The sequence below is a fragment of the Salmo salar genome, chromosome 23, assembly GCF_965601325.2.
Source record: "Salmo salar chromosome 23, fSalSal1, whole genome shotgun sequence".
Taxonomy (NCBI): domain Eukaryota; kingdom Metazoa; phylum Chordata; class Actinopteri; order Salmoniformes; family Salmonidae; genus Salmo; species Salmo salar.
The window spans coordinates 10,161,269-10,305,447 of NC_138313.1; the positions used below are offsets into that span (position 1 = coordinate 10,161,269).

General features: G+C 43.3%; 2 protein-coding genes across 3 annotated transcripts in view; both read left to right on the top strand.

Moving 5' to 3' along the window:
• Positions 1-26,865: 26,865 nt before the first annotated feature.
• On the top strand, positions 26,866-90,476 carry lepr2 (leptin receptor 2). 2 transcript variants are annotated; one of them, XM_014168839.3, is made up of 20 exons: positions 26,866-27,148; positions 44,731-44,790; positions 46,062-46,114; positions 49,314-49,559; positions 50,945-51,074; positions 53,934-54,115; positions 65,902-66,059; positions 66,297-66,441; positions 72,025-72,300; positions 72,816-72,912; positions 74,721-74,944; positions 79,070-79,221; positions 80,452-80,605; positions 81,152-81,234; positions 81,508-81,721; positions 82,503-82,709; positions 87,187-87,270; positions 87,830-87,932; positions 88,410-88,485; positions 89,165-90,475. In XM_014168839.3, exons 2-20 carry the CDS (start codon positions 44,780-44,782, stop codon positions 90,014-90,016), a joined length of 3,447 nt encoding a protein of 1,148 aa, XP_014024314.3. In that variant the 5' UTR covers positions 26,866-27,148; positions 44,731-44,779; the 3' UTR covers positions 90,017-90,475.
• A 48,954-nt stretch (positions 90,477-139,430) lies between these two features.
• LOC145850484 (3',5'-cyclic-AMP phosphodiesterase 4B) overlaps positions 139,431-144,179 on the top strand; it is a 99,156-nt gene continuing 94,407 nt past the window's right edge. Inside the window, exon 1 of the mRNA XM_082967912.1 lies at positions 139,431-140,016. The gene's annotated coding sequence lies outside the window, so the exon portion shown is untranslated. The remainder of the gene's footprint in view (positions 140,017-144,179) is intronic.

The window sequence follows — 144,179 nt, forward strand, 5'->3', positions numbered from 1 at the left end:
CACCCCTCTAAGTACACACACACCCCGAACCATATAAAACAAATACCCCCTGCCAGGTCCTGACCAAACTACAATAACCAATAACCCCTTATACTGGTCAGGATGTGACAATAGACATGTATATTCATTGTAACAACATTGTAAACAGAGTTTTGGTTGTTAATGATTGTTACATTGCAAATACAATGTAACTGAAAGGGTTATACCTAATAGTCTCCTGTCTCCCAATTCCTCCTTGTTAGGTTGTTACATTGTAATAACATAATAAGTATAAAGGTTATACCTCTCTGGGTTTCACTTTACATTAAGTTGCTTGCTCCTGTATATGTACATGATCATTACAAGTATATCCTATGCAACTACATTGTTCTTACGTCACACTTGATTCGGTATAGCCTTTGAGCCAGGTCATAACATAGAAATAAACAAATAGAAAATGACCGGTAGTTAATGACAGGGTGTGCTATATTACAATTGTTGTTACCAGGTTCTAGACTATTTATCAACCCTGCTATTACATGTAGATTCGATGGTAGTGGCACCTTGTAGTTACATGTAACAATGTCGGATTTTGGTTTGAGTTATTCACATGGTAATTCACGTGACTTTCTAACACGAAATTACAAAATATAAGTTACATTGTGGAAAAATAAAAAGTGTAATAGCATCAGTAATTACACGTGTGGAATAACCTTCAGCAAGTGGATGTGTACTAATACAGTTCCAATTGTGCAATAACTGATAATGCTACTAGTGGCGGGGGTTTCTGCTACACCAGTGACCACCACAACCCTATTACATGTATTTACATAGTAATACCTAGGTAACTACTATGTTGTTACTACAGTTATTACTGTGTAGCTATATATTGTAGTAATAGGGGAAACGTAATGTAAAGTGCTACCAGAAATAGTTTTATCCTCAAGCAGATGATTGTATAGGAAGGAAACCACTTTAGAAAATTCCGTTGTGATTCACCTTGCACTGTGGGTGCAGCTGTGTCTCACTCTTCATCTCCCCACCCACCCTGCCCTGAGTCCAAAGCCTCCCACCCCCATCCACTCTTCCCCGAGCCCAAAGCCCCACGGCTGACGCACTTCTGTAGGAGGAATCTCTGATGATCTCTAATGATGGATGAAAACTTCTGCCCAGAGTATTTGTCCCGACCACGTACACCATCATGCAAAATTCTAATCTATCTGACTCACTGTCTCCACAGGTAGCAATGTGTTTGTGTCTGAAAAAGAGTGAGAGAGATAGAGAGGGAGAAAGAGATAGAGCAAGAGAAAGAAAGACAGAGAGAAATAAATGGGAAGAGAACAAACGAAATAGAGAGAGCGAGCGAAAGAAAGAGCGAGAGAGAGGGTGCATCTCAAGCTAACAAGGCTAAACAGGCACAGGTTTTTGGAGTTACCTCAGTGGATGGTTTTGGATTTAAATATTGTTTTTCACAATCTGTACTTTCCTTCTAATCTTTAAGTTGTTTGATTAATGTTTAGCAAAAAATAAAATCACCAATTTCAGAGTGAATCCACACACAAAATAATTGGGACAGGTACAGAGCCTGCAGTCTAGTGGTAACACTACTGGACTGTCACATATGCTTCTCTGAGAACAGGGTTCAATCCCTGATCCACCCTTCCTACTGTTCTCCCACTTGCCTGTGGCAGGGGTCAAATTAGGTCTCAGACTCTTCCTGAGTTTCCCCCTCCACAGTTGGCTCTGTTTACAAGAGTTAAGCTTTGATTATTATTTTGTGCCGGAAACACGGGTAAGTGTGTGTGTCAATCAGAGACAGAGAGTGAGCGGGAAGAAAGTGACTGTCAACATGCTCTCTAGTGGCCTCAGGATTTTCGATAGATCATCTAAGGTCGTCATCGCTGGACCAAGGTTGAGTTTCACTCTGTCCTTTCACTCTGCTTGCTGCGAGTCACATCAGTCACTTTGTGCTTCATCTTTCTCCAGCCAGGTTACCCGTGATACAAGTCAGCATTCAACGTAGATCTATGTCTGAGGACGTCGGGAGATGACGTGGAAACCGGCCAGTAGGGACAACAGTGAGTGCTGTTACCTCAAAGTAGGTTTTCGTTTTGCTAGAGCATTGTGGACAGGGATGCTAGATGGGCGTAAGCATCTGCCTAATTCCAAACGTTGCAAGTTTGAATCCAAGGATAAAAAGTCATTTTTGTTTTAAGCCTATCCCAAACCTTAACCTTTACCATAACCATTTGGAGTTAATGCCTAACCTTAAGAGTTCGGAGTTAATGCCTACATTTAACCCTCACTTTAAAAATGTTGAGTTAATGCCTAAAGCTAACCTTAAACACTTAGAAATTTGACATTTGCAAGAACTTCGAAATTTGTTTTTGAGAAACATGGATGAACATCTGATGCTGACGTGAGACTGTGAGAGCTAGTTGTTTTCTCTGCGTTGTTCTCTTTCCTGGACATTGGGTTCCTCCTCCAACAGCTCAACTGAAAAACCTCATCCTTTAAAACGACAAATAAATTGCTACTAATGCTTTATAGCAATCAATAGAGATACAATGAAGTACTAATAATTAACGCAAGGCATGGTCATGCATGGCCGCGGTGGTACACTTCATTCGGTGTTTGTGCATTACATCTGCCTATCATTATATTTAGTCCTTATTCCCTCATGTTTGCTTTATTTACTTAGAAGCACTTTAAATGTTTATTTATTCCTACCGTGTGCTGTGTTTTGGTTTATTTCCCGTTTACTTATTTGAGTGACTTCCTTTATTATGAATTGGTTAGCCTCCCTTTTGAGGATTTGTTTCATTGTGTAAATGAATGAGTGCGTTAGTCAGGGACCTGAGCCACGCTCCCCTCACCGGAGGAACATTGGGGCTAATGAGCTGTCCCTGCACAAAGGAAGCTCTCAGACGATGTTCAGGAGATTGAGGCCAGCAACAGGAGAAGACGGGTGCCACAGCCATGCTCAGCCACTACCACTACCACTACCACCACCACTACCACCACACCACTACCACCACCACTACCACCCCTACCACCACCACTACCACCACCACCACCACCACTACCACCACCACTACCACCACCATCACTACCACCACCACTACCACCACCACCACCACTACTACCACCACCACTACCACCACCATCACTACCACCACCACTATCACCACCACCACCACTACCACGACCGCCGCGTCTGGGAAAGAGGGGAACCAGATTAATGTGACCCTGCTCTGGAAGAGCCAAAAGGAACGACCCTGCTCGGGATGAAGAGCTGAACGATCTGATGTGTGTGAGTGCGAGCCTACGGTTTCCAGTATGATTCCGTTACTGACAAAGGTTTCTCCCCTCTCTCCAGACATCTACCTGGCCGAACCATGATTACACTCTCGGGTTGACAAATGCATTTTCAACCATGGACTCTAGCGTGTATGTGGTGTGAGTGTGCCCGGGCCTGTGTGTTTCAAAATTCCAATTTGTTGTGGCTAATGCTATCTAGGTGGCTAGGTGTCTAACCCTAATGTTAGCTAGGTGTCTAATGTTAGCTGGGCTAGGGGTTAGGGATTAAGGTTAGGGTTAAGGTTAGGGTTAGGGGAAAGGTTAGCTAACATGCTAAGTAGTTGCAAAGTAGCTAAAAAGTAGTAAGTAGTTGCAAAGTTGCTAATTAGCTAAAATGTTCAAATTTTCCATGATGAGATTTGAACACGCAACTTTTTGGATGCTAGACGATCATGTTATACTCCGAACAACCACTCTCCTTTTGTTTTTTTTGGTTAAGTAACCATACCAAACTTAACATACTGTATCATACTTATTTGAGTGTCCTGTATTTAAGTTTATTATGTTACGTCTACTCTATGAGACCAGGGTGGCTAGGGTGGAGTTTTGTGTTTGTGTAAGTGCTCTATGGTTCGATTCTTCTAAGCATCTGGGGAGGACAGGGACAAAAAATATAGTTACACACACACAGGCAGTAATGCTACTGACACAACATAGGCAACTATAGTACCAAATTGATCAACTTTTACTGTACCAGTGACCTGTGAAACATAGTCCTCCTTTTTTAACCAGCTTATGTTTTAGACAAATACAACATGTAAAAGCACCACTGGAGATACAAATCACCACTATACCTCAATCAATCAATCAATCAATCAATCTATCAATCAATCAATTATATTTATAAAGCCCTTCTTACATCAGCTGATGTCACGAAGTGCTGTACAGAAACCCAGCCTAAAACCCCAAACAGCAAGCAATGCAGGTTTAGAAGCAATGCAGGTGTAGAAGTACCTGTGCCTCTGTTGCCTCCCTGTTGTGCAGTATGTCTCTCTCTGTCTCAAGCAGTGTGGTGCCCTGGTCTTCTGATATCAGTGCTGTGGGAAAGGATGCTAGGCTTAGCAGAGACAGCTGAGGTGAGTGCAGTGGAGGTACACAGCGAGACACATGTAATGTCAGTTCATTAATATGTTGGCTCTGTATGTAATAAAAAATGAACACTTACTGTAGGAGTGACAGACAGTGACAACAGAGAAGAACAAGAATAATCACAGACGTGAGTAAAAGTTGAGTAAAAAGTACTGTATAAATGTCTAGTAGATGGCTATTGCTTTACCTATGTGTTATTAAAGCCAATCTAATGACTTGTTAGGCTATATTGCAAGTAGCCTAATGTTCCCCCGAATCCCTCTTCCCTAATTAGCCTACTATAGTAGGTATAAAATATATTTCATACAATATACAGTGAAAATATTTGGCCTAGCTGGCAGCAGTAAGCTGCATGATCTGTGTCAATGTGTGTGAATGTGTCTTTGTTTTCTTCCTACATCAATGGCACCACAGCAGCTGATCTGTCTCTTGGACCAGCAGAACCAGAACTTTTTGTAAATAAGTCGGTTAACTTCACACATTTAACATCGACGGCCTCATGAGCCCTTTTTTGGTCTATCACTTTTTCGGCACCACCTTTCCGTTTTTCTGTTTTGACTGAGTGACTGACAGTCAGAGCGAGTCTCACTCTTTTTGATGATGTGTGTTTGAGTTTGAATGTGAATTTGCACCACCTCAGCTCTGCCAGTCAGAAAACCGGGCCGGCCACTAGTCAGCCAAATGCTCAATATAGATCATTATGAAATAGTGCCAACCGTGTCCATTCTTAAAAAAATATATACAGTACCAGCCAAAAGTTTGGACACAGCTACTAATTGAAGGGTTTGTCTTTATTTTGACTATTTTCTACATTGTAGAATAATAGTGAAGACATCAAAACTATGAAATAACACGTATGGAATAATTTGCCTTGATGACAGCTTTGCACACTCTTGGCATTCTCTTAACCAGCATCACCTGGAATGCTTTTCCAACAGTCTTGAAGGAGTTCCCACATATGCTGAGCACTTGTTGGCTGCTTTTCCTTCACTCTGTGGTCCAACTCATCCCAAACCATCTCAAATGGGTTGAGATCAGGTAATTGTGGAGGCCAGGTCATCTGATGCAGCACTCCATCACTCTCCTTCTTGGTCAAATAGCCCTTACACAGCCTGGAGGTGTGTTTTGGGTCATTGTCCTGTTGAAAAACAAATGATAGTCCCACTAAGCGCAAACCAGATGGTATGGAATATTGCTGCAGAATGCTGTGGTAGCCATGCTGGTTAAGTGTGCCTTGAATTCTAAATAAATCACAGACAGTGTCACCAGCAAAGCACCCCCACATCATCACACCTCCTCCTCCATGCTTCATGGTGGGAACCACCCATGCGGAGATACTGTATACATACTGTATTTATTAGTGAAACCAAAGTGCTGTAACATATATACATTAAATCAACTAGCCTAGTTCACACATTACAACTTTTCAGCTAGCTAGCACACAGAGTCCATCGCTCCCACCTTCCCTCGCCATCGTTAACAGAACTGAGGGAAAGCAGTGCCCGACAGGCAGGGGTGGAAGGACGCTGTCTACCGGTGTCCTAGCAAGCTAGCTACCGGTGTCACTCCTGCCTGCTGTGTACCGGAGTCATAGCTAACTAGTGCACAGTGTCCTTCCTTTTCTGTTGGGTTTATCAGTGGTTGGCGTCCAACGTTATGGTGCATTGCCGCCACATACTGTCCATGAGCGCCCCCACCTCCCACCTGTGCACCGGAGTACTACCTTAAAAATTGACCAATGAAGGTATAAAAAGGGGTTCCTGCAGATGCAGGAATGCCCACATGCAGGAACGCCCCAAATTATCAGTAATTTAGCACATACTGTATGTATAGGCTTACATGTATTGCATTGTGCTCGAGTACATTATGTATTCATAATTCAGAGGAAAGATTATGCTAAACAAGGTGTCATGTTCTTTTGAAATGTAAATTTAAACCAATATCCAACAAGTCTTACGGGATTGTAATCGGGAACAAATGCATTGCAATTAAATACAGGACTTTTAAGCCTCCGTGCTTTAAGTTGTTTAGTTCCAGGAGATGTTTTGGTAAAATTGCTTTTGTATGAGAGCTGATTTCCTTGTCTGCTACTTCCTCTGAGTCAGACAGCAGTGTTTATCTCAGCCATGCCATAATTAAAGTGCCTTCCCTGAACCCTCCAATGTAATAAACAACTGTTACTGTTATGTGTTTGAACTTCTTATTCATTCATTCAGGTCAGAGCACTAGTTAGAATATTGGAAAGTTGTAAAGCCCTTGCTAGAGTAGTCTTGCACACCAGACACTTCATCTCCAAGCTATGCACAGGAAGTAAAGACTTTTAGCACTACTACTACTATTTTTTCTGCTATTTACATTACATTTTTTTTCTCTCTGAATTGTTGAGAAGGGCCAGTAAGTAAACATTTCACTGTCAGTCTACACCTGTTGTTAACGAAGCATGTGACAAATAAAATGTGATTTTGACTACTATTACTATGCCTACTACTATTAACTGAGCAAGAGGACAAGTACATTAGAGTGTCTAGTTTGAGAAACAGACGCCTCAGAAGTCCCCAGCTTCATTAAATAGTGCCCACAAAACACCAGTCTCAACGTCAACAATGAAGAGGCGACTCCGGGATGCTGGCCTTCTAGGCAGAGTTGCGAAGAAAAAGCCATATCTCAGACTGGCCAATTAAAGATTAAGATGGGAAAAAGAACACAGACACTGGACAGAGGAACTCTGCCTAGAAGGCCAGCATCCTGGAGTCGCCTCTTCACTGTTGACGTTGAGACTAGTGTTTTGCGGGTACTATTTAATGAAGCTGCCAGTTGAGGACTTGTGAGGCGTCTGTTTCTCAAACTAAACACTCTAATGTACTTGTCCTCTTGCTCGGTTGTGCACCGGGGCCTCCCACTCGTCTTTCTACTCTGGTTAGAGCCAGTTTCCGCTGTTCTGTGAAGGAAGTAGTACACAGCGTTTACGAGATCTTCAGTTTCTTGGCAATTTCTCGCATGGAATAGACTTAATTTCTCAGAACAAGAATAGACTGACGAGTTTCAGAAGGAAGTTATTTGTTTCTTGCCATTTTGAGCCTGTAATCGAACCCAGAAATGCTGATGCTCCAGATACTCAACTAGTCTAAAGAAGGCATGTTTTATTGCTTCTTTAATTAGAACAGTTTTCAGCTGTGCTACATAATTGCAAACGTTTTTTTATGATCAATTAGCCTTTTAAAATGATAAACTTGGATTAGCTAACACAACGTGTCATTGGAACACAGGCGTGATGGTTGCTGATAATGGGCCTCTGTACGCCTATGTAGATATTACATAACAAATCAGCCGTTTCCAGCTACAATAGTCATTTACAATATAACAATATCTACACTGTATTTCTGATCAATTTGATGTTATTTTAATAGACAAAAAACATGCTTTTCTTTCAAAAACAAGGACATTTCTAAGTGACCCCAAACTTTTGAACGGTAGTGTATATAAAGACACACACACATGCCTACTACTACTACTACGACTTCACTAGGTATAGACCACACCTTCAACATAATACATTTGAGATAGTTTATTGCGGGGAAGGTTACAAGGTATGAATGGATGACAGTTAGGTGGTTGTAGAATGGAAGAGTCTTGATAGGCGTCGTCAGAGGTGGTGGTGCAGGATAGAGAGGCAGACTCTGGATGATTGAAGAAGTGTGACGGTTCAGGATGGTTGAGGCAGCTTGATGCTTCAGGATGGTTGAAGGAGCTTGATGGTTTGGAATGTTTGTTGCTTGGTCGTTGCAGGACCGGGAGGGGGAGATGAAGACTGAGTGTTGGGGTGGGAGTCCTTGTGGTCTCTGCTTCTCGGTGTAGAGTTAATCCTCCTTATGGATCCTGGAAAAACACGGTAAAGAAGATCAGAGAAGGGAGGAGGCAGGGGTGTTTGAGGGATGCAAAATTCAACAACCCGATAACAGGAATTGGATAGGGTGAGTATTACTGAGAGTACATAATATTAAGAAAACCTTCCTAATATTTAGTTTCACCCCCCGCCCCCCCCCCCCTTTTGCCCCCAGAACAGCCTCAATTTGTCGATTTTAAGAATGTGAAATGTCAGAATAATAGTAGAGAGAATGATTTATTTCAGCTTTAAATTCTTTCATCACATTCCCAGTGGGTCAAAAGTTTACATACACTCAATTAGTATTTGCCTTTAAATTGTTTAACTTGGGTCAAACGTTTTGGGTAGACTTCCACAAGCTTCCCACAATAAGTTGAGTGAATTTTGGCCCATTCCTCCTGACAGAGCTGGTGTAACTGAGTCAGGTTTGTAGGTCTCCTTGCTCGTACACGCTTTTTCAGTTCTTCCCACAAATTTTCTATAGGATTGAGGTCAGGGCTTTGTGATGGCCACTCCAATACCTTGACTTTGTTGTCCTTAAGCCATTTTGACACAACTTTGGAAGTATGCTTGGGGTCATTGTCCATTTGGAAGACCCATTTGCAACCAAGCTTCAACTTCCTGACTGATGTCTTGCGATGTTGCTTCAATACTTCCACATAATTTTCCTTCCTTATGACGCCATCTATTTTGTGAAGTGCACCAGTCCCTCCTGCAGCAACGCACCCCCACAACATGATGCTGCCACCCCTGTGCTTCAGGGTTGGGATGGTGTTCTTTGGCTTGCAAGCCTCCCCCTTTTTCCTCCGATGGTCATTATGGCAAAACAGTTATATTATATTTTTGTTTCATCAGACCAGAGGACATTTCTCCAAAAAGTACGGTCTTTGTCGCCATGTGCAGTTGCAAACCGTAGTCTGGCTTTTTTATGGCGGTTTTGGAGCAGTGGCTTCTTCCTTGCTGAGCGGCCTTTCAGGTTATGTCGATATAGGACTCGTTTTACTGTGGATATAGATACTTTTGTACCTGTTTCCTCCAGCATCTTCACAAGGTCCTTTGCGGTTGTTCTGTGATTGATTTGCACTTTTCGCACCAAAATACGTTCATCTCTAGGGGACAGAACGCGTCTCCTTCCTGAGTGGTATGACGGCTGCGTGGTCCCCATGGTGTTTACTGTTGTTTTTACAGATTAACTGTCACAGTTGTGTGTCGAGATGGACCAAGGCGCAGCGTGCTCTGAGTTCCACATCTTTATTTGTGAAACATACAAAAAACAAAAAAAAGGAAACAACCAACAAACCGTAACATCAGAGGTGCAACATGCACTAACTCGAAACAAGACCCCAACAAAACACAGTGGGGAAATGACTGCCTAAATATGATCCCCAATCAGAGACAATGATAAACAGCTGCCTCTGATTGGGAACTATACCAGGCCAACATAGAAATAAATAACCTAGACTAGAACACACCCCCAGTCACACCCCGACCTAACCAAAATAGTGAATAAAAAGGCTCTCTATGGTCAGGGCATGACATGAACGTGGTACCTTCAGGCATTTGGAAATTGCTCCCAAGGATGAACCAGATTTGTGGAGGTCTACAATTTTTTTCTCTAGTCTTGGATGATTTCTTTTGATTTTCCCATGATGTCAAGCAAAGAGGCACTGAGTTTGAAGATAGGCCTTGAAATACATCCACAGGTACACCTCCAATTGACTCAAATGATGTCAATTAGCCTATCAGAAGCTTCTAAAGCCATGGCATCCTTTTTCTGGAATTTTCCAAGCTGTTTAAAGGCACAGTCAACTTCGTGTATGTAAACTTCTGACCCACTAGAATTGTGATACAGTGAATTATGAATGAAATAATCTGTCTGTAAACATGTGTTGGAAAAATTGCTTGTGTCATGCATTAAGTAAATGTCCTAACCGACTTGCCAAAACGATAGTTTGTTAACAAGAAATGTGTGGAGTGGTTGAAAAACGAGTTTTAATGATCCCAACCTAAGTGTATGTAAACTTCCGACTTCAACTGTCTTTTTTATACATACAGGGTCCTAAAATTAAAAATCAAATAGCTTAATGATCCATGGTATTTTAAAACAGTTCCATACGATAGCTTAGTAGACCCCCCACCCCAGTCTTAGACTTGTAGAGGTTATTAATCAATAGTATGTCAATGAATTGATGTTTCTGCCCATGTTTGCAGTCATGACCCTGCTAAACTGAGTTTACCTCTCCAACACCAGTCTGGGCCCCATAGGCTACTGTACAATAATCTCTCCTTCCTCCCACTTCAGGAGAAAGGAGACATTATTGGGACGCACCTACACTGACTGGCCAGTTTATTAGGTACATCTCCCCGTTCACGAAAGTGGATAGCTCCTACAGACAGCGAGTCACGTGGCTGTGGCTTGCTATGTAAAGCAGACAGGCAAGTGTCGAGGCATTCATTAGAACGCCTCGATAGAACGCTAGAATTTTCAAAACTCGTGACCTAAGCGACGTTGAGCGTGCTATGATCGTCGGTGCCAGGCGCACAGGATCCAGTACCTCAGAGAACGTCCGCCCTCCTGGGCTTTTCACACGTGACAGTGTCTAGTGTTTACAGAGAACGGAGCGACAAACAAAAAACATTCAGTCAGCTGTAGTCCTGTGGGAGGGAAACAGCTTGTTGATGAGGGGTCGAAGGAGAATGGCAAGAATTGTGCAAGCTAACAGGCGGGCCACAAACAGACAAATAACAGCGCAGTACAACAGCAGGTTGTCCCTTGTGTCCTGTGTAGCTCAGTTGGTAGAGCATGGTGCTTGCAATGCCAGGGTTGTGGGTTCAACTCCCATGCGGAACCAATATGAAAAAAGCATGAAAATGTTTGCACTCACTACTGCAAGTCAGTCTGGAAAAGAGTGTCTGCTAAATGACTAAAATGTCAAATGTGTGAGAATGACATCTTGGAATGCACAACTTGTTGATCCTTGTCATGGATGGGCTATTGCAGCAGATGATCACACTGGTTTCTGCTCAAAACAAGAAGAGGCTCTAGTGGGCACATGATCACCAACACTGGACAATTGAGGAGTGGAAAAACATCACCTGGTCAGGTGAATCCTGGTTAGTGTTGAGTGTCAGGATTTGGTGTAAGGGCAGCAAAATGTACTTCATCTAACTGCTGGAAGGGATGAAGCAACAATAGAGAGATGAGGCTAATATGCACAACATTAGGGGACATATTCTGACAGTATATGTGTCAGCCTACTAAGTATGAAAATGTAAAATAGGCCCTGTTATATTTCAAAATGTTTATAAAATTCGCCAGCAACACATGTTCTGTCCCAGCTTCATGGTTTGAACAAGGTGAGTAATTCAGTCCACAAAATGTGCCTACTGGAGCTTGTTTCATTTATTTAACCAAGAGAGCATAGTTACATCTGTGGGCTTTTATGTTTTCCTGTTGCGAGGAAAGTGCGGTAGCATATAGCCTAATGTGTATCATAGGCTATTTAGTGGATAACGGCACAATCATTTGGGCTTTTTTGGCCTTGGGATCATAAAATGTCTTTAACGTAGGGCTCATAAAATGTCTTTAACGTAGGGCTCATAAAATGTCTTTAACTTATGGCTCATCAGGCTCAGGTAGCATCAGGCTTGAATTTTCATGCCCATCAAAGCTCTAATCAAATCCTGACATATTTATATGCTTTATATGCTTTAGAATGACACTCCCGGTTTTGGTGGGAAATACCGGGTTTCCCAGGAGAAAAGTGATTTCTTTTCAGGATGGAACATTTGTAAAATACCAGGACAATATTCAACTCTAATATAGGCTATGGCTGTCTCCTCAGCACTTCAAATGGAGGAATCTGTTAATTATTAATCCGCATGCAGTGCACCATGTGACCACTCTCCTGGGAGGATGATATCATTCTTACATGCAGTGGGATGATACCTGGTGAGAGGAGAATGATGTCACCCCCTTATTATGGATGCAAGAATAATCCTGACACCCATTCTAACATACTGTAATGTCAAAAAGCTCTGACATTCTGACATCTGACATTCTCAACACTCACTGGTGCCCCTAGTGGGCGGTTTCCACGTCATCTCCCGACATACTCAGACATGGATGGACGTCCAATAATCTAAGCTTGTAATCACGGGTGACCTGGCTGGTAATGTAGCCTACCACACTGTCTCACACATGCTCTTTGACAGCTGTCTCCCTCCCAGATCAAATAAAATCCAAACCATGATCTTATCCACTGTGCTTGTGTGTAGCCTACTGAGTGTGAACTATACACTGCAGGCTACACAAGCTACCATGTTGAATTGTCGGTTATCAGTGTTTATTTGTTTTACTATGCACATGGGACCTAATTCAGACAAACGTACACCTTTCCTACGCAATTCTCAGTAGTTGGTATTCAGACTTACCTTATCGAGGTGTGTAACAGGCTTTGCAGGTGTGGTTCCCTAGTGCGTGCTGCATTTTTTTTATTCAACTGCTGAAAATCCTCCCGCTTGCTGGCCAACAGATTTTCTCGTGGAGTTTTTGTTCAATAGGGTTTCCAGTACATTTACTGTATCTATTATTTATATTTAACCTTTATTTAACTAGGCAAGTCAGTAAAGATCAAATTCTTATTTACAATGACGACCTACCCCGGCCAAACCCTAACAACCCCCCCAGCCAATTGTGCACCACCCTATGGCACTTCCAATCACAGCCGGTTGTGATACAGCCTGGAATTGAACCAGGGTCCGCAGGGACGCCTCTAGCACTGAGATGCAGTGACTTAGACCACTGCGGCACTCGGGAGCCCTAAAGCCATACCTTTAAATTTGGTGTTCCTTTAATTCAAATTTTATCGACAGACTTCCTAGAATATATGGAGAAAACGGTTCAAAATATTAGGGATCAATGTATTTGTTTTTATTTTGGATCCCCATTAGCTGCTGTCACGGCAAAATGAAGGCAGTGTGTACAATTTTAAAAACATTACAATACATTAACAGATTTCACAACACACTGTGTGCCCTCAGGCCTCTACTCCACCACTACCACGTGTGTGTGTAGTGTGTATGTTATCGTGTGAGTGTGTGTATGCATGTGTCTGTGCCCATGTTTGTGTTGTTTCACAGTCCCCGCTGTTCCATAAGGTGTATTTTTATCTGTTTTTTAAATCAAATTTTACTGCTTGCATTAGTTACTTGATGTGGAATAGAGTTCCATGTAGTCATGGCTCTATGTAGTACCATCCAGTGCTCTGACATTCATGGGAATGGAGAGGGGTTGTGTGGATAATCCCAACTCCGACACCCAGGTAGCGTGCCCTCCCGGACATCAGCGTTATCAGGTACGCTATCGTCTAGCGATCCGAGTGAAACGAAGAGGGCTGCAGCTTGAAGATGAGGGAGCACTGGGAGAGAAATGCCCGGCAGGTTCCTGAATCTTCAGCGTAGCGCTCCGAAGGAGGTAAGCGGGGTTCCCAGGAAGCCGGAGTAGGCTGGGTATAAGCGCTGCTGGTAGCGGGATTACTGAGAGTCTGGGGGTTACCGTAGTGGCTTGCTGCCTAGTAGATAATCGGCGGAATTGCTCCAGCAATGCATTGAAAGCATGGTATTGGCTTTCCGCTAAGATCTGGAGTGCTTTCATAAGGTTTTGAAGTAGCTCCTTGTCTTCCAATGGTGGCTCCTTGGGAGGAGACAGTGTTGCAGAGCTGGTCCCAGTCTGCCGGGTCAGTCATGGCCAGTTCGTACTATCACAACTCAGGATAAGACCCAGATGCAGACACAGGAAGCAGACAGTTATAATCTCAGAAATGTATTTTAAAACAGGGGGCAGCAAATGGCAGGTTAAGGGCAGACAGAGGTCAGTAATCCAAGTCAGAGTCAATCAGGGACAGAATAGCAGGCAGGCTCAGGGTCAGGGCAGGCATAATGGTCAGAACCGGGAAAACTAGAAAACAAAAATTGAGAAACAGAAAAAAATGGGAAACACGCTGGAATGACCTGACAAGGCAAGATGAACTGGCAACAGACAAACAAAAAACGCAGGTATAAATACAGAGGGGATAATGGGAAAAAATGGGAGACACCTGGTGGGGGGTGAAGACAAGAACAAGACAGGTGAAACAGATCAGGGTGTGACATTTATTCATCGTTTCCTCACATGTAAAGGTGGTATAATCATGAGGGAATTACGTCCAGGCCAGAATATGTAGACCTATTTGTAGACACACCTTAATCTTCACCCCAAAAGAATAGCCGGCGTACAGCATGCTATTCTCATTGTTATATTCAAGGTCAGAATACGTGTGGAGAGAAAAGGGAATTAAAAAGGGAATTATGTTCCAGTTACGCACTTAATGGTATGATGGACTGATGATGATCTTGATGCTAAAAATGATCTTTATGCTTTTGAGAAACCCACCCCACATTGGTAAATGTCTCGGTGAGTACTGTGTGGAATCGTGGTGTTAATATTTCTTCCTGCCCCTCGATGACATAAAGTAGAAACAGTGCCTTTTTCAACATTTTGTTGTGTTACAGCCTGAATTTAAAATGGATTCAATTGACATTTTGTGTCACCGGCCTACCCCATAATGTCAAAGTGGATTTATGTTTTCAGAATGTGTACAAATTAATAAAAAATGAAAAGCTGAAATGTCTTAAGTCAAGTATTCAACCCTTTTGCTATTGCAAGCCTTTAACATTTTAAAGAGATACAGAGCTACAAAATGGTATATCATACACTGCATTTGAGGAACAATGGGAAAGTAATTCTGCTTTGAAAGTTTACATTTTTTACCCCTTTTTTCTCCCCAATTGGTAATAGTTATAGTCTTGTCTCATCGCTGCAACTCACGTACGGACTCAGGAGAGGCGAAGGTCAAGAGCCATGTGTCCTCCGAAACACAACCCAACCAAGCCGCACTGCTTCTTGACACAATGCCCATCCAACCCGGAAGCCAGCTGCACCAATGTGTCAGAGGAAACACTGTACAACTGGCGACCTGGTCAGCGTGCACTGCACCCGGCCCACCACAGGAGTTGCTAGTGTACAACAAGACAAGGATATCCCTGCCGGCCAAACCCTCCCTAACCCGGATGACGCTGGGCCAATTGTGCGCTGCCCCATGGGCCTCCCGGTCGCAGCCGGCTGCGACAAAGCCTGGGCTCAAACCCAGAGTCTGGTGGCACAGCTAGCACTGCGATGCAGTGCCTTAGACCACTGCACCACCCGGGAGGCCACTCTGCTTTGAAAGTTGATAAACTTGTAACCTCACTTTAGAGAAAACCCATTCAGCATTGTTCACACCCTATTAATCTTAGCCCCACCCATCTCTTTAAGGGTTGATCCGAGCGTTCTGTCCTAACAGCAGCAGTCAAGCACCCAAGCAAACTGGCTAATGTTGGCTAGCTTGCTAGCTACTTCCAGACACAACTGAGAGAACAGCTCACTGACCATTTTACTTGCCCTAGCAGAGCTGGTTAGGCTGTTTTTATGTTATCCAGAGAGTTGGTGACTGCAACCATGCTGCTGGCAATTCTGACACCGGCCATATTCAACCTGTGTTGAGTAATTGTAAATTCATCAGTTATTCTGCGCTAGGGCGAATTTAACAGCTACGTCTATCAGTTGTTGCAGTGACATTCTATTGAAATGGTTACTTGTATGGTGGAGTCTTTTGTTAAGCCGTGTAGTTAGCTAGGTAAACAATGAACCATAATCCCAACTCATGGTGTTAGTACCCTGCATGAATCTACAGGTAGCTAACCAACCAGGTTCAATGTTAGCTAGCTAACATTAGGCTATAACTAGCAAAGCAAAAGGCTCTGAGATACGAATAATAAGATCATGCATGTAATGTTAGCTAGTGAGCCAGCCAACTAACGTTAGCTAGCTAGCTAACAGCACACTTTAACTTGAAATGAAAACGGCTTTCTGTCAAAATTAGAAACGTGTCATATCTGAAAATGTAGCTAGTTAGACTATCTTACCTGTATACATCTTGGATGGAAGCTTCTCCTTGTCACGGATGCCATGGCTGCCCTTAGTTTGAAGATGTAATCCGGAGACAGGTGTTTCTCCATCTCCTTAGCGATCATACTCTATTTCCACTGATTTCAAAACTCGGTCCTCCAGAAAGTGGAGAGCAACACTTATGCATTAAGAACACCTGCTCTTTCCATGACATAGACTGACCAGGTGAATCCAGGTGAAAGCTGTGATCCATTATTGATGTCACTTGTTAAATCCACTTCAATCAGTGTAGATGAAGGTGGGGTAGACAGGTTAAAGGAGGATTTTAAGCCTTGAGACAATTGAGACGTGGATTGTGTACATCAAATCGGATGAATACAACAGGTGTAGAACTTAACGTGAAATGCTTACTTACAAGCCCTTATCCAACAATACAGTTTAAGAAAAATAAGACTTAAGAAAATATTTACTAAATAAACTAAACAAAAAAATAAAAGAGCAACAATAAAATAACAATAAGGAGGCTATATACAGGGGGTACCAGTACCGAGTCAATGTGCGGGGGTACAGGTTAGTCCAGGTAATTGAGGCAATATGTACATGTAGTTTGGGGTAAAGTGACTAGATAGATAATAGATAATAAAAAGTGAGTAGCAGCTGCGTAAAAAAGGCGGTGGAGGGGGTCAATCAATGCAAATAGTCCGGGTAGCCATTTGATTAGCTGTTCAGCAGTCTTATGGCTTGGTGGTAGAAGCTGTTAAGAAGCCTTTTGGACCTGGACTTGGCACTTTGGTTCCGCTTGCCGTGCGGTAGTAGAGAGAACATGACTAGGGTGGCTAGAGTCTATGCCAATTTTTAGGGCCTTCCTCTGACACGGCCTGGTATAGAGGTCCTGGATGGCAGAAAACTTGGCCCTAGTTATGTACTGGGTCATACGCACTACCCTCTGTAGCGCCTTGCAGTCGGAGGCCGAGCAGTTGCCATACCAGGCAGTGATGCAACCAGTCAGGATGCTCTCGATGGTGCAGCTGTAGAACTTTTTGAGGATCTGAGGACCCATGCAAAATCTTTTCAGTCTCTTGAAGAGAATAGGCGTTGTCGGGCCGTCTTGGTGTGTTTGGACCATGATAGTTCGTTGGTGATGTGGACACCAAGGAACTTGAAGCTCTCAACCTGCTCTACTACAGCCCCATCAGTGAGAATGGGGGAGTGCTCTGCTCTCCTTTTTCTGTAGTCCACGATCATTTCCTTTGTCTTGATCACGTTGAGGGAGAGGTTGTTGTCCTGGCACCACACTGCCAGGTGTCTGACCTCCTCCCTATAGGCTGTCTCATCGTTGTCGGTGATCAGGCCTACCACCGTTGTGTCCTCGGCAAACTTAATGATGGTGTCGTCTTGGCCACGCAGTCATGGGTAAACAGGGAGTACAGGAGGGGACTAAGATCGCCCTCTGAGGGGCCCCCGTGTTGAGGATCGTCGTGGCAGACGTGTTGTTGCCTACCCTTACCACCTGGGGGGCGGCCCGTCAGGAAGTCCAGGATTCAGTTGCAGAGGGAGGTGTTTAGTCCCAGTGTCCTTAGCTTAGTGATGAGCTTTGAGGGCACTATGGTGTGAACGCTGAGCTGTAGTCAATAAACAGCATTCTCACGTAGGTGTTCCTTTTGTCCAGGTTGGAAAGGACAGTGTTGAGTGCAATAGAGATTGCGTCATCTGTTGGGGCGGTATGCAAGTTGGAGTGGGTCTAGGGTTTCTGGGATGATGGTGTTGCTGTGAGTTTGTGTACCATTCAAAGGGTAAATGGACAAGACAAAAGATTGATGTGCCTTTGAACGGGGTAAGTGCAGGCGCACCGGTTTGTGTGAAGAACTGCAATGCTGCTGGGTTTTTCATGGTCAATAGTTTCCTGTGTGTATCAAGAATGGTCCACCACCCAAAGGACATCCAGCCAAATCAAATCAAATCAAATTTTATTGGTCACATACACATAGTTAGCAGATGTTAAGGTGAGTGTAGCGAAAAGCTTGTGCTTCTAGTTCCAGCTGTGCAGTAATATCTAACAAGTTATCTAACAATTTCACAACAACTACCTTATACACACTAGTGTAAAGGAATGATTAAGAATATGTACATATAAATATATGGGTGAGCGATGGCCGAACGGCATAGGCAAGATGCAGTATATGGTATAGAGTACAGTATATACATATGAGATGAGTAATGTAGGGTATGTAAACATTATATAAAGTGGCATTGTTTCAGTGACTAGTGATACATTTATGTGACTAGTGATACATTTAACAATTTTATTACATTAATTATTAATTATTAAAGTGGCTAGAGATTGAGTCTGTATGTTGGCAGCAGCCACTCAATGTTAGTGATGGCCGTTTAACAGTCTGATGGCCTTGCGATAGAAGCTGTTTTTCAGTCTCTCGGTCCCAGCTTTGATGCACCTGTAATGACCTCGCCTTCTGAACGATAGCGGGGTGAACAGGCAGTGGCTCAGGTGGTTGTTGCCCTTGATTATCTTTTTTGCCTTCCTGTGACATCGGGTGCTGTAGGTGTCCTGGAGGGCAGGTAGTTTGCCCCCGGTGATGCGTTGTGCAGACCTCACTACCCTCTGGAGAGCCTTACGGTTGTGGGCAGAGCAGTACCAGGCGGTGATACAGCCCGACAGGATGCTCTCGATTGTGCATGTGTAAAAGTGTGTGAGTGTTTTTGGCGACAAGCCAAATTTCTTTAGCCTCCTGAGGTTGAAGAGGCGCTGCTCCGCCGCCTTCACCACGCTGTCTGTGTGGGTGGACCATTTCAGTTTGTCCGTGATGTGTACGCCGAGGAACTTAAAACGTTCCACCTTCTCCACTACTGTCCCGTCAATGTGGATAGGGGGGTGCTCGCTCTGCTGTTTCCTGAAGTCCACGATCATCTATTTTGTTTTGTTGACATTGAGTGAGAGGTTATTTTCCTGACACCACACTCCGAGGGCCTTCACCTCCTCCCTGTAGGCCGTCTCATTGTTGTTGGTAATCAAGCCTACCACTGTAGTGTCGTCTGCAAACTTGATGATTGAGTTGGAGGCGTGCATTGCCACGCAGTCGTGGGTGAACAGGGAGTACAGGAGAGGGCTGAGAACGCACCCTTGTGGGGCCACAGTGTTGAGGAGATGTTGTTTCTTACCCTCACCACCTGGGGACGGCGCGTCAGAAAGTCCAGGACCGAGTTGCACAGGGCGGGGTCGAGACCCAGGGTCTTGAGCTTAATGACGAGTTTGGAGGGTACTATGGTGTTGAATGCTGAGCTGTAAATGATGAACAGAATTATTTTAAAAAAAATGTTTTAATTTATTTTTTTACGTTCAAATATTTTTTATTGAACACACACACAAGAATGGTGTATAGGTATAAAAGACACGTTTACAGTTCTTATCTAAACAGAAGAGAACAGACATTAACCAAAAGACCCAGAGTTCTGGGCACAAAACAAATATTACAAAACAAGACATACAGAACAAGGACAGGTAGAAAGAAAAAGGGTCAATGTAACCCCCCCACTTATACCCCCCTTTATCCCCCCCTTATTCCACCCTATTCCCCTCCCAACTGCTCGGGTGGCGGGGCCAGCACATGCTGCCCAAAGGTAGATTACCATATGACTATTGAGAGTGCGTTAAAAAGTGCAAATTCACAGCGCCGACTGGTCCAAGTAAGAGAGGAAAGGCTGCCAGATTTGATGAAATGTTGATAATTTATTATTCAGAATATATCTAATTCTTTCTAAGTGTACAGTGTTTGCCAATTTACTGAGCCATAATTTGGTAGAGGGAGCTTCCTTCCTTTTCAAAAACAACAAGATACATTTTTTTGCCGAAATTAGATGAGTTGTTTTTGGGAGTTGGTTAATCCGTTTAGGGAATCGGACACTCCCAGGATTATCAGAAGCGGGTCTGGATCTATTGAAGTCTCCAGAACTTCAGAGAGGACCCCAAAAATTACACACCAATACCCATACAAGTTAGAGCATAGGGCAAAGCAGTGGAGTAGTGTACCCTGCTCAGCCTGACATTTATCACACATACCAGGAAATATCCTATGCAGTTTGGTTTTGGAATAGTGTAATCTGTGTAATACCTTGAATTGTATGAGACGATGTCTGGAGTTAATGGAGCTGGTGTGGATATACTCCAAGCTGTCCTCCCAGTCTGCCACCGAAATATCAGTCCCTAGTTCTTCCTCCCATTTTGCCTTAATGGCATCAGTAGAGGGTGCACTAACAGATTGAAAAGCGTCATATATACGAGATATCAGTTTGTTTGAGGTGGGGCATATTTTTATGCATCCGTCAAACATGAAAGGTTTAGCATTCCCAAATGTTGGGAGGTGTTTTCTAAAATAGTCTCTAATCTGTAGGTATCTGAAAAAGTTACTTCTGGGAAGATTATAAGTTTCCCTCAGCGATTCAAAGGAAGCAAAGGTCCCTCCTATATATAAATCCCCTATGGTACTTATCCCCAACTCTCCCCATCGCTCAAAGGTGTTATCAAGGTTAGAGGGGGCAAAGGAGGGATTCCTGGCAACAGGAAGCATGAATGATATTGGTCTAAGATCAAAGTGGACTTTAATTTGCTTCCAGATTCGGACTGTGCTATGTATAATAGGATTGTTACGGTAAAGTGACATCTCCAGATTGACAGGTGGCAAAATCACAGCACCAATAGAGAAGGGGTGACACTCCTCACGCTCCATACTAAGCCAGCTGGGTGATGAACAGAATTCTTACATAGGTATTCCTCTTGTCCAGATGTGTTAGGGCAGTGTGCAGTGTGATTGTGATTGCGTCGTCTGTGGACCTATTGGGGCGGTAAGCAAATTGGACTGGGTCTAGGGCATCAGGTAGGGTGGAGGTGATATAATCCTTAACTAGTCTCTCAAAGCACTTCATGATGACGGATGTGAGTGCTACAGGGCGATAGTTGTTTAGCTCAGTTACCTTAGCTGTCTTGGGAACAGTAACAATGGTGGCCCTCTTGAAGCATGTGGGAACAGCAGACTGGGATAGGGATTTATTGAATATGTCCGTAAACACACCAGTTAGCTGGTCTGCGCATGCTCTGAGGACGCGGCTAGGGATGCCGTCTGGGCCAGCAGCCTTGCGAGGGTTAACACGTTTAAATGTTTTACTCACGTTGGCTGCGGTGAAGGAGAGCCCGCAGGTTTTTGTAGCGGGCCGTGTCAGTGGCACTGTATTATCCTCAAAGCGAGCAAAGAAGTTGTTTAGTTGGTCTAGGAGCAAGACATCGGTGTCCGCGACGGGGCTGGTTTTCTTTCTGTAGTCCGTGATTGACTGTAGATCCTGCTACATACGTCTCAACAGTGGGCAGCATTGGAGTAAACATGAGCCAGCATCCCTATGGAATGCTTTCAACACCTTGTGGAGTCCATGCCCTGACAAAAGGTGTTCCTAATGTTTGGTATGCTCAATGTATATTCCACCTCAGGACTACAAATACATACTGGCACTTAATGAATTTTACAAGGCTATCAACAAGCAGGAAACCATGCACCCGGAGGCTGCTTTTCTTGTTGCCTGTGCTTTTAATTAAGACACACCAAGACACATGATGAAAGTTTGCAATCATAAGCCCTGGAATAACACCGAGCTGAAGGACAGAGCTACCGCACACTGGGCTATCGCAGCCAACACCAAGGCTATGGCTGACACGAACACTTACAAGAAGTCCCGCTACAACCTCCACAGAGTCATCAAACAGACAGAAGAACAATATAGGAACAAGGTGAAATTCTAAATGAAATTAAATCAAATTTTGTTGGTCACATACACATATTTTGCAGATGTTATCGACAACAATACACACAAATCTAAAGTAAAAGAACAGAATTAAGAAATATATAAATATTAGATCGAGCAATGTCGGAGTGGTATTGACTAAAATACAGTAGAATAGAATACAGTATATACATATGAGATGAGTAAAGCAGTATGTAAACATTATTAAAGTGACTAGTGTACCATTATTAAAGTGGCCAGTGATTCCAAGTCTACATATATAGGGCAGCAGCCTCTAAGGTGCAAGGTTGCGTAACCGAGTGGAAGCCGGCTAGTGATGACTATTTAACACTGAAGGCCTTGAGATAGAAGCTGTTTTTCAGTCTCTCGGTCCCAGCTTTGATGCACCTTAATTATCTTTTTGGCCTTCCTGTGATATCGGGTGCTATAGGTGTCCTTGAGGTCAGGTAGTTTGACCCCGGTGATGCGTTGGGCAGACCGCACCACCTTCTGGAGAGCCCTGCGGTTGCAGGCAGTGCAGTTGCCGTACCAAGCGGTGATGCAGCCCGTCAGGATACATGTTAGAATCACCTTTGGCAGCAATTACAGAGATGTGCACACCTGGATTGTACAATATCCTCTATGGGCTAGGTGGGATGCTGGCGTCCCACCTACGTAACAGCCACTTGCAGCCTGTGGCGCGATTTTCAAAACCTTAAAAATCCTATTACTTCAATTTCTCAAACATATGACTATTTTACAGCTATTTAAAGACAAGACTCTCGTTAATCTAACCACACTGTCCGATTTCAAAAAGGCTTTACAACGAAAGCAAAACATTAGATTATGTCAGCAGAGTACCAAGCCAGAAATAATCAGACACCCATTTTTCAAGCCAGCATATAATGTCACCAAAACCCAGAAGACAGCTAAATGCAGCACTCACCTTTGATGATCTTCATCAGATGACAACCCTAGGACATTATGTTATACAATACATGCATGTTTTGTTCAATCAAGTTCATATTTATATCAAAAACCAGCTTTTTACATTAGCATGTGACGTTCAGAACTAGCATACCCCCCGCAAACTTCCGGGGAATTCGCTAACATTTTACTAAATTACTCACGATAAACGTTCACAAAAAGCATAACAATTATTTTAAGAATTATAGATACAGACCTCCTCTATGCACTCGATATGTCCGATTTTAAAATAGCTTTTTGGTGAAAGCACATTTTGCAATATTCTAAGTACATAGCCCAGGCATCACGGGCTCGCTATTTAGACACCCGGCAAGTTTAGCACTCACCATAATCATATTTAGTATTATAAAAGTTTGATTACCTTTTGTTGTCTTCGTCAGAATGCACTCCCAGGACGTCTACTTCAATAACAAATGTTGGTTTGGTCCAAAATAATCCATCGTTATATCCGAATAGCGGCGTTTTGTTCGTGCGTTCCAGACACTATCCGAAATGGTAAAGAAGTGTCGCGCGCATGGCGCAATTCGTGACAATAAAATTCGAAATATTCCATTACCGTACTTCGAAGCATGTCAACCGCTGTTTAAAATCAATTTTTACGCCATTTTTCTCGTAGAAAAGCGATAATATTCCGACAGGGAATCTCCTTTTCGGCAAACAGAGGAAAAAATCACAAAGGCGGGGGCAGTCGGGTCACGCGCATAAGCCCAGAGTCCCTTGATCGGCCACTTGAGAAAGGCGATAATGTGTTTCAGCCTGGGGCTGGAATGACAACATTCTGTTTTTTCCCGGGCTCTGAGCGCCTATGGACGACGTGGGAAGTGTCACGTTAGAGCAGAGATCCTTAGTAAAAGATAGAGATGGAAAAGAAGTTCAAGAAATGGTCAGACAGGCCACTTCCTGTAAAGGAATCTCTCAGGTTTTGACCTGCCATTTGAGTTCTGTTATACTCACAGACACCATTCAAACAGTTTTAGAAACTTTAGGGTGTTTTCTATCCATATGTAATAAGTATATGCATATTCTAGTTACTGGGTAGGAGTGGTAACCAGATTAAATCGGGTATGTTTTTTATCCAGCCGTGTCAATACTGCCCCCTAGCCCTAACAGGATATTTGTACATTATTCTTTTTAAAATTCTTTAAGCTCTGTAAAGTTTGTTGTTGAGAATTGCTAGACAGCCATTTGCGAGTCTTGCCATAGATTTTTAAGCCGGTTTAAGTCAAAACTGTAACTAGGCCACTCAGGAACATTCAATATTGTCTTGGTAAGCATTAATAATTAATTTATTGGAAAAAAATGTATAAAAACTTAATTCTACTTGGACATCATGGGGCATTGTGTCTAGGCCAGTGACACAACATCTCCATTTAATAAATGTTAACTTCAGGCTGTGTACAAAATGTGGGAAAAGTCAAGGGGTGAGAGTCCTTTCTGAAGGCAATGTATATCCTACTACCAGTCACTTTGTATGTATAAACCTCAAGCACTCCAGTAACCTGCACATTGAATAAGGTACTGGCACTGACCTGTATATACTTGCATTCTCATGTTTCTTCAAGTTATATTGTACTTCCTCTGTGTGTTTAAAAAAAAATGTTATGTCTTATTATTATCTATGTTATTATTATTATCACTGCAAGAGCTCTCAAGTAAGAATTTCACTGTACTGTTTTACACCTGTTGTATCCTGTGCATGTCGCGAATATACGTAGAATCTTGAAACACACACACACAGAGACACATTACCTGACAAAGATCTGCCAAAGTCAAACTTTACAATGCAACCACATCTGCTTACTGTAAGACAAGGACAACATTTAGAAGGTTTGGTGAAAAGGTGGACAAATTGTTTTGTGTCCTTGCGTGCAAAACAGTCTTTTGTTACACAAGGACTAGGCTCCAGGCGTCACACTGTGTTTCACTGATAAAGCAGACTGTCATCTCTGTCAGGGAACAAACAACCTGCTGAGAACAGACACCTACCTCTGCTTTGGCTGTGTGCCTCTCATACTGAATCACCCAGGGAATTAGAGATGAATTATCCTATACCAATTATTATTATCCACATGTAGTCTCTAATGCCTCACAAAAGACCAGGTAGAGATAGGATACTTACTTACTCTGATATGCATATTACCTATTATGTACATTTGTCATGTGATCTGATATTCATCATGTTTAGTTAGGTCTCTCTCTCTCTCTGTGTGTGTGTGTGTGTGTGTGTGTGTGTGTGTGTGTGTGTGTGTGTGTGTGTGTGTGTGTGTGTGTGTGTGTGCGTGTGTGTGTGTGTGTGTGTGTGTGTGTGTGTGTGTGTGTGTGTGTGTGTGTGTGTGTGTGGGTGTGGGTGTGGGTGGGTGTGGGTGTTTGTGTTTGTGTGTGCGTACACTGTGAGAGGATGCACTGTTCAGAATCATTTCTGTCATTTGCAAGTATAATAAAACACCTGTTTGATCAAATAAATATGTTTCTAGTCTGAAGAATTAGTCTACGGAGATCATACGAGATTGAAGAGATAAGCTTCATACTTTAGGCTGTGGGAACTTCTTCCCTCTCCTTTGATCTGTGGTCTACACTGTGCTTTTGGCCAGTTACAATGGTGAGAGAAACTATTTTCAGGACTTCAACACTGATGAGAAATCTATCTGACCGACTGCAGTGGCTCTTTGAGAAATCAGACCGGCTGGGACTGTCCATCCAGGCCAGGCATTGAGACCCTGATATACGCCCTGTCTGTCTATTTACTTTCGGATCGAGCGACACTACTGGATCTGGGATGGACGGATTTTAAATGGGTTGTTCAGGTTGCTCAGGACTGAAATTGTACTTTGGTGAAAGCAAGGAATTGTGTACTGAAATATAATCAGCCACCCACCTCCGTAGGGCGAGGTTAATTGTTCAATTCCAGGCAGGGTTGTCTCTTGATATTTTGCAGAGAACAGTACAACAGAGCCTGGAGGTTTGGTGTCCTTGCTTCTTCTTCCCCGATCTTTGTTTTGGGTGGTGCAACACATCAATGTAATCCTTCGATTTATGCTTCATCCGACAATAACAGCTACAATAGCTATCACCCAGGTAGTTTTTGGAAGAAGATTTGAAGGGAACTTTAAGGGAATAGGATGAATATTATAGAATAATGTGATAAATAACCATCACCTCAGGGTAAACATTAGTCCATATGCATGTATCCCTTTAGAATAATATGGTCAAAATATTAATTATTATTCCTGTCTACTATATGCCAGTTAGACTAACACCACTACCATGTATTACACGTGTAGACTATACCTTTCAGCTACCCATTAAGTACATAAAATACGAAATGTTTCCTGAAGCTACAAACTTTCCATGAATCAGCTATGAAATTGTCCTATGACATCACCTTGAGGATGAGATCACTCCACTGATGTAAGGTAAATATAGGCCTATACATAATGAACCTTTTTCCATTTTAATAATGTCACATCGTAGTCAAAAGCAATTTCATGATAATTGTTCCCGTTATTAATGATTATGTTATTGTAAATGCCTATGGGGCAAAATGATATTAATACGTTGTATTTTTATTAGACTAACTACTACTTAATTGTAAATGTATGTAAATTAATTCTGATTTGTTAATGATGTTATGTTGTATTGAACATGTTTTGTTTTGTTATTATAATAGTGCTTTTAATGCGTATTGCAAGTGTTATTATTTGGTGCGGGATAGTTCCGGTGACGGTATTGGCTCGCCCATAACTATGCCACTCCCTTCTCCAAATAGAGTATAGAGTTCGTTGTGGCGCCGTTCAATAACCTTCATGTCGGGTTTAGGGGACAGCTCTGGTGAGACACACCGGACTTCAATGATAACGAACTGTAGCTGCCTTCCAACAATGTTATAACAGTTATTTTTTATACAGTCTATAACAAAGTAACGTATTATCTCTCATTTGTATTTGTGATAGATCTAGGCAAACTTGTGGCTACTTATAAAGACTCAAACATCGGTATTTGTACCCTAGTGATTCGCGGACCGGATAACTATCGGTTACTGTGCGGGACACTGGCGATTCAGAGAGGAACCAAGATATCAAGTAAGGAAAACTATTAATTCTTTCTCACTTCGACATTTTTTTTTTGGTGAAATATAGCCTAGACTACTATCCGCTACTCTCAAGATCACCACAACATGCTATGAATATTTGTGGTCCAGGTGTGAGAACGCAAGCGGATCCTCATCTTGATCTCTCTTGAAGTCTCTCAACTGGGCAGAAAGGCTACTGCAGATTTGTTTCTGCTTATCTATAAAGTGTTTAAACAAATGCCTTTGTTTGAGTCTTCTCATTTATCCAGGCTGTTTGCCTATAGCCTATATATGCATAGGCCTACATTTATTTTTGGTTAAAGATTGTAAGTAAAACAAACTCTTATAGCCATTTGCAATTTCAAGTTTGAAGTTTTATTAGTCGTATGTACGGGATACACATGGTATACACGTCCACGAATTGTTTACTTGCATGTTCATTCTCGACAATGCAACAATAATAAGAAATAAGAAAACATAAGTATAATACAGGAATGCACAATTTATAGTCCTATATTCAAATCAAATGTATTGGTCATATGAGATGGGTGATACAATATATAAACACAATTTAAAAGTGACTAAGATAACATAGAATATTGTGGAGTGCAGTTTATACATATGCATGAGTAATGCTAGATATGGAAACATGATTAAAGTGGCTAGTGATCCATTTCTAAAAGTGGCTAGTGAGTCCTAATCTATGTCTATAGGCATCTCCTATAGCCTCTGATGCGCTAGTGATGACTGTTTAGCAGTCTGATGGCCTTGAGATAGAAGCTGTTTTCCAGTCTCTCGGTCCCAGCTTTGATGCACCTGTACTGACCTCGCCTTCTGGATGATAGCGGGATGAACAGGCAGGTGCTATGGTGGTTGATGTCCTTGATGATCTTTTTGGCTTTCCTATGGCATCGGGTGCTGTAGGTGTCCATGAGGGCAGGAATTTTGCCCCCGGTAATGCATTGGGCAGACTGCACCACCCTCGGTAGAGCTTTGCGGTTTTGGGAGGTGCAGTTGCCGTACCAGGTGGTGATACAGCCTGACAGGATGCTCTCAATTGTGCATCTGTAAAAGTTTGTAATGGTTTTAGGTGTTAAGCCAAATTTATTTTGCCTCCTGAGGTTGAAGAGGCGCCTTCTTCACCACACTGTCTGTGTGGGTGGACCATTTCAGTTTGGAAGTGATATGTACGCCGAGGAACTTGAAGCTTTCCACCTTCTCCACTGCGGTCCCGTCGATGTGGATAGGGGGCTGCTCCCTCTGCTCTTTCCTGAAGTCCACGATCATCTCCTTAGTTTTGTTGAGTGGGAGGTTATTTCCCTGGCACCACACTCCCAGAGCCCTCACCTCCTCCCTGTAGGATGTCTCATCGTTGTTGGTAATCAAGCCTACTACTGTTGTGTCATCCTCTCATATTTAGAGGAAGGGGTGATTGGGGGGCGTGTGTTTAAATTGTGCAGTATTTACCGATCATAACAAGAGACTGGTAGCAGCAGTTGTGATGTGTGGTGTGATGTGTGTGGTGTGTGTGTGTGTGTGTGTGTGTGTGTCAGTGGCAGTCGGTGCCGATGACTGTCATTTATATTCCATTCACCCAGCTCAATGTAACATCGATAGGTTTAGGCTACTACATGATACTCATCATGAGGTTGCTACAACCTAGCCAATGAATGAAAGTTTACAACGTAGGTGCACATCTAATTGATCTAGGGCGTAATCATTAGTCCAAAAGTTGAAAATGAGACTTTCTATTGGACAAATTCATAGCGGCCACATAAAAACAGCATGATCACGCCCTCTCCTCTCACTTTTTCTCTTCGCTTGTGGACTTCAGTGCACGACACATCAGCTCTCTGTGACCAGACGGTAAAACCTTTCCAAACCATATCATGACCGCTAACTGCTACACATAGCCTACATCGTTGTCACCATATTAATGTCATAGTCAACATAGCTACTTGAACTAACGTGTTAGTTAACCCGCTACAATCAAGCAGTACAGTGTACGGTCAGAAATCAGTTTAGCAGTTACACTGGTGGGCCCCGGTGGCAATAAATTAATACAACCAAAAGCTTACCTTGACTTGGAAGAGTTCCAGTATTGGATAGCCATAGCCAGCTAGCTAACATAGCATCCATCTCTGTTTTAGCCAGGTGTCTGAGTAGGCTAAACTAGATAGCTGCATCTGCTAGCTAAGTGAAAGTGAAAACAAATACAACCAAATATAGCGCACTCTCTCTTGCTTTTCCTTCATTTTGGAAGAAAGTTAGTTTTTATAAAAAATTGTGAAATAGTGAAACGTTAAAGTTAACCTTTTTAGATAAAACTAATAATTGACTAAAACACACTGTTTTGCAATGAAGGTCTACAGTAGCCTCAACAGCACTCTGTAGGGTGGCACCATGTTGTAGCCGGAGGACAGCTAGCTTCCGTCCTTGACTTCAATACAAAACCTAGGAGGCTTGTGGTTCTCACCCCCTTCCATAGACATACACAGTAATTATGACAACTTCCGAAGGACATCCTCCAACCTATCAGACCCCTCCTTCATGAACTGACATGTTGTCACCCAATAAAAGGATCAGATAATGAATGTACTACTGAAAGCATGAGCTACAGCTAGCTAGCACTGCAGTGCATAAAGTGTGGTGAGTAATTGACTCAAAGAGAGAGAAAGACAATAGTTGAACATGTTTGAACAAATTAATTTCTTCAAAAATGAAGGAACGGAAGAGGGAGAGCTATATTTCTTATTTTTTTCACTTACTTAAACTAGCTAGCTGCATTCACTAGCTATCTTACTCAAACACCTGGCTCAAACAGAGAGGGATGCTATGTTACCTAGCTGGAGAAGGGTGGGTGTGTCTGTCTGTGTTTGTGTCCCAATTTTGCAGCGGGTTAACAAGTTTGCTGTCACTCAGTTAGAATGCGCATTAGTTTCATATTTTTCTCGGTATCCTTGCACCACTTGTTAGATATTATGCACGTTGGGGATAGCTTGACAGCAACATCCTTACCATGTGATTTATCATACATTTACATTTACATTTAAGTCATTTAGCAGAAGCTCTTATCCAGAGCGACTTACAAATTGGTGCATTCACCTTATGATATCCAGTGGAACAACCACTTTACAATAGTGCATCTAAATCTTTTAAGGGGGGGGGGGGGGGTTAGAAGGATTACTTTATCCTATCCTAGGTATTCCTTAAAGAGGTGGGGTTTCAGGTGTCTCCGGAAGGTGGTGATTGACTCCGCTGTCCTGGCGTCGAGAGGAGGATCTGATGGTTCACAGTATCAAAGGCAGCAGATAGGTCTAGAAGGATGAGAGCAGAGGAGAGAGAGTTAGCTTTAGCAGTGCGGAGAGCCTCCGTGACACAGAGAAGAGCAGTCTCAGTTGAATGCCCAGTCTTGAAACCTGACTGATTAGGATCAAGAAGGTCATTCTGAGAGAGATAGCAGGAGAGCTGGCCAAGGACGGCACGTTCAAGAGTTTTGGAGAGAAAAGAAAGAAGGGATACTGGTGTGTTGTTGTTGACATCGGAGGGATCGAGTGTAGGTTTTTTCAGAAGGGGTGCAACTCTCGCTCTCTTGAAGACGGAAGGGACGTAGCCAGCGGTCAAGGATGAGTTGATGAGCGAGGTGAGGTAGGGGAGAAGGTCTCCGGAAATGGTCTGGAGAAGAGAGGAGGGGATAGGGTCAAGTGGGCAGGTTGTTGGGCGGCCGGCCGTCACAAGACGCGAGATTTCATCTGGAGAGAGAGGGGAGAAAGAGGTCAAAGCACAGGGTAGGGCAGTGTGAGCAGGACCAGCGGTGTCGTTTGACTTAGCAAACGAGGATCGGATATCGTCATATCATAGTAACAGGCAGCTGCAATGTAAATGATAAGACTGAAAACATGCAAGGAAAAGCGATCGGGTGAATTTATGATGCTAGTGGACAGAGAAATACAACTTCACTCTATCCAATCAGAGCAGCAGGATCAACGTACACCCCGCCCTTCTCTTTACAGACAGGCAAACTAGCCAGTTTAGTTATTTAGACCGCGCATGAATGACTCAAAGACAGTACGGTATGGTTTAGAAACTCTGTGAATGACTGACATGAGAAAGATGCTTGCTGGCACCCGAAATAACCTTTTTCCCCCCAATCACGGATAATTACAAAAAATACTTGGATCTTAATCGTATCCAGAAAATGTCCCATATCTGTTGCGATACTCGTTTTGTCCGACTATTCGGCACATCTCGATATGAAAGTGAATTATTCTTGCGTGTGATCAGGGGTGTATTCATTCTGTCGATTCTGTTGAAAAACCTTTCTTAAACGGAAGCAAACAGAACAAAACGGTGGAGAAACATAACTGAATTTGTCCAGTAGAAACTCTTGTTTGCAACTGTTGGACTAATGATTACACCCTAGATCAGCTACAGTAGATGCAGGCAAGAGTGTACAAGGTGGTATTGAATGTGTCACAGTCTGTCACCTTGATTACTCTAATTTCTCTCCACCTGTGCACCTACGTTGTAAAATGTTATTCATAGGCTTAGGTTGTAGCAACCTCATGATGGATGTAGAGAAAATTAGAGTATCATGTATTAGCCTAACCTATTGATATTAGAGGTCGACCGATTAATCGGAATGGCCGATTAATTAGGGCCGATTTCAAGTTTTCATAACAATCGGTAATCGGTATTTTTGGCCACTGATTTGCCTATTTATTTATTATTATTATTTTTTTACACCTTTATTTAACTAGGCAAGTCAGATTAAGAACACATTCTTATTTACAATGACGGCCTAGAAACGGGGGTTAAATGCCTTGTTCAGGGGGGATTCGTTTTTGCAACCTTCGGTTACCAGTCCAACGCTCTAACCACCTGCCTTACATTGCACTCCACAAGGATTAACAGGCTGACTACCTGTAATGCGAGGGCAGCAAGAAGCAATGGTAAGTTGCTAGCTAGCATTAGACTTATAAAAAACTATCAATCTTAACATAATCACTAGTTAACTACACATGGTTGATGATATTACTAGTTTATCTAACGTGTCCTGCGTTGCATATGATCGATGCGGTGCCTGTTAATTTTCATTGAATCACAGCCTACTTCGACAAACGGGTGTTGATTTAACAAGCGCATTTGCGAAAAAAGTACTGTCGTTGCACCAATGTACCTAACCATAAACATCAATGCCTAACAGGAATATTTAGACTTAGTCGCCCGTTAGATAAAATACGTAACGGTTCCGTATGTCACTGAAAGAAAAAAACTTTTGTTTTCGAGATGATAGTTTCCAGATTCGACCATATTAATGACCCAAGGCTCGTATTTCTGTGTGTTTATTATATTATAATTAAGTCTATGATTTGATAGAGCAGTCTGACTGAGCAGTGATAGGCAGCAGCAGGCTCGTAAGCATTCATTCAAACAGACCTTCGCTGTGCTTCAAGCATTGCGCTGTTTATGACTTCAACCTGGGTGGGTATAATTTGTGGAACGTTCTAACAGGAATCTATTCCAAAAACTTCGTAAATAACAAGGTTTCCAAAAAACAACGCATACAAAGTTGTATAGCGGCAGAATAAGATACCGGGTAGCGAGTAGTCTATTTCATTATGTTTTTCACTCATCACGTTTATTCCGAAAAATGTCTTTCCTCACATGTCTGTTTGCCTATGGACAAACATTAAGAATAAGCTACGTGGTGATTTGATGCCTATTCGGCAGCTAGTTAGCTAGGTTTGTATGCGTTGCTACTTTGTATGCGTTGTTGGTTGGCAACCTTTTACTTTACGTTTTTTGGAACAGATTCCTGTTGGAACGTTCCACAAATTATACCCACCCCTTCAAGCCTATCAACTCCCAAGATTAGGCTGGTGTAACCGATGTGAAATGGCTAGCTAGTTAGCCGGGTGCACGCTAATAGCGTTTCAAACGTCACTCGCTCTGAGACTTGGTTGTTTTCCTTCCTCTGCATGGGTAACGCTGCTTCGAGGGTGGCTGTTGTCGATGTGTTCCTGGTTTGAGCCCAGGTAGGAGCGAGGAGAGGGACGGAAGCTATACTGTTACACTGGCAGTACTAAAGTGCCTATAAGAACATCCAACAGTCAAAGGTATATGAAATACAAATCGTATAGAGAGAAATAGTCCTATAATTCCTATAATAATATAATAACTACAACCTAAAACTTCTTACCTGGGAATATTGAAGACTCATGTTAAAAGGAACCACTAGCTTTCATATGTTCCCATGTTCTGAGCAAGGCACTTAAACATTAGCTTTCTTACATGGCACATATTGCACTTTTACTTTCTTCTCCAACACTTTGTTTTGCATTATTTAAACCAAATTGAACATGTTTCATTATTAATTTGAGGCTAAATTGATTTTATTGATGTATTATATTAAGTTAAAATAAGTGTTCATTCAGTATTGTTGTAATTGTCATTATTAAAATAATAATAATCGGCCGATTAATCGGCAGCAGCCTTTTTTGACCCCCCCAATAATCGGTATCGGTATCAGCGGTGAAAAATCATAATCGGTCGACCTCTAATTGATATTACATTGTGCTGTCTGAATAGCCATATACATTTTTGTTGTTGCCACATTACAACCCGTGTTGTGATAATTGCGTTGTTTGCTCTATAACCTGTTAGTTCATATACCTTGCCACTATGATATATAGGCTTTAGGTTGAGACAAATAAGACACATTGGCAGAATAACCACACCTGTGTGTCATCACAAAACCGGAGAGCAACATCTGTCCGGTGAAGTCCACAAAGCATGTTCCATGTAACAAACCGTTACATGACTTACAGCATGGTCAAGCAAGTTAATCTTTCCGACATTTTCAGACTACTAATTAACTTTGGATTTAGAACCATGGGGAGTTAGGCTACCGGAAGTCGCAAACAGGAGCTGCCTCCAATATTCCAACACAATTTCAACTTTACCATTTCAACATCATCAACTCACCTATGCTTAGTCTAATACAGTGACAACTAAAAGATACCAAACAGAATTTAGTCCAATCAACATAAGCTACAGTGGGGGAAAAAAGTATTTGATCCCCTGCTGATTTTGTACATTTGCCCACTGACAAAGAAAGGATCAGTCTATACTTTTAATGGTAGGTTTATTTGAACAGTGAGAGACAGAAAAACGCATGTCAAAAATGTTATAAATTGATTTGCATTTTAATGAGGGAAATAAGTATTTGACCCCCTCTCAATCAGAAAGATTTCTGGCTCCCAGGTGTCTTTTATACAGGTAACGAGCTGAGATTAGGAGCACACTCTTAAAGGGAGTGCTCCTAACCGCAGCGTGTTACCTGTAAAAAGACACCTGTCCACAGAAGCAATCAATCAATCAGATTCCAAACTTTCCACCATGGCCAAGACCAAAGAGCTCTCCAAGGATGTCAGGGACAAGATTGTAGAATGGGCTACAAGACCATCGCCAAGCAGCTTGGTGAGAAGGTGACAACATTTGGTGTGATTATTCGCAAATGGAAGAAACACAAAAGAACTGTCAATATCCCTCGGCCTGGGGCTCCATGCAAGATTTCACCTCGTGGAGTTGCAATGATCATGAGAACGGTGAGGAATCAGCCCAGAACTACATGGGAGGATCTTGTTAATGATCTCAAGGCAGCTGGGACCATAGTCACCAAGAAAACAATTGGTAACACACTACGCCGTGAAGGACTGAAATCCTGTAGCGCCCGCAAGGTCCCCCTGCTCAAGAATACATATACATGCACGTCTGAAGTTTGCCAATGAACATCTGAATGACTCAGAGGACAACTGGGTGAAAGTGTTGTGGTCAGATGAGACCAAAATGGATCTCTTTGACATCAACTCAACTCGCCGTGTTTGGAGGAGGAGGAATGCTGCCTATGACCCCAAGAACACCATCTCCACCGTCAAACATGGAGGTGGAAACATTATGCTTTGGGGGTGTTTTTCTGCTAAGGGGACAGGACAACTTCACCGCATCAAAGGGACGATGGACGGGGCCATGTACCATCAAATCTTGGGTGAGAACCTCCTTCCCTCAGGCAGGGCATTGAAAATGGGTCGTGGATGGGTATTCCAGCATGACAATGACCCAAAATACACGGCCAAGGCAACAAAGGAGTGGCTCTAGAAGAAGCACATTAAGGTCCTGGAGTGGCCTAGCCAGTCTCCAGACCTTAATCCCATAGAACATCTGTGGAGGGAGCTGTTGCCAAACGTCAGCCTCGAAACCTTAATGACTTGGAGAAGATCTGCAAAGAGGAGTGAGACCTAATCCCTCCTGAGATGTGTGCAAACCTGGTAGCCAACTACAAGAAACGTCTGACCTCTGCGATTGCCAACAAGGGTTTTGCCACCAAGTACTAAGTCATGTTTTGCAGAGGGGTCAAATACTTATTTCCCTCATTAAAATGCAAATCATTTTGTAACATTTTTGACATGCGTTTTTCTGGAGTTTTTTGTTGTTATTCTGTCTCTCACTGTTCAAATAAACCTACCATTAAAATTATAGACTGATCATTTCTTTGTAAGTGGGCAAACGTACAAAATCAGCAGGGGATCAAATACTTTCCCCCCCCACTGTAAATATGATGAGTATGTCCATGGAACTGATTTCTGTCTGTGTGTGTGTGTGTGTGTGCGCTTGCAAGTAGAAAAAAACATGTTGACTCAACCTACTTGTAGAGGAGCCAATGCCATCCTCCTCTCTTTCATGTTGCCAAAACGGTCAATGACTGTCATGCAGTACACACTTATAGTTTTTGTTGTCCTAGCCTACCTGGCTAAAATGCTTGCTCGCTAGCCTAACTTCCTTTCATGGGCAACGATGAGCCAGGTAGTTAACATTCATATACTACATCTAGTCACATATTGAACTTCCATCCTCTCAGGCAAGAATCGCCGTCAAAATCTGCAGTATAATCATTGGCCAGCACGGAGAATTAAGTAAAACCAAGTAAAGTTCAAATCCCTATCTCCATCCATTGCTAATTTAGGAAAGGGACCATTTTAGCTAGGCACTGCATCTCAGTGCTGGAGGCATCACTACAGACCCTGGTTCGATCCCGGGCTGTATCACAACCGGCCGTGATCGTGAGTCCCATAGGGTGGCGTACAATTGGCCCAGCGTCGTCCGGGTTAAAGGAGGGTGTGGCAGGGGTAGGCCGTCATTGTAAAATATGACTTAAATAAAGGTTAAATAAACAGCTAGCCTGCCACCTGAGAACAACAACACAACGAGATGCAACAATTGCGTTTTTTTCTGTCAATGACGGTTGGTTTTTAATGTGATGTGATTGGTGTGGAGCCAAATCCAAACTGGCTACCCTTGACACTTTCTTTGGGGCGCGCCAGGACCATTCACAGTTGAGCTCTCTCAGTTTACGCTGATAGGCTATTATTTGATATATTATTTTATCAAGGGAGGCCAAATGCTCGCTGGCTTCCCTTGCATTCAACGCTAAGGGAGGCAACAATGTCATACTCCTTTTGACCAGACAGCATCAGATAGATGGGCTACACATTTAGAGACAAGGGGGCGCTGTTTCGCTCACGTGGATGCTTTATCCAGTAAGATACATTCAGCGTGTTGTGAATTGAAGGAAAATTATGAAACACAGAGAGATGAAAGATACATTATTTAATGTTTAAAAATATATATATTTGTAAAGTTTTGGGGGAAGCCTGGCTTCCCTTGGCATCCATGAATACACGCCACTGAGGTACCGGGAATCAGTGGTCAGTTCCTCCATGCGTAAAGAATGTCTTGGAAGTCCCTTGAGAGGAGGGAACTGTGGAACTGCTTTAGTTGAGAAATCAACCAGGATTTCCTCCCGGTGATGCAAGCCCCAGAACACAGAGTTTGGAACTGGTTCAACCCCTTGACTAATTGGGAAGTGACAACATTCCCGAGAGTTTTACTTGTGAGTAACCAAGATTACACTGTGACTCACACTGGCTTGTTGGAGTAGGTTATTAAGCTATACTCCCAGGGACATGCAATCGAGAGGCTGAGATTTGTGTGACAAAAAACAGGCTTCACACCTTTATAGGTTAATCTACATTGACATTCTGGCTCTGGCTGAAATTCAATCAGCAACCAAAATTAGATTTGAGAGATTTGATTTGGCCAGTGGTCTATGCGTCAATATGCATGAGGTGCCTATTCCAATGTGGGCCACATTTGTTGATCAAATCTAGATTAACATTCATTACTTTTCTGGTAATTTGATTATTTGTGATAGGCCTACTGTCATATCTTGTTATTGTCACTTGCAGAGTACAACTTGTTTTGATATGTGATCTAATGAAAATCAGGCATGAGGCTTGTGTGTACCAGCACTGGCTGTCATTGAAAGGATTCACTTTTGTTTTTAATGTAGAGCCTGATCGTGCCCAGTGCTTCCTTCTCATCATTATGCTGATAGTCGTTTGATATAACACACACACACACACACACACACACACACACACACACACACACACACACACGTTGTTATATCTCACTGAATAACACCTAGGCCTGATTGTTATCGCTCAGTAACACAAGTCATTCCTATGGATGGTTTAGGCCACTCAGCTCTCATCTGCAGGTGGCCACTTGGTAGAGCTGGGCCGCTGTCCATCGTACTGTATTGTAACCTGGGATGTTATTGTTTTGATCCAGAGAACCAATGAATGAATGGATGCAGTCATTAATCTGTGTTCATGTTTGGAGTAATTTTCATGAATGAATTTTCATGAACTTGCATGCTAAGGGTAGGAGGCTATTGATGTTTGGTATGGGAATCAGGTACCTAGACCAGGTGAAAACACCTTCTCAATTACTAAGCGAGTCGAATAGGCCTAGCTCTGTGACCGCCTTAGCTTCAGAAAAGACTAAGTTAACCACACACAACAATTAATTTACATTCACCAATTGGATGTGCTTGTTGAGCAGTCTGATGACGGGCTCATCAAATGCTGCGCCGTGACTGTAAAAAGTGTGCCATTTCCCCTACATACAAATTCACACAGACAAAGGTCGGACAAAATGTGTAGCCTATCTCACGCTACATACTGAAAACATGCTGCTGAATGTTTTACAGCATTTGTTGCCACTAATGTCTAATTGATTAGGCTATATGTCGCATTGGTTCCGGAAACACTGCAAACAGTTTGCGAATGCTAGGACAGAGATGCATGTCCAATGTCAAAGCAGACCGCGATTTGGCTACATGTTCTTGTCTCAGCCATATCCCCTGAAGCTCAGCTCATTACAGTAATGTCTTTGTTTATATTTTCCCTGGGTTTTCCCAGTTTTAATCTGAGTTATCATTCCAGAATGATTTGAGTCATCCATGGGCGGTCTAATTAACTAAACTGGCTAGTTTGCCTGTCTGTAAAGAGAAGGGCGGGCTGTACGTTGATCCTGCTGCTCTGACTGGATAGAGTGAAGATATATTTCTCTGTCCGCGCCGGGGGTTGTAAGGTGTGCGTGCGCGCAGGGGACCCCTGGTAATAGTTTGGGAATGAGCCTATAAATGATCGCCGCAGCGACAGGGGAGCTTACTTTTGGGAAGAGTTTGAGGTTCCTCATAGGTGGAAGGGGAGGATCATCCTCCTCAGTGAATTTCTGAGAAATAAAAATAGTGAAACATTAAAAAGTTACCCTTTTTAGATAAAACTATACTAAATGTGTTCACGTCACCAAATAATTGATTAAAACACTGTTTTGCAATGAAGGTCTACAGTAGCCTCAACAGCACTCTGTAAGGTAGCACCATTGTGTAGCCGGAGGACAGCTAGTGTCCGGAACTCTTCCAAGTCAAGGTAAGCTTTTGGTTTTATAAATGTATTGCCACTGGGGCCCGCCTGTGTAACTGCTAGTAGCTACAGTTGAAGTCGGAAGTTTACATACACTCAGTGCCTCTTTGCTTGACATCATGGGAAAATCAAAAGAAATCAGCCAAGACTAGAGAAAAAAAATTGTAGACCTCCACAAGTCTGGTTCATATTTGGGAGCAATTTCCAAACGCCTGAAGGTACCACGTTCATCTGTACAAACAATAGTACGCAAGTATAAAAACCATGGGACCACTTAGCCGTCATACCGCTCAGGAAGGAGACTCGTTCTGTCTCCTAGAGATGAACGTACTTTGGTGTGAAAAGTGCAAATCAATCCCAGAACAACAGCAAAGGACCTTGTGAAGATGCTGGAGGAAACGGATACAAAGTATCTATATCCACAGTTAAACGAGTCCTATATCGACATAACCAGAAAGGCCGCTCACCAAGGAAGAAGCCACTGCTCCAAAACCGCCATTAAAAAGCCAGACTATGGTTTGCAACTGCACATGGGGACAACTATTGTACTTTTTGGAGAAATGTCCTCTGGTCTGATGAGACAAAAATAGAACTGTTTGGCCATAACGACCATCGTTATGTTTGGAGGAAAAAAGGGGGGGCTTGCAAGCCGAAGAACACCATCCCAACCGTGAAGCACGGGGGTGGCAGCGTCATGTTGTGGGGTTGCTTTGCTGCAGGAGGGACTGGTGCACTTCACAAAATAGATGGCATCATGAGGAAAGAAAATGATGTGGATATATTGAAGCAACATCTCAAGACATCAGTCAGGAAGTTAAAGCTTGGTCGCAAATGGGTCTTCCAAATGGACAATGACCCCAAGCATACTTCCAAAGTTGTGTCAAAATGGCTTAAGGACAACAAAGTCAAGGTATTGGAGTGGCCATCACAAAGCCCTGACCGCAATCCTATAGAAAATTTGTGGGCAGAACTGAAAAAGCATGTGCGAGCAAGGAGGCCTACAAACCTGACTCAGTTACACCAGCTCTGTCAGGAGGAATGGGCCAAAATTCACCCAACGTATTGTGGGAAGCTTGTGGAAGGCTACCCAAAAAGTTTGACCCAAGTTAAACAATTTTAAAGGCAATGCTACCAAATACTAATTGAGTGTATGTAAACTTCTGACCCACTGGGAATGTGATGAAAGAAATAAAAGCTGAAATAAATCATTCTCTCTACTATTATTCTAACATTTCACATTCTTAAAATAAAGTGGTGATCCAAACTGACCTAAAACGGAGTTTAAATGTATTTGGCCGAGGTGTATATAAACTTCCGACTTCAACTGTATGTTGACTTGATGTTAGCTAATATGGTGACAATGATGTAGGCTGTGTGTAGCGGTTAAGATATGATGGTTTGGCTTGGAAAGTTTTTTTTTTTGCCGGGCACAGACAGCTGATGTGTTGTGCACACTTAAGTCCACAAGCAAAGGGAAACGGTGAGAGGAGGAGAGTGCGTAGATGCGAGAAGGTATTGTCCAACGATCAAAGGGATCCATGCTGTTTGTATGTGGCTGCTAAAAAAGTGAACTGTGTTTGCGTGTAATCCGGGGTGTATTCATTCCACTGATTCTGTTGCAAAGCATTTCTTAAATGGAAGCAAACAGAACAAAATGGCGTTAAACATACCTGAATTTGTCCAATAGAAACTCTTGTTTGCAACTGTTGGACTAATGATTACACCCTAGATCAGCTAGATGCAGGCAAGATTGTGCAAGGCGGTATTGAATGTTCCAGTGTCTGGCACCTTGAGTACTTAAATTTCTCTCCACCTCTGTACCTACAGTACGTTGTAAAATGTTATTCATAGGCTAGGTTGTAGCAACAACATGATGGGTATAGGGAACAATTTAGTATCATGTAGTAGCCTAAATCTGTCGATGTTACATTGAGCTGGGTAAATGGAATATGAATGACAGTCATCCAATATGCTGTAAAAGAAATAAGGCCATGCTCATAAAAAAATAATCATCCTCCCTCATCTTTAACGGCACCGACTTCCACTGTTCTTATAATGGTGTTTATTGAGATGTTTTCCTTTCTTAATACTTGCCTCCTGTGCCTACCTTGGCTTTCAGACACGGTACCCCTCAACACAATCCAGGCATTGATGGAAACACTAAAAACTAAATGGAAGGCGCCTCTCAGACAGTTGTTGTGGCACTCAGCAGGAAGCAAAGCAAATTTGACCCACTCCAATTTGACTACCTCTCCAACAGATCCACGGAAGATGCCATTTCCATCACTTTTCACACGGCCGTAACACATCTGGACAAGATGAACACCTATGTGAGAATGCTGTTCATTGACTTCAATTCAGCATTCAACACTATTGTTCCCTCCAAGCGCGACACCAAGCTCAGAGCCCTCGGTCTTGACTCCACCCTCTGCAGCTGGATCCTGGAATTCCTGACGGGCAGACCATAAACTGTGAGGATTGGACCATAAACTCTGAGGATTGGCAACAACACCTCCTCCACACTGACTCTTACCAGGGGCCCCCAGGGATGTGTCCTCAGCCGTCTGCTGTACTCCCTTGTCACCCACAACTCCGTTGCTTTGCACGACACCAACTCCATCATCAACTTCCGCCGAAGTCGGTCCCTCTCCAAATTTGATGACGACACCACGGTTGTAGGACTGATAACCAACAACGACGAGTCAGTCTATAGGGAGGAGGTAAGTGAACTGACATTGTGATGCCAGGACAACTACCTCGCCCTCAATGTCAGCAAAACAAAGGAGTTGATTGTTGACTTCAGGAAGCAGAGGAGGGAACATGCCCTGATCCACATCAACGGGATTGCTATAGAGAGTAGAGGACGCCCGATTATGATTTTTCAACGCCGATACCGATTATTGGATGACAAAAAAGCCTGTGCCGATTAATCGGCCGATTTATTTATTTATTTATTTATTTATTTATTTATTTATATATATATATATATATATATATATATATATATATATATATATATATATATATTTGTAATAATGACAATTACAACAATACTGAATGTACAATGAACCCTTTTATTTTAACTTAATATAATTCACAAATAAAATCCATTTACCTCAAATAAGTAATGAAACATGTTCAATTTGGTTTAAGTAATTTAAAAACACAGTGTTGGAGAGTAAAAGTGCTTTAGTGCCATGTAAAAAAGCTAACGTTTAAATTCCTTGCCCAGAACATGAGAACATATGAAAGCTGGTGGTTCAATATTCCCAGTTCGTCAATATTCCCAATTAAGAAGTTTTAGGTTGTAGTTATAGGAACTATGACGCATCAACTATTTCTCTCTATAACAATTGTATTTCATATACCTTTGGATGTTCTTATAGGCTCAGTCAGACTGCTCTATCAAATATCAAATCATAGACTTAATTATAATAAACACACAGAAATATGAGCCTTTGGTCATTAATATGGTCAAATCCGGAAACTGTCATTTAGAAAACAAAACGTTTATTCTTCAATGTTATGTCATAATTATGTAAAATTCTGGCAAATTAATTATGGTTTTGTTAGGAAGAAACACAGTTCGCAACGAGCCAGGCGGCCCAAACTGTTGCATATACCCTGACTCTGCCTGCACTGAACGCAAGAGAAGTGTCACAATTTCCCTAGTTAATATTGCCTGCTAACATGCATTTATTTTAACACAATATGCAGGTTTAAAAAAACATTATTTTGTGTATTGATTTTAAGAAAGGCATTGATGTTTATGGTTAGGTACATTTGTGCAACGAATGTGTTTTTTTTCCACGAATGCGCTCTTGTTAAATCATCACCCGTTTTGCGAAGTTGAATTAGACTGTTATTCGATGATAAATTAACAGGCACCACATTGATTATATTCAACGCAGGACAAGCTAGTTAACTACACATGGTTGATGATATTACTAGGTTAACTAGTGATTATGTGAAGAATGATTGTTTTTTATAAGATAAGTTTAATGCTAGCTAGCAACTTACCTTGGCTCATTGCAGCCACAAGGTCCTTTTGACGCTGCACTCGCGTAACAGGTGTTCAGCCTACCACGCAGTTTCCTCATGGATTGCAATGTAATCGGCCACAATCGGCGTCCAAAAGGGCCGGTTACCGATTGTTATGAAAACTTGAAACCGGCCCGAATTAATCGGCCATGCCGATTAATCGGGGCGACCTCTAGTAGAGAGTCAGCAGTTCCTCGGCGTCCACATTACAGAGGACTTGACATGGACCAAGAGGGTGCAACAGCATCTCTACTTCCTAAGGCGTGCCACCCTGGGTGTCACGACTTCCGCCGAAGTCGGTCCCTCTCCTTGTTCGGGCGGCGTTCGGCAGTCGACGTCACCGGCCTTCTAGCCATTGCCGATCCACTTTTCATTTTCCATTTGTTTTGTCTTTGTTTTACACACCTGGTTTCAATTCCCCAATTACATGTTCATTATTTAACCCTCTGTTTTCCCCATGGTTTTTGTGTTTGATTGTTTTATGTATGTTCGGTCCGTTTTTGTGGTCTCGGTATTACGACATGTTATTGGAATATTTGAGTAAAGTTACTTGTGTTACTCATCTCTGCTGTCCTGCACCTGACTCCTCTGCACCAGCTACACCCAGACAACTACACTGGGTCATCTCCAAATACTTTTGCTGCACCATCGCGAGTGTGCTGACCAGTTGCATCACGGCCTGATATGGGAATTTCTATGTTCACGACCTCAAGGCCCTCCATCGTGTGGTGTATACAGCCCAGTACATCACTGGGACCGTGCTCCCACCCATCCAGGACATCTACTCGAAATGGTGCCTGAAGAATACCTGCAGCATCTTCAAGGAACCCACACACCCCAGCCACGAGCTGTTCACTCAGTTACTGTCAGGCATACGGTATCGGAGCATGAGGTCTCATACCAACAGGCTCAGAGACAGTTTCTATCTACTGTACAAGCCATCAGACTGCTGAACACTTGAACTGGACTGACCACCAGCTCTGATTCTCCTTACCTTAGCACACAGGCACTCACTCATGCACATACCCACGCAGACGAACACATATCCACACACACAGACACATACATTCATGCTACACACACATCACAACTTCTGCTACCAGACTCTTATTATGATTGATAAATACTGCACAATTTAAACACTTCCTCCCCAATCTTCCCTTCCCCAAAACATGAGTAAATATTGGACTATTATTTGTGTTTCCTGTATTATACTTATGCTAAAATGTTTATTCTATTCTACTGAGCCATTTACTTTATGTTCATATTCTTATATTTTATTATTTCTTATTGTTGTTGCATTGTCGAAGGAATCTGCAAGTAAGCGTTTCGTTGGACTTTGTATACCATGTGTATCCTGTACATATTACTAATAAAACTTGAAACTGAAATGGCGTATTATTATCTGAGTTGCAGTGACATGTCATTTTTAAATCAACATGATTTATTAAAGTACAGACTAAAAATCCACTCAAAAACGATCCTTTTATGTTTTCATTAGTCCACTGTTAATATAGTCCCAAAATATTTTGCATGTCAGCAAGTTTTGATGCGTTTTGCATCATATGATTTTGTTTAGTGGATTTTTCCTTTAAGATCAATGCACAAACTGTAAGTCACTCTTGATCAGACTGTCTGCCAAATTACTCAAATGTAAAATGTGTTGTGTCTTCCCAAATAGTCCCTAAGGTTCTCTCTACCTTTGCTCTCTCCTCAGTGAGAGTCATCACAACCGCAGTAGAGGCCATGCTCGCCAACTCTAACTCATGAAGACAATGTAAGTATGATTGTGGGCAACACCCAGGCCTTTACAGCAGAATACTGTGGAATACTGTGGTCGTGGTGTGGTCAGTCAATCAATCAATCAATCAATCAATCAAATGTATTTATAAAGCTCTTTTTACATCAGCAGATGTCAGAAAGTACTTATACAGAAACCCAGACTAAAACCCCAAAGAGCAAGCAATGCAGATGTAGACACAATGTGGCTAGGAAAAACTCCCTTGAAAGCCAGGAACCTAGGAAGAAACTTAGAGAGAGGAACGAGGCTCTGAGGGGTGGGCAGTCAAATGTTCATAGATGACCAGCAGGGTGAAATAATAATCACAGTAGTTGTAGATGGTGTAACAGGTCAGCACATCAGGAGACAGCAGGTGCAGCAGAGAGAGAGGGGGGGGGGGGAGAGAGAGGAAGAAGGTCGAAACAGCAGGTCCGGGACAAGGTTACGGTTCTATAGCCACAGGCAGAACAACAGAAATGGGATCAGCAGCAGGACCAGGTGGATTGGAGACAGGAACAGCCAGAAGTCGTCAGGCCAGGTAGTCCTGAGGCTCATGTCCTCCGGGAAGGGAGAGAGAGCGAGAGAGAGATGGGAGAATTAGAGGAAGCATACCGAAGATCACACAGGACACCAGATAAGACAGGAGAATTACACCAGATAGGACAGTCTTACCCAAGCCCCCTGGCACATAGACTACTGCAGCATAGGTACTCAGGGAAACTGTGGGCCCCATCCAAAGATACCCCCAGACAGGGCCAACCAGGCAGAATATAACCCCACCCACTTTGCCAAAGGGATATCAACAGACCCTGAGACAAGGCCGAGTATAGCCCACAAAGATCTCCCCCACCTCACTAGCCCGAGGGGATGCAAAACCAGACAGGAAGAACACGTCAGTGACTCAACGTTGTGACTAAAGGCCCTGATGAAGCTCAGTGACACTGCTGACTTTAGTACCTACTGTAAAACACTCTCCTGTTCTCCCGTGAAACTAGTTTTGGGTTGAGTCAGCATTGGGTTGACAAGACTCTCTGCTTTCCTCTCTTCATCTATCTCTCTGTCTCTCTCTTTTATCTCATGTTCTCTATCTTGTCTTTCTTTATTCATCTGTTTCTCCTTTTATTCACCTGTACATCTCTCCTGATTCCCCTTCCCTCTCTAAATTCCTCCCTATACCATCTCCCATAACTGATAGAAAATGTAAACATTTTATCTCTCCCTCGCTCACTCTCGTTCCCTCTTCCTCCTCTCTCTCTCTATCTCTGCAGGATCCTGTCTGCAATGCTAACATTCCTGGTGCATATCCTCATCATCTCCCGTGGTGAGTTGAGTTCCTTCCCCATGAGAAGAATCGTAACTATCTCACTGCGTCCATCCACATTACTTCCCCTACAACCTCCCGCGGGCAGATTCCTTCGCGTAGACCGAGAGAATCTGCCAGGACTGAATGGGATGCGTGAGATCAGAGCAGCATTAGTTCCGGATTGGACGAAGGCAGTGCTTAATCTGCTTTGCCTCGAGTGCTTTGTGCATGTGCCCACACGGATCGTAAAGGGGGTTATGCCTGTAATTGCACAATTTCACTCACCTCTACCCTGGAATAATGAATAGCAAACATTTCAGATAAAACGCCACATGCAGTTACATGTTACATGTAGTTAGTTCCCTGGCAGCTTTTCGCCGGAACTAGGCCTACCCATGTCAGCAAATACAGTACAGTGCACTTGTATTCGTATACACAAAAACACAGGGCCTCTTCCTATACTATCACATCCACTACACCAGGGTTTCCTAAACTCGGTCCTCGGGACCCCATGGTGTGCACGTTTAGTTTTTTTCCCTGGCACTACACAGCTGATTCAAATAATCAACTAATCATCAAGCTTTGATCGTTTGAATCAGCTGTGTAGTGTTAGGGCAAAACAACAAAACATGCAGCCCTTGGGATCCCGAGGACATAGTTTGGGAAACGTTGCATTACACACTATCACACCCCTTAGCTACTTACAATACAGTCCATTATTGGCAAAATCAAAAGGGCCAATAAGTGTTGCATTTCAATGGTGTGACACTGTGTGATCAAAATAGAGGTATGCTGTTCTCTGCGATTACCCATCCTTTTAATGTTGGACGTCATCCAATGTGTAAGGCAACAATCCTTCTAATGGGTGGAATGAATCATGGTCTTGGAGGAGGCTGCAGAGGTTTGGTTTTGTTGGGCAGAGGGGGTCTGGTGGGATGGAGGATGGTGAGGATGGTTGTTGTCATTCTCTTCCATCGTCAGAGGCGTCAGGTAGCCTAGTGGTCAGAGTGTTGGACTAGTAACTGAAAGGTTGCAAGATTGAATCCCCGAGCTGACAAGGTGAAAATCTGTCGTTCTGCCCCTGAACAAGGCAGTTAACCCACTGTTCCTAGGCCGTCATTGAAAATAAGAATTTGTTCTTTACTGACTTTCCTAGATAAATAAAGGTGATAAAAAATACTCTGTCTCCCTGAGGCACTGTATCCCTATGACGTGTCAGTCACATTGTTTCACCTGTTGAAATAGAACCATGTTCAGTATTTACAGTTGAAGTCGGAAGTTTACATACACCTTAGCCAAATGCATTTAAACTCAGTTTTTCACAATTCCTGACATTTAATCCTAGTAAAAATTCCCTGTCTTAGGTCAATTAGGATCACCACTATTTTAGCAATGTGACATGTCAGAATAATAGTAGAGAGAATGATTTATTTCAGCTTTTATTTCTTTCATCACATTCCCAGTGGGTCAGAAGTTTACATACACTCAATTCGTATTTGGTAGTATTGCCTTTAAATTGTTTAACTTGGGTCAAACGTTTTGGGTAGCCTTCCACAAGATTCCCACAATAAGTTGGGTGAATTTTGGCCCATTCCTCCTGACAGAGCTGGTGTAACTGAGTCAGGTTTGTAGGCCTTGCTCGCACACGCTTTTTCAGGTCTGCCACAAATTTTCTATAGGATTGAGGTCTTGGCTTTGATGGCCACTCCAATACCTTGACTTTGTTGTCCTTAAGCCATTTTGCCACAACTTTGGAAGTATGCTTGGGGTCATTGTCCATTTGGAAGACCCATTTGCGACCAAGCTTTAACTTCCTGACTGATGTCTTGAGATGTTGCTTCAATATATGCAAATAATTTTCCATACTCATGGTGCCATCTATTTTGTGAAGTGCACCAGGCCCTCCTGCAGCAAAGCACCCCCACAACATGATGCTGCCACCCCCGTGCTTCATGGTTGGGATGGTGTTCTTTGGCTTGCAAGCCTCTCCCTTTTTCCTCCAAACATGACAATGGTCATTATGGCCAAACAGTTCTATTTTTGTATCATCGGACCAGAGGACATTTCTCCAAAAAGTACGATATTTGTCCCCATGTGCAGTTGCAAACCGTAGTCTGGCTTTTTTATGGTGGTTTTGGAGCAGTGGCTTCTTCCTTGCTGAGCGGCCTTTCTGGTTATGCCGATATAGGACTTGTTTTACTTTGGATATAGATACTTTTGTACCTGTTTCCTCCAGCATCTTCACAAGGTCCTTTGCTGTTGTGCTGGGATTGATTTGCACTTTTCGCACCAAAGTAAGTTCATCTCTAGGAGACAGAATAATACTTGCGTACTATTGTTTGTACAGATGAACATGGTACCATCAAGTGTTTGAAAATTGCTCCCAAGGATGAACCAGACTTGTGGAGGTCTACAATTTTTTTTCTGAGGTCTTGGCTGATTTCTTTTGATTTTCCCATGATATCAAGCAAAGAGGCACTGAGTTTGAAGATAGGCCTTGAAATACATCCACAGGTACACCTCCAATTGACTCAAATGATGTCAATTAGCCTATCAGAAGCTTCTAAAGCCATGACATCATTTTCTGGAATGTTGTTTAAAGGCAAGTCAGCTTAGTGTATGTAAACCTCTGACCCACTGAAATTGTGATACAGTGAATTATAAGTGAAATAATCTGTCTGTAAACAATTGTTGGAAAAATTACTTGTGTCATACACAAAGTACATGTCCTAACTGACTTGCCAAAACTATAGTTTGTTAGCAAGAAATTTGTGGAGTGGTTGCAAAACAAGTTTTAATGACTCCAACCTAAGTGTATGGAAACTTCCGACTTCAACTGTATCCTTAAGCTATAGAATCCCTCTGGTAAAGACTGAGGTTACCAGAGTTTATTCTACTGATGTTCTCTGAACAATAGTATTGCCTTTTTATAATACTTTTTCCAACTTCATGAACATGTCTTGAATGATTGATCTTTTTAATTGATGAATGTATCATTATTATCAATTTACATCAATGACCTCCATTTAAATATTTTTGATTCTGCCTAGGAACAAATGCTATTGTAACGGTTGGAAATAAATATTGTGGGGATGGAATACCATGTGAAGAAATAAACCCACAGCTCTGGTGTTACCAGCTTCATCATGCCACAGCTTCTGCCCTGGGTCTGATGTCATTTCATGTCAACCATGTAAACTTCCCATTTCTGCCTAAGGTGTTGTGTCTCTGGAGCCTATGCAAGAATTCCCCCATGGAGACGTTCTAGACCTCCCTTGGCAGACAGAGCTCTGCTGTGCCTCACCCCCAGCCCAGCTTCATCATGGGAGAGAGGGAGATGACGAGGGGTCTGCGGGGTCCAGGAGGGCACCATCTGATCTGGGACACCCACGCACACCCCAGTGCCTCTTTAGGAACTCCACAAGCACACTAATACCTCCCCAGGAGACCGATCCCAGTGGAGGTTAGAGTTCTGCTCTGTTTTAATGACATTACAGTTACTGGGTGATAGTTCTCTCTACTAGACCTGGGCCCGTATTCACAAAGAGTAGCAGTGCTGAGCCAGGATCAGTTCTGCCTTTTAAATCATAATGAATGGAAGTTGGGGACCTGCTCCTTAATCAGCACTCCTCCTCAGAGATGCTTTGTATATACTACCGTTCAAAAGTTTGGGACACTTAGAAATGTACTTGTTTTTGAAAAAAGGCAATTTTTTTTGTCCATTTAAATAACAACAAATTTATCAGAAATACAGTGTAGACATTGTTAATGTTGTAAATGACTTGTAGCTGGAAACGGCAGATTTGTTATGGAATTTCTACATAGGCGTATAGAGGCTAATTATCAGCAACCATCACTCCTGTGTTCCAATGGCACATTGAGTTAGCTAATCCAAGTTTATCAGGCTAATTGATCATGAGAAAACCCTTTGCAATTATGTCAGCACAGCTGAAAACTGTTGTCTTGATTAAAGAAGCAATAAAACTGGCCTTCTTTAGACTAGTTGCGTATCTGGAGCATCAGCATTTGTGTGTTCGATTACAGGCTCAAAATGGCCAGAAACAAATACATTTCTTCTGAAACTCGTCAGTCTATTCTTGTTCTGAGAAATGAAGGCTATTTCATGTGAGAAATTGCCAAGAAACTGAAGATCTCGTACAGCGCTGTGTACTACTCCATTCACAGAACAGCGCAAACTGGCTCTAACCAGAATAGAAAGAGGAGTGGGAGGCCCCGGTGCGCGCGCGCACACACACACACACACACACACACACACACCTAGTTAAATAAATAATAAACCCACACCCAATTAGGACAGTCATAGCAAAAAAGCCATGGAACATATTCGGAAAAATAGACCTTGAATCTGGCCAACGTTATCTCAGGATCCTCTTTGATGAATTAAACACACAGTGAATGGGAAGATGTTATTCATTCATTCACCCCCTCTTATCAAAATAACTCTGTCTAACGCAGGTATTGTGTACCTCCGGTATACACTACCGTTCAAAAGCTTGAGGTTTGGAGCCTGCACAGAGCCCTGACCTCAACCCCATCGACCACCTTTGGGATAAATTGGAACCACAATTGCGAGCCAGGCCTAATCGCCCAACGTCAGGGCCCGACCTCGCATGTCACCGCAGCACTATTCCCAGTATAGTGTAGGTTGTTATAGCAGATAAGGGGGGACCAACTCCATATTAATGCCCATGATTTTGGAATGAGATGTTTGACGAGCAGGTGTGCACATACTTTTGGTCATGGAGTGTAGATTGGGTTTTACAGCGACCAGACAGACAGTCAGACAGACAAACTTGATGCAAACATGCTAATTGAATCTCTCTCCAGCCACCTGTTGGGACATCCTGTGTCGTGTCGATGAGACCTGGGAAAATGTAATATGTGATCTAAAGCACCGCGCCACTTCTTCAGACAACTCCACTCCTGGGTCGGTGACAATTTGCTTGCAGCGCTTGGTGTGAGTATCAAGTTAAATTTAAAGTAACAGTCCAGTGTTATCAGATTTCTATTAAATAGGACCTATAATTAATTACATTATGAAATAGGATGACATCATCCTCTATGAGGAAAGAGCAAGCATTTTTTAAACGGTCCATTTGAGATACAAGATGGAGGTGGGTTTTTTAAAGTGTTTTTTTTTTAATGCAATTTATGCTTTGGCCACAAATACAAGTGTAGGATGAGTCAACAATATTGCTTGGGTATGAGTTAATATCACTTTTAAAAGTTAATATTCTGTTTTCACTGACCCGTTACTTTAACTTGCTGCTACTCTCTAGAGTCTCTCTCCTCTCCCATTACTTTTTGTTATTCCTGTCTAGTGTTGGCCAAAAACCTACCTGTGTGTGTGTGTGTGTGTGTGTGTGTGTGTGTGTGTGTGTGTGTGTGTGTGTGTGTGTGTGTGTGTGTGTGTGTGTGTGTGTGTGTGTGTGTGTGTGCTATGAGCCTATTCATCTCCCACAGCAGGGTTAAGCATGTGGTTGTAGGTGAATCTACTGCTGTGCAGGTAGCAGATCAATTATTGGCTGGTTGATAACACACCAGCACAACTGGGATTGCTGGCACTGCTAAACAGACAACAAGAACAAACTACTGTTGTCACTCAATAAGCCTTTGATACAGTCATTCAAACAGGATCATCTTGTTCCATACTCAGACAGTATCTGAGTTGTGTTTGATGTTTGAACAGTTAAAGGTCAACTTGTCAATCAATCAAATGTATCAGCAGTTGTCACAAAGACTGTGTTAACACAGGTAGCCCAATTGTAATATTTTTCCAATAATTGGTCTTTTGGCTAATCAGATCAAATCTTTTGCTTATAATTGGGGGAAAAATTTGAATCGGGCTGCCTGTGTAAATGCAGCCAAAGTGCTTTTACTTGCTCATTGCTTTCATGTGGATTGCATCTAGCCTGGTCCCAGATGTTTGTGCAATCATTTCAAACATGGCATGACAAGGAATTTGACATGATAGCACAAACAGATCTGGGACCAGGCTAGGTTGCACCCTGACCTGTGCTTTGTCTATGATTTCCACACTACACTAGCCTATTATCTGTACTGTATGAGCGTATATTTATTTAGGCTGGCATTTGTTTACGTCCCAAATGGCTCCCTATTCCCTATGTAGTGCACTACTACAGTCGGAAGTTTACATACACTTAGGTTGGAGTCATTAAAACTAGTTTTTCAAACACTCCACAAATTTCTTGTTAACACGTTTTGGCAAGTCGGTTAGGACATCTACTTTGTGCATGACACAAGTCATTTTTCCAACAATTGTTATAATTCACTGTATCACAACTTCAGTGGGTCAGAAGTTTACATACACTAAGTTGACTGTGCCTTTAAACAGCTTGGAAAATTCCAGAAAATGATGTCATGATATTAGAAACTTCTGATAGGCTAATTGACATAATTTGAGTCAATTGGAGGTGTACCTGTAGATGTATTTCAAGGTATACCTTCAAACTCAGTGCCTCTTTGCTTGACATCATGGGAAAATCAAAAGAAATCAGCCAAGACCTCAGAAAAAAAATTGTGGACCTCCACAAGTCTGGTTCATCCTTGGGAGCAATTTCCAAATGCCTGAAGGTACCACGTTCATCTGTACAAACAATGGTACGCAAGTATAAACACCATGGGACCACGCAGCTGTCTTACCGCTCAGGAAGGAGACGCATTCTGTCTCCTAGAGATGAACGTACTTTGATGCGAAAAGTGCAAATCAATCCCAGAACGACAGCAAGGACCTTGTGAAGATGCTGGAGGAAACAGGTACAAAAGTATCTATATCCACAGTAAAACGAGTCCTATATCGACATAACCGGATAGGCCGCTCAGCAAGGAAGAAGCCACTGCTCCAAATCCGCCATAAAAAGCCAGACTACGGTTTGCAACTGCACATGGGGACAAAGATCGTACTTTTTGGAGAAATGTCCTCTGGTCTGATGAAACAAAAATAGAACTGTTTGGCCATAACGACCATCGTTATGTTTGGAGGAAAAAGGGGGAGGCTTACAAGCCAAAGAACACCATCCCAACCATGAAGCATGGGGGTGGTAGCATCATGTTGTGGGGGTGCTTTGCTGCAGGAGGGACTGGGGCACTTCACAAAATAGATGGCATGATGAGGATGGAAAATTATTTGGATATATTGAAGCAACATCTCAGACATCAGTCAGGAACGCTTGGTCGCAAATGGGTCTTCCAAATGGACAATGACCCCAAGCATACTTCCAAAGTTGTGGCAAAATGGCTTAAGGACAACAAAGTCAAGGTATTGGAGTGGCCATCACAAAGCCCTGACCTCAATCCTATAGAAAATTTGTGGGCAGAACTGAAAAAGTGTGTGCGAGCAAGGAGGCCTATAAACCTGACTCGGTTACACCAGCTCTGTCAGGAGGAATCGGCAAAAATTCACCCAACTTATTGTGGGAAGCTTGTGGAAGGCTACCTGAAACGTTTGACCCAAGTTAAACAATTTAAAGGCAATGCTACTAAATACTAATTGAGTGTATGTAAACTTCTGACCCACTGGGAATGTGATGAAAGAAATAAAAGCGGAAATAAATCATTCTCTCTACTATTATTCTGACATTTCACATTCTTAAAATAAAGTGGTGATCCTAACTGACATAAAACAGGGAATTTTTACTAGGATTAAATGTCAGGAATTGTGAAAAACTGAGTTTAAATGCATTTGGCTAAGGTGTATGTAAACTTCCGACTTCAACTTTAGGGAATACCATGCCATTTTGGACACAGACCATGTGCTGATCTGGTTAAGTAAATAAATATCTCCTGTCTTTTTCAGATCACAGTCTGACAGAGAGGTAAACACCACACATGGGACTGACAGCATGGACTGTGTGGGAAAGGATTCAATCACCTGTTCTATCGTCATCTTCGCGGTCAGCAGTATCGTCGTTGTAACAGCCAACGTGTCCAACACCACAGCAGGTCCCCTGATGATTCTCATTGTCCCTCCGCGTCTCGGTAAGGAGTGGTAAATACATCTCATCCCTCCTTCACCCTCTTGTCTGAAGATGATAGAGGATGTTAATTGCTTTAATGGCCAGGTGGCTTATCTATCTGGACCTCAAATTCAGAGGCTAATGGATATTACTTAAACTTTTTTTCATTAGTCCACTGTTGATACAATCCCCAAAATGTTTTGCATGTCAGCAATCAAGTTTTCAGTATATAGAACTTACAAAAAGCAAATTGTCATGCATCATCATGATGATGTGGCAAGTGACAATTTGCTTTAGTTTTTGATTGTTTTTGAATTGATTATTCCTTTAACCTTTTCATATATGAGTTCCAAATATCTCCAACGGTCGCCCCAGCGTGAGTTTTTTTGTGGGACAGTGGGAAAGCCAACCCTAGATGCACACTGCCTACAGCCCAGTTAGATGATCTGGAACTTAGAAAACCTTGTTTCTGCTTGCTATTAACCCCTTTCTAAGTTACTGTAGATGTTTTGTTAACCTTTTCACATGTGAGTTCCAAATATCTCTAACGGTCGCCCCCAGCATGAGTTGTTTTAGGCACGTGATGTCAGAATGCACTCACTGTTCCAAAATGTGATTGTTACTCAACAGGACAGTTAACCTGAGCTGCGCTCAAACTAAGACACACACTGCCTGCCAATTATCTATAGACTATATTTCAACTTGTCAATTTGAAATGATTTTCTTAGAAGTTTTAATTGAGTTGTGTTCCACCTTCTCATAAATTCACATAGAAGTAGCCCATTTCACTGTTGCAGACAATTTATGTTTGAGGCTTTACTGACAACTTCTCTCTTCGATGAGGGCCCAAGAAACCTCCCCAGTGTTTCCCCAGATCATGTATGCAGACATTTGCGCAGTGTAGCACAAACTTTTTCCCCCTGGCACATTTTCTGGCTGGCGTTCGCATTGCCTTCATTGTTGTTTACAAATAATAACTTAGGACATGTGTGCGTTCCAATCAAAGTAAGTTCCTTATTTTCTGTATATCGTGTTGTTGTTTCTACTTTAGCATACTGTATGTATGTATGGAGCATAATGTATTTACTGTTTTGTTCACATTTATTCAGATTTTTTTTATTGTAATGGACACGTATGATGTGTGTAAAATACTTTTTTGAAGGTTGTACTGATTATGATGAGCTAATGCTAAGCTATTTGCCAGCTGTGTGTGTTGACATTATACAATGCATTCTGGGTGTCACGTAAATGTCTGTCAGACCAAAGATATTATAACAAATGAGGTGAGGGATGGTTCACTCATCTTTCGGAGTAAACTTCCGGAAGTGAATTTAGAGAAGTGAATGATGGTAGATGACACACCCCCTTCAACATGCATACTGAAAAAAGGCCAAACTCATCTTGTCTCCTATTATCTTTGGTTGACCCTGAAAAAGACATTAAAAACTGTAATATCTTAAGTTTCAACGAGTCATGGCTGCCGATACGGTTATACACTGTATTGGCAGGATAGAACAGCAGCCTCTGGTAAGACAAGGGGTGGCGGTCTATGTATATTTTAAAACAACAGCTGGTGCACGATATCTAAGGAAGTCTCGAGGTTTTGCTCACCTGAGGTAGAGTATCTCATTATAAGTTGTAGAGCACACTATCCACCTAGAGAGTTTTCATCTATATTCCTTGTAGCTGTATATTTACCACTACAAACCAATGCTGGCATCCAGATACGACGCTCGTAGTGGCTGGGGACTTTAATGCAGGGAAACCTAAATCTGTTTTACCTAATTTCTACCAGCATGTTAAATGTGCAACCAGAGGGAAAAAACTCTAGACCACTTTTATTCCACACACAGAGACGCATGCAAAGTTCTTCCTCGCCCTCCATTTGGCAAATCTGACCATAATCCTGATTTCTGCAAAAATTAAAGTAGGAAGCACAAGTGACTCGGTCAATAAAAAAGTGGTCAGATGAAGAAGATGCTAAGCTACAGGACTGTTTTGCTAGCACAGACTGGAATATGTTTCGGGATTCTTCCGATAGCATTGAGGAGTACACCACATCAGTCACTGGCTTCATCAATAAGTGCAATGATGTCATCGTTCCCACAGTGACTGTACTTACATACCTCAACCAGAAGCCATGGATTACAGGCAACATTCGCACTGAGCTAAAGGGTAGAGCTGCCACTTTCAAGGAGCAGGACTCTAACCCGGAAGCTTAAAAGAAATCCCGCTATGCCCTACGACTAACCATCAAACAGGCAAAGCATCAATACAAGACTAAGATCAAATCGTACTACACCGGTTCCGACGCTCGTCGGATGTGGCAGGGCTTGCAAACTATTACAGACTACAAAGGGAAGCACAGCCGAGAGCTGCCCAGTGACACAAGCCTACCAAGCAAGCTAAATTACTTTTATGCTTGCTTCAAGGCAAATAACACTGAAACATGCATGAGAGCATCAGCTGTTCCGGACGACTGTGTGATCACGCTTTCCGCAACCGATGTGAGTAAGACCTTTAAACAGGTCAACATTCACAAGGCCGCAAGGCCAGACGGATTACCAGGACGTGTACTCCGAGCACGCGCCGACCAACTGGCAGGTGTCTTCACTGACATGTTCAACCTCTCCCTGTCTGAGTCTGTAATACCAACATGTTTCAAGTAGAGGTCGACCGATTATGATTTCTCAACGCCGATACCGATACTGATTTATTGGAGGACCAAAAAAAGCCGATACGATTAATCGGCCAATCTTTTTATATATTTGTAATAATGGCAATTGCAACAATACTGAATGAACAATGAAACCTTTTATTTTAACTTAATATAATACATAAATAAAATCTATTTAGTCTAAAATAAATTATGAAACATGTTCAATTTGGTTTAAATAATTCAAAAACACAAAGTAAAAGTGGAATATGTGCCGTGTAAAAAAGCGAAGTTTAAGTTCTTTGCTCAGAACATGAGAACATATGAAAGCTGGTGGTTCAATATTCCCAGTTCTCCAGTATTCCCAGTTAAGAAGTTTTAGGTTTAAGTTATTATTGGAATTATGACGCTTTGACTATTTCTCTCTAACATTTGTATTTCATATACCTTTGACTATTGGATGTTCTCATAGGCATTTTAGTATTGCCAGCCTAATCTCGGGAGTTGATAGGCTTGAAGTCATAAACAGCGCTGTTTTTCAAGCGTTGCTAAGAGCTGCTCGCAAATGCAGTAAAGTGCTGTTTGAATGAATGCTTACGAGCCTGCTGCTGCTGCCTACCACCGCACAGTCAGACTGCTCTATGAAATATCAAATCATAGACTTAATTATAATAAACACACAGAAATACTAGCCTTTGGTCATTAATATGGTTAAATCTGGAAACTATAATTTCGAAAAACAAAACGTTTATTCTTTCAGTGAAATACGGAACCATTCCGTATTTTGTCGAACGGGTGGCAACCCTAAGTCTAAATATTTCTGTTACATTGCACAACCTTCAATGTTATGTCATAATTATGTAAAATTATTTCAAATTAATTACGGTCTTTGTTAGGAAGAAACACAGTTCGCAACGAGCCAGGCGGCCCAAACTGTTGCATATACCCTGACTCTGCTTGCACTGAACGCAAGAGAAGTGACACAATTTCCCTAGTTAATATTGCCTGCTAACATGCATTTATTTTAACAAAATATGCAGGTTTAAAAAAATATACTTCTGTGTATTGATTTTAAGAAAGGCATTGATGTTTATGGTTAGGTACATTTGTGCAATGAATGTGCTTTTTTCGCAAATGCGCTACTGTTAAATCATCACCTGTTTGGCGAAGTTGAAGTAGGCTGTGATTAGATGATAAATTAACAGGCACCGCATTGATTATATGCAACGCAGTACAAGCTAGTTAACCTAGTAATATCATCAACCATGTGTAGTTAACTAGTGATTATGTGAAGATTGTTTGTTTTTTTATAAGATAAGTTTAATGTTAGCTAGGAACTTACCTTGGCTCATTAAAGCCACAAGGTCCTTTTGACGCTGCACTCGCATAACAGGTGGTTAGCCTGTCACGCAGTTTCCTCATGGATTGCAATGTAATCGGCCATAATCGGCATCCAAAAAGACTGATTACCGTTTGTTATGATAACTTGAAACCGGCCCTAATTAATCGGCCATGCCGATTAATCGGTCAACCTCTAGTTTCAAGCAGACCACCATAGTCCCTGTACCCAAGAACACTAAGGTACCCTGCCTAAATGACTTCTGACCCGTAGCACATGAAGTGCTTTGAAAGGCTGGTCATGGCTCACATCAACACCATCATCCCAGAAACACTAGACCCACTCCAATTTGCATACAGCCCCAACAGATCCACAGACGATGCAATCTCTATTGCACTCCACACTGCCCTTTCACACCTGGAGAAAAGGAACACCTACGTGAGAATGTTTTTCATTTACTACAGCTCAGAGTTCAACACCATAGTGCCCTCAAAGCTCATCACTAAGCTTAGGACCCTGAGACTAAACACCTCCCTCTGCAACTGGATCCTGGACATCCTGACGGGCCGCCCCCAGGTGGTAAGGGTAGGTAACAACACATCCGTCACACTGATCCTCAACACGGGGGCCCCTCAGGGGTATGTGCTCAGTCCCCTCTTGGACTCCCTTTTCACTCATGACTGCACGGCCAGGCACGACTCCAACACCATCATTAAGTTTGCCGATGACACAACAGTGGTAGGCCTGATCACCAACAACGACGAGACATCCTATAGGGAGGAGGTCAGAGACCTCACCGTGTGGTGCAAGGACAACAACTTATCCCTCAACGTGGTCAAGACAAAGGAGATGATTGTGAACTACAGGAAAAGGAGGACCGAGCACGCCCCCATTCTCATCTACGGGGCTGTAGTGGAGCATGTTGAGAGCTTCAAGTTCCTTGGCGTCCACATCACCAACAAACTAATGTGGTCCAAACACACCAAGACAGTCGTGAAGAGGGCACGACAAAACCTATTTCCCCCTCAGGAGACTGAAAAGATTTGGCATGGGTCCTCAGATCCTCTAAAGGTTCTACAGCTGCACCATCAAGAGCATCCTGACGGGTTGCATCACCGCCTGGTATGGCATCTGCTCGGCCTCCGACCGCAAGGCACTACAGAAGGTAGTGTGTACAGCCCAGTACATCACTGGGGGCCAAGCTTCCTGCCATCCAGGGCCTCTATACCAGGTGGTGTCAGAGGAAGGCCCTAAAAATTGTCAGACTCCAGCCACCCTAGTCATATACTGTTCTCTCTGCTACCACAAGGCAAGCGGAACCAGAGTGCCAAGTCCAGGTCCAAGAAGCTTTTAAACAGTTTCTACCCCAAGCCATAAGACACCTGAACATCTAATCAAATGGCTACCCAGACTATTTGCATTGCCCCGCCCCCTCTTTTACAATGCTGCAACTCCCTTACATATTACCTCGACTAACCGGTGCCCCCGTACATTGACTCTGTACCAGTACCCCCAGTATTTAGCCTCACGATTGTTATTTGATTATTGCTCTTTAATTATTTGTTACTTTTATTCCTTTTTTTGTATTTGTCTTAAAACTGAATTGTTAGTTAAGGGCAGTTAGGGCTAGGGTCCTTTTTTCTCAATTTCCGCCTGACTGACGTGCCCAAAAGAAAACTGCCTGTTGCTCAGGCCCTAGGGCCAGGATATGCATATAATAGGTACCATTGGGAAGAAGACACTTTGAAGTTTGTAGAAATGTTAAAATAATGTAGGAGACTATAACACAGTAGATATGGTTGGAGAAAATCCAAAGAAAAAACAACCAGAAATTATTTTTTTTGAGGCCGTGCTCTTCTAATGGAACGTATAGGGAAATAATTAAATCTAGCTCCCAGTATACAATTCCTATGGCTTCCACTGGGTGTCAGTTGTCTTTCTTCGAGGTTTCAGGCTTGTTTCTTCCAAAATGAGTAAGAATAATGAGTTTTACTACAGGAACACAGACTTGGAAATCCATGTACGCTCACGCGATGAAGAGGAAACGCACCTGCTAATATCATTTTCCTATTGAACATACTTCCTTCTGTATGAAATATTATAGTTTATTTACATTTTAGGGTATCTGAGGATTAAATAGAAACGTATTTTGACTTGTTGACTTGATGCACCTGTACTGACCTCGCCTTCTGGATGATAGTGGGGTGAACAGGCAGTGGTTCGGGTGGTTGTTGTCCTTGATCGTTTTGGCCTTCCTGTGACATCGGGTGGTGTAGGTGTCCTGTAGGGCAGGTAGTTTGCCTCCGGTGATGCGTTGTGCAGACCTCACTACCCTCTGGAGAGCCTTACAGTTGTGGGCGGAGCAGTTGCCGTACCAGGCGGTGATACAGCCTGACAGGATGCTCTCAATTGTGCATCTGTAAAACTTTGAGTGTTTTTGGTGACAAGCCAAATTCCTTCAGCCTCCTGAGGTTGAAGAGGCGCTGTTGCGCCTTCTTCACCACGCTGTCTGTGTGGGTGGACCATTTCAGTTTGTCCGTGATGTGTACGCCGAGGAACTTAACTTTCCACCTTTTCCTCTACTGTCCCGTCGATGTGGATAGGGGGCTGCTCCCTCTGCTGTTTCCTGAAGTCCACGATCATCTCCTTTGTTTTATTGACGTTGAGTGTGAGGTTATTTTCCTGACACCACACTCCGAGGGCCCTCACCACCTCCCTGTAGGCCGTCTCGTTGTTGTTGGTAATCAAGCCTACCACTGTAGTGTCGTCTGCAAACTTGATGATTGAGTTGGAGGCGTGCATGGCCACGCAGTCATGGGTGAACAGGGAGTACAGGAGAGGGCTGAGAACGCACCTTTGTGGGGCCCCAGTGTTGAGGATCAGCGGGGTGGAGATGTTGTTTCCCACCCTCACCACCTGGCTGCGGCCCGTCAAAGTTCAGGACCCAGTTGCACAGGGCGGGGTCGAGACCCAGGGTCTCGAGCTTAATGACGAGTTTGGAGGGTACTATGGTGTTAAATGCTGAGCTGTAATCGATAAACAGCATTCTTACATCAGTATTCCTCTTGTCCAGATGGGTTAGGACAGTGTGCAGTGTGGTTGCGATTGCGTCATCTGTGGACCTATTGGAGTGGGTCTAGGGTGTCAGGTAGGGTGGAGGTGATATGATCCTTGCCTAGTCTCTCAAAGCACTTCATGATGATGGAAGTGAGTGCTACGGGGCGATAGTCGTTTAGCTCAGTTATCTTACCTTCTTGGGAACAGGAACAATGGTGGCCCTTTTGAAGCATGTGGGAACAGCAGACTGGGCTAGGGATTGATTGAATATGTCCGTAAACACACCAGCCAGCTGGTGGGATATGAAGGATTTTATCTAACAAAACAACACTACATGTTATAGCTGGGACCCTTTGGATGACAAATAAAAGGAAGATTTTCAAAAAGTAAGTGAATATTTAATCGCTTTTTGTGAATATATGATTTTTTGATGTGGGGTGCTGTCCTCAAATAATCACATGGATGCTGTCCTCAAATAATCACATGGAAAGCAGGCTGTAAATCGGACAGTGCAGTTTGATTAACAAGAATTTAAGCTTTTAACCGATATAAGACACTTGTATGTACCTAAATGTTTACTATCCATAATTTGTATGATTATTTATTTGAATTGCGCGCCCTCCAGTTTCACCAGAAAAAAGTCAAGGGGTCTGAATACTTTCCGAACGCTCTGTATCTCAATTCTGAATAGTCCCCTTAGTGTCCAACCAACTTGAAGGTAATTGACATTCATTCCGTAATCTACAGTAAAAAGTTATTTCACATTCACAGCCTGTTTTTTGAGACATGAATGTCTGAGAGTGCAAATTTATTTTATAATGAAACACATAAAAAAAACAGAAAATAGAAAAAGATAATGCTAATTAAACCATTCTCTCTTTCTGTCGGCTAGGCGGTGACATTGTCATTATATTACTCAATTATCCCCCCTGCCAATCATTATCAACGCGTCTCACAACGATGACATGTCTCATTTCCATTTCGTTCGATGGGCTACAAACAACGCCTGTGTCAAGTCAAACACTGGGAGTAAACACAAGCAACTCAAATTAACAATGCCGTTTAAATACCAGGCAGAGAAATATGTTTAATTGTCAATTTAAATGCTGTTTAAATACCAGGAAGACAGTGTTGTGTTAGAGACCACCTAAAGCGAGACTGATTCAAGACCAAGACCGGAACGAATCAGGTCCGAGTCAAGACCAAGACCGGAGGGTGGGTGAGACTGAGTCAAGACTGAGACCGGGAGGAGGACGAGAGGTACGAGACTGAGTCAAGACCGAATCCAATTCAAAACAGTTACTGTAATTTTGTCAAATTGTCACCATAATAAGAGTTCAAAATGTCCAGTATTTCTGTGTTCATATTTCAGAAGAACGTATGGATTCTTTAGGCATTCAAAATGGGGGGAAAAATGCTTTCTGAGGGCAAATAGTCACTCTACAAATGTTTACTAAGCCAAACACAGTGGGGAACAGTGAGGGCCTTCTACGCTTTCAGAGAAAGGCTAAGGATTTATAAAATAATACAAATAATAATAATCATTTTATTTTTATCTTCAATTATGTTTTGATTTAATCTGATTTAATCCAATTAGGATATTTTCTTTGGTCTTCTCTGGGGAGATAAATCTAGCTAGCTAAGTCAGCCATTGGCTAGGCCTTCAGAAGCTTGATAGAAGGCATGTGTCATTCAACTGTATTAGTGCAACATTTTGGAGTAACAGTGGAATCAACCAATCACATTGGCTTGTAATGGGTGGGACCGTTTTTACAAAAACGTATGGAAACTTCTGCCTTCTCGAAGGCTGACAGGTCACTGTGCAATAGCGAGCAGTAGTTTTCCCACGGTCTAGCTAGCTAGATTTTGTTTTAGGCCAGTTTGCAGTGGGTGCATCAGGTGTTATCGAAGAGGATGTTGTTGCTGATTTGTTAGCGTCTCCCTTTTCAGCAAGTTTCAAATAATCATCATCTGGTTAGTGGAACTGTGCTTTTTATTGCAGCTCGCATCCTGTTATTAGCCATGTCTTTCAAAATAACTTATTCTATATGACCAAAAGTATGTGGACACCTGCTCGTCGAACATCTCATTCCAAAATCATGTGCATTAATATGGAGTTGGTCCCCCCTTTGCTGCTATAACGCCTCCACTCTTCTGGGAAGACTTTCCACTAGATGTTGGAACATTGCTGCGGGGACTTGCTTCCATTCAGCCATTAGTTAGGTTGGGCACTGATGTTGGGCGATTAGTCCTGGCTCACAGTCGTAGTCGGCATTCCAATTCATCCCAAAGGTGTTTGATGGTGTTGAGGTCAGGGCTCTGTGCAGGACAAACCATTTTTGTATGGACCTCGCTTTATGCACAGGGGCATTGTCATGCTGAAACAGGAAAGGGCCTTCCCCAAACTGTTGTCACAAAGTTTGAAGCACAGAATCATCTAGAATGTCATTGTATAGTGTAACGTTAAGATTTCCCTTCACTGGAACAAAGGGGCTAGCCCGAACCATGAAAAACAGCCCCAGACCATTATTCCTCCTCCACCAAACATTACAGTTGGCACTACGCATTCGGGCAGGTAGCGTTCTCCTGACATCTGCCAAACCCAGATTCGTCCATTGGACTGCCAGATGGTGAAGCGTGATTGTTCACTCCAGAGAATGCCTTTCCACTGCTCCAGTGTCTAATGGCGTCAAGCTTTACACCACTCCAGCCAACTCTTGGCATTGCGCATGGTTATATTAGGCTCATGTGCGGCTGCTTGGCCATGAAAACCCATTTCATGAAGCTCCCGACAACCAGTTCTTGTGCTGACGTCGCTCCCAGAGGCAATTTTGAATTTGTTAGTGAGTGTTGCAACCGAGAACAGACGATTTTTACGCACTTTGCTGTGTGCTTAGGGTTGTTGTCCTGTTGGAAGGTGAACCTTCGCCCCAGTCTGAGGTCCTGAGCCCTCTGGAGCAGGTTTTCATCAAGGATATATCTGTACTTTACTCTGTTCATCTTTGCCTCAATCTTGATTAGCCTCCCAGTCCCAGCCACTGAAAAACATCCCCCACCATGAGGCTGCCACCACCATGCTTCACCGTAGGGCTGGTTTCCTCTAGACGTGACGCTTGGCTGTCTTGTGCGTTTTGGCTTCCTCTGGCCTTCAATGCTGCAGATTTTTTTGGTTACCCTTCCCCAGATCTGTGCCTCGACACAATCCTGTATCGGAGCTCTACGGACAATTCCTTCAACCTCATGACTTTATTTAAAAAAAAAATTATTTAACCTTTATTTAAATCATGTCCAATCAATTGAATTTACCACAGGTGGACTCCAATCAAGTTGTAGAAACATCTCAAGGATGATCAATAGAAACAGGATGCACCTGAGCTCCATTTCGAGTCTCATAGCAAAGGGTCTGAATGCTTATGTATTTTCACTTCATCATTATAGGGTATTGTGTGTAGATTTTTTTTTCATCCATTTTAGAATAAGGCTGTAATGTAACAAAATGTGGAAAAAGTCAAGGGGTCTGAATACTGGCACTGTATGTTTCTGCTGATTTTGTTATCTGGCTGCCCAGTATGAAGCCTCTGTGAGTCTATAACCAGTACAGTTATCAGGGACAATCAATTTGTCTCCAATGGCTGTTACATTACTGTATGTGCCTGAGGCCATTGTTGACTCTGCATTATAGAGATATTTGATCATTGTAGGAGCAATGTTCCCTCTTAGCTGCACGTGTGTGCGGGCGTGCAGCTCCCTGGGATTGCCACGCAGAAGAAATATCAGAGTGCTCAGAGGCACGAGATTGAACTTCACTAAACTTTCTGGAGTTTTCCCCATTTGTTAACACTATCAACATTTCCCTTTGCTGTGGGAATTGTGATCGAATCAATGCAATATTAGCCACTTCCAACACAACATACTGAGAAAAAAAATTAACTATGCAAGACTTATTATGCAAAACTAACTATACAAGAGATTTTGTTGCTGGCAGAATGCATCGGAGTAGGATTCTATTGCATTGACATGCAGGACTCTACACAGACCTATGCGCCATAACCAATAAGAACTACAGTAGGCCTATATGCAAATAGACCATTGGCATATATGGATCTGTGCCATTCACTTTGAACTGGACTATGTTTACATTATCAGCGGTCGTGAGTAGTAGCGCTTGTTTTGAGATCAAAATGAAAGCTACATGTAGCAACGTGTGCACATTTGTACATTTGTTCATGTCCTTTTCTAGTTAGTTGGTTATTAGCCCAGTTATAGATCATTTGTAGTCTGCAATGGGGGAGTGATTGCTTCCTACAAAAGCACAAAACGTGTGCCTTTCTAGACATCTTTGAAAAGCTGAGTGCTGAGTAAGGTAAAGAGATTTTTTTTGTCTTAAAGGGGCAGTGTTGTATTTTGAGAGAGGCTTGAACAAGCTAAGTAGCCAATAGGCAGAGGGTAGCACTACCTGACCACTGTTAAAACTAACTAAAAGCTGGTACAGACTAACTAAAAGCTGGTACAGTATTCACAGTAAACACGCACCGGAAGTTGCACAGACTTTTCACAATGTTCAAGTTTGCGCTCAGCAGACCAGAAATTTGCTCAGTGATGAAAACAGTTAGAGAGAACATTGTGTAGGCATATTGGATGGCATTATGATGATGATGATGTTACATAGTTTGGAGGATGGTGATGATGCTCTGGCTAACAATCACAAATGATTATTTATCTAGTTTGTATTGCTTGTGGTGTGTGTGTTATACAGATAAACCAAGCCCGCCAGTGAACCTAGCACACACCCAGACCGCAGAGGGAGAGTTGGTTCTGAGCTGGAGCAACCCACAGCCCCATGCCAGCCCTGTCCCACTGAGCTATGAGGTCCGATACATTACCTCCCACAACACCTCTAACCCCAACTGGAAGGTAAGAACACACTGGCCTCAGAGCAAACACAATATTTAAGTACAGGTCTTAGAACAAATGCAGACAAACATCATTTATTAGAGAACAAGAGCAAACACGTTAAGTGAGAGTCTTAAGACCACTCATATTTTATTAGTCATATTCTTAGTCATCACAATGGCATTGTGTATTTGTGTCAAATTTTGCATTTGCAGGTAGAGTAACATCTTGTTTCTCTCCACTGTTCCTCTTGCTCAGCATGTGGAGGTGACTGGAGACCAGTGGGTGTCTCTGACTGGATTGAGGGCAGGTCTGACCTACATTGTACAGATCCACTCTCACCACCCTGCTCTGCCCCACCTGTGGAGTGACTGGAGCCAGCCACACCACATCTACCTGGAAGGTGAGACCTCTGCCTGCACAGAAACACCCTAAACATAGAGTTAACTTATAATTGTACATTTGAGTCATTTATCAGACGCTCTTATCCATAGCTACTTACAGGAGAAATTAGGGTTAAGTGCCTAGTTCAAGGGCACATCGACAGATGTTTCACTTAGTCGGCCCGGGAATCAAACCAGCAACCTTTCAGTTATTGGCCTAACGCTCTTAACCGCTAGGCTACCTGCTGCCATACTCCACTCATACTCCACTCACATCTACCTGCAGAGTAACACCTCTGACATGCTCTACTTACATACAATAAACATACAGATATTCAGATATATTCCCTTCACATACAGTATACTACACAGTAAGACATCTGGCTGTACAGCAATGTACACATATGCTTAGCTTTACTGTTTGCCTTAACCTTTTCACATGTATCAACAAAGGGGGTGATTATTCTACAGTGGTCCTTGCAGCATACGCTCAAACCGGTGTGATTAGAAAGCTTATTTAGAACGTGCAGTTTCGATTGACGCAACAGTCAGCTTTTAGGCTGGCCACTCTGTTTTTTCACAGAAACGTTTTGCACAAACACAGTCCTTACAAAGTTATGTCCTGAATGTGACCAGTTTATTTTGGGGATGCAATGTTCAGACATTCACAGAAGTAGCGACAGCATTCACAATCATCCAAACCGGAAAATGTATGCTAAATTAGTCCTAGTGCTAACTGAGGAAAGATTGACATAACACAAGCTGTCATATTTAGATAACTCTCAGCTGTCAGAAACCACAATATGAATAAGCTAATCGCAATTACTATTTACAATTCATCACATCACAGGTGAGCTCACCATTGATCGAAATAATTGAGTAAAACACTTTCTTGAAATCGAAAGTTATCCGACAATGGGTAGTTTGTGCGTGCCGCCATGTTTGTTTTTTTGCGTCACCCAAAGATAATAAGAGGAGACAAGATGAGTTTGGTCTGTTTGCAGTATGCATGTTGAAGGGGGTGTGTCGTCTACGATCATTCACTTCCCTTCATTCACCTCCGGAAGTTTCCCTTTCACCTCATTATAACATCTTTGGTCTGACAGATGTTTACGTGACATCCAGAATGCATTGTATAATATCAACAAACATGGCGCCACACGTAGCTGGCAAATAGCTTAGCATTAGCTCATTGTAATCAGTAAAATCTTCCAAAAAATATTTTACACATGTCATAGGTGTCCATTACAATCTATGCAATAATTGGAATGCATTACTTGTCACCAGTACTTGAAAACATGTGAATAGAACTGTAAATACATTATGCTCAACACATACAAAATATACATACACACAGTATGGTACAGTAGAAACGACAACACAATACAGAAAATAAGGCACTTACTTTGATAGGAACGCACACATGTCCAAAGTTTATTATTTGTAAGGAAAACAAGAAGGAAAGCAATGCGAGCGCCAGACAGAGAATGTTCCAATTCGTGCAAGCCTGCGCAAAAGTCTGCATACTTGATCTGCGGAAACATTGGTGAAGTGCAGTGGGCTCTACTTGAAGAGAGTTTGTCCGGTTCAGTAAAGCCTCAAACATAAATTGTGCGCAACACTGAAATGGGCGACTTCTATGTGAATTAATGAGGAGGTGGAATACACCTCAATTCACACTGTTAGAAAATAAAACATGTAAAAAATTATTTTAAATTGACGAGTTGGAACATAGCTTCTAGATAATTATCAATCAGAGCGTGTTAACTGTCCTGTTGCGTAAACAATCACATTTTGGAACAGTGAGTGCATTCTGACATCACGTGCATAAAACAACTCACGCTGGGGGTGACCGTTAGAGATATTTGGAACTCACATGTGAAAAGGTTAACAAAACATCTACAGTAACTTAGAAAGGGGTTAATAGCAAGCAGAAACAAGTTTTTCTAAGTTCCAGATCATCTAACTGGGCTGTAGGCGGTGTACATCTAGGGTTGGCTTTCCCACTGTCTTTCGTCACGGGTTTAGTATTGAGCATGACATGTAGGCGTATGAAAGAGGTTGTTTTCAATGGACAGCTACTACCTGCACTCAAGTCTATTTTCCTCCCTCTATTGCTCCCGTTCACCTATAGAAGCCTGATTGAATGTTTCTGAAATTGACGCAGTAGGAGTGGGAGAGTCTGCAGGCGAGTTACTCTGGCACAAAGGCATCAGCACTTGTGTCACAGCTCTAGATGGTAGCTAGTTGCTAGTTATTCCAGTAAACTAACAATGTGCTTCTCAAAAGGGGACCTATTCCGTACATAGTGCATTACTTTTGATCAAAAGTAATGCACTTTATATGGAATAGGGTGCTATTTGTTCCAGTAAACCCACTGGGCACACACCGATTGAATCAACGTTGTTTCCACGCCATGTCAATAAAATTACGTTGAACCGATGTGGAATAGACGTTCAATTGATGTCCTGTGGGAACTAAAACAACAGAATTAGCTTCTTTGTCCGTCAAAGTTTTGTTATTCTAGTGATACAGTGGCATTTGTTTTAGAGAGAGTCGTGGAGGACAAATGTCTCATCAATTGTCCTGTGTGTGTGTGTGGTGTGGTGTAGTGCGGTGTGTGTGATTCAACTACTGACCTCTATTATCTCTAAGGGGAGATAGGGTGCAAAAACCTGAACACCAAAACAAACCAATTAAACTTGCTCGTCTGCTTATGTTATGTAGGAAGCAGAGTTGAAAGGTTAGAGGTCAGAGGTTATCTCAAGGGTCAGTGGCTGTTCACCCATGATTGAAACAAAATAATACGCTTTTTCCCTAGCACACTTTAAGAGGAGACTTTTAATGAGGTAATAAATCATCTGTGGTTGACAGATTGTGTGGGCACAAACACACCTAGCTATTATAGTATTGAGACTGGGATAGGTCTGTACCTGCTGCGTACTGTACTGTTAGTGACGATGGATGATTCATAGATATGCATTGCATTTCCATGTACTCAATATAGGGGGACTGGTCTAAGGCGCAGCTGTCTAAGGCACTGTATCGCAGTGCTAGAGGCTTCACTACAGACCTGGTTTCGATCCCGGCCGTGATCGGGAGTCCCATAGGGCGGTGCACAATTGGCCCAGCGTCATCCGGGTTAGGGGAGGGTTTGGCCGGGGTAGGCCGTCATTGTAAATAAGAATTTGTTCTTAAATGACTTGCCTAGTTAAATAAAGGTTATATTTAAATATACACTGGGTTACTAAGCAAACAGATTTGGTTTGGACACGCTGGATGTTTGAACTGTGATGTTACCACATGCAATGTCAAATATGAGGACAGGATCAGAATAGAGCAGGGTGGAGATGAGGGAGCCAGATGGATTATATTAAGATAATATTAGTTAATGAATATGAAGGGGACATTATTTAGTTATTCGTCAAAGGGCTGATTTGCATTTTAGTGTAGTTAATCTCTCTTTCTCTCCTCTCTCTCTCCTCTCTCTCTCTCTGTCTCTCTCGCTCTACCCCCAAGCCAGAAGACTGCTAAACAAGACTAAATAGCTATCAAATGGCTACCCGCTGCTGCTACTGTCTATTACCTATCCTGTTGCTTAGTCACTTTAGCCCTACCTACGTATATGTACATAGCTACCTCAATTACCTTGTACCCCTGCACATCAACGTGGTAATGGTGCTCCCTGTACACTGAGTTTACAAAACATTAAGAGCTCTTTCCATGACATAGACTGACCAGGTGAATCCAGGTGAAAGCTATGATCCCATTGATTTCACTTCTTAAATCCACTTCAATCAGTGTAGATGAAGGTGGGGTAGACAGGTTAAAGAAGGATTTTTAAGCCTTGAGACAATTGAGACATGTACAGTGCATTCGGAAAGTATTCAGACCCCTTGACTTTTTCCACATTTTGTACGTTACAGCCTTAATCTAAAATGTATAAAATTGTTTTTTCCCCTCATCAATTTCCACACAATACCCCATAATGACAAAGCAAAAAACAGGTTTTTAGACATTTATGCAAATTTAAAAATAATAAACAACTGAAATATCACATTTACATATGTACTCTTTACTCAGTACTTTGTTTAAGCACCTTTGGCAGCAATTACAGCCTCGAGTCTTCTTGGATATGATGTTACAAGCTTGGCACACCTCTATTTGGGGAGTTTCTCCCATTCTTCTCTGCAGATCCTCTCAAGCTCTGTCAGGTTGGATGGGGAGCATCGCTGAACAGGTATTTTCAGGTCTTTCTAGAGATGTTTGTTTGGGTTCAAGTCTGGGCTCTGGCTGGGCTACTCAAGGACATTCAGAGACTTGTCCCGAAGCCATTCCTACGTCGTCTTGGCTGTGTGCTTAGGGTTTTTGTCCTGTTGGAAAGTGAACCTTCGCCCCAGTCTGAGGTCCTGAACACTCTGGAGCAGGTTTTCATCAAGGATCTCTCTGTACTTTGCTCTGTTCATCTTTCCCTCGATCCTGACTAGTTCATGCCTCTGAAAAACATCCCCACAGCAGGTTTGGTGCCAGGTTTCCTCCAGACGTGATGCTTGGCATTCAGGCCAAAGAGTTCAATCTTGGTTTCATCAGACCAGATAAACTTGTTTCCCATGGTCAGAGTCCTTTAGGTGCCTTTTGGCAAACTCCAAGTGGGCTGTCATGTGCTTTTAATGAGGAGTTGCTTCCATCTGGCCACTCTACCATAAGGGCCTGATTGGTGGAGTGCTGCAGAGATGGTTGTCCTTCTGGAAGGTTCTCCCATCTCCACAGAGGAACTCTGGAGCTCTGTCAGGGTGACCATCGGGTTCTTGGTCACCTCCCTGACCGAGGCCCTTCTCCCCTGATTTCTCAGTTTGGCCAGGCAGCCAGCTCTAGGAAGAGTCTTGGTGGTTCCAAACTTCTTCCATTTAAGAATGATGGAGGCCACTATGTTCTTGGGGACCTTCAATGCTGCAGAAATGTTTTGGTACCCTTCCCCAGATCTGTGCTCGACACAATCCTGTCTCGGAGCTCTACGGACAACTCCTTTTACGTCATGGCTTAGTTTTTGCTCTGACATGCACTGTCAACTGTGTGACCTTATATAGACAGGTGTGTGCCTTTCCAAATCATGTCCAATCAATTGAATTTACCACAGGTGGACTCCAATCAAGTTGCATAAACATCTCAAGGATGATCAATGGAAACAGGATGCACCTGAGCGTAATTTCGAGTCTCATAGCAAAGAGTCTGAATACTTATGTAAAGAAGGTGTGTGTGTATATATATATATATATATATATATATATATATATACATATACACTGGCACAGGGCGCCAGTGGCGAATTTGCCAAACTTGGTGTTCTCTGGCAAATGCCAAATGTCCTGCACGGTGTTGGGCTGTAAGCACAACCCCCACCTGTGGACGTCGGGCCCTCATACCAAGAGAGAGAGAGAGAGAGAGGGGGGTGGGTGGGTGGGTGGGTGGGGGGTGTAACAACTCCAAATTTAGACAACTCAGTCAGGGTATCAAATCAATCACGATGCTCTCGCAGAAAAATACTTCAACTGTCAGTCAGGTGATCTTGCGTCTCTGACTGAATTCCCTTTGCTTGGCTTCAGATGTGACATATCTCCCTGAGAGAGTGGTGGCCAGCCTTGGAGACAGTGTGAATGTGTACTGCGTGTTCAACGACCGCAGGGTGAACGCCAGCACGGCAGTCTGGTTTCTGAACCTTGACCGCCTTCCACAGAGCCAGTACACTGCTGTCAACGACCGTGTCAGTAAGATAACGGTTCAACCGTCTGAGCAGAGACTGTACGACATCCTGCGTTGCTGCCAGCCTTCAGGGGAGAAGTATAGCTGTAACTACCGCTATGCAACGATATACATTAAAGGTGAGCTGGTATGGATGGATGGATGGATGGATGGATGGATGGATGGATGGATGGGTAGATTAAGTCCTGTAGGGTTTGGATTGGAGAATGGTTAGGCTTAGACTTCAGGAAAAGGATGGGTCATGGGATTAAGGGATCAACAGTAATATACAGTATATATATATATATATAGATATACTTCCTGCCACCCTTTGCCGTGATGACAGCTTTATACACTCTTGGCATTCTCTCAACCAGCTTCATGAGGTAGACACCTGGAATGCAGGTGTTCCTTGTTAAAGTTAATTTGTGGATTGTCTTTCCTTCTTAATGCATTTGAGCCAATCAGTTGTGTTGTGACAAGGTAGGGGTGGTATACAGAAGATAGCCCTATTTGGTAAAAGACCCAGTCCATATTCATGTGTTTGTTATGACCCCTTTCTGTCTGTCAATGGGCTGTGGTCAGGTTTCAAGCTCAAGGTTCATATTAATGTCAGGGTAAGGTTTTCACTCTTCTATTTGTGTCTGTGTTTCAGATCCGGTCATAGATATCAGCTGTGTAACCAATGGGGATCTGGACAGCATGACCTGTAGGTGGAACAACATCCAAACTAAAATCAACTTCCTGTCCAGGTCAATACTACTTTTACTTACAGCATTAGACCACCTACACAAACACCTGTATACGTGTACATACACCAGTAAAACCTAAAAATATAGCTGTATAATTGTACATACACCAGTAAAACCTACACATACATGTGTATACTTGTACATACACTAGTAAAACCTACACATACACTTGTATACTTGTACATACACCAGTAAAACCTACACAAACACCTGTATACGTGTATATACACCAGAAAAACCTACACATACACTTGTATACATGTACATACACCAGTAAAACCTACACATACACTTGTATACTTGTACATACTCTTGTATACTTGTGCATACACCAGTAAAACCTACACATATACTTGTACATACACTAGTAAAACCTACACGTATACTTGTACATACACCAGTTAAACCTACACGTATACTTGTACATACACTAGTAAAACCTACACATACACTTGTACTGTATAGTTATAGTGACCATTGGTTATCTTATGAGTCCAATCAATCAGAGTCTTTGAAATACAAGCCCAGCATGGAATACAGCAGGACATTACTTTTGACTGCTGTGCAATATTGACACCTTTTCAGTGTCTCTGCTTGGTGTCTCTGTGTTGTATTCCTAAGAAATACGGGACGGAACTGGTTCAAGATCGTAGAACAATACAGAATGGATTTAGACTCCTCAAGCAAAACTCAAATGACTGTGTGTAATTATTAGTAAATTGCCACGATTTCAAAACTAAGGCAGTGAACGGAAGTTTAGACTTGTTGCATAACAGAGAGCTATGGCATCATAAGGCAAACATACCCATAAGGAGATACGGCGTTTTCACCCTGAAATTCTTTGTGTGTGTGTGTGTGTGTGTTACTATCCTCGTGGGGACCAGAAGTCCTCACAAGGATAGTAAAACAATGAACATTCGGAGTGTTGGGGACATTTTGCTGGTCCCCACAAGGAAAAAGGCTATTTTAGAATTAGAGTTAGAATTAGGTTTAGGATTAGGGAGTTAGGGTTACAGCGCCAGCGCTCAACATCCTTTCCCCCACTCTGCTAAGAATCACTCACAGGAAAAAGGAAAACGCTCACAGGAAAAAAATGCCACTCCAAAAATAGCTCCATTTTTTTTTTTTCTTTTTTCAAAAGATAATTTAACCAACACCCCGTCTTTTATTGTGACTATGTACCATTTGATTTTGAAGTAGGCTATTTAACAAAGACCTACACGATGATATGCGGCCGCTGTGTTACAAAACAAATGGCTTTTTCTCTAATCTATTGATGATCAGATACTTCAGTTGTAAGTGGCTCTGTTGCGCTCACAGTTGATAGTCAACTTAAGCACTGTTACAAACTTAGACTCCTTTTTTTTTTTACGATAGCCTATATAGAATCAACACGTCTCCGGTGCTGCTGCATGGGCTAATTGGTGCCATCAATTACACAGGCTGTGTGACCTATTTCTTGATCGACTCATATCAACATCTCTGCACATTAGTGGTGGGGTAGGCTAACTAAATAAAACAGCCTAATTAAAAGAACAATGATGAAAGGAATGAAAAATGCAGGCCAGAGCTGAGTGGTACCAGAGCGAAATTGGAGGGGGAGAGAAGGCCGACACTCCCCAAAAAAATGTTATCCGGTCCTCGCTCTACTCTGCTCAAATCCTCTGTTTGGGGTTAAGGTTAGCTTAAGGTTAGGTAAGGGTTATGGTTAGGGGTTAGGAAAATAGGATTTTGAATGGGAATCAATTGTTTGGTCCCCAAAAGGATTGTAAAATGAACGTGTGTGTGTGTGTGTTTATATTCTCCAGGGTGGCCGACCTATCCTGCGACGTCATGGAGGAGGCGGAGGAGGAGGTGGGCGGGGCAGTGGGTGTGGTCAGGCAGGCGGTGTGTGTATCCAGCAGATCTAGAGAAGTGAAGAGCTGCACTCTGCAGCCAATCAGAGTGACTTCATGCTACAAGCTATGGATGGAGGCCAAGACAGACAATGGCACGAGGTCACATCCTGTCTACATCACACCTATGGACCACGGTGAGTTAGGACATGTGCAGTATAGGAATTCCAAGTTTCAAGTTTATTCGCCACGTGCACAGGATGCAACAGGTGTAAAACAGTACAGTGACATTTTTACCTTGAGAGCTCTTTCCCAACAATGCAGTGATGGTAATAATATAGATAATAATAGAAAATATAATGAAATAACACACAAGAAGTATGATAAAGGTTGAAGAAATCTGCTCTCGATGGTACAGCTGTAAAAGTTCCTGAGGATCTGAGGGGCCATGCCAAATCGTTTCAGCATCCTTCATGATTGTGCTGCTGTGAGAGTACCATGTTAAGTAGGGACCAAAATGGAAATAAGTCTGACTTTTTTGTGATATCCATGTGTTGTTTTTAAAAAGTATGTACTGTGAGTATGTTTTTTTAGCTGGCAAATAAAATCAATCAAGTCAGCAGTGATGTGGACACAGAGGAACTTGACCCTCTCCACTGCGGCCCCATTGATGTGGATGAGAGTGTGCACCCCCCTGTTTCCTGTGGTCCACGGTCAGATCCTTGGTCTTGCTGACGTTGAGGAAGAGGTTGTTGTCCTGGCACCACACTGCCAGGTCTGTGACCTTCCCCCTGTAGGCTGTTTCATCGCCGTTGGTGATCAAGCCTACCACCGTCGTGTTGTCAGCAAACTTGATGATGGAGTTTGAGTCGTGCGTGGCCATACAGTTGTGGGTAAACAAGGAGTACAGGACGGAGCAAAGCACACACCACTGGGGGGCTCCCCGTGTTGAGGGTCAGTGTGGCGGACGTGTTGTTGCCTACTCTCACCACCTTGGGTCGGCCCGTCAGGATCCAGTTGCAGAAGGAGATGTTCAATCCCATTGTGCCAAGCTTGAATACCGTCCGGCCTGAGGCCTGCGAGCGTTGACCAGATTAAAAGCCTTACTCACGTCAGAGAGCAAGATCATCTAGTCCTCTGGGGCCTGTGGGGAAGCAGAAATATAGAGTCATGATCTGATTTGCTGAAGGGGGGACGAGGGAGGACCTTGTATGCATGCTTGTGGATTGAGTAACAGTGGTCTAGGACTTTATCGCCCCTAGTGGCGAAGACGTGTTGATAGAAGTTGGACATCACGTGTCTTAGTGCATGGTTTCCTACTTGTTTATAGCCTACATAAGGGATGCGAGTGGCATTTCCCATATGAGGATTTCCATATTGCAAATGTACGGTCCCTTACTAGACGTCCGTGGGGTTTAATAAAATAGGCCTACGGCCTCAGGTCGAGCCCCAGGGCCTGGTCTTCCGGGAAGTCATCAAATAAAGTCTCTCGGACATTCGGTTTCCGTTTTATAAAATGTAAACATTTTGGACATTTTTCCGCTGTACCGGAAAATTCCACCAGATGGTGACTGGCTGCTTATTGCAAATGGACAAAACATCACCAAAACGGACATGGCCGTTTCTCCTAAACGGAAAATACTTAGAGGACGAAACTCAGTGAGCACAGGTTTGGCCAAATAGACTTTTAGCCCAGAAACAAGATGGCCTTCGAGGCCTCAGCGCTTTTTGAGTTAAGGCCCATTTTCTGGGATTAAAGGTCAAAAACGGTAATACACCGCAAATTTGTCCGCTTCACGTCAAAGTACACAAACCTGCGGTGTAAGGAAAAAAAGAACCAGCCATTATAAATCGTAATTTACGAGAAATCGTTCAATGTCCGTTTGGTGATGGTTAAAGAAATTTCAAAAACGTTATAGATCCAGTTGCGGCGTGTTCAGACGAATCCGTTAAGGCAGGTTTCGGAGCTCTATGTGATTTCTGTGATTTTCGGGAACTCACACACAGTCAATGGGGAGTGACACAGTGTGAGGCTTACAGACACACAGAGCCTGCAATAGTTACCTGCATTGGAACTATCAAACCTAGAGCTCTGAAACATTATATGTTCTAGAGCTTAAGTCGATAGTGCACTGTGAGTTAGGTGGCTCTAGAAGATTCTCAGGCCGAGGAACAGCTTCGTCCATTTGCAATGACTTCCATTCATTTTGAACATTGTGAAAATGATGACATTTAGAAAAGTCCCAGAATCACAAGACTATGTGCATTGAAACCGCCTCAGCCCATAGAGACAGACCCAAAAGCTTCTGTCCGATAGCTCTTTCAGGGACCCCGTAGCAATGTTTGGAAAAAGTACATTTTCAGCACTAAGGATGCTGCTCGGGCTCCGAATGCCCATTGTAAGACATTGCAAATGGACAGCCGTGCACCTGGTAATCTGAACGGGTTGCAATTTTAAAAAAAGAAGGTTTTTAATGCCTTTAGGGGGGTGCAAGGGGTCCATGCCGGGTAGGGAGCACCCCGCACCCGGGCCCATCCAATAGAGGTCATTTTGGACGTTTTCCAAAAATCTTTAAAAAAAACGAGAGTCCCACTTCTCTCTCACTGCACCAATGAACAATGGAGAGGAACCATTATCACTGCTCGTCTATCCCGAGTTCAACGAGCCATTAAATTGGGCATTTCTGCAGTATATTAGACCATGTCCAATTTGTGATGGTAAATGCCCATTATAAGACATTGCAAATGGATAGTTTACATTTGTCCATTTCCAATGTATTTAATGGGGGATTTTCCATCACCAAATGGACAGACTGAAACCTACATCAACGAGAAATTCTTACTTCCTATGACTTCCTATGATCAAACATGACAAATAGACCTTATAGGTTGATTCAGGGCTTAACATAGTGATATATATCATTTGGTCAGTATAAATGCCATTTGGACATCTCTTATGCCATTTGGACATGGTTCACTGACTTTTGGGTTTGGAAGCCGACTTCCTATGATCATATATTGCAAATGGACAAAATATAGGCCTTATGGACAAACTCAATAAAATAAGACAAATGTATGTCCATACGGTTATTACATATGTATAATTGACAATTATTATTTTTTTAAATCGAAAACGTTCCAAAATCACATTTTTAGGTTTTAAAATGTAGATTTATTTTTTAGATTTTCAAAATTTCACCCTTGGGACCTGACTTAGTGACAATTTGCCATATGGAAATCTACGGTGGAACACGCTCGCCATCTTTGGGATTTTTGGGGTTTGACACTTGGCATTTGCCATGTTCCACTTGCAATTTGGTTTTGATGAACTGCTGTCCATTTGAGTGGTATTTGCGATTGTGTATATAGTTCGCCCAATGCCAATAAGTTGCCATTCATTTTTGTCCATTTCATGGAGGTCTTCCCTTACCTTGTACAGTTCGTCAAGTGCCAGCTTGTTGTTGTCCTGAGGTGGGATATATACAGCAGTCATGATATCAGATTAAAACTCTCTCGGGAGGTAGAAGGGTTGGTATTTGACCATCAGGTATTCCATGATCGGTGAACAATAGGTCGAGACTTCAACTGCGGTAGAGTCTGCACACCATTTGTTGTTGATGAAGAGACATACCTCTCCCCGTCTGGATTTCCCTGAATCCAATGTCCTGTCCACTCAGTGAATGGAGAATCCATCGAGTTGGATAGCCATGGCGGGTATCTTGTCCGAAAGCCATGTTTCAGAACAACTGAGAATTTTGCAGTTATGTGAGTCCCGTTGGTAGCAAATCTGCGATCGAAGGTCATCCATCTTATTATCAAGTGACTGTTTGCCAATAGAATGGAGGGAAGTGGTGGCCGCTTTTCCCTAATCCTTAGTCTCACCAGGACACCCTCTCTCCGGCCTCTTATTTGCCAGGGTTTCATCTTGGGTAGCCTGAAATTTGGTCGGAGCACAAAATGCCCAGGGTAGATGAGTCAAAGTCTGAATCAGGAATTGAGGTTAGTTCTTGTCGATCATCAGAAATTGTAGCGGATACATTTAGTGCAAAAAAAGTTACGATTAAACGCCAAAAGAATCACAAAATAGAAAAGTTGGGTCGGAGTTCACAAGACGCAACCATACAGTAGGGCGCCATCCTTAGATGTTCTGGTCTTCTTACATTTATGTTCTTACCTGTTGTGGCTTTTAGGAACCTACAGCATCAGTGTGTCAATAATAATAATAATAATAATAAGTACTTAAAAAAAAAACATGTATAGTGGTCAGTCTGCTTGACCATGCAAGATAATGACTGTCCTTTCCATCTCATCTCCCCCTCCAGTGAAGCCCCACCCTCCCTCGGGCCTTGAGGCAGTGAGCATGCCAAGTGGGGTCCTGAGGCTGGCGTGGGTGCCCCCAGAACTGCCCCTCTACGATATGCAGTACCAGGTTCGCTATGCCCTCTCAACTGGCAGGACCCATCCATTCTGGCAGGTACGTAAGACTCTGGCCATAGGGCTCTGGTCAAAAGTAGTGCGCTATGTAGGGAATAGGGAGGGTGCCATTTCAGATGCAGCCTTGAGCTTATCCAGAGTGGCAGGGAGGGAGCAATGGGTGCAATCGCCTGGCATCATGAGCATCAGTTGGTCGGACTAAATTAGTCTATTTGTTATCTACTGTATCTCCTATCTCTGATCTGACAGTGGCATTATTGCCCTAAAGGACATGGCATTTACTGGTAGTGGTACACTCTGACATGTGGTGGCAGACTGGCAGGTAAATAGGGGGCAACCACACAGAGACTGAAGCTGTGTCTGAAATGGCACCCTATTCCCTTCGCACACTTTTTTACCAGAGCCCTACAATGCAAAAAGTGAAATCTAAGCTAAGTGTAAATATATGCCAATAACAGCTAGTTTTCAGTTGTCCCCCCCACCCAGACCACTCCCAGACCTAGCTAAGTGTTTTAATTGAAAACAAATCACAGTAAGGTACTTCATTGTTACCCAGAAATGATTTGATATTGAAATAAAAACACATTTATTTGATATTGAGCTAAATTGCATTGGACCTTTTAAGGTAAAATATCTTGACAAATATACATTTTTGCATTATGCATTTTTTAGGTTAAAATAATAAATGATCTGCCAATGACATTAGATAATTTAGCTTGGTAAGATAATTTTTTTAAAGTAAAATATCACTCAATATAAGATATTTAGGCTTGCTTACATTTCACGTTTTGCAGTGTATGGACCCTCCATGCCCTCATGTAGGGAATAGGGTACCATTCTGGATGCAGCTTGAGCCTCAGCTGGTTGGCATAAATTAGTCTGTCTCTAATCTGGGGGTGGCATCATTGCCCAAAAGGATATGAAAAGGAATAGGCCTACCTGATTAAAACTTTTTTCTTTAGAAAATGTGCCCACTTTTGCTGAGCACAAGAGTATTTTGGAAATCTTCCTGCCATTTAAAATGCTCCTTCGCTTGCTCGGGTCACATAACATTCATATCTATTAAGACCTCTATTTCCCTAAAAAAAAAATTGGGGGGAGTTGATGGATAAATATGTAGCTGTTTATGCCGGATATCTAAGTTCAATCACTGGAAAATATATTTTCGGATAGGATAGAATAGACTTTAATGTCCCTGAGGGGAAAATGTTTCCATTATCATGGGATATGTGATTTAACATGTGATTTTTAATTGGGATGTGTACTGCAGGTCCTGGCTACTCAGGCAGAGTCGTGGGCTGAGGTCCCTGAACCAGACGTATGTAGCGTGTACAACGTGCAGGTCCGCTGTATGCATATCAACAGCTCTGGGACCTGGAGTGACTGGAGCCGCTCTCTATACACCACCCCTCACAACAGCAGAGGTATGTACAGTATGTCTTCGTCTCATCTATGTCATTGAAACTGCATTTATACAATTTAGTCTCATTGAAAAAACATCTATTCAGCAAGATACACATGTATTGTACATAACAGTTTTGACAACGTTGCTTTGACAAAACGCATCAGCAATACACTTTTGAAGGGAATTAAGCTGCTGTCCTGAAAGTTCTCTTATAGTTGCGCCAGCACACCACAACTATCAAGTCTGACCTACTGTGTATGTAGAGCACATTAACTCTCACAACCACAATGGATGGGTCATTTGAAACCCGTCATTATCCATGGTTTGTTGTGTGGTATAAGCTCTTTCTGACCCTGATCTAACAGTGACCTTGCGTGGTGTCTCTCTATCAGAATCGCTGTTATTGAGTGCTACAGCCAGTACTTTAATATGACCTTCTCTGATGTTAGATCTGATAGAAAATGAAAGCCTCAGACATAAGTACATAAACACACACACAAGCATGCATGCTAGCATGCACACGCACACACACAGAGCTGTAATAATATATGTTCTGTTCTCTCAGCTCCTGACCAGGGTCCTGATTTCTGGCGAGTGTTTCAGGAGGATCCAGCAAGGAACCAGACTAACGTCACTCTTCTCTTCAAGGTACAGTCCATAGCCTACAGAGAACACATTAAAGATTGCACAATATTTGGTTTAAACGTCAACATCAAATAGTTACATGAATTGAACAGGTGTGTGAAGTCGCCTCCTCTCCTTTTTACTACACTATTGTCCTTAGTTTAGTCTGAAAAATCTATTCAGTTGGCTTCCCCAACACTTGTCTTGTTTTGTCTGATCAAATAGTATAAGGAAGTAGCACATTGGATAATGATTCCTCATTAGAGTCTTTGATAGTCTCTAAACTCTTCCCCATAGCATTTCCCCATAGTGGTGCCAACCTACTGTGTGGAGGGCCTTGTAGTACAGCACCAGGCCTCTGGGGGCATTGTGACTGAGGAGCGGATAGGCCTGGTGTCCTCCTACCGCTTTGAGTGGCGAGAGGAGGTCCACTCTGTGACGGTCAAGGCTCAGAACAGCCAGGGATACTCCACTAGGAACATCAACATGACCCTGGAGAGACACCCCAAACGTAAGGGAATGTATTTGTATAGGGCTGAAGAATTGTTATACCCAATACACAGATTACTAGTGAGTCAATTAAGAGTTAGTAGTTGGAAACATATATTTGAAAATACAATTTTCTTAGAAAATTTTTAAGAACTGGTTGTTTGTTTTCACATTTATGTTTATTTTTATTAGTTGGTGTTTTTGGTTCATGTCATAGAAGTCAGTAGAAATGCTAGGTGTGCTGCCATTACAGTCATCAGGGAGACATAGCAGGCATGTTAATGTCAGTTAAAAGCCTGAGAGTGGACTAAAAGCCATTATCTCTGGCTTGGGATGTTGTCTTCCGAGGCCTAATAGCTATTATGGAATTGATTGTAAAATGGAGCTCTTCTCAGCACAGGTCTCTGTGACACACCGGGATGTTTGTGTTATTTGTGTGTGTGTTCTCCTGTTATTCATATTTTCATTAATAGCTAATTAGTTGAGAGGAAACCATTAACTGTGATACAAGTAGTGCTGGTACTATTAGTTTTCCTCTTGAAAAAAAAACTGACTATGGATGGGCCCAAAATAAAAAGCTGCTGTTCAGATTATTTTATAGTGAAGGACAGAGGGGGAACACTCATTGTTGTGCTAATTCCCACGCATGTCAGAAGTAGCAGAAAACACACGGTAGTAGAAGAAGAGTAACGGAAAATGTTAGTCACTGACAGAAAATATAAACATGTTATTTACTTTCTTTTTCCCTCTTATCACTCTCCCCCCTTTGCCTCTCTCCCTTCCCTCTTCCTCCCTCTCTCCAGGCCAGTGTGTGCGTTCGTTCTGTGTGTCCCGTGTGAACAGTAGTTGTGTGGTCCTGTCGTGGTCTCTGCAGCCCAACAGCAGTATACCGTGTTCCCTGGTCGTAGAGTGGTCGGGTCAGAACCACCAGAACAGACAGGGTCAGACCACAGTGGGCAGGGAGAGGTGGACCAGGGTCCCCCCTACTGACCAAGTCCTCTACCTACATGGTACGTTCTCATGTCTCTCTTTCTCAGTCTGTCTCTCTGTCTAAACCTCTCTTTCTGTTGTCAATCTTTCTGATTACTTCAAATTTTATTTGTCACATGCGCCAAATACAACAGGTGTAGACCTTACCGTGCAATGCTTACTTACAAGCCCTTAACCAACAGTACAGTTCAATAAATAGAGTTGAGAAAATATTTACTAAAGAAACTAAAGTGAAAATATATCAAATCAAATCAAAAAGTAACCAAATAAAATTACATAACAATAATGAGGCTATATACAGGGGGTACCAGTGCCGAGTCAATGTGTGGGGGTACAGGTTAGTCGAGATAATTTGTAAAGTAAATATGCATAGATAATAAACAGAGTAGCAGCAGTATAAAAACGTAAAAACAAAAAGGGGGGGGGGGGGGGGGGGCAGGTAACTGTAAATAGTCCAGGTGGCCATTTCATTCATTGTTCAGCAATCTTATGACTTAGGAGTAGAAACTGTATAGAAGCCTTTTGGACCTAGACTTGGCTCCGGTACCACTTGCAATGTGGTAGCAGAGAGTATAGTCTCTCACCCAACTTGGGTGATTGGAGTTTTTGACAATTTTTAGGGCCTTCCTCTGACACCGCCTAGTATATAGGTCCTGGATGTCAGGAAGCTTGGACCCAGTGATGTACTGGGCAGTACGCACTACCCTCTGTAGCGCCTTACGTTCAGATGCAGTTGCCATACCAGGACGTGATGGTGCAGCTATAGAACTTTTTGAGGATCTCTTCACAGCTGTCTTGGTGTGTTTGGACCATGATAGTTCGTTGGTGATGTAGACACCAAGGAACTTGAAACTCTCGACCTTTCTCCACTTCAGCCCGTTGATGTTAATGGGGGCCTGTTCGGCCCTCCTTTTCCTATAGTCCACGATCAGCTCCTTTGTCTTGCTCACATTGAGGGAGAGGTTGTTGTCTTGGCACCACACTGCCAGGTCTCGAACCGCCTCCCTATAGGCTGTCTCATCGTTGTCGGTGATTAGGCCTACCACTGTTCTGACGTCAGAAAACTTAATGATGGTGTTGGAGTCGTGCTTTGCCACGCAGTCATGGGTGAACAGGGAGTACAGGAGGGAACTAAGCACGCACCCCTGAGGGATCCCAGTGTTGAGGATCAGCGTGGCAGATGTGTTGTTGCATGATTCAGTGTTGCTTGCCTCGAAGCGAGCATAAAAGGCATTTATTTTGTCTGGTAGGCTCGAGTCACTGGGCATCTCGCGGCTTAGCTTCCCTTTGTAGTCTGTAATATTTTTCAAGCCATGCTACATCTGACAAGCATCAGAGCCGGTGTAGAGCTGAGGCTCCTGAGTGGCGCAGCAGTGTAAGCCACTGCATCTCAGTGTTAGAGGCATCACTACAGACCCTGGTTTGATCCCGGGTCCCATAGGGCGGTGCATAATTGGCCCAGTGTCGTCCAGATTAGGGGAGGGATTGGCTGGGGTAGGCCATCATTGTAAAATAAGAATTTGTTCTTAACTGACTTGCCTGGTTAAATAAAAAAGTAGGTATTCTATCTTAGTCCTGTATTGAAGCTTTGCCTGTTTGATGGTTCGTCTGAGGGCATAGCGGGATTTCTTATAAGCGTCCGGATTAGTGTCCCGCTCCTTGAAAACGGCAACTCTGGCCTTTAGCTTGGTGCGGATGTTGCCTGTAATCCATGGCTTCTGGTTGGGAAATGTACGTACGGTCATTGTGGGGATGACGTCGTTGATGCACTTATACACTCCTCAACGCCATTGGACGAATCCCAGAACATATTCCAGTCTGTGCTATCAAAACAGTCCTGTAGCGTAGCATTCGCGTCATCTGACCACTTCCGTATTGAGCGAGTCACTGGTACTTCCTGCTTTAGTTTTTGCTTGTAAGCAGGAATCAGGAGGATATATTTATGGTCAGATTGGTCAAATGGAGGGTGAGGGAGAGCTTTGTATGCGTCTCTGTGTGTGGAGTAAAGGTGGTCTAGAGTTTTTTTTCCCCTTTGGTTGCACATGTGACATGCTGGTGGAAATGAGGTAAAACGGATTTAAGTTTGCCTGCATTAAAGTCCCCGGCCACAAGGAGCGCCGCTTCTGGATGAGCATTTTCTGGTTTGCTTATGGCCTTATACAGCTTGTTGAGTGCGGTCTTAGTGCCTGCATCGGTTTGTGGTGGTAAATAGATGGCTACGAATAATATAGATAGTGTGGTCTACAGCTTATCATGAGGTATTCTACCTCCGGCAAGCAATACCTTGAGACTTCTTTAATATTAGACATTGCGAATCAGCAGTTAATCTGTCTGGGCTAGGGGGCAGTATTTTCACGGCCGGATAAAAAACGTACCCGATTTAAACTGTTTACTACTCTTGCCCAGAAACGAGAATATGCATTTCTAAAACTGTTTGAATGGTGTCTGTGAGTATAACAGAACTCATATGGCAGGGAAAAACCTGAGAAGATTCCAAGTAGGAAGTGGCCTGTCTGTGATTTTGTAGTTCTCCTTTTGCTTGTCTATCGAAACTACAGTATCCGTGGGGTTATGTTGCACTTTCTAAGGCTTCCATTGGCTCTTTAAAGCCGCCAGAAAGCGGTTTGGGGCGTCTCCTGTCTCTGGGCAAAGTATAGTAACTCAGTTTGTCAGTGGTCTGCCTGAGGACAAAGGGAATGGAAATGCGCGTTCACGAGACCTCGCCATTTTTTATTTTCCTCTTTGAATGAATACAGTATTGTCCGGTTGGAATATTATCGCTATTTTACGAGAAAAATACCATAAAAATTGATTTTAAACAGCGTTTTAACATGCTTCTAAGTACGGTAATGGAACATTTTGACTTTTTTGTCTCGAAATGCGCTTGCGCGTTACCCTTTGGATAGTGGACTGAACGCACGAACAAAACGGGGGTATTTGCACATAACTACGGATTATTTGGAACAAAAACAACATTTGTTGTGGAAGTAGCAGTCCTGGGAGTGCATTCTGACGAAGAACAGCAAAGGTAATCCAATTTTTCTAATAGTAATTCTGAGTTTAGGTTGCCCCGAACTTGGCGGGTGTCAAATTAGCTAGCCGTGATGGCTGAGCTATGTACTCAGAATATTGCAAAATGTGCTTTCGCCGAAAAGCTATTTTAAAATCTGACATAGCGATTGCATAAAGGAGTTCTGTATCTATAATTCTTAAAATAATTTATGTATTTTGTCAACGTTTATCATGAGTAATTTAGTAAATTCACCGGAAGTTTTTGGTGGGAATAATATTTCTAAACGTCACACGCCAATGTAAAAAGCTGTTTTTTTATATAAATATGAACTTGATTGAACAAAACATGCATGTATTGTATAACATAATGTCCTAGGAGTGTCATCTGATGAAGATCATCAAAGGTTAGTGCTGCATTTAGCTGTGTTTTGGGTTTTTGTGACATATATGCTTGCTTGAAAAATGGCTGTGTGGTTATTTGTGTCTATGTACTCTCCTAACATAATCTAATGTTTTGCTTTCCCTGTAAAGCCTTTTTGAAATCGGACAATGTGGTTAGATTAACGAGAGTCTTATCTTTCAAATGGTGTAAAATAGTCGTATGTTTGAAATATTGAAATGATTGCATTTTTGAGGTATTTGTATTTTGCGCCACGCGATTCGTCCCACCTAGCCCATAGAGGTTAATGACAAATAGACTCACACCCACGCCCCTCGTCTTACGAGATGTAGCTGCTCTGTCCTGCCGATGCTGGTGTCGTCGTTCAGCCACGTCTCGGTAAAACATAAGATATTACAGTTTTTAATGTACCGTTGGTAGGATAGTCTTAATCGTAGATCGTCCAGTTTGTTTTCCAATGTTTGCATGTTGGCCAATAATACGGAGGGAAGTGGTGGTTTACCTACTTGTTAGCGAATTCTTACAAGGTACCCAATCCTCCTCCCCCTTTTTTCCACGTTGGTGACGGGATTTTGGCCTTGTCTTGACAAAGCAGTATATCCTTCGCGTTGGACTCATTAAAGAAAAAATCATTGTCCAGTTTGAGGTGAGTAATCTCTGTTCTGATGTCCAGAAGCTCTTTTCGGTCATAATAGATGGTAGAAGCAACATTATGTACAAAATGAGTTATAAACAATGCAAAAAAATTAACAAAATAGCACAGTTGGTTAGGAGCCCGTAAAACGGCAGCCATCCCCTCCAGCGCCATTATATTCTCTCTCTGGGTCTCCTTTTCTTTCGCAACACTCAGTTCCATTTAACATTTTTCATTCTAAATGGATCTAGAAGGGCCTAAATTAATCCACACAACCACTGCAGGACAATTGATATTTGTCAAATTGAGGTGAATATTTCAGTCCACTTTGAGTTCCAGTTTGAGAGATTGTTGGCTGTGAATATCTGGCGCCCTCTAGTGACAGTACATATTCATGCTTCAGTCTGATTGACTAATCTGAGCATCTCTGTTCTCTGCCTTTATTTTCCAGGTGATTTCTATGGCTCCGAGGAGTATGTGTTCATCTTGTATCCAGTGTTTGCAGATGGAGAAGGAGAGCCAGTGTATACTAAAGGTAAGCTCTACTTTACCTCCAGGGATGAATACAACCAATACAATCCACCCGTACACCAATATCTCTGTAGGCTACAAATTGTATTTTATTTGTCACGTACACGTGTTTAGCAGATGTTATTGTAGGCGTAGCAAAATGCTTGTGCTTCTAGCTCCAACAGTGCAGTAATATCTAACAAGTAATATTTGCCTAGTGGTTAGCGCGTTGGGCCAGTAAACGAAAGGTTGCTGGATCAAATCCTTGAACCGACAAGGTAAAAATCTGTTGTTCTGCCCCTGAACTAGGTAGTTAACCCACTGATCCCTGGTAGGCTATCATTGTAAATAAGAATTTGTTCTTAACTGACTTGCCTAGTTAAAAAATGTTTTAAAGTGACTAGTGTTCCATTATTAAAGTGGCCAGTGATTTCAAGTCTATATATATTGGGCAGTAGGACATAAGTATGTTATATGTACATTGCAGCGTATCCCTTAGGGATATATATTTATTGATGGTCCTCTGAATGTGATCCAATATGGATTGATTGATAGCCTTACCATGGTGTTGTACTGTCCTCCAGGCTTTAGGGGGGCCGACGCTGGGCCTGCTGCCTACATGCTGCTGATGGTCATCGCCTTCCTTTCCATTGTCCTCTTCGTCACCCTGATCATATCCCAAAATCAGTAAGATTATATCTCATATAATTGATAAAACACCTTTTATACTGCTCAATATTAGTGGTGTATTCTGTTACATAAGGACATTACTCGATAATTATATAACAGGTACTATGTGTAGTGTGTCTGTCACTAAGAAAGAGAAGACCTATGGTTTTGGCCTCTGGGTAGGTGGTGAAGACTAAAGTGGTCATTCTAGGTGTTAATTATTGATCTGAGGAACAGTCAGACACACTGATTAGGAATGTAATTAGAGTCTACATGACATTTCAACAATAGAAAGAATGTCCTGAGGGTTCAATTACTGTCGTGATTGGCTGAATGTGTTCTGACAAAGAGGGAGACATGGAGAAAGGGGGTGAGAGGGTGCAGAGAGAGAGGGGAAAGGGAGAGATAGGTAGATGAAAGAGAGAGAGAGGTTTTGGATTGGAGACTGAGAGGCTCCCTGCCTTGTTGTTAACTCCTATTCTGTCTGAATCCCAGCATGAAGAAGGTAATGTGGAAGGATGTTCCCAACCCAAGCAACTGTTCCTGGGCCCAGGGGGTGGACTTCAGGAAGGTGAGATGGACAACAAACCCATTTACTCTTGAATATAATCATATTATCTCTAAATAGCAGAGACCATGAAAAACACACCATATTTACCAGAACACACTCTATATACAGATGTAGGATCTTAATTTGAGCTTGTTGGATACAACAGGAAAATAATACTGCAGCAACAGGAAATGTGAATTATAATTAATGGAGATTTTTGTAGGGGTTGATACATTTTTTCGTAAGGGAAAATCAAGTCTGAAATGTCAAAGTGGAAATTACGAACTTTAGAAGCCTTTTTAAAGTTCTCTTGCAACAGGGTGATCCAATTAAGATCACCTGTAGGGAAAGAGGGATACCTAGTCAGCTGTACAACTGAAATGTGTCTTCCGCATTTAACCCAACCCCTCTGAATCAGAGTTGCTGTGGGCTGCCATAATCAACATCCACTTCTTCGTGGCCCGGGGAACAGTGGGTTAACTGCCTTTCTCAGAAGAGATCTTTGCCTTGTCAGCTCGGGGATTCGATCCAGCAACCTTTCGGTTACTGGCCTACGCTCTAACCACGAGGCTGCCTTTAGGGCTGCTATTTAGATCAACTATTCTATAAACTACATGAACTCTATAGCTTACTTAGGGCAGTTGGCAGGCCAGTTTACCTTGCTGTGTTCCTAACTCTACTGTTCTGTGGTCCTGTCCAGGCTGAGACTATGGAGCAGTTGTTCCGCCACCCAGATGGCCTGCCAGCCTGGTCACCACTCCTCATCTCAGAGACTATCTCCCAGGCCACCATCGTAGAGAAGACTTGTCCCCCAGCCCCAGACAAGGACAGCATCCTGATCCCAGCCTCCACCCCATCCCTCTTGGACTTAGAGGTGCCTGAGGTCCCAGAAGAGGATGAGACCCCCCAGCCCCCAGATCTCCCCAGGAGTGTGGAGAGCTCATCCCAGTCGACAGTGACCTATGCTATGGTCCTGCTCACAGACGACCCCTGCCGGCGCTACAAGCAGGACGGCAGCCTCAGCCGCTCCAGCGACGAGGGCAACTTCTCCGCCAACAACTCTGACATCTCCGGCTCCTTCCCCGGAGGCCTGTGGGAGCTGGAGAATTCCCATTACCGAGCTGGAGAGTCGGACCTGGACCCACAGCGTTCATGCTCTTACAATTATGTGGATGAGTGTTCTGAGACGTCGGAACAGAAGGATGAGGCCCTGGGAGGAGAGAGGGATGGGGGGATGGAGGAGAAGGACCTGGATTACCTGGGAATGGGCTACCAGGAGGAGAGTGAGGAAGAGGAGGAGGAGGAGGAGGAGGAGAAGAGGGAGGAAAACACAGGGGCTATGCTGCTCAAAGAGGTGGTGGTTCTGCGGAGAGAGGGCTCATCCATTGAGTCCAACCCTCTACTTGGGTGTCGGGACTCTATGTTTAGTGAGTCCAGTGACGAGGCGGCAGTGGTAGGGATAGGGATGAGTTCTGTCCCCCTCTACCTTCCCCAGTTCAGAACTGCTCCCTCCAGGCCACTCAAAGCACAGGGCAGCGCCCCCAAGCTGTAAGAACTGGTAGTGTCTAATGTATTGTTTTACTCGAATGCTGCTGTTTAGTCCCTCAGGAGGGACAGCACTCAGGAGAGACAATAGCCTGTGGCCGGTGTTCAGTCACTGAACCTCGGCTGTGTCTTAGATGACACCCTATTCCCTATATAGTATAGTGCACTTAGATCCCTATGGGCCCTGGGCAACAGTAGTGCACTTCTATCAGAAATGTAGAAAACAGGGACAAGGTGTCCGAGGGGGCTAGGCATAGTAGGTGCTAAGCCTCTGCCCACTTCACAAGGAATAGGGTGCCATTTCATAAGCATGCTCCCTCCCTGTCTACAGTGGAACACTGCTACTCTGCACCTTCAGTCCACAGGAAGCCAGCATTATCATATATTAGAGCTGAGGTGAGGAGAAGAGACTCCTTTATCCAGTGCTGCACACTTTCTGGAACTATTATGCTGGGATGAAGGGAATGTCATAAAAAAAGAGAAAGGGGAAAAAAAAGCCTATCTTCTGAAAAGGTCTATTTCCTTTCCGATGGCTGCTCTGGATGGCTGCTCTGGATGGCTGCTCTGAGCACAACACAAGCACATGATAGGATCTTGTCTCCAAGCAGGTGGTACTGAATAGTTTGACTGGTGGCGCACAAATGATGATCATGATGATGCTGGTGAATTTGGATGCTTTTGGAACATTTACAGTAACTGTTGTGGAGAATTGCCGTTCAGATCTGCATTTGCATTGACTGAGCCCTCAAAAAAATGTATATGTCGCTTTTCTTCGTTGTTTGCACTGTATTTGAAACTGTGTTATGAAATGTAAAAAATGTGCCATCTATTTTCATTGCGTGCCATTTGCTTTTGAAAAAGCTATTGCTAGGTATACATTTGATGGAAGAATGTACATTTTGAAACCAATGAATAAAATGAAGACTATCCCCTGCTGTAGAAGGCAGAATGATATTTAATGTTTATCGAGGTCCCTCGTCTATTTTTCGTGTTCAAAAGTAAATATGTATGGCCACGACTGTCGACTTATTGAGAAAAGGTTAACAAGTTGAAGGTTTTCCGTGCTGAGAAATATAAAATACAAAAGCGTTTGCTCTTCCACCATGACCAAGGCTATCAGTCACTCAGAGAGCAGAGAAAAAAATCAGGTTAGGGTTGCAGACAGACAGTACTAGGAGATCCAGGAGCTGCCATCCTAAACCATTATTTTGTTGTATATTGACTTAGTCACCTGTAGAATGATATAATGACACCATGTGATTGTTGCAGCCTGTAGGTTACTCACAGACCCAGGCTGTGCCTCGAACCTGTGGGAATGACATTACAGTGAGCAGCAGACGTGGGTGAGGTGGGTGGGCTGCCACTCTGTGTTTAGAAAGCCAGAGTTCAAGCGGAAGTGAAGGCCCTAGCTCCTGATAATAGAATAACCCGGGCAGCATTCCTGATTGAGTTTTGCTAAGATGAAACCAATTGGATTGACTCGGGGGAGGGGGGGGGGCTTCATCCCTAAATGTCACATTATTTCCTACACAGCGCACTAGTTTTGTGGTGCAATATGTAGGGAATAGGGTGCCATTTGGGATGCATAATATGCTCCCTTTTCCGGAGTCTGCCAGGCCCAGAGGGTTGTGAGGACACTAATGCTCTGTTGACACCTTCACACCTTATTATTTCTATCATTCCCTCACCACTTTTTATAAACGGGGAAGCGGCCATATTGTCGCCATATTGTTATTGGGTTCTACTAGCTAGGGCTCTGTTTGAGGGAAGATGGAAACATTTCAGATTGTTATCTCAATAACACTTGCCTTAGATCAGGTATTCCCAAGGTACGCGCAATGCCGTCGGGGGTACACCAAAGAGAACTGTGATTCACATGCGCAGACATTTAGAAACGAAACATGACAATTTGAAAAATAACCCACAGGAGTTTTTTGAGCAAGAATAAAGACGACTTTCGAGTAGTAAGACGTGTAGAAAAGCAACAGATGCCATTAATAAGAAGGGGCAAGAAGCGTCTTATATGGTGAGCTACCAAGTGGCTAGGACAGGCAAGCCCCATACTATTGTGGTGGACTTAATTCTTCCTGCTGCCGTAGATTTGGCTGGGGGAAAAGCCCCAAAAAACTATAGACACAATGCCTTCATCAAACAACACTGTTTTACGACGCATCAGTGACATGGCAGGAGACGTTTTTAAATAATTACTGCTTCGCATACAAGCCAGTGAATTCTATGCGTTACAGCTGGATGAGTCCACAGACGTGGTGAGCCTGGCACAGCTCCTGGTATATGTCCATTACGTTTATGGGGGGTCAATTAAGGACGACATCCTCTTCTGCAAACCACTGGAAACCAGGACAACAGGAGAGGATCGTTTTAAAATACTGGACAGCTTTGTGACATCAAATGGACTTTGGTGGTCAAGATATGTTGGTATCTGTACTGATGGCGCAAAAGCCATGACAGGGAGACATAGTGGAGTGGTAATGTGTGCGCAAGCAGTTGCTCCCGACGCCACTTGGGTACACTGCAGCATCCACCGAGAGGCTCTTGCTGCCAAGGGAATGCCTGACAGCTTGAAAGATGTTTTGGACACTTACCGTAATTTCCGGACTATTAAGCACACCTGAATATAAGCCGCACCCACTGAATTTAAAAAAATATTATTTTGAACATAAATAAGCCACACATGTCTATAAGCCGCAGGTGACTACCGGTACATTGAAACAAATGAACTTTACACAGGCTTTAACGAAACACGGCTTGTAACAAAAATAAATAGGCTTTTTCCCGAAACACGGCTTGTAACAAAAATAAATAGGCTTTAACGAAACACGGCTTGTAACAAAAATAAATATGCTTTAACGATACACGGCTTGTAACAAAAATAAATAGGCTTTATCGAAACATGGCTTGTAACAAAAAATAAAAAATTAGCAGTAAACAGTAGCCTACCAAGAAAGTCATTGGTCACTATTTTCCTCCTCCTGTGCACTGAAACCACTGAACCTCTCGGAGTTGAATAGCCTCAGAATTACTTCATCCGATATTGGATCGTTTTCATTGTCGCTCTCGTCACTTTCATCCAGAGGCAAATCCCCCGCTGAGCCCTCTTCAACACGCAGCAGTCCAGCCTTTCAAAACCCGTTGATGATAGTGGATTTTTTGACAATGCTCCACGCTGTCAGGACCCACTGGCAGACTTGACCATAAGTTGCTCTTCGCATGCGGCCCGTTTTAGTGAAGGATTTCTCCCCGCTTGTCATCCAAGCCTCCCACTAAACACGGAGCGCCACCTTAAATGCACGATTTACACTGATGTCGAGTGGTTGCAAATACTTTGTTGTGCCCCCAGGAATCAGGGTGACAAAATGACTACCGTAATCAGAATGATGGGAAGTTTAAGCGCGCTCGATTTAATCTAAACAGTAAACAAAAAGGTTGTTTGACCTTAACCCGTTCGGCAATTTCATTGGTCTAATGAAAGCTTCATGCCGCCAAAAAACTGAGCACGTCACAGAATGTGTTTTTTTGGAGAAAAAAAATGAAAGCGGGAAAAATCCATATATTAGCCGCGTCATTGTTTAAGCCGCGAGGTTCAAAGCGTGGGAAAAAAGTTGCGGCTTATAGTCCGGAAATTACGGTAAGTGAAAATGGTTAACTTTGTTAAAGCAAGGCCCCTGAACTCTCGTGTATATTCAGCATTATGCAATGATATGGGCAGCGACCATGTAACGCTTTTACAACATACAGAAGTGCGCTGGTTATCAAGGGGCAAAGTATTGACACGTTTTTTTAAATTGAGAGATGAGCTTAAAGTGTTCTTTATGGACCATAATATTCACTTGTCTAACCGCTTGCATGATGACGAGTTTCTCACACGACTGGCCTATCAGGGTGATGTGACACTGATGCCTTTTGCAACCACATACCTATGTGGGAGTGGATTCTTGGCCCTCACTAGCATGAAAATGAAATACAGGCACCGACTGTGTGTGGAGAATGATCTAAGTCTGAGACTCTCCAATACAACCCAACATTGCAGAGTGATGTGCATCCTTTCAAGCACACCCTTCTCATTAACCTGTGGTGTTATTTACAATTTTTTATGAACAAATAAGGTTTTATATGTAAGATGGCTAAATAAAGAGCAAAATTATTGATTATTATTATATTATAATTTGTGCCCTGGTCCTAAAAGAGCTCTTTGTCACTTCCCACGAGTCGGGTTGTGACAAAAACTCACACTCATAGTAATGTTTAATAAATGTATCGTATAGTGTGTGTGGCAGCCTTACAATGATGGCAAAAAACAACATTTAGAGTGCATTAACCCTGGTGCGAGAGGGGGTACGCAGCTGGAGGTTGAAGGTTTGAAGGGGTACAGGACTATAAAAAGTTTGGGAACCACTGCCTTGGATAAAGGATAAATAGAACTTTGGTTTTAGAAGTGGGGGAGACATAATGTTTTTTAGTTTTTTATCCATTTGCCTTGTTTTGTATCACATTCCAATGATAAAACTGGAGAGGGGGACAAAAAGCAATTTCTGAATGTGGGGGTACATGTCCACAGAGAAAGTTGCGGCCCTGGGATAAGGGATAGGTTGAACATGTCAGTGAAAACACTTGCCAGTTGGTCAGTGCATGCTCTGAGTACACGTCCTGGTAATCCGTCTGGCCCCTCGGCCTTGTGAATATTGATCTGTTTAAAGGTCTTACTCACATCGGTTACAGAGAGCATGATCAGTTTTGCTTGCCTCGAAGCACGCATAGAAGTAATATAGCTCATCTGGTAGGCTCGTGTCACTGGGCAGCTCACGGCTGGGCTTCCCTTTGTATGTAATAGTTTGCAAGCCCTACCATATCCGACGAGCGTTAGAGCCAGTGTAGTAGGATTCAATCTTAATCCTGTATTGCCTGTTTGATGGTTCGTCTGAGGGCATAGCGGGATTTCTTATAAGCGTCCGTGTTAGTCCCGCTCCTTGAAAGTGGCAGCTCTACCCTTTAGCTCAGTGCGGATGTTGTCTGTAATCCATGGCTTCTGGTTGGGGTATGTATGTACGGTCACTGTGGGGACAAAATTATTGATAAGCCTGATGTGGTACACCTCAATGACATCGGATGAATCCCTGAACATATTCTAGTCTGTGCTAGCAAAACAGTCCTGTAGCTTAGCATCTGCGTCATCTGACCACTTCCGTATTGAACGAGTCATTGGTGCTTCCTGCTTTAGTTTTTGCTTGTAAGCAGGAGTCAGGAAGATAGAATTATGGTCAGATTTGCCAAATGGAGGGTGAGGGAGAGCTTTGTACGCATCTCTGTGTGAAATAAAGTTGGTCTAGAGTTTTTTTCCTCTGGTGGAACGTTACATTCTGGTAAAAATTAGGTAAAATGGATTTAAGTTTTATTGCATTAAATTCACCGGCCACTAGGAGCGCCGCCTCTGGATGAGCATTTTCTTGTTCGCTTATGGCCTTATTCATCTCATTGAGTATGGTCTTAGTGCCAGAATTGGTTTGTGGTGGTAAATAGTCAGCTACGAAAAATATAGATGAAAACTCTCTTGGTAAATAGTGTGGTCTACAGCTTATCATGAGGTACTCTACCTTCTTTAATATTAGATTTCGCGCACCAGCTGTTACTGACAAATAGACACAGAACACCATCCCTCGTCTTACCATGCATGCGGAGGAGAATAAGATCCCTGACGCTCTGTCTGAATGTTAACAGGTCTACACAGAGGTGGCATCACATGTTCAAAATTGGTGTGGCAAAATTGGTGTGTATTTTCTGGGGCCTGGAGTTTTTCCTGATCTCATGACCTGGTCAGGTAAAAATATATACTGGCCTGGACATAGTGTAGTTTGTAAATGCATTGGGGTCATGCATGGCCCAATGGCACAGTCAATGACGTGGCACGCAACCATTGGTTGAGGCATGCAACGTTTGAGCAGGGGAACACAACCCTACAATATATCTAGTGGAGCTGCAAGCAAATGGTTTGCCGCAAAAAACTAAGGAATCAAGCGACCACACAACTCTCATGTTATTTTCTATTCATGCAGTGATCAACAATCAACATAGATGAGAACATCTCTCAATAAATCGTTTTAATCAATAACATGTTTTATTTTTCAAGGCGATGGATAGTAGTTTGTGATAGGACTCTATCTCTTCCTCTCTTTCTCTCTTAGTAACACAGTGACCATGGATGGATGAGATGCTCACATGAAATCTCTTTCACACAGAACAAGAACAGATAATCGCTGAGAGGGAAGAGAAACGGTGAAGTCAGGTTGGCCTCTGTAGCCGACAGAAACTCTGTACAGTGTCCCGCAACCCCCTAAAATCCAATAGAGCCGCTTCGCAGGTTAAATGTTGTAAAGTGCTTTAGGATCTTCCTGATGATGAGGAGAGTGGAGTAGTAGGGAAGACGTGGGTAGTCTCTCTGGGTAAAGTAAGGCAGGCTGAGCTGGGGTAGTAGTTTAGAAATTCTAGCGCTACTAAAAGGTTTAATGGAATGGGGTGCAGTCGTATTCCAAAAAAGAAATAGCATCTCCCTTCTCTGTGTAGCTCAGTCGGTAGAGCATGGCGCTTGCAACACCACAGGCTGTGAGTTCGATTCCCATTGGGACCACCCATACGTAAAAATGTATGCACACATGACTGAGTTGCTTTGGATAAAAGTGTCTGCTAAATGGCATAGAGTGCATTCGGAAAGTATTCAGACCCCTTCACCTTTTCCACCTGTCATGACGTTGCCCTCTTTGGGTACAGCGAGCACAGTTGACCCCCTCCCCCTGCACCTCCCCCTGCACTTCTTCACCATCTCCCTCTGTCTCCTACACCCAGGCTGCTGTGGTCAGAAGGGGTCGTAAATTCCTAAGAAAATGTCCCACCTCATGGCCACAGTATAAAGAGACAGAGTGTTTTCATGGAGAGACAAAGGAATTCTTCCACATCACAGGACGGGAGAATCGAACAACATTTATGTTCTGGAGAAGGTATAAAAGATCGGTGAAGAATCCAGCTACGAACTGGTCCGTTTCGTACAATTTTGTGAAACTCATGAGAGACAATACGGCCATATTACCATAATAATGTTTATATACTAGCCTCAGCTATGAGACTTACATCTAAATGGTTGTATAAAATTAATGAATACGGATAAAGCTATTTGTAATATGTTGGGATGCTTGTAAGATGTTAATGTGAGAGAATTGTATTTTCTGTTTAAAGTTTTACCAAGTCATCGACACGCCCCCTGGGACACAGACAGGATCTGGCGTCATGAGACAGCCTTTTTCTGTATTCCGAATACAAACCCCACCCAGGGTTTCTTTCCTTAGACCAGGCCTCCACTCCATTACGAGTTGGCTAATAGGTTTGACCATACATCCCTCTACTGAACTTTAACCATATCACGTTGTCGTGACGTTGTATTAGTTAATGTGACGACTGTTGCTCATCGAATGATTAACGGTTTATAATTGCGTGATTAAATGAATTAAGCAATGAATCAAGCAATTATTAACTCATCAACCTGGGGCACCATGGGAACAGTATTTTGATTGAGTTTCTATTTCCCAAATTAACTCAAAGGATATCAGAATATCGATTTTACAACAGTCGCTAAATTAATCAACCTCTTGTCTCATGTCTGAACGTCGCATAATCCGGGAATCTGCACGGACCCGGGTCCCACCAATGAGTTTACCACACCAATCTTAGTTGATTATTTATTTACTAGCAAGCTAAAATGATGATAAAAATACACATACACAAAACACAGTATAGCTATTGATTAGGACTTAGTATAACGGGCCAACACACTATGGCACGTGTTACCCAAGATGGGGATTTAGAAGAGAGAGAAACCAAGAAAGTACACGAGAGAAATATACATTTGGGTTCATTTGTCAGCCATGCTTATTTAAACCTAGCCTTGCCCCGAACTGCCGCTCTTATGGGTCAGAATATAATGATGTAATTACGTGTTGCAGGTCTCAGGTGGGAAGCTCCGCGTGGGTCATTTAGGCTTCTCAATGACGCACTTCTCCGGCGCAACTCTCTGGTTGTCCTCACGATGTCAGTGTCCTTCTTGGCTTAGTGGTCTGATCTCTCGCGGTCTTCTGAGGACAGACAGCTCTGTAGCTCAGAGCTCACAGCTTCGGACTCGAACGGTGTAGGTACCACGATTCAATGGAGAGTGGAGGCTGGGTGGTTTGGCTTGAATTCACCCGCTTAGACCCGCTTACTCGTCCGTAGCTCGTGTAGAAAAAGATTTCTTTGTCTTCAACCTTGTTTCGTTTTGGGGTTCGTTGACTTCGTTAGACCTTCGCTGCAGCTTGGGGTCAATTAGTCTCGTATGTTAATTCTTCACTCTCCTGTCTTATACCCTCAGGTCAGAAGTGGGCGTAACCGCCTTTAGGGCAATTCTCTGGGCGGACCAAGTAAAGGGGCAAGGCCTAGATTTTGACTAAAATCCTATTTTAGACACTACCTTCACATCTCATCTTTACCAAAACATTCTCTTTGATTTGGATATTTTCCACACAACGTACAATGTATAAACATCAGGCATATACTGGGAAAACTCTTAAAGGTACAATGTTTTCATAATAAAGTCATCTCTTAACCTTTAATAACAATTCAAAAGTTACATACATTTTCATATTCCACCTCTCGTCATGACCACCATTGTGGCTGACGGAAACCATTGTTCCAAAGTCCCTTTATTGCATGTTTAATGTTCTGAGGCCAGTTCTCCATAGTGAGAGGACAAAGGAATTTCTCAGTGGCCTAAGGTTTATTATGGGCGTGAGGTGTCATAAAACCCCCCCACATCTTCAGACCCCTAGATCTCTCCTCCTCTGTTGGGGGTTTGGGAGATAATCTGTAGGGTGGTGGTCTCCTGTACCCTGACCTGATCAGGACAGTCATGACAACGTGGTTAAACTATTAGACTATCGATACAGAATAAGAACAAGTCTTTGATATTAATTACTAGTCTGCAGCTAGGAATTCGGTATCATTGAACGCGACAACCGCCGGGAAACATCTGTCCTATAACGACATGAACGAATGACGCTGAGAGAGAGAGAGAGAGAGCTCTCCAACAGAACGACCTTTCCAACAAAGATCCCGACGACACACTGAGCGTAAATATATATATTGATTGCAATTCGTCCCAAATGAGTGAGCGTTCATGTGCAAAGGAATTAGGATTATCCAACAATTTACGCCGTTTGGACTGAGACTGACTGACCAAGGTAAAGAATACGTCATTAAATCAGAAGACAGATATTATGATATCTGAAAGTTATATTAGGAAAATTATAACTTTGTAATCTGAATATTTTCCTTGGTGCCCCTACCTCCTAGTTAATTACAGATACACGATTCATCAGTTTAATCGCCTAATAATAATTACAGAGAGTTATTTGATAAACATGTCTTCAGTTTAATGATGCCAAAGACACGACACACGTTTATTCCTTATTCTAAAATGGATTAATTATATAAAAATCCTCATCAATCTACACACAATACCCCATAATGACAAAGTGAAAACAGGTTTTTAGATATTTTTGCAAATGTATTACAAACAATAAACAGATACATTATTTAAATAAGTATTCAAACCCTTTGCTATGAGACTCGAAATTGAGCTCAGGTGCATCCTGTTTCCATTGATCATCCTTGAGATGTTTCTACAACTTGATTGGAGTCCACCTGTGGTAAATTCAATTGATTGGACATGATTTGGAAAGGCCTACATCCTGTCTATATAAGGTCCCACAGTTGACAGTGCATGTCAGAGCAAAAACCAAGGCATGAGGTCGAAGGAATTGTCCGTAGAGCTCGGAGACAGGGTTGTGTTGAGGCACAGATCTGGGGAAGGTTACCAAAACATTTCTGCAGCATTGAAGGTCCCCAAGAACATAGTGGCCTCCATCATTCTTAAATGGAAGAAGTTTGGAACCACCAAGACTCTTCATAGTGCTGGGCACCCAGCCAAACTGAGCAATAGGGAAGGGCCTTGGTCAGGAAGTTGACCAAGAACCCGATTGTCACTCTGACAGAGCTCCAGAGTTTCTCTGTGGAGATGGGAGAACCTTCCAGAAGGACAACCATCTCTGCAGCACTCCACCAATCAGGCCTTTATGGTAGAGGGGCCAGATGGAAGCCACTCCTCAGTAGGCACCTAAAGGCACCTAAAATACTTTTAGACCATGAGAAACAAGATTCTCTGGTCTGATGAAACCAAGATTGAACTCTTTGGCCTGAATGCCAAGCGTCACATCTGGAGGAAACCTGGTACCATCCCTACAGTGAAGCATAGTGGTGGCAGCATCATGCTGTGGGGATGTTTTTCAGCGACAGGAACTGGGAGACTGGTCAGGATCGAGGGGAAAGATGAACTGAGCAAAGTACAGAGAGATCCTTGATGAAAACCTGCTCATGTCCTCAGACTGGAGTGAAGATTCACCTTCCAACAGGACAACGACCCTGAGCACACAGCCAACACAGGAGTGGATTTGGAACAAGTCTCTGAATGCCCTTGAGTGGCCAAGCCAGAACCCGGACTTGAACCCTATCGAACATCTCTAAAGAGACCTGAAAAGAGCTGTGCATTGACGCTCCCCATCCAACCTGACAGAGCTTGAGAGGATCTGCAGAGAAACTCCCAAAATATAGGTGTGCCAAGCTTGTAGCGTCATACCCAAGACTCAAGGCTGTAATCTCTGCCAAAGGTGCTTCAACAAAGTACTGAGTAAAGGGTCTGAATACTTATGTAAATGTGATATTTCAGTTTTTTGTTTTTAATATATTTGCTAAAATGTATAAAAACCTGTTCTTGCTTTGTCATTATGGGGTTTTGTGTAAGAAAGTAACTATAAGTGACTGAGCATTGCTAACAGCATAAAACCCACAACAGTAAATCCACAACTCACTTTTTGGATACACGCACAATCTTCCTAGTAAACACACTGATAACTTGGTTGGCAGCCAAACATGTGTCTTCATCTGCCAACAATGATAGCCACTCTGACCTAGAGTGGGAGGGGTCAAAGGCCAAATGTGTATGCAGGCACTCTGATTGGTGGAAACCAGGAGGCTGTGATAGACACCTGAGAAGGGGAGAAATCCCCCTAACGGGATTGTGGGAAAGGTTTTGTGAACGGATTATGGTAAAGACATCACACTGGGCACAGACATCAGTTCAACGTTTCTTTTTTATTTACATTTGGTTGAGTTGTCAACTAACGTGAATTCAACGTGAAAGCACCAAAACATTTCACCGTGTCATTGGATTTAGGTTAAAAGTTGGATACAAAAAAAGACGACATTTCCTTACGTTGATGACTTTTTGCAAATCGAATAATTTTTCCACGTTTATTCAATGTCATCACAATTCATTATTTTGTTGAAATTATTTGGAAACAACGTTGACTCAACCAGTTTTTGCCCAGTTGGATGAGGTTTGGACCATTGGTTTTTGTAGAGGGTTATCTACACAATTAACATATTATTCTTACCTATTGGTCAAAATATGTATTTTTGATTGGACACCCTACGTCTTAGTTTATCAACCTGCCATACTTTGTGTGTGCATGTTTGTGTGTATGCGGCATTTGTGTGTATGCAGCGTGTGTGTGTTGTGCTTCCTTCGTCATACTGCTTGTGCTAACTTCACCTCTCTGGAACAGATGGCGACTTAATCTTCTTCATCGTCCTCTCCTCTCCATCCAACTCCTATCAAAGTATTAAACATCTTTGCTGTTTGGACCAGAGTTTTAAAACAGATTTAGTGACGCATCTGATTCTGGGAACTTGCAGAAACAGTGAATAAACTAGTTTTTGGGCCACATTGATTTTTTACTCAAATACTTCTAGCAAGTTGAACTCAGTCAATGAAAAGTCATTTTTACTTAATATGTTTAGGTGGTACTGACTCAACTAATTGAGAAGACACCAACTAAATCTTTTACATTTACAATAACAAATAAACATTTTAGCCAGCATGCTCTACCGCAGGTCCATTTTTTGGAATTGTTTTTAATATCTGTTGGTTTTTTATGTGCATTGCGTGATTGGTTGATTAATCTTATGCTACACAAAGATAAATAACATACATTTTTCTAAACGAATCCAATCATTAATTTCAATTTTTTGCATCCGTTACTGAAATGGTTGTTCCAGTTTAAATGGCTTATCTAATCTCCTCACACTGTTCCTAACCCTGGCAGTCATTATGAATGCAGGTTTTGGGTGAATAACAATTCCAACTGTTGGATATCCTAACGCTGGCTGAATTCCAATAGGAATTACACATCACTTTGCAAGCCCGCATAATGTGACTTGAAGGTAGGGTTACAAAATTCGGGTAAATTTAAATCCCGGTTGGAAGATTCCTGAATAACCTCCAACCAGGATATTGTTTTTAATCTGGGAATTTTGGGACAGTTGCTGGAATTTTGCAGCCCTACTTGCAGGCCTGATGTGGCCTGTACACCATGAGTTTCAGGCCACGTATTAGGATCAAGCTAGGCCTCGAAATAAGGCCTTATGATGTAATGTATTGTCATAAAGAGTTTAATTATAATGATAATATTCACCTAGGAACTCACTTGGGGAAGGCCAAAGGACAAAACATTTACGAATTCAACATGTCCCTGTCATTTAACAAATACAATCATAGGTGGTATAACTCTACAATTCACTCAATAAGACCAAATTACATTGGAGGCATGGCTTAGTGGGGGCGTTACTCAAAATATTCAAGCTGACACTCAAATCTGGACCCCGTACAGGGTCACAGTGACTCTTATCAGTTTGAGTAATGACTACAAAATCACTTTAAGTAACTGTACTCAGATATATTAAGAGCCACAGGTTTCCTCAAAAGTATTGAGTAATGATAGCCATTGTGGTTTACAATGTACAGTAGATTGCTCTTGAACCTCCATATGTGAGGTTCCGTGTGTGTGTGCACGGGTTGGTTTTTGCGAATACATGCTTATGTGTATGTCTGGGTGTATGTACTTCACATACATGAGGGATGATCGAATGCAAGACAGGTCGTGCTTGGCTAACAGTTAGCTTTATTAAAGCGGATCACCTATTCATTCATTAAAACTGTCACTGTCGAGCTGGATACAGTTAATATATATTCAACAGCAGGGGGTGAGTGAATGAACAGGCAGGGACAGCTAAACGACTCAGTAATGACACCCACAGAGATGGCGATTACCTGACTGGTGTTGGAGTGACAGCAGGGCAAAGGGGAGAGAGAGAGAGGGGAATGAGAGGGAGAGGGGTAAGAGATGGAAAGGGAGATGGGGAGTGGAGGGAGAGGAGCGATGGAGATAGGACAAGTCTAGTGGTCAGAGGAGAAAGAGGAGGGAGAGAGAGAAGGATGGAGAAAGAGCATGGTTCTTCTTTAGGTTTCTTTCTAGGTTCCTGCCTTTTCTAAGGAGTTTTCCTAGCCACCGTGCTTCTACATCTGCATTGCTTCCTCTGGGGTTTTAGGCTTAGTTTCTGTATAAAGCACTTTGTGACAACCGCTGATGTACAAAGGGCTTTATAAATGCATTTGATTGATTGATTGATTGATTGATTGATTGATTGATTGATTGATTGATTGATTGATTGATTGATTGATTGATTGAGTGAGTGACAGGAGAAGGTGAGTGAGAAAAGGAAGGAATGGGAAAAGAGGAAATGGACATAGAGAGAAAAATATAGGAGGTGATGCTGTGTGTGTTTGGGTGGGCTGTTGGGAGGGGGGTGTGGGTGATGAGAAAGAGGGGGAAAGAGAGAGAGGGAGGGAGAGAGTAAGGGAGTGAGAGGGAGAGCAAGTGATAGAATGAAGTAGAAAAACAGGAAGTGATGACTGTGTGTACATAAATGAGTAGGGCTGTGTTCCTGCTCTAGCGGGTCAAAGTGACCATGACTAACTACCTCATCACACAGAGGGAATGCCCCCATCACCATGGAAGTGTGTCAAGATCGCCAGGTGATGGGTGAAGACCCCCCGCCCCCTCCACTCCACTCACATACACACACCCCTCATACACACCCCTCATACACTCCAATCTGGGTGATATGTTTATGCGTGTGTGTTGATGCTCAGATATGTGATGGGCGAGGTAAAGTGTCAGAATTCCAATGTGAGACCTCTATCCTATCCTCTTCCTAGTCCTTGACTCTCTCTGGCAGAATGTTAAAGTAGTGGATTGATATGCACCCCGTGTCTCCAGCATTCTCTCTGTCACTCAGACAGATCCAGGGACCCAGGCATCAAAGCAGCCTCTCAGCCGCTCTGTATAGATAGACCCGGGATCAGTTGACTCTTAGTTCTAGATTCAATCAGATCAAGCATTAACCTGAGATAGTGTCACCCCTGCTCCCGCTCCCCCTCTCTGGCGCTCATATCGCACACCTGTCACCATCGTTACATGTATCAGAGCTTCATGGGATTCACCTGGACTCCATCACATCTTTGATTGCCTCCACTATATCTGTCACTTCCTCATTTTCTTCCCCGTGTCTGCATTAATGTTGTTTTGTTCCCCCTGTTCAGACGCTATCCTTGTTTTGTTTCATGTCTTGTTATTTATTAAATATTCACTCTCTGTACTTGCTTCTCGTCTCCCAGTGTCTGTCCTCACAGACTGCAGACACCAATATTGGAAGCATCAGGGAGGTTATTTTTGTTGGGGGGAGGGGGGTTGGTGATGTCGGGTCCGGGTGCCGCTGCCAAAGGAACTGGGGGTACCTCAGCCGGCTCGTCGGGCTCCCACGCCTCGGCCGGCTCGTCGGGCTCCCACGCCTCGGCCGACCCGTCTGGCTCCCACGCCTCGGCCGGCCCGTCTGGCTCCCACGCCTCGGCCGGCCCGTCTGGCTCCCACGCCTCGGCCGGCCCGTCTGGCTCCCACGCCTCGGCCGGCCCGTCTGGCTCCCACGCCTCGGCCGGCCCGTCTGGCTCCCACGCCTCGGCCGGCCCGTCTGGCTCGCCTAGGCGGGATGCCAGGTAGCGCCCCCTAGAGGGGGTAGCGCCCCCCATCGTTACGCAAATCAGCGCTTCATGGGACTCACCTGGACTCCATTACGTCTTTGATTGCCTCCCCTATATCTGTCACTTCCTTAGTTTCTTCCCCGTGTCTGCATTAATGTTGTTTTGTCCCCCCTGTTCAGACGCTGTCCTTGTTTTGTTTCATGTCCATTATTTATTAAATATTCACTCCTTGTACTTGCTTCTAGACTCCCAGCGTTTATCCTCACAGATAGCAGACAGCAGCATAGCGGCTGTTCTGGCGGTGTTGGAGGTGGAACTGCATTGGAGCCGTCACCTCGGTGAGCAGCTGCTCTTGCGATCATTGTAACAAATCAACACCTGCCCCACTCGAGTTAGAAGTTCAGAACAAGAAAGTGTAGGCTATATAGAAGTAATTACACTCAAATGGAAAAATCATTAAACGAAATGAGGATTTCTACCAGCCTGATTGAGGTGTAAATTACATCTCACATTCCAGTGTTCGAACTTGTAAAAAAGGCTGTATGGGATTTCTCTTAATGCGACTCAGTGCAGCCAATGTCAATTTCTGCTTTAGATATGATGCCAGGTGCTTGTGAATTTGATAGCTCTAACGCAAACACTGCCCAAACAACCTCTATGCGAATGTCGGCTAAAGCGGATCTGATTGAATAGAGCCTGTCGGGTTAGTGCATGTAAGGTTTTGGTTGTCTCACAGACTAAACTCTGACCTAGGGTCAGTCCCTACTGCTCAGAGGGATAGTCATACAGATTGAAATGGGATGGTAAATCCAGTAACAGCAGGTGTGTTTGTTTTATACATCTTCATGTAAGCTACATATTTTGCATTTCATTTGTTCGGATTTATTCGTGCCTGCAAGGTATGTACCTTTGTAGAATACAGGAGTTTTTTTGTGAATAAGACTAGGGATTCAGTGGAGACTCGAAGGAAAGCTCATCTGAGTCCTTATCATATAAATGTGTTTTTGTATGGGTTTGAATAAATGCATTCCTCTGTTTGTGATGGTGGATCTGCTATGGTGCTTTGGCAGCCAAGCAGGGATACTTATGACGCTTGATTTCCATCCCTATATTTAGACATGGAGATGAGATGGAGATGAGATGCAGAGGAATCCTTCCAAATGCTCAGCGAGAGTAAGATTGGTAGAATGGGAATGAGGCACACCGGTTTTTCTTTTATTTATTTTTTATTTCACCTTTATTTAACCAGGTAGGCAAGTTGAGAACAGGTTGTGTTAGTGCACTACACTGCGCTGCATGCTATTGGAATATTGATGCGATGTGGACCAGAGTGGTAGTCCAAACATCCAGATTCCTGAAAAGCTCCCATAGAGTGCTGAAGTGTCAACAACATCATGTTGTTATTGTGTAATACCTGTATTATTTAAGTGATGATGCCCTCGAAGCCGGTGTTTGGAGGATATATTGGCACGGGTGTTGTTAGGCCTGAGATGAAGTTGAGGGCCGGCGAACAGTGCCAATATATCCTCCAAACACCAGCTTCGAGGGCATTGTCATTTTATACAACAGGTTACCAACATATTCAAATAATGATTTACATATTTTCATTAAACAGTGCAGCCAGAATAACAGCAAAGTAGCCGCATTTGCATTTGTTTATGCTGTTTTCTACTGACATTTATTTGGATACATCAATAACAATGAGCTAAGGATGCGTGATTTCGCCTGGAATAGAACATGTGCTCCCTCGCCAGGACACTGTTGTTCAGAGGAGCTAGCCAACAACACAGTTAACGCAATCACTTCAAACTAAAGCTGGAAAGACTGCATACTAGCTGCATTTTGTTTCGTTTTTTGTCACACCCTGATCTGTTTCACCTGTCTTGTGCTTGTCTCCACCGCCCTCCGGGTGTCTCCCATCTTCCCCATAATCCCCTGTGCATTTATACCTACGTTTTCTGTTTGTCTGTTGCCAGTTCGCCTTGTCCCGTCAAGTCCTTCCAGTGTGTTCCAGTGTTTCCTGTGCTCTAGTTTTGGTTTTTCTTAGTCTTCCCAGTTCGGACCTTTCTGCCATCCTGTACCTGCCTGACTCTGATTTGGATTACGACCCTTTGCCTGCCTCAACTTACTTTTTTCCTGCCCTTTGTACTATAATAAACTCTGAGACTCATGTGTCTGAATCTGGGTTTTAGCCTGAGTCCTGATAGTTTTACCTGTTTTCTATTGATATTTCTTTGTATATATCCATAGAATGATGCCAACTGATTAATGATTTTGACTGGCTGAGAAAAGCTGTCTGCCTGTCTATCTCGTCCCGACACGTTCAATACTATGGGATAGCTGGAGATAGAATTTCAATGTTGAAATTGACGGAGAGACAGACAGCAAGGTTTATACAAATCTCCGTTGTTGAAAACCAAATGTCTAGATGCTTTTTATAGTGGAGATCTGGCTGGGCTGATGAGACAGTGGATTGCGCAGTGAGATGGAACAGAGTAAATAGGCATTTCAACTCCATAGCTTTAGCCGGTGGTAACTTGTTGAATTGACACCAGCTAGTATGCGGTTTTAACCCATCAGCATCCAGGATTAGACCCACCCATTGTATAAATATGTAAGACAAACAGAGAGAAAGAGAGAGCTCTCGTGGCAACAATGTGAGCTTGATGAGTCATGTCTGGAGGTCATGCTGCTAGGGCTGGTTGTTACGACGATAGCGGGGTTGGTTGTTATGGCGAATGATCAACAAGCTCTCACAGTCTCACTGCAGAATTAGATGTTCATCCACAATCTCCAAACGTCAAATTTCTGAGTGTAGGGTTAAGTTTAGGTACTCATTCCAAATGGTTAAGGTAAGGGTTAAGGTTTGGGATAGGATCCAAATTAACAAAAGAAACCAATGTCCATGACTGGGGTCAAACACACAACCTTGTCATGGGATTACGCCCATCCACAATGCCCTAGTAAACCCCCGCCTACTTGATGATAATAGCGCTCAACGTTGCCATGGTTTTTGAACGCATTTCCCCTCAGGACATGGATAGACGTCCAATTTCGACATCTATCTTGAACGATCTCCCTGGAATGATAGCGGCTGGATCGTGTAGCCTCTCAGCACGCCTCGCTAACACAAAGACGAGTTATATCAGATCTGACTGTGTGTGTGTGTGTGTGTGTGTGTGTGTGTGTGTGTGTGTGTGTGTGTGTGTGTGTGTGTTTGTGCCCGTGAAAGTATGCATTTATGTGGTTTGTGTGCTAAGAACCATATGCAGGCTGACTGTGTGTGTATTTTATTCCCTGTGCCTACAAGTGTGTGAGTATGTATTGAGACGTATTAGCTTAAGGAATGCAGAGCGTCTCAGAGTCAGACTGCCATACTGAGACAGCCAGCCACAGGCAGAGACAATCCCAATGGCTGCAGCCTGCTGATTAGAGTTCTATTGCTGCATGACATTTAATTATGACCTAAGGGATGCCGTGCACTTAACCTGACAGTTAGCCAGTGTGATATAACACCGTCGCTTTCACGCTCTCTCTGTCACGTCCTGACCAGTAAAGGGGTTATTTGTTCTTATAGTTTGGTCAGGACGTGGCAGGGGGTATTTGTTTTATGTGGTTCAGGGTGTGTTTGTGTATGTGTTCATGTAGAGGGGGTATTTGGTTTATATGGTTCGGGGTGGTTGTGTATGTAGAGGGGTATTTGATTTATGTATTCCGGGGTTTTTGGATTATCGTTCTATGTTAGTTAATTTCTATGTTCTGTCTAGGCGTTTGTATTTCTATGTTTTGGTAATGGGGATTGGGGCCTTCAATTGGAGGCAGCTGTATATCGTTGCCTCTGATTGAAGGTCCTACATTTAGGAGTGTGTTTGTTTTGGGAATTGTGGGAGATTGTTTCTTGTTTATCTGTGTGCCTGACGAGACTGTCTAGTTCGTTTGTTTTTTGTATACGTTGTTTGTGTTTTCCTTCTTCACAAAATAAAAAGAAGATGAGTATACATTTTCCCGCTGCGTTTTGGTCTCAACCCTACGACACCCGTGACACTCTCTCTCCCACTGCTGACCAGGTCCTCTACCTACAGTACATGGTTTTTGCTCTCTCGCCCCTATTTCAATTTCTCCCCTCTCAATTCAATTCAATGGGCTTTATTGGCATAGGAAACATGTTTACATTGCCAAAGCAAGTGAAATAGATAATAAACAAAAGTGAAATAAACAATCAAAAGGAAACAGTAAACATTACAAACATTACACAGTGCCCAGTGCAGGGCCCTACCCTTCCGCAATCCCTTACCCCAGTAAACACACATTAGATAATATTCGAGCTCTGTGTTTTATTTCTGTAAATGAAAAGCGCTCTACAAATGCAAATGAATACTGGAGAATAAACACACGCTGGCATCCATATTTTGGTTTAATGATCCGATCTTAAACCAAACAAAAGCTCTGCTTTGATCTTAAACACAATTTCCATTTATTTTTCCAGCCTTCCTGTATATAGTTAGGCTACTGGTTTGACATCGACTCTAGGGTGTTAAAATAGAACAAAAGCAAAGTAAAAGCACAAAAACAAAGATCCACATTCCTACTATATATACATTTAACAAGTTACACACCCCCCCCCCCCCCCCCACCACCCACATACCCCATGTGAATTGAAATACAAAATAACATATTACAGTAAATTCTTAGTCATTCAATACATTCTATGAATTCATTTCTCAAAATAACTATTTGGGAAGTTTGTTTTGTAACTTTCTGTAAAGAAGTTCCAGGACACTGCCCTGAAGCTGTTTTTCACAGCTCTAATTTGGGTTTTGGTGATCTATACAGTACGTGGCCTTGGTTCTGCTCCGTATGTTATGAGAGTCTTTGTCTTTGATCATATCCAATGTATCATACAGTATATAGCAGTTGGTCTTTCAGAGTAGTGAATTTTATGAAAAAGGATGATTATTTTCTACATTTCCTTCTACATTTGAGTGCATTATGTAATTCCTTGGACCACTCGTAGCCATATTGTAGAACCATTCTGGCTGCCTTATTTTTTGCTATCTGTAATCTCTTTAGGTCACCAACACTTGCATTACTCCAGACAACAGAGCAGTAGTTAACTATGAATGAGAGCTTGTGAGATTTGTTTTAGAATTTACTCAGGCATACAGTGCATTCGGAAAGTTTTCAGACTCCTTCTCTTTTTCCACATTTTGTTACGTTACAGCCTTATTCTAAAATGGATTAAATAAAAAAAATGTCCTCAATCTACACACAATACGCCATAGTGACAAAGCGAAAACAGGTTTGTAGAAATGTTTGCAAATGTATTTTTTTTAAATCTTACAGAAATACAAAATACTTATTTACATAATTATTCAGACCCTTTGCTATGAGACTCGAAATTGAGCTCAGATGCATCCTGTTTCCATTAATCATCCTTCAGATGTTTCTACAACTTCCTTGGATTCCACCGGTGGTAAAATCAATTGATTGGACATGATTTGGAAAGGCACACACCTGTCTATATAAGGTACGACAGTTGACAGTGCATGTCAGAGCAAAAACCAAGCCATGAGGTTGAAGGAATTGTCCATAGAGCTCCGAAACAGGATTGTGTTGAGGCAAAGATCTGGGGAAGGGTACCAAACATTTCTGCAGCATTGAAGGTCCCCAAGAACACAGTGGCCTCCATCATTCTTAAATGGAAGGAGTATGGAAACACCAAGACTCTTCCTAGAGCTGGCCTCCCAGCCAAACTGAGAAATCGGAGGAGAAGGACCTTGGTCAGGGAGGTGACCAACTGCTTTATGTTGACAAGATAGGACTGTAACCATCTTAATGAGGTGTTATCAAATCCATAGTGACACAATTTCATCAACAGTATATCATGATCAACAATGGCAAAAGCAGCACTAAAATCAAGAAGCAGCACACTCACAAGTTAACCTTAGTCAAGTGACCTGAGGCATTGATCTGTTAAATCGACCAGAGCTGTTGCAGTCGAGTGATCCTTACTGTATGCATTCTGGGAGGCTGTGATAATTGTATTTTCCTCTATATACTCCCATATATGGTTAATTGCTTCAAAATTGTTCTCAATGATGACAGTAAGCTAATTGGTCGACTGTGATACCATAAAAGGTCATGTTTTGTCTTTTGGAATTGGACACAATTTTACATGCTTCCAATCATTAGGAAACTTTCCTTGGAGAAATGACAGGTAAAAAAAGAATTGGAACTACAATATAGGGTGCTGCTAGCTCTCGAAAACCCTTCTCTGTATGTAGGGTTTTTAGCCATTACATTTGCCCACATTTGGCTAAGTGTAAACTACAATTCCGACACTGTTTTAATGCTTAGAAATGTCAATAATCATCACTTTCTAAATGGTTTTCATAACATATGTGATATGCCCCTTTTCATGTCAGCAAGAAATAATCTTTAAATTAAAAAATATACACTTACTGAAGCAGTTTTGCAACATACATCTTCTTTAGATGACACAGGATCACAAGACGATTATCTTTAAACTATAACAACAATCACAGATTTGTCCCCGTCTTAATGGATCTTCTTGGATAGCTCCCCTCCCTTAGTAGCCATTCTCCAGAGATAGTATATCTTCCTCCCTTCCTGCTGGTTCCGTCCTCTCTTATAGGGGAAAGAGAATATCTCATTAGTACCGTCAGCTGTGCTTAACTTCTATGGGCTAGGTGGCAAGTGTCCCACCCCTGGTACACCCTATCAACAGCAGGTGAAATATCAAGAGCGCCAAATTTGAAAACAATTAAATGTCATAATTCAAATTTCTCAAACATACAACTATCTTACACCCTTTGAAAGATAAACATCTAACCACGTTGTCTGATTTCAAAAAGGCTTTACGGCGAATGCATAAAGTTAGATTATGTTAGGACAGTACATTGAAAATAGCTGTGTGTAATGTTTTGTCAATGCAAAGACAGGCGTCACCAAAAGCAGAAAACCAGCTAAAATTATGCACTAACCTTTGACAATCTTCATCAGATGACACTCCTAGGACATTATGTTAGAAAATAGATGCATTTTTTGTTCTATCAAGTTCATATCTATATCCAAAAACAGCATTTTACAATGGCGTTGATGTTGAGAAAATATTTTCCCTCCAATACCGCCAGTCAATCAGCACAACAAATTAAATAATTACTATTCGAAACCATTGGTAAAATATTATATTGTCATTCAAAGAATTATAAATTAACATCTCGTGAACGCAACCGCATTGCCAGATTTAAAAATAACTTTACTGGGAAATCACACTTTGCAATAAACGAGGTCCTGTGCTCAGCATAATAGGCTTGGCGATACAGACTAGGCGCCATGTTGGAGAGATCTAAAATCAAAAATACTATGTAAATATTCCCTTACCTTTGATTATCTTCAACAGAAGGCACTTCCAAGAATCCCAGGTCCATAACAAATGTAGTTTTGTTCGAAAAAGCTCATAATTTATGTCCAAAAAGCTCCGTGTTGTTAGCGCATCCTGTAGGCTACTCAAAAACATGAACGTCGCCCGCCGGACTTGTCTTCACCAAAGAGGGAAAAAAATATATTTACGTTCGTTCAAACATGTCAAACGTTGTATAGCATAAATCATTAGGGCCTTTTTCAATCAGAACTTCAATAATATTCAAGGCGGACGATTGCATTCTCTTTTAAAACGTATTGGAACGAGAGTACCCAAACATGCACTCGCGCGCCAGAGTCGTATAGGCCATCCGCTTATGACCAACTTTCCAAGTCTCTTGTTCGGTCAGTTTTCACAGTAGAAGACTCAAACCACTTTGTAAAGACTGGTGACATCAGGTGGATGGCGTTGGAAGTGCTCAATGATTAATAAGTCCCTGTGTGTTTCAATGGCATAGGCTTAAAAGTAATTCAACACATCAGATACCCACTTCCTGTTAGAAATTGTCTCAGGGTTTTGACTGCCATATGAGTTCTGTTATACTTAGACACCATTCAAACAGTTTTAGAAAATTCAGAGTGTTTTCTATCCACATCTGTTAATAATATGCATATCCTAGCTTCTGAGTTGGTGTAGGAGGCAGTTAAAAATGGGCACATATTTATTTCCAAATTCTCAATACTGCCCCCTAGCCCCAACAGGTTAATTGCCTCTGGTTACCTTGTCTCACATGCCTTGTTGGGCTACTATCCGTGAGCCCAGCCTGCCCTCTGGTGATCCTTCCACATACCTCCCCCCTCAGGACCGGACGGTCGGGCACCAGACGCACCGTCTTGGTCGCGTCGGGACAGCGAGTCTGCATTTCCGTTCCTCGATCCGGCCCTGTGGATGACATGGAAAGAGAGCGGTTGTAAAGCAAGAAACCATCTGGCTATTCTGTTATTGTTTCTCTTACCAGACATCCACGTGAGGGGCACATGGTCAGTAACTAATGCAAACCGCCGACCCAGTAAGTAGTACCGGAGATAATCGAGGGCCCACTTAATGGCTAGGGCCTCTTTCTCTACGGTAGCATATCTCTGTTCCTGATCGCTGAGCTTCCTAGTTATGAAGAGAATCGGCCTCTCTGCGTCGCCTTCACCCTGAGCTAGTACGGCCCCGAGCCCCGTGTCTGAGGCGGCTACCTGCACAATGAACTGTGAGAAGTTCGGAGCCTGTAGGACGGGATCAGAACACAGGCCATCTTTTAGCAATTGAAAGGCATCTTTCGTCTCGTCTTTCCACTCTACCCGGTTTGGCAAGTTTTTCTTAATGAGGTTTGTGAGGGGGTTGGCAATGGTTGCATATCCAGGGATAAAACGGCGATAATATCCCATTATCCCTAAGAAGGCCCGAACGTCCCGCTTGGTCCGGGGTCGAGGCCAGTCCCGAATTGCCCTGGTCTTCTCTGCCTGTGGGCATATTTTCCCATTCCCCATGGTGTACCCCAGGTATTCCGCTTCTGACACACCCAGGCAGCATTTTTTTGTATTGGCCGTCAACCCTGTCGCTTCCAGACTCATGAGCACCGCCCGTAGTCGCAGGAGGTGACTATCCCAGTCCTCGCTGTGGATGACCACATCGTCTATGTACGCCGCTGCGTACTCCTGATGGGGCCGTAGAATGGCATCCATGAGGCGTTGGAAAGTTGCAGTGGCACCATGCAGTCTGAAGGGCATCCTCACATACTGAAAAAGCCCCTCCTGTGTGGCGAAGGCAGTCTTTGGGTGGTCCTCCAGAGCCGCCCACTTGCCAATATCCCTTCGTCAAATCCAGGGTGGTGATGAACTTGGCCTTTCCTAAGCGCTCCAAGAGTTCATCCACGTGGGGCATGGGATACGCATCGAATGTAGAAATGGCATTCACGCTCCTAAAGTCGTTGCAGTCTCATACTACCATCGGGTTTGGGGACCAGGACTATGGGACTGGACCACTCACTCGTCGATCGCTTGATCACACCCATTAGCATCTCCCTTACCTCATTCTTAGCGATGACTCGGCGAGCCTCAGGAATCCTGTAAGGACGGATATGCACCTTCTTGCCGGGTTCAGTGTGGATATGGTGGAACAAGACATTGTTTGTCCTGGGAATGGAGAGAATACCCGGCCGAAGTTCATAATCAGCTTGTCTAGCTGGCGCGACTGCTCCGGCAGGAGAGTTTGGCCACGGCACACTTGTGGAAGAGCCTCTTTTTCTTTGCCCTCCAGGGCCATCAAAGCCACCTCCTCCTTTCTTCCATGGTACTTATTCAACAGGTTTATGTGATAGAGTTGGACCTTCTTCCTCCTGTCAGGTTGCTTGATGAGGTAATTGACCAGTGAGACCCTTTTCATTACCTCATAGGGCCCCCCTCCACTGCGCCAGCAAGTGGTGTTCAGCCGTGGGCACGAGCACCATCACTTTCTCTTCCACGGTGAACTCATGGGATGTCACGGACTTATCGTAGGCCCTGGCCTTGGGTCCTTTGCGCCTTCTCCATGTGCTCCTTTACTATGGGCCACACTGCCGACAGGCGGTCTCTCATCAGGGTAACATGTTCTATTGTGGATCAAAAGGGGCATGGCTGGCCTCCCAGGTCTCCTTGGCTAAGTTGAGGATCCCTCGACAGGGTCTGCCATAGAGCAATTCAAATGGGGAGAATCCAGTGGACGCCTGGGGTACTTCTCACAGGGCAAACATTAAGTGTGGGAGAAGCATGTCCCAGTTTTTCCCCGTCTCTGGACACCACTCTTCTCAACATGCTTTTAGTCGTTTTGTTCAAGCATTCGCACAACCCGTCTGTTTGAGGGTGGAATATGCTTGTACGTATCTGTTGAACCTGATATAACCGGCACAAGTCCTTCATCAACCGGGACATGAACGGGGTTCCCTGATCGGTTAAGATCGTCTTGGGAAGGCCTACCCGAGAGAACATGAACAATTCCTTGGCAATTCCCTTTGACAACATGTTACGCAGGGGTATGGCCTCTGGGAACTTGGTAGCGTAATCTACGACCACTAGGATGTACTCGTGTCCTCTGGCGGATTTTGGGAGGGGTACCACGAGGTCCATAGCTATGCGTTCAAAGGGGGTCTCTCTGATGGGGAGAGGAATCAAAGGGTTATGTAGGTGTGGCCGTGGAGCTGTATGCTGACATTGATCACACATCCTACAATACCTGGCCACATCCCAGGTGACACGGGGCCAGTAGAATCTCTGCATGATTCTGTCGATAGTCTTGTCCCGTGCCAGGTGTCCTCCTAGGACGTGGGAATGGGCTAACTGTAGGGCTGTGTCCCTGTATGGTCTAGGCACCATTAGTAATTCCTGGTTCCCCCCCCCCCTCATTGCATGACCCAATATAAGAGACCCCGCCTGATTGCATAGTAAGGAAGAGGGGGCTCACCTGATCCGTCGACGTTCCTCCCGTCGATCACCTTCACCTTCCTCATGGCCTCCCTTAGGTCTGGGTCTCTATGCTGCGAGGTGCCGAACTGTCCCTTTAATTCCTGGGACAGGTCGACCTCGGTAGAGGGGTGTGGAGGTTGTTCCCCATCCCCGCCAGGGTTGACCGAGGAGAATCCCTTCCAGGTTTCCTCCTCGGATGGGGTTTCAAATAAATATATCCCTTAGCGCCTGGTTGCTCCTTCCTTCCTGCGTCGTGTATAACCCGTCGCAGGTGTCTTCATCGGTGGTTTCCTGGAATATCTGTCGTAAACATTGGGTCGCTATTTCTTCGTCTGCTCCAGAGGCTACGTCTCCTTGTAGGACTACTACCTCGGGCTTGGATTTCTTCTTCTTCCAGTGCATGACGTCATCTGCCGAAGCTCTTTATATAGGGGACAGTCTCTCCCGATCAATAATGGCACCTTCAGCTGGAGTACTTTCCCTGCCCTGACTGTACACCTTTCTTTCGGAGTGAGAATAGACAGATTCACGGTGGGGTAATAGTGGGTGTCTCTATGGATACAGGACACGGCTACTTTGTCTGGTAGCAGTGTTGCGGAGGTCACCATCCGCTCCTCTACTAACGTAACCATACTTCCCGAGTCGAGAATGGCTACCACATCTTGTCCTTCTACTCGAACCGGAATCTCTGGGGCTGGGGCTATTTCTGCTAACCAACAGTGTTGATTCTGCCCTCTCGAACCGGGATGCGTGGGGATGGGCAGCGATGACTCCGTGACCATGGACTCGTCCTTGCTAGGACATTGTGGTGCATAATGGTCTGGAGACTGACATTTATAACATCGACCCTGCTGTGTGGGGGATGACTTCTCCCACCTCCGGAGGGGGTTTGGACCTGTCGGTGGCGGATGCGCCGGGGTGAGTCGTGGTACGGGATTTGCAGAATCCTTCCGTTCCTCCTTGTCCCCTTTTAACAACTCCCCTGTAGATCGGTATGTTTCCACCGCCTGGGCTATGTCGTCGGCTGACAACGGGTTGGCTTGCCCCACGACCCTTTTTAAGTCACTGGGTAATTCCCTCAATATCTTGTCCACTACGAAGGTCTCTATTACATGTCCTACTCCCTTTCCGGGTTCCAGCCACTGCTTCGTCAGTCGTATTAGTGCGAAGATCTGGGCACGGACGGGTTGGTCAGCCGTATAGGTCCATTGTCAGCAGTCAGCTGGTACCGGGACAGGATCTCGGTTTTTAGTCACCCATAGTCCGCAGCTTTGCAGGAATCCAGGTCAAAATAGACTTCCTGGGCCACCCCGGTCAAAGGAGGGGCTAATGCGCTCGCCCATTCTGTGGGCGGCCACTTTCGAAGGTCATGAGGAAGGCCTCTATCATCCTCCTTGGAGAGACAAGGTTTGGTGACTTTAACATTCACATGGAAAAGTCCACAGACCCACTCCAAAAGGCTTTCGGAGCCATCATCGACTCAGTGGGTTTTGTCCAACATGTCTCTGGACCTACTCACTGCCACAGTCATACTCTGGACCTAGTTTTGTCCCATGGAATAAATGTTGTGGATCTAAATGTTTTTCCTCATAATCCTGGACTATCGGACCACCATTTTATTACGTTTGCAATTGCAACAAATAATCTGCTCAGACCCCAACCAAGGAGCATTAAAAGTCATGCTATAAATTCTCAGACATCCCAAAGATTCCTTGATGCCCTTCCAGACTGCCTCTGCCTACCCAAGGACGTCAGAGGACAAAAATCAGTTAACCACCTAACCGAGGAACTCAATTTAACCTTGCGCAATACCCTAGATGCAGTTGCACCCCTAAAAACTAAAAACATCTGTCATAAGAAACTAGCTCCCTGGTATACAGAAAATACACGAGCTCTGAAGCAAGCTTCCAGAAAATTGGAACGGAAATGGCGCCACACCAAACTGGAAGTCTTCCGACTAGCTTGGAAAGACAGTACCGTGCAGTATCGAAGAGCCCTTACTGCTGCTCGATCATCCTATTTTTCCAACTTAATTGAGGAAAATAAGAACAATCCGAAATTTCTTTTTGATACTGTCGCAAAGCTAACTAAAAAGCAGCCTTCGCAAATGGAGGATGGCTTTCACTTCAGCAGTAATAAATTTATGAACTTCTTTGAGGAAAAGATCATGATCATTAGAAAGCAAATTACAGACTCCTCTTTAAATCTGGGTATTCCTCCAAAGCTCCATTGTCCTGAGTCTGCACAACTCTGCCAGGACCTAGGATCAAGGGAGATACTAAAGTGTTTTAGTACTATATCTCTTGACGCAATGATGAAAATAATCATGGCCTCCAAACCCTCAAGCTGCATACTGGACCCTATTCCAACTAAACTACTGAAAGAGCTGCTTCCTGTGCTTGGCCCTCCTATGTTGAACATAATAAATGGCTCTCTATCCACCGGATGTGTACCAAGCTCACTAAAAGTGGCAGTAATAAAGCCTCTCTTGAAAAAGCCGAATCTTGATCCAGAAATTATAAAAAACTATCGGCCTATATCGAATCTTCCATTCCTCTCAAAAATTTTAGAAAAAGCTGTTGCACAGCAACTCACTGCCTTCCTGAAGACAAACAATGTATACGAAACGCTTCAGTCTGGTTTTAGACCCCATCATAGCACTGAGACTGTACTTGTGAAGGTGGTAAATGACCTTTTAATGACGTCAGACCGAGGCTCTGCATCTGTCCTCGTGCTCCTAGATCTTAGTGCTGCTTTTGATACCATCGATCACCACATTCTTTTGGAGAGATTGGAAACCCAAATTGGTCTACATGGACAAGTTCTGGCCTGGTTTAGATCTTATCTGTCGGAAAGATATCAGTTTGTCTCTGTGAATGGTTTGTCCTCTGACAAATCAATTGTACATTTCAGTGTTCCTCAAGGTTCCGTTTTAGGACCACTATTGTTTTCACTATATATTTTACCTCTTGGGGATGTCATTCGAAAACATAATGTTAAATTTCACTGCAATGCGGACGACACACAGCTGTACATTTCAATGAAACATGGTGAAGCCCCAAAATTGCCCTCGCTAGAAGCCTGTGTTTCAGACATAAAGAAGTGGATGGCTGCAAACTTTCTACTTTTAAACTCGGACAAAACAGAGATGCTTGTTCTAGGTCCCAAGAAACAAAGAGATCTTCTGTTGAATCTGACAATTAATCTGGATGGTTGTACAGTCGTCTCAAATAAAACTGTGAAGGACCTCGGCGTTACTCTGGACCCTGATCTCTCTTTTGAAGAACATATCAAGACTGTTTCAAGGACAGCTTTTTTCCATCTACGTAACATTGCAAAAATCAGAAATTTTCTTTCCAAAAATGACGCAGAAAAATGTATCCATGCTTTTGTTACTTCTAGGCTGGACTACTGCAATGCTCTACTTTCCGGCTACCCGGATAAAGCACTAAATAAACTTCAGTTAGTGCTAAATACGGCTGCTAGAATCCTGACTAGAACCAAAAAATGTGATCATATTACTCCAGTGCTAGCCTCCCTACACTGGCTTCCTGTTAAGGCAAGGGCTGATTTCAAGGTTTTACTGCTAACCTACAAAGCATTACATGGGCTTGCTCCTACCTATCTTTCCGATTTGGTCCTGCCGTACATACCTACACGTACGCTACGGTCACAAGACGCAGGCCTCCTAATTGTCCCTAGAATTTCTAAGCAAACGGTTGGAGGAAGGGCTTTCTCCTATAGAGCTCCATTTTTATGGAATGGTCTGCCTACCAATGTGAGAGACGCAGACTCAGTCTCAACCTTTAAGTCTTTACTGAAGACTTATCTCTTCAGTAGGTCCTATGATTAAGTATAGTCTGGCCCAGGAGTGTGAAGGTGAACGGAAAGGCTGGAGCAACGAACCGCCCTTGCTGTCTCTGCCTTGCCGGTTCCCCTCTTTCCACTGGGATTCTCTGCCTCTAACCCTTTTACAGGGGCTGAGTCACTGGCCTACTGGTGTTCTTCCATGCCGTCCATGGGAGGGGTGCGTCACTTGAGTGGGTTGAGTCACTGACGTGGTCTTCCTGTCTGGGTTGGCGCCCCCCCCTTGGGTTGTGCCATGGCGGAGATCGTTGTGGGCTATACTCGGCCTTGTCTTAGGACGGTAAGTTGGTGGTTGGAGACATCCCTCTAGTGGTGTGGGGGCTGTGCTTTGGCAAAGTGGGTGGGGTTATATCCTGCCTGTTTGGCCCTGTCCGGGGGTATCATCGGATGGGGCCACAGTGTCTTCTGATCCCTCCTGTCTCAGCCTCCAGTATTTATGCTGCAGTAGTTTATGTGTCGGGGGGCTAGGGTCAGTCTGTTACATCTGGAGTATTTCTCTTGTCTTATCCGGTGTCCTGTGTGTATTTAAATATGCTCTCTCTAATTCTCTCTTTCTCTCTTTCTGTCTTTCTCTCGGAGGACCTGAGCCCTAGGACCATGCCTCAGGACTACCTGGTATGATGACTCCTTGCTGTCCCCAGTCCACCTGGCCGTGCTGCTGCTCCAGTTTCAACTGTTCTGCCTGCGGCTATGGAACCCTGACCTGTTCACCGGACGTGCTTGTTGCACCCTCGACAACTACTATGATTATTATTATTTGACCATGCTGGTCATTTATGAACATTTTAACATTTTAACATTTTGACCATGTTCTGTTATAATATCCACCCTGCACAGCCAGAAGAGGACTGGCCACCCCTCATAGCCTGGTTCCTCTCTAGGTTTCTTCCTAGGTTTTTGGCCTTTCTAGGGAGTTTTTCCTAGGGAGTTTTTCCTAGCCACCGTGCATCTTTCACATGCTTTGCTTGCTGTTTGGGGTTTTAGGCTGGGTTTCTGTACAGCACTTTGAGAATATCAGCTGATGTACGAAGGGCTATATAAAAATAAATTTGATTTGATTTGATGACGTGAGCAGCCACTCTTGGCTTAACTCTAGGTTCTTCTCGCCGGCTCAGCTGTTGTTGCAGGAGTTCTATGGTTGTCTGCTGTGCCGTGATCAACTGTTGTAGTAGGGCGTTGTCCATCGTTCTTGAATGGTTCCTCTGTGTCTACTGGAAGAATCTTGATTTACTCACTTATCCTTGTGTCACTCGTCCACCTAATGCCCACATTCTCCACCAATGTGAGCAGACCAAGTAATTTGGTGTCACTCTAAAGCGGAAAGGTGGAATAAACGAGTCAGGAGTAGGTTTTCTTGATTGAACACAGTTCTCTATTGAGGGATTTCTGACAATACAAACACTCCAACACAGTCAATGAGAATCTTCCAAGGAACAAAATACATCTTCTTCTTCAGATGACACAGGATCACAAGACGATTATCTTTAAACTATAACAACAATCACAGATTTGTCACCGTCTTAATGGATCTTCTTGGATAGCTCCCCTCCCTTGGTAGCCATTCTCCAGAGATAGTTTATCTTCCTCCCTTCCTGCTGGTTCCGTCCTCTCTTATAGGGGAAAGAGAATATCTCATTAGTAGCCCTCTGGCGGTCCTTCTACATTTAGTTTTTATTTACCCATTTATTTTCACACTAGATGGATAAGATGTGCTGGATGTGCCCAGGAGGCCTTTTACAGTATTCCAGACTGATTTGGGATTGCTTTTAGAGTATTGCCTCAGTAGATAGAGAGGCCAAACGGAAACAGCCTATTCATCATATGCTGTTAATTATTTCCTTCCACTTCCCTCAATAGACTGACTGCCTAACTCCCTATATGTGACCGACCGCCTTGATTCTGTCTCATGCAGCAACATTTGAAAGGGTGTTTTTTTTACATTGGATAAAAGAGACACAGAGCTACAAAATGGTATATCATACACTGCATTTGAGGAACAATGGGATAGTAATTCTGCTTTGAAAGTTGATAATCTTGTAACCTCACTTTTTGTGAAAATTGCCTTTTAATGTTTTGGTACCTACTGGAGAGCTCTTCTTTGTCTACACCCATTCAGAAAGCTCTTAAGCTTTAGCCCCCACCCAAACTCTGATCATTTTACTCACCCTAGCAGAGCTGGTTAGGCTGTTTTCATATTATCCAGAGCATTGGTGACTGTAACTGTGCTGCTGGCAAAAATGTAATTACGCTTTTTTGTCAACGTTTACTGAAACCGTTTACTGACACCGTTTACTGACACCTTTCAAAGATTTGTTCTTGTTCTGTTTGTCTATTTCCTTTTGGCTGAACTCCAAGCTGGCTGTCTGCGATACTCTGTTGGATTGTCTCTAGCATCTCCAGTTTCGCCCGCTTTTTGTCGATAGACTCCAGCACGTCCCTAGCACCGCCCACAGCCTCCATGCTGAAAGACTGTCCTTCGCCGGTGGTGTCCGATGAAAAAGACTGTCACTTCTTGCAGGGCGGGCGTATGACAGAGCTTGCACGGATGCTGCCTTTGGCAGTTTTCATGTCCAACAGGGTCTGCAAATCCCTATATGACTTGCCTAATTAAATAAAGGTTAAGTAAAAAAAAATACATAAAAAATATAGCTTTCTAGATCCTGGATTGACTGGCAGTTCCAGTTTTTGCTTAAAATGCTCACTACTACACATTATATCCTTGTGGATGGAAATATAAACTATATTACTTGGATTGAGCAAACAAGTGTATTTTGTGCAGCGAGAGAGAGACCATACCGCTGCTCACCAGCCTGGTGAAACAATTTAGGAATGGCTACCTCCCAAATGGCACCTACTTTTGACCAGAGAAAGTGCACTATACAGGGAATAGGGTGCCGTTTGGGACACAACCAATGCATGCTGGGATGTTAATTGCTTAAATACCTCAGGAACCATACACTGCAAACAATTTCCTGTAATTTTTACAGTAAATTACTGGCAGCACAGTAGCCAGTAAAGTACTTTAGATTTCCAGGACCTTTACTGAAACACAAGTTTACAGCAACACCTGACTACAGCAATATGCTTTATTTCTACAATTTACAGTGCATTATTGGAAGCACAGTGGTTAGTAAACTGTTGCAGATTTACAGTGCAGTCATCTAGTGTCAACCATTGGCAGATGCCTTCAGAAAGTATTCACACCCCTTGACTTTTTCCATTTTGTTGTATTACAGACTGAATTTAAAATGGATTAAGTTTAGATGTTTTGTCACTGGCCTACACACAATACCCCATAATGTCAGAGTGGAATTAGGTTTTTTCCAAAATTTACCAAATTAATTAAAAATGTAAAGCTGAAATTACTTGAGTCAGTAAGTATTCAACCCCTTTCTTATGGCAAGCCTAGATAAGTCCAGGAGTAAAAATGTGCTTAACAAATCACATAATTAGTTGCATGGACTCACTCCATATGTAATAATAGTGTTTAACATGATTTTTGAATTACTACCTCATCTCTTTACATACACTGTATGACCAAAAGTATGTGGACACCTGCTCGTCGAACATCTCATTCCAAAATCATGGGCATTATGGAGTTGGTCCCCCCTGCTATAACAGTCTCCATCCACTCTTCTGGGAAGGCTTTCCACTAGATGTTGGAACATTGCTGTGGGGACTTTATTCCCTTTATCCACAAGAGCATTAGTGAGGTTGGGCACTGATGTTGGGCGATTAGGCCTTGCTCGCAATCGACGTTACAATTCATCCCAAAAGTGTTTGATAGGGTTGAGGTCAGGGCTCTGTGCTGGCCAGTCAATTCCTTCCACACTGATCTCAACAAACCATTTCTGTATGGATCTCGCTTTGTGCACGGGGACATTGTCATGCTGAAACATCAAAGGGCCTTCCTTATACTGTTGCCACAAAGTTGGAAGCACAGAATTGGCAGAATTTCATTGTATGCTGTAGCGTTAAGATTTCCCTTCACTGGAACCAAGGAACCTAGCCCGAATCATGAAAAACAGACTCAGACCATGAGTCCTCCTCCACCAAACATTACAGTTGGCACTATGCATTGGGGCAGGTAGTGTTCTCATGGCATCCGCTAAACTCAGATTCGTCCATCAGACTGCCAGATGGCGAAGCGTGATTCATCACTCTAGAAAATGCATTTCCACTGCTCCAGAGTCCAATGCTGGCGAGCATTCACCACTCCATCCGATGATTGGCATTGCGCCTGGTGATCTTAGGCTTGTGTGCAGCTGGACAGCTAATCAGACTTCTATAGATAGGCCCAACCTCTCCCTCACCCTTGATCCATCTTCCTCTACTTTCTTCACTGCCTCAGCATATGACATCTTCTGCACTACTCTGACCCTGGCCATCTCAACCTGCCTCTCTCGCACCGGACACCTCCAATCCCCAGCAACATGGGTTGCCCTACAATTGACACAGAACTTTTCCCACCAAAAGTACACATTCCTCTGTCCCATGTCATCCTGCACACTTCCCACATCTTGGAGTCTCCCTCCTACACACTGCTGCGACACGCCTGTAAAACGTGACACCTACAACACCGCAGTGGATTTGGCACAAAACCTCTAACAGCATAACTCACATATCCTAACATTACTTTGTTAGGTAAAGACTCTGAATCAACGCTCAAAAGAACAGACTGTGTCACCTCTGCTTCACCACGCTTCCCACCAGATCTACTTCGCACCAAATGGCGGGTGTCACAAATACTTAAATTGCTCCATCTCCACACTTAGCGCTACCCCAGAAATCACTCCCTTCAAATGGTGCCCTGTACCTAAGCAGAAAACAACATACAGTTCTTTCCCCAAGTTGCGTCACACGGAGCGCCTGCTCCCTCTGATCTGAAAGGAGAAAAAAAAACACAAACATCACAAACAAACAGTCCACTTCGGGTTACATTCACCGACTCAACAGCACCCACCATCTTTCCACCCAACCTGAAACCACCCATTGATCAGCCAAAAGGCCTGGTTCCACCCTCTTCAAACATTTCCTTCCCACTGGACCAAATGTATCTTCATCATAACCATGTCCATCAATGCAAGACTCAGGCTCCGAGCTCTTGACAACACCTTCTACCCATTCCATTTCACCTCCAGAACTCGAACCGCCTTCCGGCTCACTCTGTTTGAACATTGCACATTTATCTCATCAAATAAACATTTGATCTCCATTACTAGAATCTGTAACAGAGTCAACTGTGTTTTGTAGACTTTGCCCTTTCCCAAAGTTTCCCAAAAATTGCGTTGTTTAGGAGTGCAAGGGTGAATTGAGATATTGCACACGCGCACTTCACAGAGTAGGCGTTCCCTAACGGAAATATGCAAATAAATGCTAGAACGCACCAATAGGATCTCACTAGCTTGTGCTTATCTCTGCCCACCTCCTTGCTTCTTCTGCTCACTATGATTCATTTGCTACCATTGGTAACGACAGGCTCTAGTCTATCTTGTTAGTTATAAAAATCTTTGATACTATACTGCTCTATAAATGGGAAGGTCATAATGGAAGGTAGGAATGGAAACATTACAGGAGGCAACAGTTAATGTTAGAGTTCTCACCTTCTCTCCCAGTGTGTGCCAGTTTAACAAGGAAAGCAGAGAGATTGGTAATGATAATATGATTTATGACCTATGTATAGACACACAGGCTGTACATTTACGTACGTCCACACACACACACACACACACACACACACACACACACACACACACACACACCACACAGCCCTGCTGTAATTGCCTGAGGTGAGTCCTTTTTACCATCTTAACAGACAGAGGGGATTTGAAAGGGTCTCCCAGCCGTTCTGTTAACATCTTGCCATCACATTCAGAAAACGTTAAGCCGTTAATGCTTTAAGTGCATGATCCTGCAACAATGCTAGCGGATGCTAGAGGGAATTCACATGTGCACAATGCCAGGACATAGCATCAAGGGCTAATCAGCTGGCCTAGTGAGGGATAAGTTGTGTTGCTGTGTTGTGTGTTGTGTTAGTATAACAAATTAAGATGCATGTCCGTCCTGTCCAGTGGTGGGAAAAGTACAGAATTGTCATACTTGAGTAAAAGTAAAGTTACCTAAATAGAAAATGACTCAAGTAAAAGTGAAAGTCACCCATTAAAATACTTTTTGAGTAAAAGTTTAAAAGTATTTGGTCTTAAATATACTTATGTATCAAAAGTAAAAGTAAGAGTCCTTATATTAAAGCAAACAAGACAGCACAATTTTCTTGTTTATCTTATTTTTACAGATAGCCAGGGGTACACTCCAACACTCAGACATCATTTACAAACGAAGCATTTGTGTTTAGTGATGTCAGAACTCTCTACGAGAGGTGGGTGTAGAAGTCAGGCGCAGGAGAGGAGTAAATACGGAGAAGGCGTATTTATTTACAGTTCATCAAACACTACAGGCACAGACTAAATGGCAGTCCACAGAAATCATCTAGAAGATAGTCTAGGAAAAACACCTGTTAGAAAAAAATGAACAAAATATACGCCACCCAAAACCACAGACAGGAAAACGCAAACAAACCCGCACGAAACAATGTGGGTAGGGCGAGAATAAATACACCAACTAAACAACCTAAACAAGACACAGGTGAACAATCAAAACAGACATGACTAAACGAAAAATAAAAAAGATCGGTGGCAGCTAGTAGACAGGCGACGACGACAGGCGACGACGACCGCCGTCCGAACAGGGAGAGGAGCCACCTTCGGTGGAAGTCGTGACAAGTGAGTCCGCCAGATCAGAGGCAGTAGGGATGACCAGGGATGTTATCTTGATAAGAGCTTGAATTTGACCATTTTCCTGTCCTGCTAAGAATTCGAAATGCAACGGGTACTTTTGAGTGTCAGGGAAAATGTATGGAGTAAAAGTACATTATTTTCTTTGGGAGTGTAGTGGAGTATAATATAAATTCACTTCTTCACTTAACTCATCTACTTATATTAATCAATAAAGCCGGTGATACAGACTACAGAGTATTTCCAGTGATAGAAACTGAGATTAATATCTGCATTCAGGCCAGGCTACCACACATTGCTACAGTGTACTAGTGCTATTTCTCCCATTCTCTCTCGTGTGTGTGTGTGTGTGTGTGTGTGTGTGTGTGTGTGTATATATAAAACAATAGTAAACAAACAAAAATTTGACCAACTAGGGACATTTTGTTAGTCCCCACAAGGTTAAATGCTATTTCTAGGGAGTTTAGGGTTAAGGTTAGAATTAGCGTTAGAATTACGTTAAGGGTTAGTAGCTAGGGTTAGTTTTAAGGTTAGGGTTAGGAGCTAGGGTTAGGAGCTATGGTTAAGGGTAGGTTTTGGGTTAAGGTTAGGGTAAGATTACGGTTTAGGGTTAGGGAAAATAGGATTTTGAATGGGACTGAATTGTGTGTCCCCATAAGGTTAGCTGTACAAGACTGTGTGTGTGTGCGCGCGCAGGCGGGCTAGTACAACCTTCCCTGTTCCAATCCAGTGAAAGTCAATCAGCTCACAGTACACAAGTCTTAAATGGGTTAGAGATCATGGGAACAGAGTCATGAGGAGCAACATGCCCTTGTGACACTCAGTCACACACACGCACACATGCATGCACACTGAACACTGACACATCTCTTTCCTATTCAGCTTAGGAGATGTTACAAACTTGATACCCATCCCCCTTCCTCCCTCTACCAAATCTTCCTCTCTTTCTGTCCATCTTCCAACTCTCCTTCCTTCTCTCTGCTTCTCTCATTCCATTGCTGTCATCCGCTGTTCCAAGCAGACGTGTGTAGTGTCTTAACTGGGCCTGAGGACAATCACACACAGAGTGTGTGTGTCCGGCTGCGTCACAGTGGACCGGCTGTCTCTATCTTCTCACAAGGCTGTCAGCGGTCATGTGTGTGTGTGTGTGTGTGTGTGTGTGTGTGTGTGTGTGTGTGTGTGTGTGTGTGTGTGTGTGTGTGTGCACGTGTGAAATGTGACAGCACCTTGCTCGGACCAAACAATATGTCTAACCATAAAACAATTTTGTAAACAAAAATAATAATATTGTAAGCAAAACATAAACGTATTGAAAGCTAAACCCAAAAGTAATACCCAAAAGTATTGCGAGCTAAACAAAATATTGTAAAGAAATTACTCAGAAATGCGAGAAAAAAAATAAAAAATCAGTGATGTTTTTTTTAATGACAATGCAATTTCCCTCATCTTTGGTTATGTTACCATGGCCTATGCTGTCGCTGCTTTTTTACAGTTGCAAGTTTAGGCACATTCAATCCAGCAACATAGCACGCTGCATCCCACTGCTGATTTGTCTCTGAAGCTAAGCAGGCTCGTCCCTGGATGGGAGACCAGATTGAGCTGGAAGTGGTGAAAAATAACCTGTTAGGAAAAAAATGTTGTGTGTAATAAAAAAAAAGAAGTAATAATCATAAGAAGGAAAAACAGTGAAAAATTAACATGTTGCCACAGTTGTTGTACGATGAAGGAGCGCAGCGTGTGTATCATTCCACATTTTCTTTATTGTACTGTGAAACTATGCAATACAAATAAACTGAATAACAAAAACTACAAACCTTGACGCAGAGGTGAAACATACACTAACTCAAAGACAATCTCCCACAAACCCAGGTGGGGAAAACACCTACTTAAGTATGATCTCCAATTAGAGACAACGATGACCAGCTGCCTCTAATTGGAGATCATCCGAAACAAAACCCAACATAGAAATACAAAACTAGAACATTATAACATAGAAAAACTAAACTAGAAACCTCCCCTGTCACGCCCTGACCTACTCTACCATAGAAAATAACAGCTTTCTATGGTCAGGACGTGACAGTACCCCTCCCCCCCCCAAAGGTGCGGACTCCGAACGCACCTAAAAAAAAAAGGGTTAGGGTGGGTGACAAATGTCTATGGCGGCTCTGGTGCACTACACAGAACCTTCTCATCCCACGGATCCTCCAGCAGAGGAGGCAGCTCCGGTTCGAGGCGTACCCCCGCTCCGCCCACTGATCCCTCTGCTTTTGTGCCACCGGACCGTGGATCGTCGATGGAGGAACCGGACCGTAGATCATCGCCGGAGGCTCTGTACTGCAGACCGCCGCTGGAGGTTCTAGACTGCGGACCCCGCTGGAGACTCTGGACTGCGGACCGCCGCTGGAGACTCTGGACTGCGGGCCGCCGCTGAAGACTCTGGACTGCGGGCCGCCGCAGGAGGCTCCGGACTGCGGGCCGCCTCAGGAGGCTCCGGACTGCGGGCCGTCTCAGGAGGCTCCGGACTGCGGGCCGTCTCAGGAGGTTCCGGACTGCGGGCCGTCTCAGGAGGTTCCGGACTGCGGGCCGTCTCAGGAGGTTCCGGACTGGGGACCGTCGCTGCAGGCTCCATGCCATGGATCACCACTGGAGGCTTTGTGCCATGGATTATCCCTACAGGCTCCGGGCCATGGATCATCCCTACAGGCTTCTTGCCATGGATTATCACTGGAGGCTCCGGGCCATGGATTATCACTGGAGGCTTCATGCCATGGATCATCACTACAGGCTCCGGGCCATGGATCATCACTGGAGGCTTCGTGCCATGGATCATCAATGGAGGCTTCGTGCCATGGATCATCACTGGAGGCTTCGGACCATGGATCATATCTGGAGGCTTCTTACGTGGAGCCGGAACAGGTCTCACCAGACTGGGGAACGTCGCTGGGGGCTCGGACTGGGGGACGTCGCCGGAAGCTCTGGACTGGGAAAGCACACTGGAGGCCTGAAGCGTCTGGCTGGCACAGGTGGCGCCAGACTGGTAACACGCACCTCAGGGCGAGTTCAAGGAGCAGGAACAAGACACACCGGACTGGGCAGGCACCCCCCCCCCCCCCCCAATTGTTTGGGGGGGGGTCTGCCTCTCGTGCTTCCCTCGTTTGCCGTGCTCTCGCTGCCTCCACCTGTTCCCATGGGAGGCGCTTTTCTCCTGCCCCTAATTCCTCCAAAGCTCTGGATATACTCCTCCTTATCTCAAAAGTCCACTGGTCCATACCACGCTGCTTGGTCATATTATGGTGGGAGATTCTGTCACGGTTGTCGTACGATGAAGGAGCGGACCAAAGCGCAGCGTGTGTATCATTCCACATTTTCTTTATTGTACTGTGAAACTATGCAATACATACAAATAAACTGAATAACAAAAACAACAAACCGTGATGCAGAGGTGAAACATACACCAACTCAAAGACAATCTCCCACAAACCCAGGTGGGGAAAAACACCTACTTAAGTATGATCTCCAATTAGAGACAACGATGACCAGCTGCCTCTAATTGGAGATCATCCCAAACAAAACCGAACACAGAAATACAAAACTAGAACATAACAACATAGAAAAACTAAACTAGAAAAAAAACCTGTCACGCCCTGACCTACTCTACCATAGAAAATAACAGCTTTCTATGGTCAGGATGTGACACATGTAAAATGTGTCTGAAAACCAAGTTTTCTTCACACGATTCTTTCATGTAGTTTTTTTGTAAGATTTGACACAGAATTACAAATGCAACTTTGTGTCTTATATAGATCCTAGATCCTATACAATCCCTTGCTTTGTATGGCGTGACAAAAATAGAAGACTTGCCTACAGCACATACTGTAGAACCTGGCTAGGTCATAAGGCTGTAACATGTAACATGTAATGTTACAGTTGAAGTCGGAAGTTTACATACACTTAGGTTGGAGTCATTAAAACTCGTTTTTCAACCACTCCACAAATTTCTTGTTAACAAACTATAAGTTTTGCAAGTCGGTTAGGACATCTACTTTGTGCATGACACAAGTCATTTTTCCAACAATTGTTTACAGAGAGATTATTTCACAATTCCAGTGGGTCAGAAGTTTACATACACTAAGTTGACAGTGTCTTTAAACAGCTTGGAATTCCAGAAAATTATGTCATGGCTTTAGAAGATTCTGATAGGCTAATTGACATCATTTGAGTCAATTGGAGGTGTACCTGTGGATGTACTTCAAGGCCTACCTTCATACTCAGTGCCTCTTTGCTTGACATCATGGGAAAATTAAAAAAAATCAGCTAAGACCTCAGACAAAAAAATGGTGGACCTCCACAAGTCTGGTTCATCCTTGGGAGCAATTTCCAAACGCCTGAAGGTACCACGTTCATCTGTACAAACAATAGTACGCAAGTATAAACACCATGGGACCACGCAACCGTCATACCGCTCAGGAAGGAGACGCGTTCTGTCACCTAGAGATGAGCGTACTTTTGTGCAAAAAGTGCGAATCAATCCCAGAACAACAGCAAAGGACCTTGTGAAGATGCTGGAGGAAACAGTCACAAAAGTATCTATATTCACAGTAAAACGAGTCCTATATTGACATAACCTGAAAGGCCGTTCAGAAAGGAAGAGGCCACTGCTCAAAAACCACCGTAAAAAAAAACAGAATACGGTTTGCAACTGCATATGGGGATAAAGATCGTACTTTTTGGAGAAATCTCCTCTGGTCTGATAAAACAAAATAGAACTGTTTGGCCATAATGACCATCGTTATGTTTGGAGGAAAAAGGGGAGGCTTGCAAGTCGAAGAACATCATCCCAACCGTGAAGCACGGGGGTGGCAGCATCATGCTGTGGGGGTGCTTTACTGCAGGAGGGACTGATGCACTTCACAAAATAGATGGCATCATGAGGTTGGAAAATTATGTGGATATATTGAAGCAACATCTCAAGACATCAGTCAGGAAGTTAAAGCTTGGTCGCAAATGGGTCTTCCAAATGGACAATGACCCCAAGCATACTTCCAAAGTTGTGGCAAAATGGCTTAAGGACAACAAAGTCAAGGTATTGGAGTGGCCATCACAAAGCCATGACCTCAATCCTATAGAAAATTTGTGGGCAGAACTGAAAAAGCGTGTGCGAGCAAGGAGGCCTACAAACCTGACTCAATGGGCCAAAATTCACCCAACTTATTGTGGGAAGCTTGTAGAAGGCTACCCAAAACGTTTGACCCAAGTAAAACAATTTAAAGGCAATGCTACCAAATACTAATTGAGTGTGTGTAAACTTCTGACCCACTGGGAATGTGATGAAAGAAATAAAAACTGAAATAAATCATTCTCTCTACTATTATTCTGACATTTCACATTCTTAAAATAAAGTGGTGATCCTAACTAACCTAAGACAGGGAATTCTTACTAGGATAAATGTCAGGAATTGTGAAAAACTGAGTTTAAATGTATTTGACTAAGGTATATGTAAACTTCCGACTTCAACTGTAAATAATTGGCAACGGGGTCCACCACCCTGCAGCCCCAAACCCAACACATCCCACTCAGCTTTGGGATCTTAGTGAAACATTGATTATTGGTTTCAGGTGTGTTAGGCCAAGGCCAGAGTGACAACCCACAGGATGGCAGACCCCCAGGGCCAGGACCGAGCAGCTCAGCAGCTAGGAATTGCCTAAATTGGTATCGTGGGCGTGTGCATGTTTTCAATACAGACTCATTTAGTCGTACTGTGTTCCATATATGGGATCCAGACCTTATTAAAGTTACCCAGTATACCCTTAATCTTGTAATAAATCAAATCTAGTGATACATAAGTTGACATTGTGGAAGGATAACCAAACTTCCAATTTATGGCAATGCATTTCATGGCTGCTATAAATGCTTGGTTATTTTCTTCAGATAACAGTCTCCAGTATCATCATTTCCAAGCAAACACAAACAGGAAGAAGGGAGAATCTGTAGACATGCTGAGATTAAAGAACATACTCTTTGGCAGAATTCAGCCAGCCTTCATAAGACCATAACATATGCAAATATGTCCCCCTTTTGTGTTTTACACCTCCAGCAGAGGAATGACATTTCTGAGTGCATGTAATTCAGTTTCACTGGCATATAGTACATTCTATGGATGGCCTTAAACTGCAGTAATTTATGTCTGAGATGAAATGAACATGACTGGGCATTCAAACATATCTGTATCCATTCAGCATCATCGATAGCTTCTACCAGGTCTTTCTCACATTTTTGTTTTACATGTTTTGTGTCATCGGGAAAAGCCTCTATCAACCCTTGATACAGTTTGGAAATCAACTTTGGAGGTTTGTCAGACTGCCTTAAAATAGCATCTGGCTTGTCCAGTGTTTGCTGCACAAAGAGAATAAAGTCTTGAATCTGCAAAAATTCACCTCACCTCACCCCCATCACAAACGGGTCTTCCCTGGCTGCCTGACCCTGCTGAGACTCCTAAAATGAGGCATGACGAAGAATTACCTTGGTGTACATTTATACATTATATTATCTAAGAATAGAATCAATGGTTAAAAAATTTAAATGATCATTATTTCCAGATCCCAGACTGATGCCCTGTAGCTATTGTAGGGCCACCCATCAATTCAAGATGGAACTTTGTATCATTCACTGATATGTTAACATACTGCAAAATTAACCTGAGCTCCGTAGACTGGTCTTCCCTGGCTGTCTGACCCTGCTGGGACTTGTGTCACCATCTGCTCCTGCTAAGACATGATGAGCATAGTGTTGTGTATTGACTGCACTAGATGGCTGCATAAACACCTCCCTGGGAAGAGGAAGGGCGGGGGTGTATGGTTCCTTATTAACGACTCATGGTGTAATCATAACAACATACAGGAACTCCTTCTGCTCACCCGGCCTAGAATTCCTTACAATCAAATGCCAGCCATTTTACCTACCAAGACAATTCCCGTCAGTTATAGTCACAGCTGTGTACATTCCCCCTCAAGCAGACACCAAGACGGCCATAAAGGAACTTCACTGGACTACATGCAAACTGGAAACCATGTATCCTGAGGCTGCATTTATTGTAGCTGGGGATTTTAACAAAGCAAATTTGAGAACAAAGTTACCTAAATTCACCAGCATATTGATTGCGCTACGCGCATGGGCAGTACGCTTGACCACTGCTACTCTAACTTCCGCGATGCTTACAAAGCCCTCCTCCACCCTCCCTTTGGCAAATCCGACCACGACGCCATCTCGCTCCTACCTTCTTACAGACAGAAACTCAAACAGGATGTAATAGTGATGAGAACCATTCAACGTTCAACGGAAGCCACGCTTCAAGATTGTTTTGATCATGCGGACTGGAATATGTTCCGGTCAGCCTCAGAGAACAAAATCAACCTATATGCTGACTTGGTGAGTGCATTTATAAAGAAGTGCATTGGAGATGTTGTACCCACTGAGACTGTTAAAACCTACCCTACTCAGAAACCTTTGCGGGTATTCCTTGCAAAACTGAAAGCACGATCCACTGCATTTAACCATGGAAAGAGGTCTGGGAATATGACTGAATATAAACAGTGTAGTTACTCCCTCCGCAAGGCAATCAAACAAGCGAAATGCCAGTACAGGGACAAGGTGGAGTCGCAATTCAACGGCTCAGACACGAGACGTACTGTATGTGGCAGGGTCTACAGGAAATCACGGACTACAGAAAGAAAACCTGCCACGTCACGGACACCAACGTCACGCTTACAGACAAACTAAACACCTTCTTTAACCGCTTTGAGGATAATACAGTGCCACCGTCATGGCCCTCTAACAAGGACTGCACCCCCCCGTCTCTCTCCTTCTCCGTGGCTGACGCAAGTAAAACATTTAAACGTGTTAAACCTCGCAAGGCTGCTGGCCCAGACGGCATCCCTAGCCACATCCTCAGAGCATGCGCAGACCAGCTGGCTGGTGTGTTTACGGACATATTCAATCCCTCCCTATCCCAGTCTGTTGTCCCCACATGCTTCAAGATGGCTACCATTGTTCCTGTACCCAAGAAGGCAACAATAACTGAACTAAATGACTACGGCCCCGTAGCACTCACTTCTGTCATCAAGTGCTTTGAGAAACTAGTCAAGGATCATATCACCTCCACCTTACTGGCCACCCTAGACCCACTTCCGTTTGCATAGCGCCCCAACAGGTTCACAAAAAACACAATCGCCATCACACTGCACACTGCCCTATCCCATCTGGACAAAAAGAATACCCATGTAAGAATAATGTTCATTGACTACAGCTCAGCATTCAACACCATAGTTCCCTCCAAGCGCATCATCAAGCTGGAGGCCTTGGGTCTCAACCGCGCCCTGTGCATTTATGTCCTGGACTTTCTGACGGGCCGCCCCCACGTGGTGAAGATAGGCGAGCTGCGGTCGTGCTCAGCCCCCTCCTGTACTCCCTGTTCACCCACAACTGTGTGGCCATTCACGCCTCTAACTCAATCATCAAGTTTGCAGACGACACAACAGTAGTGGGCTTGTTTACGAACAACGACGAAAGAGCCTACAGGGAGGAGGTGAGGGCACTCAGAGTGTGGTGTCAGGAAAACGACCTCTCACTCAACGTCAACAAAACAAAGGAGATGATCGTGGACTTCAGGAAACAGCAGAGGGAGCACCCCACTACCCACATCGAAGGGACAGCAGTGGAGAATTTGAAAGTTTTAAGTTCCTTGGCGTACACATCACAGACAAACTGAAATGGTCCACCCACACAGACAGTGTGGTGAAAAAGATGCACAATAGAGAGCATCCTGTCGGGCTGTATCACAGCCTGGTACAGCAACTGCACCGCCCTCAACCGCAAGGCTCTCCAGAGGGTGGTGCTGTCTGCACAATGCATCACCGGGGGCAAACTACCTGCCCTCCATGACACCTACAGCACCCGACGTCACAGGAAGGCCAAAAAGCCCGAGCCACTGCCTGTTCACACCGCTACCATCCAGAACACGAGGTCAGTACAGGTGCATCAAAGCTGGGGCCGAGAGACTGAAAAACAGCTTCTATCTCAAGGTCATCAGACTGCTAACCAGCAATCACTAACTCAGAGAGGCTGCTGCCTACATTGAGACCCAATCACTGGCCACTTTAATAAATTAATCACTAGTCACTTTATACAATGCCACTCTAAATAACGCCACTTTAATAATGTTTACATATCTTACATTATTCATATCACATGTATATACTGAATTTTATACCATCTATTTCACCTTGCCTATGCCGCTCGGCCATCGCTCATCCATATACTTACATGTACATATTCTCACTCACCCCTTTAGATGTGTATATTAGGTAGTTGTTGGGGAATTGTTGGATTACTTGTTAGATATTACTGCAGTGTCGGAACTAGAAGCACAAGCATTTTGCTACACTCGTATTAACATCTGCTAACCATGTGTATGTGACATTTTATTTCATTTTATTTTATTTCCTGCAGGATGTCTGCAGGAATTTTTTATGCCGCAGGCAGTAGCGGGCGATCAGACAGACGACTTTGGGATGAAAATATTTTTGTTGTCCCACATATTATTTGTAAATGGTCCTCTTTCTGCTTTGTATGCGTTAGCCTATCTATTGTATTAAAATTACATATTTTCGCATTATTCACACATTTAGAATTCGCTGCTTCAGCTTCAGTTGCCTACCTCTCCTAGATGGGCGTGAGAGTTCAAGTGAGCCTGGAGTGTGTGGTCTCACTGAAATAGAGTAGGCTGCCGACATGGGCGGAGAATCACATGGTAGTTAACTTGAATATGAAATTAACAGTGTCTGTAAATAAATATTGATAATGGAAAGAAGTGAAGGGCGCTCAACCAACATGAGTCGAAGTGCAATCAAAAGATGTAATCATCATGGAAAAGGAAAAGTCACAATGTACACATAGGTTAGGCTACTATGGTGAGCAAGTGTTGCGACTTTTAATTTACAATAATTATTGATTACCCATTTATTTGTTTCTGCCTGCAAATCATCCTCCTAAAAGGTAGGCAATACCCTATAGGACTATGCAAAACATACTGTAGCAAGTGTCACTGTCATAATTCTTGCTGTTTCCAGTTCAGTAGCCATATCTGCGAGAGCAGGTGCGCATGTGGTCAGATGACGCAGATGCTACGCTACAGGACTGTTTTGCTAGCACAGACTGGAATATGTTCCGAGATTCATTCAATGGCATTAAGGAGTATACCACCTCAGTCACCGGCTTCATCAATAAGTGCATTGACGACATCGTCCCCACAGTGACCGTACATATATATCACAACCAGAAGCTATGAATTACAGGCAACATCCGCACCGATCTAGAGCTGCCACTTTCAAGGAGCGGGACACTAATCCGGATGCTTATAAGAAATCCCGCTATGCCCACAGACGAACCATCAAACAGGCAAAGCTTCAATACAGGACTAAGATTGAGTCTGATGCTCGTCGGATGTGGCAGGGCTTGCAACTCTTTTGGACTACAAAGGGAAACCCAGCCACGAGCTGCCAATGACGCGAGCCTACGAGATGAGCTAAATGCCTTTGATGCTCGCTTTGAGGCAAGCAACACTGAAGCATGCATGAGAGCACCAGTTGTTCCAGACGGCTGTGTGATCACACTCTCCATAGCCGATGTGAGCAAGACCTTTAAACATGTCAACATTCACAAGGCCGCAGGGCCAAACAGATTACCAGGACGTGTACTCAAAGCATGGCAAGTGTCTTCACTGATATTTTCAACCGCTCCCTGACCGAGTCTGTAATACATACGTTTCAAGCAGACCACCATAGTCCCTGTGCCCAAGAAAGCGAAGGTAACCTGCCTAAATTATTACTGCACCATAGTACTCACGTCGGTAGCCATGAAGTGCTTTGAAAGGCTGGTCATGACTCACATCAACGCCATCATGCCGGAAACCCTAGACCCACTCCAATTCACACCTATGCTGTTCATTGACTACAGCACAGCGTTCAACATCATAGTACCCACAAAACCCATCACTAAACTAAGGACCCTGTGACTAAACACCTCCCTCTGCAACTGGATCCTGGACTTCCTGGCTGGCCACTCCCAGTTGGTAAGGGTTGGCAACAACACAGCCTATAAGGAGGAGGTCAGAGACCTGGCAGTGTGGTGCCAGGACAACAACCTCTCCCTAAATGTGAGCAAGACAAAGGAGCTGATCGTGGACTACAGGAAAAGGAGGGTCGAACAGGACCCCATTAACATCGACGGGGAAGTAGTGGAGCGGGTCGAGAGTTCCTCGGTGTCCACATCACCAAGAAACTATCATGGTCCAAACACACCAAGACAGTTGTGAAGAGGGCACGACAACACCTTTTTATTTATTTTTTACTTCATTTTATTTATTAAATATTTTCTAACACTATTTCTTGAACTGCATTGTTGGTTAAGGGCTTGAAAGTAAGCATTTCACGGTAAGTTCTTCACCTGTTGTATTCGGCGCATGTGACTGTGAAGCCTATAACGTTAGAGCTGTTTATTAGCGTGTCTGTGTGAAAAGTAGGAAATTAGCTTGGCAAACCGATAGTTTCATCGTTTCATCATTTGATTCAGGTCTAGTGTGATTGAGGAAAAAATAATAGCTAACATTAGCCAACTTTTGGCCAGCTCTCTCTCTAACTGTCAAGGTTGTGCCCTACTGGAGCAGAAGTCAGGTGCTGGAGAGCAGAGAGTTGTGATCAGGCGCACACTTTATTAGGCAGAAGCAAACAACCATAGGACGCAACTGCGTAAAATAAACCTCCAGCCAAAAGCGAAAGTGTAAAGCGCGACAAAGTCACAATGAAGCAAAAATGTTTAACAATCTAAACATACAACGGGTGAACATGGTATCTGGAAAAACCAGCCTGGCGCGTCACACAAAAACACGTAACAAAGAACAATTCCACACAAAGACATGGGGGAAACAGAGGGAATATATATGTAGTGTGATTAGGGAATGTAAACCAGGTGTGCGTGGAAACAAGACAAAACAAATGGAACAATGAACAGTGGAGCGCCGATGGCTAGAAAGCCGGTGATGTCGACCGCTGAACGCCGCCCGAACAAGGAGAGGAGCCGACTTCGGCGGAAGTCGTGACACTAACAGTACATCAACTGGTGGAAGCTAGCCAAGTTAATTTACTTCTGAAACGGGACAAAACAAAGGCTACAAAACATTTCCATACAAACAACAGCTGTTAGATAGTAATACTAACTGCCTCATATCGCTATCTGACAGATAACTAGAGCTGACCTGGCTGTGGTAGCTACTACTAGCTAGCATAGCTTATTCATCCACCTCAGTCGAGAGGGGATGAAACATTAGCTAACGTTACTGTACATGTCAGTTACAATACTAGCTCAGCACAGCGAATAAACACTATTTAATTTTTTTCTGTTAAATTAAACAGAAGTTACTTTGCCAGCTACATCAGTCAACTAAAGAGTAGCCAGTGTCTGCTCTACTTACTATTTAAACTCTGTGAAAGAGCGTAACATACACACTGAACTATGCTCAACTCTCCTTTGCTGGTTCAGCCAGCCTTCCAGAAGCTTTGCCTTCACACAGCCTGTCAGGCCTCTCTGTGGTGTCTTCCTGGTCCTAAATCCAGCTGTTGTATCATATTGCAATGATATTTATATATTTTTTTACATTTCAGAATGTGGTGGGGACATGGCTCCCATCCCCAGTTAAAGTTGCGCCCCTGGCAGCATACATAAAGTACCCATCTATACATCCCGTGCAATTTTCATGTGACAATGACTGGGCTTTTCAAATACATTCCTGCTCAAATTCAAGGAAAGACTGATACAGACCAAGTCTTTAACATGTCACGCTGGAGAGCGACATAGATGAGGAAGACACAGATGAGATGATGAACACGCTCGGTAGAGTAGCCTATTCATTCGTTTATTCTGCGCGCTCGATTGGTCCAGAATACTCTACTGTGCGGTGAGGGAGTGAATGCCGACTTGAGAGATATTTTTTGAGAAGCTCTTCGGAAACTATCTTCCTCCATTTTTTTTTTAATAAGAACGTCGTAAATTGTACAATTCTTGAAATAGTTAGATCCTCAGAATTACGCCCGCGTGATTGTCTGGTGACAGACAAGTCACTCCATCAAGGAGGTGCTGTAATTTTTTGGGTGGAGGGACGAACGATACCGGATGTCTCTGGAAGAGATTCCCTAAAACGGGTTTTTAGCTGGACCATTATAGCCGAACGAGGTTGGCTCGAGGAGGAGGACACACAATAGCGCGCCGCGAAATAAACCGCGTGGCTAACAAAAGGAACCAGCCTTGGTTTTTGACACGTTCGCGGTTTACAGAAATTCAAGAATTCAGGAAGACCCCTTTGTCAACCCATGAGAATATAAAGTGGATTCGCTTTTTTAGGTAAGGTGCACCTGAGCGCAGGCTGTAGTTTGTCTAATTCTGTTGTTTTGTTACGCTATTGGTGGATAAGACTAATAATAATGTTAAACAACACCAACATGCATTAGGTTCTGATATTTCTGGGAGTTCTGAGATTTCCCAGTAGCGAAATTCCAATTGATGTGTTTTTTATAATGGCTAGGCTATAGCCTATTGATAGGCAATTGGATTGAGTAACATGTGGTCGGCTACGTTTATAATTTTTCAAGTATGTGACGATTCGATTGATAAAAAAACAACAACAAAAAAGACATCATTGTTTATTTCGTAGTAAACAATCATCATTTGTAACGGGTGACCCAGACCCAGACTAAATTATAGGCTACATTGTGCAGGCAACATTTCAAGACGTTACATTGTTTCTGTCTTAGTTAATGTTAACCAACCTGACTTAGGTTACCCTGCCATGTAACCTGCCTATTTGACTTCAAATGGGTTAATAACTGAATAAAGTAATGCCTTCAAAGCAGGAAACTGACAGATAACTGACACCACTGACGTGATAATGAAATCACAGTAGTTGTACAGGTGCTCTCTCTCGATCAGTGACTGGGTATTTTAATTTTAGAGGTCCCTCTGACACACTTTGATATTCTCCTAGGTCTGTCTGGATAAGGACAAGAATGAGAGTGACACTGATATGAAATAGTCTGCAGTAGCCTGCATATTCAGCCTAGACTCTAGAAGAGTCTCTCTGTTTCTTTCTGAAGCCAGATTAGTTTTAAATCCAGGGCCAACCTCCTAAACAGAAAAAAAGAAACATGGTCACACTTTACATGAAGTTGCACAGATACCATGTAGCCAAATATAATGTCAATTTCTTTATGAAATGTATTGTTACGTGGTAATATACTACTAAACAATTGAATTTCCTTCAATTAAACTGATATTTAATGAATGATTATTGTCTATATTTACAGATCAACTACATGTCATACAGGGAACTGAAGCTTCCTATGTTCATTGGAGGTTGCAAGACATGTTTTGCATCTCCCTTACCCTTGTGTTGAGCTTTAGTGAGAGAGTGGGTCTGGTCTTAATGATTAGGGGACACAGGCTTGCGAATGAACCCTCCCTGGGCAAACAAGCCTTTCTGTCCTGATGCCATTTGACGGTTATATTCTCTGGTGCCTCCTCTTCTTCACTTTCATCTCACTCTTTATCTCTCCCTGATTCCCTCCAGCCCTCTCCGTCTCCCTCACTTCTCTCTCGCTCTCTCTCTTGAAAGCACCCTCTTTCCATCACAGTACATCAATTCTATCACCTCTCGCCTTTTCATCATTGTCTCTCCCTTCTTTCTTCCATCCCTCTCTGAGAACACATCACTTTCTCTTCATTTCATCCCAAAATCAAACCCTTTTAGAGTGTGTCCATCGATCAGACAACTCAGTCGCTCTCTCTCTCTGTCTGTGTGTGTGTGTGTGTGTGTGTGTGTGTGTGTGTGTGTGTGTGTGTGTGTGTGTGTGTGTGTGTGTGTGTGTGTGTGTGTGTGTGTGTGTGTGTGTGTGTGTGTGTGTGTGTGTGAAGTATAGTAAAACACATTGATCAATAAGCAGTGTTGTAAGTGGACTCTGAGAGCAAAGCTTTAATATTCAATACCTCAGCTTGAGAAATCAATTCATCTCAATAGTCATGCAATCATAGTATTTGCAAATATTAAATCAACATTTGCCCATTTTGTATTAGCCCAAATATTGTATTAGCCAAAATGGTTTGAATGGTACGCTGGCTCCCTGTGGCAAGATTTTGATTGGATGGGGGTGGTACGTGTTGTGTTCGTCACTGTTTTCGGACCAGGTAGGACAGATTTTGTAGAGAGTTGTTCCGTATGCTAGTTTGCAACATTGTAGAAAATGGAAGAAGACTTGGAGGAAAAACGGAATTATTTTTTTGCCAGAAGTGTGGTCCATACACAAAATCAAGTTAATGAAGGCATTACTCCTCTGCTTGAACTCTCTACTAAATAAAAAATAGACATTTTGCCGTGTCTACCTACAGGCTACGGTAAAAGTTCAGTGTATCAAGTATGGCCGACATATTTATTGAAATTTGAAAGTGGAGAAATCGATTGTAATTGTAGTTTCTCCTCTGATGTCAATGATCGAGGATCAGGTTCATGTCCTGAACTCTCAAGGAATCTCCACCTCATTTAGGGTGTCCATCATGGACTTTTAAGGTGTCCATCATGTTGTCAACTATGGACCACTTCAAGACATTGAGCCCCATATGCAGGCATATGGAAGAGCAGGGAGGGATGGCACAAGCTCACGTGGGTCAAAATGAGATGGAGGACGAGAAAATTGCCAAAGACTCCTGAAGCTTTGGTTGGCTCAGAGAAATGGCGATGCCTACTGCAAACGTCATTGTTCCGCGAGCGTCTCATTGAAATGGCTGTCAATGAGATCCCCACTGTGGTTCAATGGTGAGTTATTTGTGTGTAAAAGCATCTTTTTTATTTGAGCTGTTTTTGGGCTAAGTTGACTAAAACTTTGAGAGATATTGGGTGGGGGTATGGCTATGTGGGGAGAGAGTGGGAAGGTGGGGGCATTGCATGTGATTATTGCCATGTGTGTATGTTGCCCTGGTATTATTTGACTTGTAAAACAAGTGTCTGATGTGTGAAACCTGCTAATTCTTTGATCAGTTGTGTTTCTGTATGTCTGAATATATATCACTTAATTGCTGGACCTCTTCTTAAAATCACACTCTTTAAATGAACACAAAGGCCACGTGCTACCTTCAACATGATACATTTGTCATTGAACCAGTATTATTTTTGTCCTTTTTATTATGACAACTAATGCATATTTTCTTGTTTTTATCACATTTCCTATAAAATGGTAAGGCACAGGGGAAGGAGGCAGCTTTTCGGAAGTGGTGTGGAATGGTTGGCGAGCTGCGGTCGCTCTTACCATTTCCAGACCTGGCAGCCACAGCTACAGCTTCCAAGGCTACAAGGAAGAGCATAATGAAGCACCTGGGCATTCGGCGAGGTGGTGAAAAGTCCTGACAGGGACATCAGACTGGCAATGAAGAAGGTGTTGTCTGACCCTGTAGAGACATTTTCATGGTTGCTCAAAGAGTTGGCCTGAAAGGTGCCTGAGACCCCAAGGACTGTCATATACTGTAAGAGAAGTAAAGACTGTTCTTTGCTGTACAACAAGGTTTCTCAGTATTTCCTTGGGGAGAATTCTGTGCATCGAGCAGGAGTAGAGGATACACTGGAAAACAGGCTTTTTGACATGTACCACTCAGAGACACCCGAGCACATAAAACTGCACATCATCTCCGGCCTTGGAAGATAAGTCAATCTAATCTTCGAGTTGTGATGGCTTCTTCAGCACTGGGAATGGGGAGTGGACTTTAAGGGTGTCCATCATTTCATCAACTATGGACCACTTCAATACATTGAGCCCCACATGCTGGCATATGGAAGAGCGGGGAGGGACAGCACAAGCTCATGTTCACATGTTCATGCGTACCATGGAAGGCAGCTTGTTGGAGTTTCGGATAAGATGAGAATGTATGTGTCAAACAGTACGAGCTGCAGGTGGGTGAAACTGTTACATCTTTTTAAAGATGGCACGCAACCAATATCACCCAAACATGACTGCTGTGAAAATCATGCTACCTCGTGCAACTGCAGGGTAATTATAGTCGTTTGGAGAGGCATGCAGGACAACCATTACAGGCTGGTCAGTGAAGAGCGTAGGCAATACCTGAGAAAGGAATGACATGACCTTGCACTTGAGATGGCGCACACAGGTGTTCATGGGAGTGTCTGTTTATTGCACATCGTCCAATGTGGTTAACCCTGACAAAATTATGGACAACATTCTGAGCGCAATTCCCTTTTCTCAATTGAGGACATTTTTTCTGCTCTGCCCATTACTGACATGAGACATGCAATAGCCCTACTGTCTATCATCACTGAGATTTTGGGGGATGAGGAAGACTTGAGTGATGATGATTCAGTGTCGGGACAACTTGGGGCTTTTGCAAACATGACTGTGTACACATGAGGACTTTTACATTCTGTGTTGACAAATGAATACTGTAGGTATTATCTCCTCTGCTTAACACTTCGAAAGACTTATGTAGTCAAGGATATTATTGTTGTGGAT

Excerpts from the sequence above, each read along its gene's own strand:
- lepr2 (XM_014168839.3), top strand. Across the intron at positions 46,115-49,313 it reads TATCCTCATCATCTCCCGTG|GTGTTGTGTCTCTGGAGCCT; the intron begins GTGAGTTGAGTT and ends TTTCTGCCTAAG. Across the intron at positions 51,075-53,933 it reads ATTTGCTTGCAGCGCTTGGT|ATCACAGTCTGACAGAGAGG; the intron begins GTGAGTATCAAG and ends TGTCTTTTTCAG.